Raw genomic sequence first — 138,591 nt, 5'->3', positions numbered from 1 at the left:
CCCTTCGCCCCCGCACGCGCCCCCTTCGCCCCCGCACGCGCCCCCCTTCGCCCCCGCACGCGCCCCCCTTCGCCCCCGCACGCGCCCCCCTTCGCCCCGCACGGCCCCCCCTTCGCCCCCGCACGCGCCCCCCCTTCGCCCCCGCACGCGCCCCCCTTCGCCCGCCACGCGCCCCCGCACATAAGAAATAGGAGCAGGAGTCGGCCATCTAGCCCTTCGAGCCGGCCCCGACATTCAATAAGATCATGGCTGATCTGCAGTGGCTCAGTTCCACTTTCCCACTTTCTCCCCAGAACCCTTAATCTCCTTGCCTACCAAAAACCTATCTACCCGTGACTTAAATATATTCAGCAAGGTAGCCTCCACCACTTCAACGGGCAGAGAATTCCAGAGATTCACCACCCTTTGAGTGAAGAAGTTCCTTCTCAACTCTGTTCTAAACTGCCCTTCCCCCCCCCCCCCCATCTTGAGGCTGTGCTCTCTAGTCCTGCTGTCCTTTCTAAGCGGGAAGAATCTCTCTACCTCTACCCTATCCATCCCCTTCATTATCTTATACGTCTCTATAAGATCCCCCTTCATTATCTTATACGTCTCTATAAGATCCCCCTCATCCTTCTGAACTCCGAGTACAGACCAGTCTATTTAGTCTCTCTTTATAGTCTAACCCCCTCATCTCCGGTATCAGCCTAGTGAACCTCCTCTGCACTCCCTCCAAGGCCAAAATACCCTTCCGCAAGTGTGGCGACCAAAACTGCACACAGTACTCCAACTGCGGCCTCACCAGTACCTGTACAGTTGCAGCAAGTGCTTTTATATTCTATCCCCCTCGCTATGAAGGCCAGCATCCATTCGCCTTCTGATCACCTGCTGCACTGCAGACTGGGTTTTTGCGACTCGTGCACAAGGACCCCCAGGTCCCTCTGCACCGTAGCATGCTGCAGCTTTTCGTCCTTTAAATAGTAATCCCTCCTACTATTATTCCTGCCAAAGTGGATAACCTCACACTTGCTCACATTGTACTCCATCTGCCAGGCCCTCGCCCACTTGCTCAGTCTATCCAGATCCCTCTGCAGACTTTCCACACCCTCCGCACAATTTGCTTTTCCACTCATCCTCGTGTCATCAGCAAATTTCGACATCCTCCACTCGGCCCCCTCTCCAGATCATCTATATAAATGGTAAATAGCTGAGGCCCCAGCACCGATCCCTGCGGCACTCCACTAGTTACCAACCGCCAATCAGAATAGCACCCCCCCTCACCCCCACACACCACCCCCCTCGCCCTGTGCCCCCCTTCTGCCTCCGTGCCTCCCCCTCCCACCTGCGGTCCCCTGAGGCCCCCGACACTCCGCTGCACATCCCCCACCTTCCGTCACACCCTCTTGAAATGCTGTCAAGTAATCTTTTACGTTCCTCGTGATAGTTGGAAGCCCCGTTCGCCTTAACATCCCATCTGAAAGACCACAACTGTTGGCAGTGCAGCACTCCCTCGGTACTGTATGCAGATTTTTTTTGTGCTTCAGCCTCTGTGTCCTGAATTAAAAACTTCCTGCTTCAGAGGTGAGGGTGCTCGCAGTGGAATGACAAATGGCTTGCAGCTGTAATCTTGATGTATGAAATTCAATATTATACAGAAGAATCTAAAATTCACCAAGTGCTTTTTGTGTAGATTGGACATTGGAAACATGAGTATATATTGAGAGAACAGCCTCTCTGGGCCCTGTTTGCAGAGCTGCAGTGTCTAGCCCAGTTCTGCAGTGATGGTCCTTCAATTCTTATCACAGGGTCATTGCACTGTCACTCTTCTGTGAGACTCCCTTTCCAGAAACTCTCAAACTAGCCATATTACCTCCACTGTGACCTATGCCAAAGACCAACAAGGCATTTCCAAATGTGGATCATTGCATCTCATTCCATGCAGTGAATTAGAATGCAGCAACTTGCATTTCTCTCTTCTCTTTTAATTCACAGGTTTTAAGTCGGTCCGCCTTGCTGTCCAACGAGGGGCGTACACGTGATGGGTCGTACAAGGGCTGCTCTTGGATGTTTGAGAGTAGCCTAGTACTTCATGTCGTTAGTGTACGCGTAAACTGGACCAGATGCTGGGCAACACGACAGCTCAGTGACTGTCACTGTTTGCTGTGCAGACACATGGATTTGGGTCGGTGTCTGTGGGAGTTTGCGCATTCTCCCCGTGTCTGCGTGGGTTTTCTCCGGGTGCTCTGGTTTCCTCCCACACCCCAAAGATATGCTATTAGGCTGATTGGAGGTAATAAATTGTCCCCAAATTAGTTTTCCCTCAATGTGGAATGACATAAGCATAGATAAGGGTCATGGGTGGGAGGGGGGACTGGTAATGTTAAAATGGCGGTGCGGGCTCGTTGGGCCGAAGGGCCTGTTTCCCGGGCTGTTTTTGTTCTTCTTTGTTCATGTGATGTTAGCTGCTGAGCACTGAAACAGCACCAGTCGACAGGTTATAGTGGGCACCTTATTGCCGCCAAATACAAGAAGGTGTTGTGTATACACCTGTACTTCTGTAAGAGGAAAGATGCAGCATCTTCTGACAATGCTGCCATCTATTCAGGCGAAACTGGGATTAATATTCCAAGAATGCATGTAGTGAATATAACAATGACCTCTCCATTCTTTTATCTTGCCACGTGAAGCTGACTTTCCAGAAATTTGGTACTCTCAGTGAAGGATATTGGTGCTGAAAATCTGTCCTGTTTCATGCACTTAGTGTTGACATCTATCACTTCAGGTTTGGGAAGATTAAGGATCTCTTAATTGGAACAGAGAGGATTATAAGGAGATCTGACAAATGCTCAAAAAATGATGAATTTTGGTAAAAGATATACTTAGACAAGTTATTTCTATTCATAGTTGTATCAGTAATCTGTTCTTGTTTACTTATTCTTCCTTTTGAGGCAGAGATCACCATGTTTATCATCAAGGGGTTTGGTGGGGTTCCGGAGAATACATGGGTGACAGCTAAGGCTGATCTGTTCCCAGACGGTTCGGCTCCGAATAAGTCAGGATACTGCAGATGCTTGAGTTTTGTAGCAGTTCCTGGATTAGGATTTCTGCTGCTTGCATGATCACTTCTGACATGTGTTTGCTTTTGAAGGAGGTTCTACTATTTTCTGTTTGACTGTGTCAGGGAGAGTGATCCTGGTAAGCTTTTCCCAGACCCAAAGAAAATGTCAAAATTTCAAAGTGAAAACTTCAGTGTCTTTCTGTAGCATTTGGTGAGGATGCATTGCTGCAGCTCGAGTGCACACCCTTGTTTCTGGTATTTTGTCCTGCTGTCTGATCCTCAGAAGCTTTTGAAGGCAGCTAAAGTGACAGTGGTTGAGTTTATTGGCATGTCATTGGTGCACAGTCCGTGTGTCTCGTGTGTAGAGCAGAGTGGTCAGGGCTATTGCTCGATGGACTTTCAGTTTGGGAGGCAGACTTATAGAACATAGAACATAGAACATAGAACATTACAGCGCAGAACAGGCCCTTCGGCCCACGATGTTGCGCCGACCAGTTACAAAAACAATGACCCACTAGCCTATACCAATCCCTTTTCGTCCATAAACCTATCCAGAGATCTCTTAAACGCCCCCAAACTAGACGCATCTACAACTGCAGCAGGCAGTACCCTCTTTGTCCCCAACCTCGTGTTCAAAGTCTGCTAAAGGCTACACTTGCTTTGGCAATTCTTGCGTGTTCCCAGTCAACAATATAGACAGCTCAAGAGAGCGTGCTGTCACTAAGTCTGCTTATCTGCTGTGATATGTCTGACCATGGACTGAAACCTTGGCTCGGGATAGAGTTTTCCTGGAGCAAGCAAGTGCCTTACTCCAGTTGAAGATAATCAACAAAAAGGTAAAGTTAGAATTTATTTTGCAGTGAGCTATTAGGGCATCTAATGCCTGACACTTGTGCAGTACAAATGTTATCGAGGGCCGAAGGGCCTGTACTGCGCTGTAATGTTACTTCTAATATGAGTTTGCTTTTGAAGAAGGCTGTACCATTTATGTGTTGCTTGCCTCTTCTCAGCTGAAACCTGTATGGTTGTCAAGTCTTACTGCATATTGACATAGACTGTTTCTGGATCTGAGGGGTTGTAAATGGCACTGAACATTGAACAATTATCTGCAAACATCCCCACTTCTGACCTTATGACGGAGTGAAGATCATTGATGAAACAGCTCAAGATTGTTGACAGTTTCCTGAGAAACTCCTGCGACCATGCACTGGGACTGAGATGATTGGCCTGCAACAATCGCATCCCTCTTTCCTGTGTGCTAAGCATGACTTCTATCAACCAGTGGAGAGGTTTCCCTCTGATTTATAGAAGATGGGAGCAGGAGGAGGCCATTTGGCCCTGTTGCCTTCAATTTTGCTCGGGCTCCCTTGATACCATACTGGCTCAAATCTTGCCTTGATGTCACTTAGCTCAGCTCTGGTTCAAACATGGTCGAAAGAGCTTAATTCCAGAGTGTTAATGAAGTCAGGAGCCGTGCGAGCCTTGTAGAGCCTAAACTGAATAGGTTATTGATATGTAAGTGCCACTTCTTAGCATTATCGGTGGCACCTTTCATCGTTTGTTGATGAGCGTGATAGACTGGAGTGATTGATAAATGTTTTAAAGTTTATTTATTAGTGTCACAAGTAGGCTTGCTTTAGCTGCAGTGAAGTTACTGTGAAAATCCCCTAGTTGCCACACTTTAGTGCCTGTCCCTGTACGCTGAGGGAGAATTTAGCATGGCCAGTGCACCTAACCAGCACGTCTTTCGGACTGTGGGAGGAAACTGGAGCACCCGGAGGAAACCCACACAGCCACGAGAGCATTCAGTCTCCGTACAGACAGTGACCCAAACTGGGTCCCTGGTGCTGTGAGGCAACAGTGCTAATCAGTACTACCATGCTGACCCAAAAGGTATTAATAATATGAAGACTTTGTCTCTGCAAGGACTGTGTGGGGACCATTCCTCCCAGTGCTATCATGGATAGATACAGCAGGTAGAGACAAGATCAAGTAGTTTGTTCTTCTTGTTGACAACTGCTAGGCCCACTGATTTCCTATCACCGTACTGCCACTTTGAGTGAGTCTATCTTGTCAGCGAGACTAAATATATCCAGGGATCGTGATGGAGAAATCTGGGACCCTGACTCCAGTGTGTGGCTGTGTCAGACTGTTTGCAGCTCTTGCAATTTTGGAATGGTTGCTAGTGAGGAGAACTTTGAAAGGTCAACTGGGCAGGATTGTTGCTGTGCTTTTTGGTGCCTAGGTTGATGCTGGCTGAGCTGTCCACTTTTATTTTTTTCTGATTTTTCTGTACTGTACTGATTTGACACAGCTTGCTTGCTAGACCATTTCAGCAGGCATTTAGTAGTCAATCAAATGTAGGTCAGATTGGATAAGTACTGTTGATTTCCTTCTCCTCGGGGCATAAGTGAACCAGTTGTGTTTTTATGTCAATTATTTCATGGTCACCATTACTGAGACTACCTTCTTCTGGATTTAATTTAAGTTCCACCAGCTGCCATGCTGGGATTTGAACTCGAGTCTCTGGGGTATTAGTCTAGGCCTCTGGATTACTAATGTTACTGCTATGATATTTCCTCTAATTGATTGAGGGTAATGGTGGTGTATGGGGAATGAACACTGCTGATCAGTCACATTATACCCTTAACCCTTAAATCTATAGAGCAGTTCCGGTAGCCACAGCCTTATGATGTGACCAGGAGTGCCACTAGGCCAAGGCTGATGCCTGATATTAAATTCCAACGGAGGGTTTCAGTTATCGAGCTTATCTTAGTCAATTCCAGCTGCTGGAATATGTTGTGTGATTTGAGTGAGTTGTGAAGTGCAATGTATTTAGTGATTGCTATTGTGTTTATATTGAGCATGAGTTGTGCCGATGTTCTTCTGACTGGCTTCAGTCTTCCACCAATCATAGATTTGAGCACGTTGTAACGTGACTTGAGCTAAGCCCTGTTCACCCACCGTTGCCTCTCAGTTTGGCAACATTTCAGTTTCAGAAACCTTATACTTGTTATTAAGGCCTTGTCCTTACCCATCACCTCAACTTCCATTAACCCCGTAACCCTCTGCAATCTCTCTGCTTCCCCAGTTTTAATCTGACCACCATTGGCAACTTATCCTTTAGCTGTCTTGATCTTAACTTCTGGAGTTCCTTCCCTAAACTTCCTTATACTGTAGCTATTTGAAGCTTTTGATTGGTAGTCCTAATAGTTCCTTATGTGGCTCAGTATCAAATTTTGTGAATTGGAGCATTTTACTGTGTTAAAGCTGCTATCCAAATCTAAGTTATTGGTGAGAAGATATTAAACCAACATCATTCTGTTTACCTTTTTCCTCCAAAGTTCTTCAGATTCCATGATGTGTCTTTTAACACAACTTGTGCCGTTGCAGAACTCTGTCAAGAAGGTGGTAACTCCTGCTTGTTTAGAAGTGCTGATAGCTGGGAAATGAGTTGTATCATATCTGCATCTGTTTCCAGGGCGACTGGTTGGTGGTAACTGAGTCAACAGTGATTCACCATTTTTGACTGTTTCGTCCTGGTGCCTTGGGGATTCCATCCAATTCTTGGTGTAAACTGAAAATTGGGTGAAGGCCCAGTGACAGTCAAGAAATTAATGCAAAGTACAGAGCTTTGGATGTGATTCAGTTGCTGGAAAATTGCCTGTAGTTACTTTGCTGTACTAAAATAATAACCTGCCCAAAATTGAATACTTAAACAATCAACCTTTAAGGCCAAATAGTGAAACATTTCCCATCCTTTCACATTGCCGACAGCACCTGACTCGAGAGAGGGACTTTACAACTTTGTTCTGAAGCAGACAAGCATTTAGAATCATAGAATCTCTACAGTGTAGAAGGCCATTCGGTCCATCGAGTCTGCACCGACCACAATCCCACCCAGGTCTTATTCTCGTAACCCCATATATTTACTCTAGCTAGTTCCCCTGACGCTAAGGGGCGATTTAGCATGGCCAATCAACCTAATCTGCACATCATTTTCTTTCATTATTGCAGTGGAGAGGGATAGGGTCACACGGCAGGGCAAGGTTTATAATTGGGGCAGGGCTAATTATGATGCAATTAGGCAAGAATTAGGGAGCATAAGATGGGAACAGAAACTGTCAGGTAAGGGCACAAATGAAAAGTGGAGCTTGTTCAAGGAACAAATATTGCATGTCCTTGATAGGTATGTCCCTGTCAGACAGGGACGAAATGGCCAATTGAGGGAACCATGGTTCACAAAGGAGGTTGAATGTCTTGTCAAGAGGAAAAAGGAAGCGTATGTAAGGATGAGAAAACAAGGTTCAGTTGGGTTGCTTGAGGTTACAAGTTAGCTAGGAATGAGTTTAAAAAAAGAGCTTAGGAGAGCTGGAGGGGCATGAGAAGTCCTTGGTGGATCAGATCAAGGAAAACCCCAAGGCTTTTTACTCTTGTGTGAGAAATAAAAGAATTGAGGTTAGGGCCAGTCAAGGATAGTAGTGGGAACTTGTGCATGGAGTCAGAAGAGATAGGTGAGGCATTGAATGAATACTTTTCTTCTGTGCTCACTAAGGAGAGGGACCATGTTTTTGAGGATGAGTGCGTGATACAGGGTGATAAGATGGAGGATGGAGAAACTGTATTAGCAATTTTGAAAAACCTGAAGGTTGATAAGTCCCCTGGGCCAGATAGGATACATCCTAGGATACTTTGGGAGGCAAGGGATGAGATTGCAGAGCCTTTAGCTTTGATCTTTGGGTCCTTGCTGTCCACGGGGATTGTGCCAGAGGTTTGGAGAGTGGCGAATGTTGTTCCTCTCTTCAAGAAAGGAAATAGGAATGACCCTGGTAATTATAGGCTGGTTAATCTTACTTCAGTGGTTGATAAGTTAGTGGAAAGGGTTCCTGAGAGATAAGATTTATGACCATTTTGAAAGATGCAGCTTAATCCGGGATAGTCAGCACGGTTTCGTGAGGGGTAAGTCCTGCCTCACAAATTTGATTGAATTCTTTGAGGAGGTAACTAAGACGAAGGTAGAGCAGTTGGTGTCATATACATGGATCATGGATTTTAGTAAGGCGTTTGATAAGGTTCCCCATGGTAGGCTCATGATGAAAGTAAGGAGGTGTTGGATAGAAGGAAATTTGGCCAATTGGATAAGTAACTGGCTGTCTCATAGAAGACAGAGGGTGGTGGTGGAGGGAAAATTTTCAGACTGGAGACCAGTCACCAGCGGTGTACCACAGGGATCAGTGTTGGGTCCTCTGCTATTTGTGATTTTTATCAATGACTGGGAAGAGGGGGCTGAATTGTGTGTTAGTAAATTTGCTGATGACACCAAGATTGGTGGAGTAGTGGATGAGGTGAAGGGCTCTTGTAGGTTGCAAAGAGACATTGATAGGATGCAGAGCTGGGCTGCAAAGTGGCAGATGGTGATGGTGACCCTGATAAGTGCGAGGTGATTCATTTTGATAGGACAAACTTGAGTGCGGATTGCAGGGTCAACAGCAGAGTTCTGAGGAATGTGGAGGAACATCTGTGGGGTTCATATCCACAGATCTCTGAAGGTTGCCACTCAAGTTGATAGAGCTGTGAAGAAGGTTTATAGTGTGTTAGCATTTATTAACAGGAGGTTTGAGTTTAAGAGCCATGTGATTATGTTGCAACTATACCGGACGTTGGTGAGACCACATTTGGAATATTGTGTTCAGTTCTGGTCACCTCAATATAAGAAGGATATGGACATTCAGAGGCTATTTCCTCAGGTGAATGTAGCTGTTACTAGGGGGCATAACTATACTGTTCATGGTGGGGGATATAGGAGGGATGTCCGAGGTAGATTCTTTACTCAGAGTGGTTGGGGTGTGGAATGCACTGCCTGCTGTGATAGTGGAGTTGGACACTTTAGGAACTTTCAAGCGGTTGTTGGATAGGCACATGGAACACACCAGAATGATAGGGAGTGGGATAGCTTGATCTTGGGTTTGGACATAGCTTGGCACAACATCGAGGGCTGAAGGGCCTGTACTGTGCTGTGCCGTTCTATGTTCTATCATTGGACTGTTGGAAGAAACTGGAAGACCCAGAAGAAACCTACACAGACACGAGGAGAACATGCAAATTCCACACAGACAGTGAGGCAGCTGTGTTGCCCAATTTTTTTTCAATGTAGTTTCTTGAAACTACATAAAATGAATGTTTTGATACATTAAAAAACCCTCAAAAATTTTTGTTAAAATGTAAGAGTTTCCTATCAGGGAAGGAGCAGTTCATATTATTGCTAGTGATAACTTCTTAACAGAAAATTAATCATGCATGTGTAAAGATGAATCAAATTGCTTTACACTGGGGAAATACATATTCAACAGTGATCATAAGGAGAAAACGGAGAGATTAGGGTAGTCAAAAAGAGTTTCTGAAAATTTAAGAAAGCGATGAAGCTGATGTACTGGGTAGAAAAGTACAGAGGGAATGGACACGGTTGTTGAACATAAAACCAATCGGATTGTGTGGATACATAGGGGAGGAGCGATCATCTCCAGATAAGGTGAGGCCATGGATCATTTGGAAGATAAAAATGCAAAGTCAACTCATTGGTCATGGATCAAAGTGCAGAATTTTGTCAGTCAGTACAGTTGCTGCAGTGTTTTGTGTGAGCCAGGTCCCCACATGGCCCTGATATTGGCCGGCATATTTGATGGTGGTAAAGGGATTTTCTCAGGTGTAAGAGATTGTGGAAGAACGGTAGTATTCAGATGTGGGGAGAAGCTGGGTCAAACACGTTGCCGAAGAAGCCTTATCGAGTTGATGTTGCATTGCATCTTAGTAGACCCTGCGGCCATAGTGGATAGCTGATATAGGCAGTAAATATTTAAGATTGCAGACTGAATCCTGGTCAAACAGGCTGCTTTTGTCATTCTCAGTGTTGAGTTGCAAGTGCGGAGCGTTCCATCACATTTCTGACCCTGTTTAAATCTAAAAAGCACTAACTTGCTCAGGATTTGTTGGCATGGATGACTAACTCCTTGGGGATGGGATTGAGTGGAGGATTGAACCACACATTGCAGCTGGTATTTTCCAAAGCCTCTGCAGTGTATCCCACAACAACTTAATTAACTGGAAATATTCTTCAGATGCCTCACGTGAAGCACCATAAAAGCTGCTCCTTCACCCAGATATGATATGGGAATGTGGGTGGGGAGAGGAGAAAAGAACAGTGTAAGCCAATCCACTCTATCCAGACCTCTCAGTATCCTGTAAGTTTCAATAAGATCCCCTCTCATCCTTCTAAACTCAAGTGAGTACAGACCCAGAGTCCTCAACCGTTCCTCATACGACAAGCTCTTCATTCCAGGGATCATTCTTGCGAACCTCCTCTGGACCCTTTCCAAGGCCAGCATACCTTTCCTTGGATACGGGGGGCCCAAAACTGCTCACAATACTTCAAATGGGGTCTGACCAGAGCCTTGTGCAGCCTCAGAAGTACATCCCTGCTCTTGTATTCTAGCCTTCTCAACGTGAATGCTAACATTGCATTTGTCTTCCTAACTGTCAACTGAACCTGCACGTTAACCTTAAGAGAATCTTGAACAATGACTCCCAAGTCCCTTTGTGTTTCTGATTTCTTAAACATTTTCCCATTTAGAAAATAGTCTATGCCTTCGTTCCTCCTTCAAAAGTGCATAACCTCACACTTTTTCACATTGTATTCCGTCTGCCGCTCCTTTACCCACTCTCCTATCCTGTCCAAGTCCCTCTGCAGCCCCCCTGCTTCCTCAGTACTACCTGTTCCTCCAAATATCTTTGTATCATTTGCAAACTTAGCAACAGCGCCTTCAGTTCCTTCCTCCAAATCGTTAATGTATATTGTGAAAAGCCTTGCTCCCAGCGCTGACCCCTGAGGCACACCCTAGCCACCAGCTGCCATCCTGAAAAAGACCCCTTTATCCCCGCTCTCTGCTTTCTGCCAGTCAGCCAATCCTGTATCCGTGCCAGGATCTTACCCTTAACACCATGGGCACTTAACTTATTTAACAGACTCCTATACAGCTCCTTGTCAAAGGCCGTCTGGAAATCTAAATAAATCATGTTCACTGGTTCTCCTTTATCGAATTTCCTTGTTACCTCCTCAAAGAACTCTAACTGTCAGACATGACCTCTCCTTGACAAACCCGTGTTGACTCAGTCCTACTTTATCATGCACTTCCAAGTATTCTGTGATCTCATCTTTAATAATGGACTCTAAAATCTTGCCAATGACTGAGGTCAGGCTAACCGGCCTATAATTTCCCGTCTGCTGCCTCCCTCCCTTAAACAGCAGTGTTTCATTATCTACTTTCCCGTCCTTTGGTATCCTCCCTGCTTCCAGTGATTCCTGAAAGATCACCACCAAAGCCTCCATAGTTTCTTCAGCTATCCCTTCCAGAATTCTCGGCTGTAGTCCATTTGGCCCAGGTGACTTATCCACATATAGACCTTTCAGTTTCCCCAGAACCTTCTCCTTAGTGATGGCCGCTACACTCACCTGTGCCCCCTGATTCTCCTGGAGCTCTGGCATCCCACTGGTGTCTTCCACCGTGAAGACTGATGCAAAGTAACTATTCAGTTCCTTTGCCATTGCTTTGTTTCCTATTATTACTTCTCCAGCCTCATTTTCCAGTGGTCCAATGGCTATTTTTGCCTCTCTCTTACCTTTTACACATTGAAAAAAATCTTCCTATCTTCTTTTATATTACTAGCTCACTTACACTCATATTTCATCTTCTCCCCCATTTTCTTTTAGTTATCCTCTGCTTGCTTTTAAAGGCTTCCCAATCCTTTGGTTTCCTTCTAACTCTCGCCACTTATGCTTTTTCTTTTGCTTTAATGCTGTCCTTGACTTCCTTCGTCAGCCATGGACACCTCGCCCTCCCCTTAAGTATGTTTCTTCCTTCTTGTGATGAATTTCTGTTGCGCCTCCTGAATAACTCTCAAAAACTCCTCCCCTTGCCGTTCCACTGTCTTCCCTGCTAGGCTCCCTTTCCAATCGACTCTGGCCAGTTCCTCCCTCATGTCTTTGTAGTTACCTTTATTTAATTGTAATACAATTACACCTAATTCCAGCTTCTCAAACTGGAAGGTAAATTCTATCATATTGTGGTCACTGCTCCCTAAGGGTTCCTCACCTTAAGTTCCCTAATCAACTCTGTCTCATTACACATCAAATCCAGACTCGCCTGTTCCCTAGCAGGCTCTGTCACAAGCTGCTCCAAAAAACCATCTTAGACATTGCACGAATTCTTTTTCTTGGGATCCACTCCCTACCTGATTTTCCCTGTCCAGCTGCATATTGAAGTCCCCCATGATTTGAGGTTGTTTTCATTAGAAAGAAGGCGGCTGCGAGGGGACCTTATTGAAACATATAAGATGATCAGAGGTTTGGATAGGGTGGACAGTGATAGCCTTTTTCCTTGGATGGAGAAAGCTAGCACGAGGGGGTACAGCTTTAAATTAAGGGGTGGTAGTTATAGGACGGATGTGAGGGGTAGGTTCTTTACCCAGAGGGTGGTGAGGGATTGGAATGCCCTGCCTGCTGCAGTTGTGGATGCGCCTAGTTTGGGGGCGTTTAAGAGATCCGTGGATGGGTTTATGGATGGAAAGGGTTTGGTTTAGGTTAGAGGGTCATTGTTTTTTAACTGATCGTCGCAACATTGTAATATTGCCTTTTTTATATGCCTTTTCTGGCGCCTGATTTATTTTTTGACCCACACCCTGACTACTGGTAGGGGGCCTGTACATAACTCCCATCAGGGTCTTTTTACCTTTACGATTCCTCAACTCTACCCACGGAGATTCTATGCCTTCTGATCCTACATCACCTCTTGCTATCGATTTAACTTCATTCCTTGCTAACAGTGCAACCCCGGCCCCTTTGTCCATCTGCCTGTCCTTCCGAGGAATTTTAATACATACATAAGGAGGACGTTGAAAGGATGTTTCCTCTTGTGAGGGAGTACAGAACGAGAACTAGAACTACAGAACTGTTTTTAAAATTAGAGATTGCTCTTATAGGACAGAGAGGAGGAGAATTTTTGTTGTGTGGGTTGTGAGACTTTTGAACTATTAGCCTTAGGCAGTGGTAGCAGGGCCGCTGAATACTTTTAAGGTGGAGGTAGGTAGATTCTTGTTGCGCAAACGAATTGAAGATTATTGGGTGTAGATGGAATGTAGAAATCAACACAGATCAGCCAGGATCTTATTGAATGGTGGACCAGGCTCGAGGGGCCGAATGGCCAACCTTTGCTCCTATTTTGTATGTTCATATGTAGGAAGATATAGAAGGATAGCAAGGCCAGGTAAGAGGAAGTTGGTGTGGAGTTTTAGCATAGGCAAAGACCAGCTGGACTTGTTCCATAAGCTACAGGAGCAGAATTGGGCCACTTGGCCCATCGAGCCTGTTCTGCCATTCATTCATGGCTGAATTTTTTTTTTCTCTCATCCCCATTCTCCTGCCTTTTTCCCCATAACCCACGATCCCCTTATCGATCAAGAACCTAGCTATCTATGTCTTAAAGGCACTCAATAACCTGGCCTCCAGGCAAAGAGTTCCACAGATTCACCACTCTCTGGCTGAAGAAATTCTCTCTCCCCCCACCCCCCAAAACTCCCAACAAGTACAGACCCGGATCCTCAACTGCTTCTCATAGACAGACTCCTTGCTACGAGAGGACACAGGTTTAAGGTGCTGGGGAGCAAGTACAGAGGAGATGTCGGGGGTAAGTTTTTCACTCAGAGGGTGGTGAGTGAGTGGAATCGGCTGCTGTCGGTGGTGGTAGAGGCGAACTCGCTGGGGTCTTTTAAAAGACTTCTGGATGAGTACGTGGGATTTAACGGGATTGGGAGTTGCAGATAGTTCTTTGGCCTAGTAGGTATGGATATGATCGGCACAACTTGTGGGCTGAAGGGTCTGTTTGTGCCGTAGTATTCTATGTTCTTCATTCCAGAGATCATTCTTGTGAATGTCCTCTGGACCCTTTCCAAGGCTAGCGCGTCCTTCCTTTGATGGGGGTCCAAAACTGCTTTCAATTCTGTAGATTCAATGTAATTCTTTGATAGAATTATGTTACAGTGCTATGGTTTGAATTAACATTGGTTTTATATGGTGAAAGATCAGTCACAGAATCATCATGCCACTCTTGGAATGGATTTTCTTAATGAAATGAACTTACTAATGTGTTTTGAAAGGGAATGTTGCAGTTATATACTTCAAGCTGTGTTTCCAGCTATATCTCCCCATTTAATCAAAAGTAAGTTGCTACTTCTGATAGGTTTGATTGGAGTATAAAAGCTTTAATAGGTTTGATTGGAGTATAAAATTCATTCCAGTAAACACTTGTAAAAACAAATATGTAAACCCCCATGTTTTATTGTTTCTGCCCCTACCTGTTTCTACTCGTGAAACCTATGGTTTATAATGGCGTGACTTCAATACCATCCTGATCATTGCTGAAGGTTACCTTGCAGAGTGTCTGTAATTGAGTTTGCAGACTGCTCAACTGTTTCCACCGTAGCATACTGAGCCCTCGTGTGTCACAAAATCTGAAAATGCTGCAAATGTAGACCAGTAAACTTCAGGAAATAATCAGCAGGCCAGTCAGTATCCTCGCAGGGTGAAAGAAACCTGAACCTTTTTTTTTCCTGATTAACCTGCTGTGCATTTTCTACTTTACCTTCCTCCTCTGCTGTCTGCAAGCTCCTGCTTTAGTGGCAGTGTGATTCTGCAGGTATCCAAAACCTGGTACCTTGCCCAAAGTTTCTCGATTCTCTTGGGACAGCACATGTGAGCTGCGGTGTATCTGTGGGAAAAAAAATCTCTGCTGAACCATCCTTCCCTGAGTAGCTGCAGGGGAAGGTACAGACCAGTAAGGAGAATTGCAGCACTTTTACTGCCTGAGCTGAAATCTCATTAGCTAATTGGAGCTTTAGGCCTATATTGCTGTTGCTATGCTGGTACTTGCAGTTGTCTACAAAGTGTCTGAGTACCTTGCTCCAATGTTTTAATTTGTTCAGTTTTTCCTGATAGATATAACTTCTCATTTCTGGCATAATTCTGGTAAATCTCCTCTGCACCTTAGTCAGTGCCTTTATGTCCTTTATAACTTGGTGACCAGAACGGCACAGTTTTCCAAAGATAAACTAACCAAGGCTCTGTAGAAATTTAGCATATTTTTCTGCTTTTCAATTCTCTACCTCTAGAAATGAACCTCAACGCTTTTAGCTTATTTTTGTGACCTTTTTAACCCGAGTCTCTACTTTGTGGTTTGTGTTTCCATTCTGGCGTATTGTTGCTAGCTGTGGTGTGTGCTGCTTAGGCTCCATTGAGCAGTCGCGTAGAAGTTAGCACAAAGTCTTTATTAACATTACTGTGCTGTGTGCATGTTTACAATAGAGGGTGCAGGTATGGAGAGGACTACATGGTATGACCATGCATATTGAAAATGCTGCAGTAAGCTCTAGGTCAGATGCATCCCTACATCATGAGTGGGTGGCGCTGTACTAAGTCGCAGGATAATGTTTAATGTAGCAGATTCTTCTACTGTATGTCCCCTCAGAACCTTCAGTTTCTCCACCACATTCAGACACTTCCCAAGACGATTGAGTCTTAACTTCCGAGCTCCCAAGTGTTGGATTGGGGCGGTATCCCAAAGTTGTGCCGAGAGCCTCCTTTGGAAGGTCCCAAGTAAGGGCTTGCAAGGCAATTGCCCAGAAGCGCAAACTTCCTTTGGGCAAGTGCCCTACACTGGGAACCACCGAAAAATGTGATTTTTAAATTGCAGACTTTAATTCTTTCAACCTTTCCCTGGGTCAGAACCAAAGTCTCCTCAAACTCTGGATAACTATTACCACCTCCCTAGCCTGCCAAGAACCTTTTAAATTTCAGTGAATCTTTAGACTTACCTGGTTTACAGTAGCTGGTTTTGTTCACTTTCCTGGACTTTGATCCTGGGCACTAGGGATGCACTGCATTGCCTGGAACTTAGCTGGCACCAATCGAGTGAGACATGGGCACGGGATGGCAAAGCAGTGCTGACTGCCACTCTAAAAAGGTTCAGACCCCATAGAACATAGAACATTACAGCGCAGAACATGTCTTTGTTCTTCCTGTTAAAGTACATTGTCACTCTAATCTGTATTGAAATTCACTTGCAAGTTACATGCCTGTTCTGTGGTTCTATTAATATCTCCTAAATTGTCACAGTCCTCTTCCGTATTAATTACATTAGGAGCATTGTTCTTCCTTCTTGAGTTCTTGAGTTCAATCATTTATGTGAATACTGGGCTGTGGTTCCACTTGCCCCTGTGGAATATCACTTCTCACCTTTCACCTCCTGGGTAACTACCTTTAGTCCCTGTTGTCAGTCTGCCATTATTCTTGTTCCTGCTACTTGTTCCTGACTCCGTGTGCTGACCTTGGGCACAGCTCTGCAATGTGGCGCATTTATCCTGCATTACCCTATCTGCCCTCTCTGTTAACACTTCAAAGAATTCAATAAGATTTATCAAGCAGGGCCTTCTGTTCTGGAATCTGAGCTGACTGCTGTCATGCTTTCAGTTCCTTGATGTTTTTCTATAACACATTTGAACGGTGATTCCATTTTCTTTTCCTAACACTGACAGTAAGCTATTTTAAATATGGAAATCACTTAGTTGTTTGTCCTCTGACACTGGTTCCATATTTATGTCTTCTTTCCCAAGCTTTTTGTGTAAATGTAATCCATCTAGATCTTTCAGTGTTTGATTTTGTTTCTGAACTCTGCCTTGAGCATCTTTTTTTAAAATCCAGTGGGCATCACAGACTGGGCCAGCGTTTATTGCCCATCCCTAATTGCCCTTGAACTGAGTGGTTGGCTAAGCTATTTCAGAGGGCACTTGAGAGTCAGCCTTGTTGTTGTGGCTCTGAAGTCAATGTAAGCCAGATCAGGGAAGGACGGCGGATTTTCTTCCCTAAAGAGCATTAGTGAACCAAATGGATTTTTCTGAAGATCAGTAATGGTTTTGTGTTCATCAGTAGATTCTTAATTCCAGCTATTATCTTGTTGAATTCAAATGCCACCATCTGCTGGGGTGGGATTCAAGTCTGGGTCTCCAGAACATTAGCAGAATTTTTGGATTATTGTCTAGCGATAATACCACTAGACCATCACCTCTCCGATAGGGAGGAAAGCATGCAGGTGCAGCAGGCAGTAAAGAAGGCAAATGGTGTGTTGGCCTTCATTGTGAGAATACAAGAGCCTGGGTGTCTTGCTGCAGTTGAGGGGAAGAAATTTCTTAGCAACTATGAGGCATGAACAAGTAGGGTAGTACAGTGCTTACCACTGATGCCTCATAGCACCAGGGACATAGGTTTGATTCTGGCCTTGGGTGATCGTGTTGAGTTTGCATGCTCCCCCCCATGTCTATGGGTTTCCTCTGGGTGCTCTGGTTTCCTCCCAAAGTCCAAAGACGTGTGGGTTGGATGGATTTGACACTAAGGTGCTAAATTGCACCTTAGTGTCCAAACATGTGTAGCTTAGGGGAATTAATGGGGTAAGTGCATGGGGATGAGGTGGCGGGAGGGCCTGGGTAAGATACTGTGTCAGTGCAGGCTCAGTGGGCCAAATGACCTCCTGCACTGTAGGAATTAGATCATAGAATCCTACAGTGCAGAAAGAGGCCCTTCGGCCCATCGAGTCTGCACTGACCACAATCCCACCCAGGCCCTACCCCCATATCCCCACACATTATACCCATGAATCCCTCTAACCTACGCATCCCTGGACACTAAGGGGCAATTTCTTAGCATGGCCAATCAACCTAACCCGCACATCTTTGGACTGTGGGAAGAAACCGGAGGAAACCCATGCAGACATGAGGAGAATGTGCAAACTCCACACAGACAGTGACCCGAGCCGGGAATCGAACCCAGGACCCTGGAGCTGTGAAGCAGCAATGCTAACCACTGTGCTACCGTGCTGCCCCGTAATTCTATGAAATACTGAGGCATTGTAACTTCAATTTTTCTGCCAGTTCATTGTCATTACGTAAGCTTATCCTCTCTCTGTCTTGATTTTATTTTAATTATTTGTGTTTGATTTTTTAAATAACAGGACAATGTTACCAGTCCTCCACTCCTCCGCCATTTCAGCTGTAAGAAGTCTCACAACACCAAGTTAAAGTCCAACAGGTTTATTTGGTAGCAAATGCCACGAGCTTTCAGAGCGCTGCTCCTTCATCAGGTGAGTGGGGACCTGATGAAGGAGCAGCACTCTGAAAGCTAGTGGCATTTACTACCAAATAAATCTGTTGGACTTTAATAAGTCTCGCAACAACAGGTTATTGTGTTTACCCAGTCCAATGCCGGCATCTCCACATCATCTCAGCTGTAGCCAGAGAGGATTTGAAAATTTCTACCAGTGAGCCTTATATCTCCTCCCTTGCTTCCCTCAAAAGCCTGGGATACATTTCCTCTTGGCCTGCGGATTTATCCACTTTTAAGGTTGCTAAACCAGTTAATGCCTCTGCACTCTGGCTCTCGGGCGCGTGCGCTCTGGCTCTCGGGCACGCTTGGGAGGCTAAATGGCCTACTCCTGTTTCTAATTTGTATATAAGTCACCTGTCAACTTCCACTGTTCCAAGGAAGACAACCCCAGCATATCCAGTCTTTCCTCACAACTAATAGTTTCCAATCCTGAAAGTGTACTTGTTAATCTCCTCTGGACTCTCCCCAGTGCAGTCACATCTTTCCTGTAATGTAGTGACCGGAACTGCATGCTGTACTCAAGTTGTGGCCTAATTAGCACTGTTTTCAGTTGTAAAGTCCAGCTCTTATACTCTACGTCTCAGCTATTAAAGAAATGTATACCTTGTACCTCCTTAACCACCTTATTGACTGTCCTGATATCTTTAAAGATCTTTGGACGTTAGCTGTAGGAGTTCTTTTGTAGGAGTTCCTTTTTCATTAACGACTTGCCTTCCATCATAATGTCAGAAGTGGGGATCTTTGCTGATGATTGCGTAATGTTCAATACCATTTGTAATTACTCAGGTATTGAAGCAGTTCCTGTCTAAATGCAGCAAGACCTGGATAATATCCAGGCTTGGGCTGACAAATGGCAAATAGCATTCGCACCACACAAGTGATAGGCAATGATCATCTCTAACGAGAGAGAATCTAACCATCATCCTGTGACATTCAATGGCATTATTGTCATTCGATATCAGTCAACAGCTTGGGAATTACCGTTGACTAGAAACTGAATTGGACTAGCCATGAGCAGGTCAGAGGGTAGGAATCCTGTGGTGAGTAAATTACCACCGAACTCCCCAAAGCCTGTCCACTATCTACAGTAAGAAGTCTGACAACACCAGGTTTTAAGTCCAACTGATTTATTTGATAGTAAAATCACAAGCTTACTATCAAATAAATCGGTTGGACTTAAACCTGGTGTTGTCAGAGTTCTTGCTGTGTTTACCTCAGTCCAACGCTGGCATCTCCACATCATCACTATCTACAAATCAGGAAAGTGATGAAGTACTCCCCACTTACTTGAATGAGTGCAGCTCCAACAGCGCTGAAGAAACTCGACACCATCCACGACAAGGCAGCCTACACCCCATCCACAAACACTCATTCCCTCCATCACCGACACACAGAGGTGTACCATCTCCACAATGCACTGCACGAACTCACCTTGGCTCCTTGGACAGCACTTGCCAAATCCATGACTATCTAGAAGGCCCAGAGCAGCAGATATCTTGGGAACACCATTACCTGGAAGCTCCCCTCCAAGTCATTCACAATCCAGACTTGGAGATATCACTGTTCCTTCATTGTCACTGAATCAAAAGCTTGCAACTGTCTCCTTAATAGCACTGTGGGTGCACCTACACCACATGGACTGTGGCAGTGGTTCAACAAAGCAGCTCATCACCACCACCTTGAGGGCTATTGGGGATGAACAGTCAGTGGGCCTAGCCCACATCCCATGAATGAATTAAAAAAAACTAGAACCTCACTAAAACAGCCTTCCAGTTGCAAAAACACCCATCTGCCATTGCATCCTGCCACAATCTTGGATCCAATTTGCCACTCTCCCTTGGACCCTGAGATCTTTAACTTCTCAGACCAGCCTATCATGTAGGAACCTGTCAAAGCCTTGCTAAAATTCACTTTGCTACCCTCATTAACCCCATGTCACCTTTTTAAAAAAGATCATTCAAGTTCCTCAAACAGAGTTCTCAAAACAAATCCATGCAGATTATTCTTGATTAATCTATGCCTTTCCAAATGAAAGTTAATATTATCCCCCAGAGTTGATTACAATAATTTGCTGGCAGCCAAAGTTGTGCTAAAATTAAAATACTTCAGATGCTGGAAATCTGGAATAAAAATAAAATGTGCTGGAAATGTGCAACAGGTTTGGCAGCATTTGTGAAGAGACAAGCGAAGTTAATGTTTTGAGTCAAATTTGACACCTCTTCAATATCAAAAGTCTAATTTGACTCAACGTTAGCACCAAAGTTAGGTAGCAGACGGATTATTACTCTGATTGTGTCTCCTCTTGTAAACGATGGTACAACTTTGGCTGTTCTCTGATTCTCTTACAGACTGGCTGGATTGAAATATGATAGTCAGAGCCTCTGTAATTTCCTCTCTTGCTTTTAATAACCTGGCATATATTTCATCAGGGCCTTTATGATCTGCTTTCAATACTTTTAATACTTCCTTTCTTACAATGTTTTGAGTGTCCAATGTTTCACACACTTGTTCTGAGCTGGTGTTATCATCAAGTTCCTTTCTTATGAACACAGTTAGAAGGTTAGGAACCTTATCCACACCTGCCACCTTTACAGAGCTATCTTTTTTGCTACTTAATAGGCCACGCTCTTTATAATCACTCTCCTGCTCTTTGTGTTAATGAAGCATGTTTTGGATTTTCTTTGATTTTAATTGTTAGTACTTTCCCCATGCTCTCTCGCTGCTTTCCCAATTTCTTTTATACTTTCATTCCAAGATGATGGTATTGCTGTGAGGCAGGGTACGGACATCGGTTCTTTAGAGTTTCTGAAGTTGAGGGTAGGATGTGGGAAGCTGGCGAGGAGCGCATTCAGATGAAGACATGGATGAAGATTTTGGCAGGAAAGAACAGATGTGGGCTGGAGTTGGGCAATTCTGCTAGGGTGAATATAGGTGGCATTTGTCATATTTAGTCGAAAGCTTATCTCAGAGTCAAACATGACACTAGCATTATGAGTAGTCTAGTTTAGCCAGGGAGAAGGGTAGAGTCATTGGTGATGGGACAATGTTTGTGCTAGAGATGATGAATTCGATATTAACAATCAAGGATTGGTAGGAGGTGAGGTCCTTAATACAATTACTGTTACTAAAGAGGTAGTGCTTGGTAGACTAATGGGACTGAAGGTAGACAAGTTTCCGGGCTTGGATGGAATGCATCCCAGGGTACTGAAGGAAATGGCAGAAGGAATAGCAGATGCATTAGTAGTTATTTATCAAAATTCGCTGGACTCTGGGGAAGTGCTGGCTTTTTGGAAAACAGCTACTGTTACGCCACTGTTTAAAAAAGGAAGTAAACAAAAGGCAGGTAACTGCAGGCCAGTTAGCTTAACGTCCGTAGTTAGGAAAATGTTGGAATCCATCATTAAAGAAGAAATAGCAGGACACCTGGAAGGGAATGGTTCAATCAAGCAGACGCAGCATGGATTCATGAAGGGGAAGCCGTGTTTGATGAATATACTGGATTTTTATGAAGATGTAAAGTGTGGTTCACAGAGGGGAACCGGTGGGCGTGGTGTTTTTAGATTTCCAGAAGGCGTTCGATAAGGCGCCTCACAAAAGCTGCTGCAGAAGATTAGAGTACAGAGTTGGGGGTGAAGTGTTAGCGTGGATTGAGGATTGGCTATCTGACAGGAAGCAGAGAGTTGGAATAAACGGATGCTTTTCTGGTGATTAGTGGCGTGCCGCAGGGATTGGTGCTGGGGCCTCAGACGATCTGGAGGAGGGGACCGAGTGAAGGGTAACAAAGTTTGCTGATGACACAAAGATGAGTGGGAAAGCGAATTGCGTGGAGGATGCGGAAAGTCTGCAGAGAGATTTGGATAGACTAAGTGAGTGGGCGAGGATCTGGCAGATGGAGGATAACGTTGGCACATGTGAGGTTATCCACTTCGGAAGGATTAATAGTAAAATGGACTATTATTTAAATGGTGAAAAATTACAACATGCTACTGTGCAGAGGGACCTGGGGGTCCTTGTGCACGAACCGCAAAAACCCAGTCTGCAGGTGCAGCAGGTGATCAAGAAGGCGAATGGAATGTTGGCCTTTATAGCGAGGGGGATAGAGTATAAAAGGAAGGAGGTCTTGCTGCAACTTAGAAGGCACTGGTGAGGTCACAACTAGAGTACTGTGTGCAGTTTTGGTCCCCTTATTTGCGAAAGGATATATTGGCCTTGGAGGGAGTACAGAGAAGGTTCACCAGGCTGATACCGGAGATGAGGGGGTTAGCTTATGAGGAGAGATTGAGTAGACTGGGCCTGTACTCATAGAACATAGAACATTACAGCGCAGAACAGGCCCTTCGGCCCACGATGTTGCGCCGACCAGTTAAAAAACAATGACCCTCTAACCTAAACCAATCCCTTTTCATCCATAAACCTATCCACGGATCTCTTAAACGCCCCCAAACTAGGCGCTTTTAAACTCCAACTGTACTCGTTGGAGTTTAAAAGGCTGAGGGGGGATCTTATAGAGACATATAAGGTAATGAAGGGGCTAGATAGGGTAGAGGTAGAGAGGTTCTTTCCACTTAGAAAGGAAACCAGAACTGGAGGGCTCAGTTTGGAACAGAGTTGAGGAGGAAGTCTTTCTCACAGAGGGTAGTAAATCTCTGAATTCTGTGCCCATTGAAGTGGTGGAGGCTCCCTTGTTGAATATATTTAAGTCACGGGTAGATAGGTTTTTGATAGACAAGGGAATTAAGGGTTATGGGGAGAAAGCGGGAAAGTGGAACTGATCCACTTCAGATCAGCTCGAAGGGCTAGATGGCCGACTCCTGCTCCTACTTCTTATGTTCTTATGAATTCAATCTTCCCAGTATTTAATTGGAGGAAATTTTTCCCAGCTAGTCCTGGATTTTGGAAAAGCAATGACAATTTTAAGAGGTTGTAAGGTTGAGACGGTTGGCGGTGAGGCAGACTGGATTTTGTCAGCATTCGTTTGAAATTGATGTTTTCGGATAATGTTGCCAAAGGGCAGCTTGAGATGGGGAGCATAAGTTAGATCCTGGGGGGAGGGAGAGAGAGGAGGAGGAGGAGGAGCAGGAGGATCTCTGACTCCAGCTCTGGGCTGGATATTCACAAAATCAGCTTGACACTGAGGGCCTTTAAAAAAATGCCTGGATGGGAAGCAGATTGGAATGTCCTGGCCTAAATCCTGGATGATCTCGTTTTTGCTGATGGAGAAATGAAAGTTGGTAATGAATTGCATAGACAGGAAACTGTGCCGTTTGAAATTGGTGCTGTGTACAAAGAGGAACCATTAAACTATTCCAAAGGCCTTAACCCACAGTGTAGGAGTTCCAATTTTATGGAGGAGATGCTCTTGAAAGGCAGATAAGGTCTGCTTAAATGTCATGATCTAAAGTTATTTGAACTCCCAGATACTTAAACGTGAAATAAAACAGTTAGCTAGAGTTAAAACAAAACCTGAGTGGGATGAGTCCACTGGCTTAGTTTAGGAAAAAAAATTACCATCTGCTCCTGTATTTTCAATGAAGTTCATTACTGACATTTCCCAAGTGTTTGTATTATAACTGATCCCATTATGAATGATTAGCTGAATCTCAAGCTCAAAAACCACATAGCTCAACAAGAAGGCTGACTTCTCATTCTGATTGACAGTTTTAAGAGGTATTAAAGGATTGGCTGTTTTTGATGTGTTTACCGAATGCAAGTTTATTTTTGCACATTAATCAATTGAGGGGATTTAAAATCGTTGAATGGGAATCATAAATGAGAGTTGTTTTGTTCACATCAAGTGCGTTTGAGTGCGCTTTGCTTTTTAGAAGGTCGTTTTCTCTTTGTCTCCCCGTGGCTCCTGAGGTCTATCTGTAGTTGATACTGGATGAGTAGCCATTGATCAGAGCCCCACCACTCAGACCAAAAATCATGGACATGGGTTGTTTCCATGAAAGTCATGATGTGGGTATGCCGGCGTTGGACTGGCGTAAACACAGTAAAAAGTCTGACAACACCAGGTTTGTGAGTCTATTATCAAATAAATCGGTTGGACTAAAACCTGGTGTTGTCAGACTTTTTACTTTGTTTCCGTGAAGACAGGCCTGTCGAGCTTCGTGCCTCTGTAGCGGGAATCTAGCCCAAAGTCGCTGCCTCTCAAGCCAGAAGAGAGCTTCTATTTATTGTGGATATGGCAACCCAGGATAGTCTTAGAGTCCACAAACTTGCACCACATTATTGTCTTAACATATAACCTACACTACCCATTATAGTTTTTATTTATTAATTCATTAGCTCCAGAATATAGCTATCAGATCTAATTGATGTTTAGACATTAGAATTGGATAGAGGAGAGCCGGTGGATGTGGTCTTTCTTGATTTTCAGAAGGCGTTTGACAAGGTACCTCACAAGAGGTTATTGCAGAAGGTCAGGGGGCATGGAGTTGGGGGTAGGGTGTTAGCGTGGATAGAGGATTGGTTGTCAAATAGGAGGCAGAGAGTGGGGGTTAATGGGTGCTATTTGGATTGGCGGTTGGTGACTAGTGGAGTGCCCCAGGGGTCGGTGCTGGGGCCTCAGCTATTTACCATTTATATAGATGATCTGGAGGAGGGAACCGAGTGTATGGTGTTGAAATTTGCTGATGACACCAAGATTGGTGGAACGGCAAATTGCGCGGAGGGTGTGGAGAGTCTGCAGAAGGATCTAGATAGGCTGGGCAAATGGGCCAGGAACTGACAAATGGAATTTAATGTTGGCAAGTGCGAGGTGGTCCACTTTGGTAGGAATAATGGTAGGAAGGACTATTACTTACGTGGCGAAAAACTGCAGCAGGCGACGGTGCAGAGGGACCTCGGGGTCCTTGTGCATGAGTCGCAAAAACCCAGCTTGCAGGTGCAGCAGGTGGTCAGGAAGGCAAATGGGATGCTGGCCTTCATAGCGAGGGGGATTGAATATAAAAGTAGGGAGGTCTTGCTGCAGCTGTATAGGGCATTGGTGAGGCCGCAGCTGGAGTACTGTGTGCAGTTTTGGTCGCCGCACTTACGCAAGGATATTTTGGCCTTGGAGGGAGTGCAGAGGAGGTTTACTAGGCTGATACCGGAGATGAGGGGGTTGAGCTATGAGGAGAGGCTGAATAAACTAGGCTTGCACTCGTTAGAGTTTAGAAGAATGAAGGGAGATCTCATTGAGACGTATAAGATGATGAATGGGATGGATAGGATAGAGGTGGAGAGACTCTTCCCGCTCAGAAAGGACAGTAGGACTAGGGGGCACGGCCTCAAGATAAAGGGGGGGTGGTTTAGAACAGAGTTGAGGAGGAACTTCTTCACTCAAAGGCTGGTGAATCTCTGGAATTCTCTGCCCGTTGAAGTGGTGGAGGCTGCCTCGCTAAATATTTTTAAGACGCGGGTTGACGGGTTTTTGATAAGCGAGGGGATTAAGGGTTATGGGGAGAGGGCGGGAATGTGGAACTGAGCCACGACAGATCAGCCATGATCTTATTGAATGGCGGGGCAGGCTCGAAGGGCTAGATGGCCGACTCCTGCTCCTATTTCTTATGTTCTTAATTTGCTTTTTACTAACTTTTATATTTTTATTCCTGTCACTCCCAATCCATCACGCAAACCAGCCTCCCATCCGTTGACTCTGTCTACACTTCCCGCTGCCTTGGCAAAGCAGCAACATAATTAAGGATCCCATACACCTCAGACGTTCTCTCTTCCATCACCTTCCGTCGGGAAAAAGATACAAAAGTCTGAGGTCACGTACCAACTGACTCAAGAACAGCTCCTTCCTGACTGCTGTCAGACTTCTGAATGGGCATTAAGTTGCTCTTTCTCTGCACACTAGCTGTGACTGCAAAACTACATTCTGCTCTCTCATTTCCTTCTCTCTGAATGGTATGCTTTGTATAGCGTGCAAGAAACAATACTTTTCACTATGTTAATACATGTGGTAGTAAATCAAATCAAAAACTCCTGTTTATATATTTCAATTGTGTAAAATTGGGAAACAAGTCATATTTGTATTCTTTCTTTGATTTTATTCCCTGAGCTTTGATTGAGCACTTAGTTAAGTTCTTTTTCCATACTACCTATGATACATCTGCTTGATATAGACACTTTGCTAACCCTTCTTCCATCCCTATCCTTTCAGATTGTTTTATCCTTTTTGTTGATAGATTTCACTTGCTGCCTGCCCTTGACATCAGTGCCCTCATTTTGTGCCACCTCTTTAGGTACAGCATGTGATGTGTGTAGAAGGTAAAGCATGCAAACAATTACTGGCACTGCACAGCTTACTGTGAGCACTCAGCAGAAAGAGCTGGAAATCTGGTAAACTTAAACATGTCTTAAAAATTGTTTTTATTTCATGTAGTTATAAAGTTTTGACTTTGTGTTAGCGCATTGGCCAGAGTTGGAGGCTATGGGCTCCAGTCCAATTCTAGGAATGTGTACACAGTCCAGACAGACATTTCAGTGTGATACTGAGGAGTGCTGCATTGCTGACAGCTTCTGTTATGTGAAACAGATTAAAAGTCCCATTGCAGTCTCAACAGCAGAGAGTTAGCTTGGTGCACTGGCCAACATTATCCCTGATGTGGATGTGCCGGCGTTGGACTGGGGTAAACACAATAAAAAGTCTGACAACACCAGGTTTAAGTCCAACCGATTTATTTGATAGTAAACTGGTTAGAGAGTTCTCCATTCACCTGACGAAGAGGGAGTCCCCTTGAAAGCTTGTGAGTTTACTATCAAATAAATCGGTTGGACTTAAACCTGGTGTTGTCAGACTTTTTACAACATTATCCCACCAATATCTATTGTAAAAGATTGTTTGGCTTTTTGTCTTGTTTGTGAGACCTTACAGTGTGCAAATTGGCATACGGAAGTCCTAGTTATCTGATTGGGGCCTTAAGACTTTTATTGCTTTGTATTGTTCTAGGTGATGCATTTGTCTACTTACACCAGGACAAGTGTTCCTAATCACAGAATCCACTCGGACCATCGAGACTGCACTGACACGCAGGTTCTATCCCAGTAACCTCACATATTTACCCTGCTAATCCCACTAATCCAAACATCTTTGGATACTAAGGAGCAATTTAGCATGGCCAATTAACCTGCACATCTTTGGAGTATGAGAGGAAACTGGAGCACCAGAAGGAAACTCATGCAGACATGGAGAGAGCATGCAAACTCCACATGTCACCCGAGGCCAGAATTGAATTTGGACCCCCGTGCTGGCACTGTAAGGCAGTAGAGCTAACCACTGTGCCACCAAGTATATCGTATGATTGCATTTCAAAAGTAATTCGTCGTCCTAGATTTTGTGGTCAGCTACAAAAGAACAGCACTTGCTGTTCATTACACTTCCAGCCGCCCACTTTTCAGGAGCTTTTGAGGGGCAACTTACAGCTACGAGAGATTTTTGGTGCAGTGTAGGGCATCTGGGTCACGAGTGAGTGGGGTAAGCAATAACCTATCTCCCCAACCAATTGACTTGAAGAATCCTCACTGACTCACACAATCTAAAGCAGGAATTGCAAATCAAAATGTTTAATTGTGTAAAATTATCCACAGAAGGCAAGCTAGAAAGGTGAGATTAAAGGATCAAAGAAAGTACATCATTTTTGTTAATTATTGTCGGACATTTAAAAAAAGACAGACAGCCTGAATGAATGAGACTCCACACTTGTAAAGATGTCATGTCTTTTGCTAACTAATATAAAATAAGGTTCACCATGGTAGGCTTCTGCAGAAAATGCAGATGTATGGGATTGTGGGTAATCTAGGAAGTTGGATCAGGAATTGGCTATCAGATAGGAGACAGAGGGTGGTGGTGGATGGTAAATATTCATCATGGAGTGCAGTTACGAGTGGTGTGCCTCAGGGATCTGTTTTGGGGCCACTGTTGTTTGTAATTTTTATTAATGATCTGGATGAGGGTATAGTTGGGTGGATTAGTAAATTTGCTGATGACACCAAAGTTGGAGGTGTGGTAGATTGTGAGGAAGGGTGTCATAGTCTGCAGGGAGACTTAGATAGGTTGCAGAGCTGGGCCGAGAGGTGGCGGATGGAATTTAATGCGGAGAAGTGTGAGGTAATTCACTTTGGTAGGAGCAACAGATGTGTCGAGTATAGGGCTAACGGGAGGACTTTGAATAGTGTGGATGAACAGAGGGATCTAGGTGTGTGTGTACATAGATCCCTGAAAGTTGGGAATCAAGTAGATAAGGTTGTCAAGAAGGCGTACGGTGTCTTGGCGTTTATTGGTAGGGGGATTGAATTTAGGAGTCGCAGTGTAATGTTGCAACTGTACACTACTCTAGTGCGGCCGCACTTGGAGTACTGTGTGCAGTTCTGGTCCCCGCATTACAAGAAGGATGTGGAGGCGTTGGAGAGGGTGCAGAGGAGGTTTACTAGGATGTTGCCTGGTATGGTGGGGAGGTCCTATGAGGAGAGACTGAGGGATCTAGGGTTGTTTTCGTTGGAAAGAAGGCGGCTAAGAGGGGATCTTATTGAAACATATAAGATGATTAGGGGTTTAGATAGGGTGGATAGTGATAGCCTTTTTCCTCGGATGGAGAAAGCTAGCACGAGGGGGCATGACTTTAAATTAAGGGGGGGTAGCTACAGGACGGATGTCAGGGGTAGGTTCTTTACCCAGCGGGTGGTGAGGGATTGGAATGCCCTGCCTGCTGCAGTTGTAAATGCGTCTAGTTTGGGGGCGTTTAAGAGATCTCTGGATAGGTTTATGGACGAAAAGGGATTGGTATAGGCTAGTGGGTCATTGTTTTTGTAACTGGTCGGCGCAACATCGTGGGCCGAAGGGCCTGTTCTGCGCTGTAATGTTCTATGTTCTATGTTCTATGTTCTAAAAATACTGTAACACAGGCAATTGGTCAGTATCTGTAAATAGAAAAAGCAGATTGTTGTGTGTTCGTGGAGGAGAGAATAAATTATATGGAATACTATTTTTTCATCAACTCCTTTTGGACATGTTCATATGGGACAAGTATAAGCGGATGACAGGTATTTAACAGTGTGCAGTTGTCAGTGAGAAGTGAAGCAGTGATCATGATGGTACACAGGAAGAAGGAGACAATCAGAAATGGCAGCCTAGAAGGGACGGACATCTTGTATTCCTTTCCTTGTTTTGCGCAGGATGTTTTCAATCAGATTAGTTGTTTCAATATCTGAGCTTCAATTTCTGCACAAAGATGGCCATTCTTTGCCTCTTGTTTATTAAGAGATTGCTGTATTGAGTTGGGCAGAAATTAGCACCACAAAGAGCTTTGACTGAGTTGGAAAAGGAGGAAGTGATTGACTAGTTGTGTGTGGGGGTGGGTGGTGAGTGCGACCTTTTGTTCACAAAATATTCTTCATGCTGACTAAAGAGGGCGGCTGAGATGCTGTTCCATGATTCTAGGGACATCAAAGCATTGAAATATTCATATGATGGACTGAGAAAAGGCAAAAGTAAATTCCTGGAAAAGCGAGGTCAGTGGATCAATGTGGTTTTCCACCACTTCAACTAATACATTCAGACTGCCTGCATCGGAGCAAGGTGACCTTCTGTAAGGATAGACTGTTATTCAAAGGGCCAGACACTAATTTGCAGCAGTTGCTTTTGTGCATTTTGGAAACATTCTCTGCTAAATTGGCAGAAAGTGGTTTTTGGGAAACTTGCTGATTATATGAAATCTCTGAAAGGGAGTATTTAGCTGTTTGAGGAGAGTGAATGTCCCTTTGCAGATATCTTTGTTTTTGGTTTGTGTAGATGAACAAGTAGTTAGCCTAGATGAGGAAGAAAGATGAATATAATGGGAGGAGGCTGGCTAATGCCTAGCCTTCCTGACTTATTCTCAGCCATCATTCTTGCACTTTTAAGGAGAGGTGCACTGGACACTGTATTTGTATGCATAATATCACCTGCTGAATGAAGACATGTTAGCACAACACTGTCAGAACTGTAAAGGGAAATTGCTGTAACCTGTTATGAAAGAAGTTATAGCATAGCTCTTTAAAAAAAGTCCCAGTGCAATGAGGTAATGGTCAGTGTGGTTTTGTGAAAGGGAATTAATTTATGGAAGTCCTCTTGAGAAAATAACAACCGAATGGCTAAAGGGGAACCTGTGCCTGTGCTGTACTTAACTTCTCCAGAGGCATTTGATGAGGTGCCAAATCAAAGATTACTGCATGAACTAAGAGCTCATGGTGCAGGGATGACGTTATTAACATGGATGGAGAGGTGGTTGGCTAACAGGAAACAGAGCGTAAACATTAAAGGGTCATTTTCAGGTTGGCAAGCAGTGATGGTGAATCATAGAACCCTACAGTGCAGGAGGAGGCCATTTGGCCCATCGAGTCTGCACTGATTACAATCCCACCCAGGCCCTATTCCCATAACCCCAAGGATTTACCCCAGCTAGTCCCCCTCACATTAAGGGGCAATTTAGCATGGCAAATCCACCTAACCTGCACATCTTTGAACTGTGGGACTCCAGAGCAGCTGGAGGAAACCCACGCAGACACAGGGAAACGTATAAACTCCACATTTCAGTGACCCAAGCCAGGAATTGAACTTGAGTCCCTGGTGCTACGAGGCAGTAGTGCTAACCACTGTGTCACCGTGCTACAGGAATCGATGCTGGAGCCTCAATTATTTACAATTTCTCATAATGATTTAGATGAAGGAAACAAATGTATGGTTTCTAAATTTACTGACGCTGCAAAGGTAGATAGAAAAATAAATTGGCAAGAGAGCATTAGGAGTCTACAAAGTGACATAGGTTATGTGAATGGGAAAAAATTTGCCAGATATAATATAAATATGAACGCATTCACATTGGGGGCAGGGAGAATAGAACAAGGAAAACTATAGCACAGGAATGGGGCCTTTGCCCTCCAAGCCTGCGCCGATCATGACGTCCTAATTAAAGTAAAAAAAAATTACTCAGTCTGTATCTCTCTGTTCCCTCTCTATTCACATACCCATCCAGATGTCCCTTAAATGTTGCTAATGTGCCTGCTTCCACCGTCTCTGGCAGTGCATTCCAGGCATCCACCACTCTGTGGAAAATCTTCCCCCACTCATCCTCCTTAAACTTTTCCCTCATAGATTAGAATCATAGAATCCCTACAGTGTAGAAGGACACCATTTGGCTGATCAAGTCTGCATTGACTGTCTGACAGGACATCTTACTCAGGCCAATTCCCCTCCCCCCCCCCCCCCCCCCCCAACCCTCTTCCGTAACCTCAAGGTTTCCCCCACTACTCCCCCTAAACTTCATATCTTTGAACACTATGGGGCAATTTGGCATGGCCAATCCACTGAACCTGTATACCTTCGAACTGTGGGAGGAAACAGGAGAAAACTCACGGAGACATGGAGAGAACATACAAACTCCACACAGACAGTCACCCTGGGGTGAACCCGGGTCCCCGATGGTGAGAGGCAGCAGTGCTAACCACTGTGCCGCAGAGAGAGAATGCAGAACTCTTGAGTTACAAAATGATCTGAGCGTCCTCATACATGAATCAGGAAGAATTAGTCACAGGTATAGCGTGTGCTGAGGAAGGTAAATAGAATGTTGTTTATTTCAAAGAGAATGGGATGTAAAAATAGGGATGTCTTGCTACAGTTGTACGGTTTGTGAGACCACGTTTGGAGTGCTGTGCACAATTTTCGTCTCTCTATTTAACCAAGGATATAAATATGTTAGAAATAGCCCAGAGAAGGTTCACCTGACTGATACACGGGATGGGGGGGCTGGGGTTGGTGGAGTTTGGGGATTATTTTGCGATGAAAGGATAGACAAGTTGGGCTTGAATCTATTGGAGTTTGGAAGATTGAGAGGTAATTTTATTAAAATATATAAGATACTAAGGGACGTTGGCAGGGTGTTTCCTCTTGTGAGAGAGACCAGAGCTGGGGAACAAACTTAAAAATAAAAAATCTCCCATTTATGATGGCAATAAGAAATTTTCTCTTATGAAGGTCGTAAATATTTAGAACCGTCTTCCCCTGAGAGAGGGTCAGTGAATATTTTTAAGGCAGTGATGGACAGATTCTTGACTTAAAAAAAATCAAAGTTTATCAGAATAAGGTTAAGGCAACAATCAGATCATCAGTGATTGATTAGTTGAATAGTGGAACAGCCTCAAGGGCCTACTATTAACTGATATGACCTGAAATATCTTTGCCGCAAGGAGTTTCCAGAAAGCTTCCTCTTAAATGCAGTGTTATATAGTCTGGGTTCACCTCATGGCAAGTGCATTGCTTGCCCAAGACAACCAATTTGTCTTATAATCCCCAGGGTTCAACAAGCCCAAGCCTTCTGCTTCTCTGATGTATTTGCTTTGCCACTGTGCAGGGTGCAATAGACAGGATCCTTGGCACCCTTTATGCTGCCTATGTAGGAACATGTCATAAATAGGACAGGATTCTATTCCATATCTATCCTGCTTGTATGCATCCGTTGCTGTTAAGTTTTACGCACTAGTACTTGATCCCTGCTGATTAGGACGATTTTGAGGATCTAGTGCTCCACTAGTGACATAGATAACCACCCTTCTGTGTCTACAAGCCTTTCAAGACCTTGCCTCCGCTGATGGCTGATGGTGAAGGCACTGTATCAGTGCTTAAAGGTTCAGGTTTCTACCCTTTTGATTGTGTACTGCCTTAAGTATCCAGGAACATTGTCATGTATTACACTCTCAACGGCTTGACGATTGGCCGAGGCGGACCTGGTGGAGCTATATTTTCAGCTTGTTGGGCCAAAGTAGGATCATAACAAAAACTTTGTGTGGTATCTGCTAAACTGGAACGCCATCTCAGAAGTTCATGTTGATCTCACTATTGCGCTGCATCCTAAAGATAGTCAGTCAGTTGCACTCCACTGATGGCCTTTCCAGCCCAGCACAGTTCCTAACAAATGAAGAGGGTGCCCAGAGGACATTGCAGCATTATTCTTCAACACAACTCTTCCTTGAGGCTGTTCTCTGTTACTGTAATGCTGTAAAAAAAATCTAATCTTTTCGTTAAGAGCTTCCATCTCACTAAGGAGGCTTCGTGTCAATCCACATCCAACAATCTGCTCTGAAAACTACACCAAACAACTCATGACATTCTCAAAGTCACTTCATCTGATCTTGGTGTTAACAAATCCTTTTTAAAAATTCCAGGACCCAGGTCCACATCTCTGCCAAATGTGAATCAGTTCTCCACTGGGCCATTTCCTAGCTGTGTACCAAGTTTTGTTGAAATGCAATCATTAGCTTTCAAGATGTAACAGGGTGAAAACATTACTTCTGCCCACGTTATAGTGACGGAGGCCCCATGAAGCTCGCGACTTGGGATGAACAGCAACAGGCATGAGTAATAACACAGTTTGGTATGAGTAACCTCATGCCTTGAACCTTAACCTGGACACCCAGAGGTCCACTCATCCAATGGACAGCCACTCAATCCCAGACGCTGCAGTAATCTTGATGCGTGCCCTCAAGGCCCAGATTACCTTTAGTTGAGTCGTTCTTCCCATAAAATCCACATTAGTTGTCCACAGCTGCAAACTGGACAGAAATATTACTGCGGAAATCTGGCCTTCATCTCACGCTTTCCCTCTTCCCTCCATCTCTCCCGCCTTTTTAGTCTTACACTCTTGCCTTCCCTCCTTTCACTCCTCCCCACCCTGCCCCATTTGATTCCTTCCCTTGCCACTTGTGTAGCAGTAGCTGCATCATTTGATATCCCTAAAAGAATATAAAACTGTGCCTAATCCTGTGGTGTCCAGACCATTTTGCGGAGGGCAATACTGTGATTGAATCAGGTATATGGCTCATTGTAAAGCTGCGTGTTTTAAATGTGGATTCAGATCAAATTCATTTGTGTTTCCCACTTTTCAAGTGGACCCGTTACATTAAAATGAGAATCGAGTACAAAGTGATATTGTATTATCAAATTAGTCTCCACAGTCCTCCGTCACATGCTTGATTTGATCTTCAGTTGCATTCTTGTTTAAAGCTGTTTCCATTTTTTTTCATTATATAAATCTTTCCTATAATTAAAATGGCCACATTCGTATTGCTGAGACAATGATCTTTTTGCACTCGGTACCAGGAGCAAGTAGACTGAGATTTTGAGATTCCCTTATTTTGGGGCTAAAAGCAGGAAATGCTGACGTTGTATGTAGTATCTGTAAGAAAAAAAGGGTAAGGTAATAATTGAGATGGAAACCCTTCACCAAAATTCAGTGTTGTTACTGCAGCACTAAACTGATAAAAGGATGTATTGAGAGACCTGTCCAGGTCCCCCCGCTCCAGCATTTCAGGTTTCTGTTGGTTAAGAGTGGTTCCCAGGTTATAGATAGAAATAGAATCATAGAAACCCTACAGTACAGAAAGAGGCCATTCGGCCCATCGAGTCTGCACCGACCACAATCCCACCCAGGGCCCTACCCCATATCTCTACGTATTTACCCACTAATCCCTCTAACCTACGCATCTCAGGACATTTAAAGGCAATTTTAGCATGGCCAATCAACCTAACCCGCACATCTTTGGACAGTGGGAAGAAAGCGGAGCACCCGGAGGAAACCCATGCAGACACGAGGAGAATGTGCAAAGTCCACATGGCTGGGAACACTGTACTGAAAAGCCAGCTTTGAAAATAATTGAAGATCTCTGGGATTGGGAACAGCAGGGATGACTGATTTAACCAGGGCCTCAGATGGCAACTTGTATCAATCCCAACTGCTGTTTCAGCTGAGGGCAGCGTGCATTGAGAATTAATCTGTAACCTCCCAAGCCTGATTAAATCAATCCCATGTGGGCCGTGTATTTATTCATGGGGTGACAGCAGGGACGGGAATCTCTGGATGGATAGTTGATTATGCTTTTTCCTCCAAAAATGAGAAAACTACTAGAATGTCCAGGATTGTTGGGGATAATACCATGAAGCTGGAACTTATTGTTTTCATTTCCCTCAATTTTCATCACCTCCAGAATAAACTAGCTGGAGGAGCAGTTTATTCGTTATTAATGCGGGAGGAATGTTGTGTATCCCATTGTTAGGATTGATGTGATGGGCTAGATGGCAGAGTGGGAAACACAAGGATGTTCTTGGAGTTTGACACTTTTGTTGACCTTTCTAGTTTTAATGGCCGGCCAGTGAATTGCATTGATAAAGGTTTATCTGTTAGTGTCACAAGTGAGCTTACATTACCACTGCAATGAAATCCCTTAGCCGCCACTCAGTCACCTGTTTGCGTCACTAATCATGGCCAGTGCACCTAACCAGCACGTCTTTCGTTCTGTGGGAGGAAACCTGCGCAGGCGTGAGAAGAATGTGCAGACTCGGCACAGACAGTGACCCAAGCGGGAAATGAATCCGCGTGCCTTGCTCTGTGAGACAGCAGTGCTGCCCCGTATCACCCCACTGTGCTACCGTAAAGAACCAAGTTTTCAGTTCATTGCAAAGCAGTTGCGCCACTTTGGAGTACACTTTCACCTATGTTATGTAGCAAAGGTGGTTTCTCTGTGTAATCAAGGTTAACTGTTAACTTGATATTTTGGCTTTGACTGAGCAAGCTCAAGGAGCAGTACACAAACAGCTCCTGCCAGAATCTGGTGATTTATCCTTTTCCAATCAGGAGCTGGAATGAAGCAGTAGCAGTCTCTCTGTCTGTTTGTGTAGTAGATATGCTTAAAACCAAATTTCAGATTCTGTGGTTTGGGAATTATGGAAATTACTGGTGTCAACACTTATGATACAAACTTGTGCTAATCTTTTATCTTAAGCACATGAGTTTTCCTAAAATCCCACTCTGGCTGAATTAGCAAGTCTGCTTGCCTTCTGGCAGTGGGCTTTTACCACCTTTGTGGTTGTGCCTCTACCTATACTTGAACAAGGATCCTTCCCACTAATAAAAGCATCTAATATTTACACTCATTGGTTTTGGTCGTTCATCTCTGAAATGTTGCATCAGCCTTGGGCCTTCTTGCTTGTGTGATGGACAAGATATTTTGTGGCTTTCTTCCTCTCTTTTTCCTCTCCTACTCTGCTCAAAGTGATCTCTTATTGCGCCCAAAGACTCTACTGAATGGAACATGAATTCCTTTGGGATTTAAGCAGATTGAACCTTCAATATGGAGTCCCCAGGTTTTGCAAGTGGTGCTGAACGTTGTGCAATCATTAACAAGTACTCCAGTTTCTGACCTTGTGTTGAAGGGAATGTCACTGAAACAAGTGAAAATAGTCAGGCCTAGGACATCATCCTGAGGATTTTCTGGAATGTTGCTCTGTTTGGCCTCATCAGTGTTGGGTACAACGCAAATCACTGGGGATTTTCATTGGCTCCAGTTTTGCTTGGGGACTTGATGCCACACTTGGTCATCTGTTGCCTGGATGTGAAGGGCAATTAATGAAAGGATCAGAATGATTAGAGGAAATGGAGGGATTGGGTTATGAAGAGTGAGTGTAAATTGTTGTCACTGGAATGTTGAAGGTTGGGAAGTGAAATGTTTTGTAGGATTCTGATTGGACCAAATAATATCAACCATCATGTTTCACCTTGTCCAGAGCAAAAGAACCAGAGGACACATCCTGTTCTCGAAGGAGTAAAAATTCAAAACCAGTCCTCAGAGACAATATTTGAGTGAATGAATGGACAATCTACGGAACAGACTGCTGAGGGAGATGATGGAAATAGAGATGATGATTCATTTAAATGCAAATTAGATTTATTTTGGTAACGATAATTTTAGGAAGCGGTGCGTGATGCATTTCATGAGTAATTTGAGACATGATGCTTCGGAGGAACTGGAGCTATGGTTGCTGAACTTTCCACCATTGGGATTTCCCACATCTCATAACCAAATACAGTTTGGTTAGAGGACAGAATGAAGCTTGTCGACCATCAGCTCTCTGAATGCACCTAGTGCCATTCTCCTCCAGCCCTGCACATTCTTCCTTTTCAGGTAGTAATCCAATTCCCCCTTGAATGCCTTGATTGAAGCTACCTCCAACACTCTCCCAGGCAGCACATTCCAGACCCTAACCACTCAATGTGTGAAAAGATTTCTCCTTGTGCTTGCATTAGCTTCTTTTGCCAGTTACTTTCAATCTGTACCATCCGGATCCTTCCGCCAATAGGAACAGTTTCTCCCTATCTACTCTGTCCAGACCCCTCATGATTTTGAATACCTCTATCAAATCTCCTCTCAACCATCTCTTCCCCAAGGAAAGCAAACCCAATTTATTTCCATAACTGAAGTCGCTGATGCCTAGAACCATTCTCGTAAATCTTTTCTGCACACTCTGAAAAGCCATCACATCTTTGCTAAAACCTGGTGCTCAGAGTACAAGATGGACAAGTGTCTGATACAAATTTAATATAATCCCTATTGTACTCTCTGCCCTATTAATAAAAGCTAGGCTATTGCATACTTTATTAACTCTGTCAACCTGTCCTTCAATGGCTTATACACATATGCACCCAGATCCCTTTGCTTCTGCACCCCATTTAACGCTGTACCCTTTAGTTTATATTAAATCTCCAAGTTCTTCCTACCAAAATAAATCATTTTTGAAATTCCATATTATCGTCTCCTCAATGCCTCCAGATTTTGAAATTGTACCCTGTACATCAAGGTCTAGGTGACTAATATGTATGAGGAAGAGGAGGGATCCCAACACCAACTCCAGGGAAAAGCCACTGCAAACTTTCCTCCAGCCAGAAAAAACATTGCCTTGTTTCCCGCCACTCAGCCAACTAGTATCCATGTTGCTACTGTCCCTTTTATTGTGGCGTAATTGATCAAGATTAATTGCTTTTAATAGTCAACAGCTCCATTAAGATGGTAGAAGAGAATCAGAGAGACCTTAATCTTTTTCACCTAGCCGTTCCTGTGTGTTCCCAGCTATGTAAGAAGTCTCACAACACCAGGTTAAAGTCCAACAGGTTTATTTGGTAGCAAAAGCCACTAGCTTTCAGAGTGCTGTCCCTTCGTCAGGTGAGTGGGAGTTGTATTCACAAACAGGGCATATAAAGACACAAGCTCAATTTACAAAATAATGATTGGAATGCGAGTCTTTACAGCTAATCAAGTCTTAAAGGTACAGACAGTGTGAGTGGAGAGAGTTATAAGCACAGGTTAAAGAGATGTGTATTGTCTCCAGCCAGGACAGTTAGTGAGATTTTGCAAGCCCCAGCAAGTCGCAGGGGTTACAGATAGTGTGACATGAACCCAAGATCCCGGTTGAGGCCGTCCTCGTGTGCAGAACTTGGCTATCAGTCTCTGCTCAGTGACCGTGCGCTGTCGTGTGTCGTGAAGGCCACCTTGGAGAACGCTTACCCAAAGATCAGAGACCGAATGCCTGTGAAGTGTTTGCCAACAGGAAGGGAATAGTCTTGCCTGGTGATTCGCGAGCGATGTTCATTCATCCGTTGTCGTAGCGTCTGCATGGTCTGCCTAACGTACCATGTTTCAGGACATCCTTTCCTGCAGCATATCAGGTAGACAACATTGGCCAAGTTACAAGACTATGTATCGTGTACTTGGTGGATGGTGTTCTCACGTGAGATGATGGCATCCGTGTTGATAATCCAGCATGTCTTGCAGAGATTGCTGTGGCAGGGTTGTGTGGTGTTGTTCTGAAGGCTGGGTAGTTTGCTGCGAAAAGTGGTCTGTTTGAGACTGTGCAGTTGTTTGAAGGCACAAGTGGGGGTGTGGGGATGGCCTTGGCGAAATGTTTGTCTTCATCAATGAAGGCTCCAGAGACAATGTTGTAGCTTCTCCGCTCCAGGGAAATACTGGATGACAAAGGATACTCTGTCCACCGTGTGCCGTGTTTGTCTTCTGAGGAGGTCAGTGCAGTTTTTCGCTATGGCGCGTCAGAACTGTCGATCGATGAGTCGAGCGCCTTGTCCTATTCTTATGAGGGCATCTTCCAGCGTCTGGAGGTGTCTGATCTCATTGAGACGTATAAGATGATGAATGGGATGGATAGGATAGAGGTGGAGAGACTCTTCCCGCTCAAAAAAGACAGTAGGACTAGGGGGCACAGCATCAAGATAAAGGGGAGGCGGTTTAGAACGGAGTTGAGGAGGAACTTCTTCACTCAAAGGGTGGTGAATCTCTGGAATTCTCTGCCCGTTGAAGTGGTGGAGGCTGCCTCGCTAAATATTTTTAAGAAGCGGGTTGATGGGTTCTTGATAAGAGAGGGGATTAAGGGTTATGGGGAGAGGGCGGGAAAGTGGAACTGAGCCACAACAGATCAGCCATGATCTTATTGAATGGCGGGGCAGGCTCGAAGGGCTAGATGGCCTACTCCTGCTCCTATTTCTTATGTTCTTATGTTCTGTTGCGATCCTCCTCATCTGAGCAGACCCTGTGTATACTGAGGACTTGTCTTTAGGGGATGGCTTCTTTAACGTGTTTAGGATGGAAGCTGGAGAAGTGGAGCATCATGAGGTTATCCGTGGGCTTGTGGTACAATGAGGTGCTGAAGTGATCGTCCTTGATGGAAATGCGTGTGTCCACAAACGCAACTGATTCTGTAGAGTAGTCCATGGTGAGTCTGATGGTGGGATGGAACTTGTTGATGTCATCGTATAGTTGTTTCAGTGATTGTTCACCATGAGTCCAAAGGAAGAAAATGTCATTGATGTGTCTAGTGTAATAACATCAGTTGGAGCTCCTGTGTGGTGAAGAGGTCTTGTTCAACTGTGTATGAAGATATTGGCATATTGAGGTGCGAATTTGGTCTCCATAAGAACATAAGAAATAAGAGCAGGAGTAGGCCATCCAGCCCTTCGAGCCTGCCCTGCCATTCAATAAGATCATGGCTGATCTGAAGTGGATCAGTTCCACTTTCCTGCTTTCTCCCCATAACCCTTAATTCCCTTGTCTATCATGGCTATTCCATATGTCTGGATGAAGAACTGGCTGTTGAAGGTTGAAGACATTGTGGTCCAGGATGAAGGGGATGAGTTGTAGAATTGCATCTGGAAACTGGCAGTTGTCTGCGTTGAGTACTGAGGCAGTTGCAGCAATGCCATCATCGTGGGGGATGTTGGTGTCGAGCGCTGAGACATCCATTGTGATGAGGAGTGTCCCTGGTTCAACTGCTCCATGTGTGCTGAGTTTCTGTAGGAAGTCTGTAGTGTCGCAACAAAAGCTGGGGGTTCTTTGTACAATGGGTTTCAGGATGCCCTTGACATAGCCGGAGAGGTTCTCACACATGGTCCCATTGCCCGATACAATGGGACGGCCAGGTGTGTTTGCCTTGTGTATTTTCGGGAGGCAGTAGAGATCTCCAACATGGGGAATACTTGGGATGAAAGCACAGAGGATGCTCTGAAGGTCCAGATCAAAGGTCTTGATCCAAGGCATGGTACATTGGGGAGACCATGCAGACGCTATAACAACGGATGAATGAACACCGCTCGACAATCACAAGGCAAGAGTGTTCTCTTTCTGCTCGGGAACACTTCATGGGCATTCAGTCTCTGATCTTCGGGTAAGCATTCTCCAAGGCGGCCTTCACGATACATGACAGCGCAGAATCGCTGAGCAGAGACTGATAGCCAAGTTCCGCACACGTGAGGACGGCCTCAACCGGGATCTTGGGTTCATGTCACTCTATCTGTAACCCCCATGACTTGCTGGGGCATGCAAAATCTCACTAACTTTCCTGTCTGAAGACAATACACATCTCTTTAACCTGTGCTTAACCTTCTCTCCACTCATATTGTCTGTACCTTTAAGATTTGATTAGCTGTAAAGACTCGCATTCCAATCATTATTTTGTAAATTGAGTTTGTGTCTTTATATACGCTGTTTGTGAACAGAACTTCCACTTACCTGACGAAGGGGCAGTGCTCTGAAAGCTCGTGGCTTTTGCTACCAAATAAACCTGTTGGACTTTAACCTGGTGTTGTGAGGCTTCTTTCTGTGTTTACCCCAGTCCAACGCCGGCATCTCCACATCATGATTCCCAACTATGGACAGAGTTTTATCTAAAATACTGGGAGCCTTAAATGTCCTCCTTCAAAATACAAGTATGAGACTTCAGTGGAGTTTTAAGTATGACAATAATATCAGTCCTTATCTGATTTCTTGAAAACAGGGAAAATATGATTGGATCCAGGATCTAGTGAGTCATCAATAAATGCTGCACTTATGTAATTAGAACCAGGGTTCCAGTGGTGTAAGAATGAATAAATACTTTGTGCTTATAAGGGCATAGCTTGCACCACTTTGTACATGTTAAGGCATTCTTCTAATGCCATACATTTTCCACTTAACGTACCAGTTCCCAGGAATTGAATGGACTGCTGGTGGTTGTTTGAGGCTCTGTTGATTGACTTCCCAGCCATATTTATAGGTTTTGCTTTTCGTTCTTTCCCACGAAAGGCCTGTATTTACCAGGTGTTCCACTGGACAGTGCCCGGTTGAGCTTATTTTTCCGTGTGTTTCACTCTGCACATGTGAAGTTGCTTTTGGGGACAGGACTGTCATATAGACAAAGTTGTACAGATACTTTTGCAACATCTGTAGAACTGCCACAGAGAGTAGTTTCATCTTGTGCCACATTTGGAAAACAGAAACACATTAACCTCATCAGTGGTCATCAGGTGAGAGGAACTGTAACAAAAAAAGAAGTTTTTGTTGTTATTGGCCTCTATGGAGCCTTTGTTGATATCATCAACAAACACTGATCTCGGGTGAATGTGAGTTACCTCCTTGTACATCCAATCCATGTCATGTAGGTACACCCACTGTTAAAGTTGGGCCTAAAGATGTATTGGTAACTGCAGCGACCTCCCATCCCCTTGGCCTCCTCTATTTGGGTTAATAACAAGCCTCCCTTTAAACTACTTACTCTCTGTGGGATTCTAATGAATAGTAAAATGATACAGCACAGGAGGAGATCACTCCCCATTTGTCACCTCTTGTTATCTCAATTAGTCCCACAACTAGGCGGCACAGTGGTTAGCACTGCTGCCTCACAGTGCCAGGGTCCTTGGGTTCGATTCCCGGCTCGGGTCACTATCTGTGTGGAGTTTGCACATTCTCGTGTCTGCGTGGCTTTCGTCCGGGCGCTCTGGTTTCCTCCCACAGTCCAAAGATGTGCAAGTTAGGTGGATAGGCCGTGCTAAATTGCCCCTTAGTGTCAGGGGTACTAGTAGGGTAAATACATGGGGTTATGGGGATAGGGCCTTGGTGGGATTGTGGTCAATGCAGGCTCGATGGGCCAAATGGCCGCCTCCTACACTGTAGGGATTCTATGAACTCTGCTTCTTCTCCAGAGCCCTGAAATTTCCTTTTTACCCCTGAAGTAGTTATCCTGTTCACTTTTGAAAGTTATAATTGGGTCAGCTTTCCTCCTCCTTTCAGACAACATATTCCAGATTGCATACGGACTTGGAAAAAGAAATTAGTGAGGCCAAAATCTGGTAGAATTTTGCGGCAGCACAAGATTTATGAGAATAAACTGGTTTTTATTAATTAATGTTATTGTGTTTATTTAAAAAAGACATAATTTGTGTAAAGTACAGATGTTATTTAAATGAGACTAATGTACAGCAGGGATGTGATTCGTGCTTGGAAGTTATTTTATTCATTCATTGGATACTTTCTTTGCTGGCTGGCCTTCGTTGTCCCTCCTAAATTGACCTCGAAGGTGGTGAATTTCTTGAGCCATTAGTTCATGTAGAACTGACGTAGGGAAGGAGTTCCAGGATTTTGACCCAGTGGTAGTAAAGAAACCATTATATAGAACGTAGAAAAACTACAGCACAATCAGGCCCTTCTGCCCACAAGTTGTGCCCATCATATCCCTACCTACTAGACTTACCCATAACCCTCAATCCTATTAAGTCCCATGTACTCATCTGGAAGTTTCTTAAAAGACCCTATCGAATTTGCCTCCACCACCACCGATTGCAGCCAATTCCATGCACCCACCACCCTCTGAGTGAAAAACTTACCCCTGACATCTCCTCTGTACCTACTCCCCAGCACCCTAAACCTGTGTCCTCTTGCGGCAGCCATTTCAGCCCTGGGGAAAAGCCTCTGAGAATCCACCTGATTGATATATAGTTCCAAGGCAAGATGATGTGTGGCTTGGAGGTGGTGGTGTTTCCCTTTGTCTGTTGCATTCCTCCAGGCAAGTAGAAAGTATTCCATCACGTTCTTGACTTGTGTCTTGGCAATTGTGGAAAGGCTTTAGGGAGTCAGGAGGTGGGTTACTCTCTGCAGAATTCCAAGCCCCTCCAATCCCTGGGTGTTGACACTGGCGGAACTTGGTGATCTGTAATACTGTTGAATGACGATGATTCTCTTTTGCTGAAGGTGGTCATTGCTTGGCACTTTTGTGGCATGAATGTTAAAGTTTTAAAGTTTATTTATTTGTTTCATAAGTTACATTAACACTGCAGTGAAGTTACTGTGTTATCTGAGAAGTTCTGAATAGTACCAAACACTCTGCATTCACCCACGATCACCCCCACTTCTAACCTTACTTAGAACAAGAGGTTGCTTCATGTGTGGTAATACAGACAGATGCTGAAAACTGGAAGGCAGGGTGTGCCCTAGCTCAAGAAAACTAGCTGAAATGTGTTCTGTTGAAATGAATTGTTATGTAACATTGGCAGGAGTGCAAGCATCTTCAAAGCATAATGTGATCCCATAAAATAAAATGCTTGTGTTGTTATTATTATGTGTGCTTTTATCTTAAGGGTCCCAAGGAGAATTGATGGTAGATAACAGGATAGTAATCAAACTGAAGGCAGCGAACAAGCGGCCGCACTTGGAGTACTGTGTGCAGTTCTGGTCCCCACATTACAGGAAGGACGTTGAGGCTTTGGAGAGGGTGCAGAGGAGGTTTACCAGGATGTTGCCTGGTATGGAGGGGAGGTCATATGAGGAGAGACTGAGGGATTTGGGGTTGTTTTCGCTGGAAAGAAGGAGGCTAAGAGGGGATCTTATTGAAACATATAAGATGATTAGAGGTTTAGATAGGGTGGATAGTGATAGCCTTTTTCCTCGGATGATCTAGGTTTATGGACGAAAAGGGATTGGTTTAGATTAATGGGTCAGTGTTTTTTTTAAAAAAACTGGTCGGCGCAACATCGTGGGCCGAAGGGCCTGTTCTGCGCTGTAATGTTTTATGTTCTATGATGGGTTGGTGTAATATTGACTGTCAGCTCCACCTGTGCAGACACTAAAAAACAGGGAGTGCACGAATCTCTCAGCTGGGCTAATGTGCAGAAGAATCATCAAAAGTAGTTAAATGCTGCTCTGTAAAATCAAACTTCAGTCGCGTTTCCGCTGTTTTTTGTTTCAGATTTCCAGCATCTGCTTTTCAGTTATTATTTCTCCAGTCTTGTGGGCGGGGGCGGGGTGGGTGGCGTTTGGGAAGTAACCAGAATTACTGGAATGTCCTGTTGAAATAGCGGCAAATACTGGATTACTAAAACGCTGGACGTGAGAGATTGCAAATTACCCACAAGACGTTGCCTAGGTAACAAATTAGATGCTCAGCCATAGGTAAAATGTATTTTTGTAATGTGTGCCTTCAGATTAGATTTTCTGCACCTGAGATCCTGGATTTTCATATCAATATCGAGTGGGAATAACCAATTTGAATGCATTAAGTTTATTTTATGAATTCTCAGGAGCAGGAGATGATTGGAGCTTTATTTTATGAGAATGCATTTCACAATCGTTAGGAAGCTGCTGTTTTGACTTTTCAGTGGATTTTATCGAGTGATGTAGATGCTGGTTCTCTGCCTTTGTAGTGACTCAGATTGGACTGTTAGCAAGCCTGCACTGTGGAGAAAGAAAAGTTATCTAGATTGACTGAACCACAGCTGTTGTGTGTTGTGTGTTTTTGTCCAGGACCAGTTTTAAAAATCATTCTCAGGATGTGGGTATCTGTGTCGAGGCCAGCATTCATTATCTGGTTCCAAGTTGCCCTGAGCAGTTGATGGTGGATTGCCTTGAACCACTGGTGGTTTGATTATTTCATTTTGGGAAGACTGAAGTGGTTGTCTTCCGTCCCTGCCACAAATTTTGCTCTCTATCCAGCAGTTCCATCGTTCTCCCTGGCAACTGTCTGACACCAAACCAGACTGTTTGCAAGATCAATGGCATGTTTTACCCAAAGATGAGCTTTTGCCCATCTGTACTGTCTATTTCTACCCCTGTAACGTTGCGTTACTCTGTCCCACCCCAACTCTTCTGCTGAAACCCTTGTTGTTACCTTGAGACATGACAATTCCACCACGGTCCTAACCATTCTTCATTTCTCTACGTCCTATAAACTTGAGGTCTAAAACAGTGCTGCCCAGCCTAATCATGCCCCAGATTCTGTTCACACATCACCCTCTGTGCCCACTAGGCTACATTGCCTCCTGGGTAGGCAACACCTTGATGTTAAAATTCTTGTTGTTCAAATCCGTTCCTATCTCTGTAACATCCTCTGATATCAGCACACGTATAAATAGGGCTATATTGGTGTGGGAGTGGCAATAGGGCTATATTGGTGTGGGAGGCCCAGGCGAAATTTCCTTCGAAAACCCATTTAGTTTTAATGTCTGTGGAACAGTTTCATTGCCACTTAATGATTATGGGCTTTTTATTTTCAGCTTTTAAAAACTGAATTTGAATTCTCAAACTGTTTTGGTGGGATTTGAACTTGTATTCTCTGGATTATTATAATCGGTGCACTCTGCCCATATAGGAAGGGGAAGAAGGAACACATATTGCTATTTCTTAGACTTAATCAATATGAGGCTAGTCACTAAAAGCATCTGTCACAGTAGCACAGGCAAATTCTTAACAAGTTCATTTTTCTGCCTGTTACAAATAGAGATTTTTGATTTAAAATTTGCTCAACTTGAACATAAGAACATAAGAAATAGGAGCAGGAGTAGGCCATCTAGCCCTTCGAGCCTGCCCCACCATTCAGTAAGATCATGGCTGATCTGAAGTGGATCAGTTCCACTTTCCCGCTTTCTCCCCATAACCCTTAATTCCCCTGTCTATCAGAAACCTATCTACCCGTGACTTAAATATATTCAGCGAGGTAGCCTCCACCACTTCAATGGGCAGAGAATTCCAGAGACTCACCACCCTTTGAGTGAAGAAGTTCCTCCTCAACTCTGATCTAAACTGCTCCCCCCGCCCCCCCCATTATTTTGAGGCTGTGCCCTCTAGTTCTCCTATCCTTTCTAAGCTGGAAGAATCTCTCTACCTCTACCCTATCCATCCCCTTCATTATCTTATACATCTCTATAAGATCCCCCCTCAGCCTTCTTAACTCCAACGAGTAACAGACCCAGTCTATTCAATCTCTCTTCATAGGCTAACCCCCTCGTCTCCAGTATCAGCCTGGTGAACTTTCTGAATTGCAGATATCATTATAGAGCCATTGCTTGATCAAACCCAGTAGTTTGTTCAACTTCTGGCCACGAGACAGCCATAACGATTGAACAGGGACTGCCGTATCAATCCTATCGTTCAAAACTGAACCACAGAACGCTGGGCCTCTCAAGCCAGCCTCTTCTCGCAAGCAATATTCCACTCACAGTTCTGAGAGGATTAGTGATCTTCGCTATGTTTACATGTTTCTCTCTCTCTCTCTCTCTCTCTTGCAGGGGTGGCGGATGGTGTTGGAGGATGGTGGGATTATGGCGTGGATCCATCCCAATTTTCCAGTACGCTGATGCAAACATGTGAGCGACTTGTCCAAGAAGGACTGTTTGTTCCTAGCAACCCTGTGGGTATCCTGACAGCTAGTTACAATGAAATGCTACAGAACAAGGCTCCATTACTGGGTTAGTGGAAGATTTGTTTCTTGGTGATGAGAAGGAAACCTAGCTGTCAGGCTAAAATACATCATACGAAATCTGTCTGCACAATGACTACGCATGTCCGTAAGGGTGAGCAGGGGTCCTAAATACTCAGTTATTAATTGCTGGAATTTTTTTTTCTAAATGTTCGGTTAATTTATATTAATGTTAAATTGCTGAATTTCTGCGCACCAACGTTTATAGTGACTATTTGGATTAGATTAAACCAGACTTTGAAAATGATTACCTGCGAGGACAAATTGGGTTGTTTTCACCTAGAGTGGTAGTTATTTGAATGCATTTTCTGAAACTAATTTACTCAGGCTGCCCTCTCATTACATCAGATTTTGTATGAAATGAGATGCGCGAGCTGTAATGATCATGGAATTTTAAATCTAAGCGGTTGTACCCATACCCACTTTACCTGAATGTTAGTAATCTTGGTGCTGATTCCTCACTTCAAGCAGCCTGGCATTCTCACAGTTACCAAGCCCCAAGGTATAAAAGGTCATGTTTCCAGGGATTGTCTCAGTTCGGGAAGGTTTTTTTTGTTTTATTTATTAGTATCACAAGTAGGTTTACATTAACACTGCAATGAAGTTACTGTGAAAATCCCCCAGCTGCTACACTCGGGCGCCTGTTCGGGTACACTGAGGGAGAACTTAGCATGGCCAATGCACCGTAATCAGCACATCTTTTGGACTGTGGGGGAAAACCGGAGCATCTGGGGAAAAGCCACGCGGTCACGAGGAAAGCATGCAAACCCCACACAGACAGTGACCCCAAGCCACAGACAGTGACCCGAGAATCAAACCCGGGTCCCTGGGGCTGTGAGGCTGACCACTGTGCCATTATGCCACCCAGCATTCGTCACATTGTCTCCACATGTTGTGCATCTAGCTTAATTGCCTGAACCACCGGGAGCCAACAATCAGTTCACGCACTGGCCTATTTCTTTAGCTACTTGAACAAATCCGTTCAAGTTTCAGTCACTGGATCTGCCCTTTGAACATGACACCTTAAGTGTAAACTAAATTATCACACTGCTCAGTGTATTCAGGGAGGCTGAAATTACTCCCTGCTCTTGTATCCACACTGTTTAGAGGGTGATTAAAATTTTAAAACTGCACAAAAGCTGTGAAGAGAGAAGTGCATTACCTTGTGAATGTCAGTATAACTCTAAGTGATTTTTTTATATTGCTTTTCATACGCCTCCACTTGGGTTCTTTGGCCCTATTCAGTAACTAATTGTTTTTGATTACATTGATCCATAGGCAGTGCCTTGGGAATGATAGTGTGTGGAAACGTGAGCGCAGAAGTTCAATGCAACAAAACCGGCCCAACATTGTCTGGGTTCATTTTTCAAATGATTCCCCTAGTAGAAACAGCAAGTTCTAACCCTAGGCAAAAGCAACCTGACACCTTAGCTGGATTAAATATTTACAGAACTTAAAGATTTAAGTTTACATTTTTATTCATAAGGGATGTTATTGCTAACAGAGCTATCATTTATTGTCAGCCTCTAACTGATGGTGAGCATCCCTCTAACAGTTGAGTGATTTGCTAGGTGACTTCAGAGAGCAGTAAAGAGTCACCCACATTGCTGTTTATCTGGAGTCACTTGTAGCCTGACTGGGTAAAGGTGGTAGATTTCCTTCCCTAAACAGCATTAATGAAGTCAGTGGGGTTTTTAAGACAATGGTGTGTCAGAGATGGGGGTGTGGTGAAAATGGCTTGTGTCAGAGGTGGGGTACAGTGTATGTCAGGGGGCCACGTGTTGAGTGGGAGTCAGGTGTCATGGCAGGAGTGGGTGGGCACGTGTCAGAGTTAAGTGTGTGTCGTAAGTGGTGGGGGGTTGGTGGCCGGCGGGTAGTTTGGGGTGGGGGGGGCAGCATGCGTCAGAGTGGGGGAGGGTCGGTGTGTGTCAGAGGTGGGGGGGCGGCATATGTCAGAGGTGTCGGGGTGTAGGGGAGGCCGACTTACATCGGGGGTGGAGAGTGCTTGGCATGTTTTGGAGGTTGGGGGGGCAGTCGGCATGTGTCAGAGGTCGGTGGGGGGAGAGTTGGCTTTTGTCTGAGGCAGGGGAACGCATTGTGTTGGGGGGCGGGGGGGGGGGCGGCATGTGTCGGGGGAGGGGAGGTGCAGACAGCCACCTGTCGAGCAAAAGGGCCGTGTTGAGTGGGAGGTGCAGGTGGGCGTGTGTCAGTGATGGGGGGGGCTTGTGTCAAGTGGCATGTTGGTGATGGGGTGGTGCGTGTCAGGGCATGTGTCGAGTGGGAGGTGTGGGTGGGCATGTGTCGGGGGAGGTGCATGTCAAGTGTGCGTGTGGATATGTGTGTGACATGGGCAGTGCAGCTGCTTGGTGGGTGGAGAGGGGGTGGAATTGTGTTATCTGCCTGTTACTGCAATACAATAAGAAGTCTCACAACACAGATTAAAGTCCAACAGGTTTATTTGGTAGTAAAAGCCACTAGCTTTCAGAGCGCTCGGTGCTCCTTTATCAGGTGAGTGTGATTTCAGTTCACAAACAGGGCATATAAAGACACAAACTCAATTTACAAAATAATGATTGGAATGCGAGTCTTTACAGGTAATCAAGTCTCAAAGGTACAGACAGTGTGAGTGGAGAGCGGGTTAAGCACAGGTTAAAGAGATGTGTATTGTTTCCAGACAGGGCAGTTAGTGAGATTTTGCAAATGCAGGCAAGTCATGGGGGTTATAGATAGTGTGACATGAACCCAAGATCCTGGTTGAGGCTGTCCTCGTGTGTGGAACTTAGCTATCAGTTTCTGCTCAGCAGCTCTGCAGTGTCGTGAAGGCCACCTTGGAGAACGCTACCCAAAGACCAGAGGCTGAATGCCGTGACCGCTGAAGTGTTCACCAACAGGGGGAGAACAGTTTTGCCTGGTGATTGTTGAGCGGTGTTTATTTATCTGTTGTGGTAGCTTCTGCATGGTCTCCCCAATGTACCATGCCTCAGGACATCCTTTCCTGCAGCGTATCAAGTAGACAACGTTGGCTGAGCTGCAAGACTATGTACCGTGTCCCTGGTGGATGGTGTTCTCACGTGAGATGATGGCATTCGTGTTGATGATCCAGCATGTCTTGCGGAGGTTGCTGTGGCAGGGTTGTGTGGTGTTGTGGTCACTGTTCTCCTGAAGACTGGGTAGTTTGCTGTGGACAGTGGTCTGTTTGAGGTTGTGCGGTTGCTTGAAGGCAAGAAGTGGGGGTGTGGGGATGGCCCTGGTGAGATGTTCACCTTCATCGATGATATGTTGAAGGTTCTGGAGAAGATGTCATTACTTCTACGTTCCAGGGAAGTACTGGACGACAAAGGGTACTCTGTCCACCATGTCCCGTGTTTGTCTTCTGAGGAGGTCGGTGTGGTTTTTCGCCGTGGCGCGTCGGAACTGTCGATCGATGAGTTGAGCGCTATATCCCGTTCTTATGAGGGCATCTTTCAGTGTCTGGAGGTGTCTGTCATGATCCTCCTCATCTGAGCAAATCCTGTGCACATGGAGGGCGTGTTGTAGGGGATGGTTTCTTTAACATGTTTATGGTGGAAGCTGGAGAAGTGGAGCATCGTAAGGTTATCAGTGGGCTTGCGGTACAGTGAAGTGCTGCGGTGACCGTTCTTAATGGAGGCATGTGTCCAAGAATGCAACTGATTCCAGAGAGTAGTCCATGGTGAGTCTGATGGTAGGATGGAACTCGTTGGTGTCATCATATAGTTGTTTCAGTGATTATTCACCATGAGGCCAAAGGACGAAAATGTCTTTGATGTATCTAATGTATAGCACTGGTTGAAGGTCCTGTGCAGTGAAGAGGTCTTGTTCTAACCTGTGCGTGAAGATGTTGGCACATTTGAGGTGCGAATTTGGTCCCCATGGCTGTTCTGTGTGTCTGGATGAAGAACTGGTTGTTGAAGGTGAAGACGCTGTGGTCCAAAATGAAGCGAATGAGCTGTAAAATTGTATTTGGAGACTGGCAGTTGTTGGCGTTGACTACTGAGGCAGCTGCAGCAATGTCGCCATCGTGGGGGATGTTGGCGTAGAGTACTGAGACGTTATGATGAGGAGTGCTCCTGGTTCAGCTGCTCCATGTGTGCTGAGTTTACTGGAATGTCAGCTGGAGAATCTTGATCCAGTGTGTGTTTGTCTGCCAAACCTCAGTATGTTCAGTGCCAAAGCAACTGCTGACCCGGGGGAGAAACCTGTCTTGTGACAGGGAGTGGAACTTCGAAGCACTTGTCATAAAAGGCCTCCAGGATTAAGGAATATACTTGTCGCAGTCAGTACTGAGATTGTGTGTGCAGTTGGATATTGCTGCTGTTGTTGGTTTTGTTGAAACTCTGATTTGATTTACATGATCAAATTAGCCTCTTCCCATTTACGATTTGAGTTTGAAAAACAAATACTGATCTATTTATGTGAAAAATACCCATATATGTTGTAATGACTCCATGGGATGGTCCTTACCTTGCTGCAGCTGGGAAGGGAAAGTTGATTGCGTTTTGGAATGTTTGCACGTGTTTCCTTTAGTGCGCTTGATTGAGCTCATTTTAACTTTGAACAGCCTGCAGCGGTTATGGCCATGAAACAAGGGAGCATGTGTGAAAGGGCTACTTCAGTAGAAATCACAAGCAAATCTTTGGCATATTCAGAGCATGAGCAATATACCAGATTTGAGCAATTCCTTTCAAGCTTTCAGCGGTAACATGCATTGCTTCTGAGTCAGAAGATTGTGGGTTCCAATCTCACTCCCCAGGTTGCGGTGTTGTGAAGAAAAACTTCGGTAGCATTCAACCTAATGTGTTTACTGATGGCACGATCTGAGGAAACAGTGCTTTCGTCTGTCAGAAATGGGGTGGGGAGGGATTGCGGAGGTGTGATCAAGTTGTCTCGAACTAGCGAACACAGTCTCAGATTAAAAGGTGGGCCGTTTATTTACTCGGAGGGTGTGAAGTTCTGTACCCCAGAGTGCTGTGTACATTCAAGAGAGAGAGCCAGATAGTGAAATAGGAAGGTGTGACTGTTGGAGAGCTGGGTAGTGGAGATTTAGAGTGAGGCCAGAGAGAGAGAGAGGCTACAGGAAGGACAGGCACAATGCAGACCGGGCAGCGTGGTTCTGGAGGCTCTCTGTGGGGCTGGAGGTAGGGACAGAAAGTAATAGTAATAGGAGTCTGTACGTAATTATGGAGATAGCTGGTGTCCTCTGTAGCTGAGAAAGAATCCTGAAGGATGTGTTGCCTACCCAGCACTAGGATAAGGAATATTTCACAGCAGCTGGAGAGGAATAAGGGGTTACATTCCCTGTAATAATAAACAACATGGGTAGGAACAGAGACGATATTCTGCTGAAAGAATCGAATCCTGATATTCTGTCGGAATTAAAGCAGGACCTAGAGGGTAATAATCTCCAGGATCATTGCCTGAGCCACGTGTAAATTGTCATAGAAGCAGTGAGATGAGAATTGACAGGTGGATAAAGGGCTTGTGTGCGAAAGATGAATGTATTTTCATGGGATATTAACACCGGTTCGGGGAAAGAAGGAGCGATATTCATGGGGCGGGCTCTACTGGACAGGGATGGGCACTGTGCTCTCGGGGAAAGGGTAAACTGGGCGCTGTGTCTATTCACTATTAGATCTAGTAAAGGAGAATGAACCAGATGGTTGAAAGAATTAACAATAGGGAATATGTAGGCAGAAGTGACTATAATATATAGCTATATGCTTTAATAAAGAGTGCAGAGGGCATTCCATGAGCAATACCAGACATACCTAAAAATGAGATGTCAACCTAATGAAGCTACAGCACAGGACTGCCTGTATGCCAAACAGCGTAAGCAACAAGTAATAGAGCTAAGCGATTCCACAACTGGCAGATCAGAGCTAAGCTCTGCAGTCCTGACTGCTATAGTCCAGCCATGAATGGTAGTGGATGATTAAATAACTCAGTGGAGAGAGGCATTACAAATATTCCCATCATCAGTGATGGAGGAGCCCAGCACATCAGTGCAAAAGATAAGGTTGAAGCATTTGCAACAATCTTCTGCCAGAAGTGCCTGAGTGGCTGATCCATCTCAGCCTCTTCTGGAGGCTCCTAGTATCTCAGATGTCAATCTTCAACTAATTTGATTCACTCTACATGATATCAAGAAACAGCTGAGGCACTGAATGCTGCAAAAACAATGGGCCCTGACAATATTCCAGCAATAGGACTGAAGACTTCTGCTCCAAAACTTGCCCTGCCCCTAGCCAAGCTCTTCCAGTGCAGTTACAACACTGGCATCTACATCACAATGTGGAAAATTGCTCTGTTATGTCCAAAAAGCAAGACAAATCCAACCCAGCCAATCACTGCCCATCAGTCTACTCTCAATCATCAGCTAGGTAACGGAAGCGATCATTAACAGTGCTACCAAGCAGTGCTTACTCAGCAATAACCTGCTCAGTGACAACCAGTTTGTGTTCCACCAGGGTCACTCAGCTCCTGACCTCATTACAGCCTTGGTTCAAACATGGACAAAAGAGCCAAGTGCCAGAGTTGCGCTTCCGTTACCTAGCTGATGATTGAGAGTAGACTGATGGGCAGTGATTGGCTGGGTTGGATTTGTCTTGCTTTTTGGACATAACAGAGCAATTTTCCACATTGTGATGTAGATGCCAGTGTTGTAATTGCACTGGAAGAGCTTGGCTAGGGGCAGGACAAGTTTTGGAGCAGAAGTCTTCAGTCCTATTGCTGGAATATTATCAGGGCCCATTGTTTTTGCAGCATTCAGTGCCTCAGCTGTTTCTTGATATCATGTAGAGTGAACCAAATTAGTTGAAGATTGACATCTGAGATACTAGGAGCCTCCAGAAGAGGCTGAGATGGATCAGCCACTCAGGCACTTCTGGCAGAAGATTGTTGCAAATGCTTCAACCTTATCTTTTGCACTGATGTGCTGGGCTCCTCCATCATTGATGATGGAAATATTTGTAATGCCTCTCTCTCCACTGAGTTATTTAATCATCCAGTACCATTCATGGCTGGACTGTAGCAGTCAGGACTGCAGAGCTTAGCTCTGATCTGCCAGTTGTGGAATCGCTTAGCTCTATTACTTGTTGCTTACGCTGTTTGGCATACAGGCAGTCCTGTGCTGTAGCTTCATTAGGTTGACATCTCATTTTTAGGTATGCCTGGTATTGCTCATGGAATGCCCTCTGCACTCTTCATTAAAGCATATAGCTATATATTATAGTCACTTCTGCCTACATATTCCCTATTGTTAACACTTGATATCGCGGCAACATTTGACCGAGTGTAGCATCATGGAGTGTAGCAAAAATGGAGTCAGTGGGCATTGGGGAAAACTCTGCACTGGTTAGAGTCGTACCAGACACACAGAAAAATGGCTGTGGAGGTCAATCATCTCAGTTTCAGGACATCAGAAGCAGGAGTTCCTCAGGGTAGTGTCCGAGGCCCATCTTCAGCTGTTTCACCAATGACCTTCCCTCTGTCATAAGGTCTGAAGTTGGGATGTTTGCTGATGACTGCACAATGTTCAGCACTATTCGTGACTCAGATACTGAAGCAGTCTTTGTCCAAATGCAGGAAGGCCTGGACAAAATCCAGCCTTGGGCTGACTAAAGTGGCAAGTAACATTTGTGCCACGCAAGTGCCAGGCAATGGCCATCTCCATGGAGAGAGAATCTAACCATCATTCAATGGCATTGCCATCACTGAATTCCTCACTATCGACATACTCAGGCTTACCGTTGACCAGAAGCTGAACTGGACTGGCCATAAAAATATTATAGCTACCAGACCAAGTCAAAAGCTAGAAACCCTGCAGCGAGTAACTCCTGATTCCCCAGATCCTGTCCACAGTCTACAAAGCACAAGTTAGGAGTGTGATGGAATACTCTATACTTGCCAGGATGAGGGCAGCTCCAACGACCTCCAAGAAGCTCAACACCACCCAGGACAAAGCAGGCCACTTGATTGCTACCCCTTCTTCAAACTTTCACCCTCCACCACTGATGGGCAGCGGTGGGACTTTGTACCATCTACAAGATGCGCTGTAGGTGCTCACCAAGCCTCCTTAGGCAGCACCTTCCAAACACATAACCACTACCATCTAGAAGAACAAGAGCAGCAGATACATGGGAACACCACCACTTGGTTCTCCTCCAAGTCGCTCACCATCCTGTCTTGGAAATATATTGCTGTTCTTTCACTGTCGCTAGGTCAAAATCCTGGAATTCTCTCCCTAACAGCACTGTATGTGTGTGTCTACACCTCAGCATTTGCAGCAGTTCAAGAAGGCAGCTCACCACCTCAAGGGCAATTAGGAATGGGCTTAGTCAGCAACACCCACTTCAATAAATGAATAAAAAGAAAAATGATCACACAGGGCATTAATATGATGGAAAGTTAATAAATTGGAGGAAAGACGATTTTTGAGGGCCAACAATAGAACTGAGAGAACAAAATAGTCAATTCCGTTGGCAAAGAACGAGTTGGAACAAAGTTTCCCAAACTTTTCATGCTATAGAAACTCTTGTGACCCCCACAAGAGTGTCCGGGAACCTCAATCATTTTCATGTCACCACCCTTCTTTTTAAACCACAAAATAGTTCTGAACACAGAAATGGAATATAAACAAGTCTATATCTGTACACGTATGAGGAATTGGGAAGAAGCACTCAGTCAGAAATACATTAATCTACACGGTCCATTGACATTAAGCCCCGGCCAAGCCACACTCCTGTAATTATTTAACAATAACACCTGGAAACTGTGTTCACTTTAGGAGTGGGAATCCGGTAATAATTAAAAATTTCTCTTATTAAAGCAACACATAATTCTTAGCAATTTTCATTTCTAATGGGAGGAATGATCCTGAGAAGCTGATGATGCTTATGGCACCTGTGTGTGCGTGCACAGTCTCTCACTCTTATTAACACACACACACACCATTCTCCCACACCTCGCCTCCACACCATTCTTTCTTGCAAGCCCCCCCCCCGCACACACTCGCCCTCCCTTTCTCTCGCACACACTCGCCCCTTTCCCTCGCACACACTCACCCCTCTCTCTCCCTCTCACAAACCCACCTACCTCTTTGTCCCTCTTTCTCACACACTCGCCCCTCTCTCTCTCTCTCGCACACACTCGTATCCCCCTCTTTCTCACACACTCGCCCCTCTCTCTCTCGCACACACTCGTATCCCCCTCTTTCTCACACACTCGCCCCTCTCTCTCTCTTCCTCACACACTCGCATCCCCCTCTTTCTCACACACTCACACTCCTCTCTCTCTCGCACACACTCGTATCCCCCTCTTTCTCACGTACACTCACGCCCCCTCCTCGCTTCCTCCTCCTCTGTTTTTCTCTGTCTCTCTCTCGCACACACTCACACCCTTCTCTCTCTCGCGCACACACTCACACCCCCCTTGCTCTCTCTCACACACTTGCATCCCTCTCTTTCTCACACACAGTCACACTCCTCTCTCTCACAGATGCTCGCACCCCTCCCTCTCTCTCTCGCACACACTCACACCCATCTCTGTCCCTCTTTCTCACCCACTCACTTCTTTCGCACATTCATCCTCTCTTTCTCTCTTGCACACACATTCCTTAGACCCTCTCTCGCACACACTCATCCCTCCCTCTGTCACACACACTCACTCCTCCATCTCTCTCTTGCACACACTCACCCCTCTCTCGCGCACACTCACACCCCTTTCTCTCTCTCTCTCACTCACACACACACACACACACAACCTCTCTCTTTCTCTCTCTCTCTCTCGCACACTCTTCTTTTTCCTTCTAACACACTCACCCCTCTATTGAGGGGCTATTGAATTATGAAGGAACATGAAGCAAAGTAGTAAAATATTTTACAGAAGTATCAACAGAAATAGTAAGGTTGTGATGGGGATAGGGCCATTAAGCGACAGGCAGGATAATACCACAGAGAGGTGGAAGACATATTGAATAATTATTTCACTTAATATTTGTTAGGGAGGGATAACAGATAGACAAGACACTGAATGATGAGATAAATTGATTTGTGATGTATTCAACAAATAAAAAAAATGAGAAGAAGGTAAGTTCCCTGGTCTGGATAGATTGAATTTTATTTTAAAATTACCTAACTGAGATCATGGAGACAATATTGCTCCTATTTAATAATTTGTTCAGGAAGACTGGTGGATGGATAATGTAATTCTTACTTATTTAACAAATGAGACTGGACATGTCTAGAGAATTGGAACATACAACGGAGCGGATTGCCAGCTTGCTTCAATAGAGAGTGGAAGTCAAACATTGTTACTCACAGGGGCATAGGCGGCATGTAACATTTCACAAGGACCAATGAGTGTTGATAATTTACATTCATCGTTTGGGCTTTGAAATCAAAAAACAATTTCTGACTTGTGGATCACACCAAATTGGGAGGATAGTTGATACTGAGGAGGGCTGCAACTAATTACATTAATAAACTTGCAGAATGGACAAGTAATTGGCAAATGAAGTCCAACGCACAATAGTACATTTTGTTCAGTAGAATAGGGAGGTCACTTCTTGAAGATGCAAGGTGACGTAGAGGAACAAAGTGATTGGAGTGAAACTTCATCAATCACAAAATTGCACAACAGACTTGTAATTAAAAGAGCAAACCAAGGACTAGACTTTAATCCTAGAGGAATAGAATTAAAAAATAGGGAAATTATGTTAACTTCCAATCCTGTTTGGACCACATTTGTACAGTTCTGGTGGCCATATTATATTGCGGATAGAGAGGCACTGGAGAGGGTACAGAGAAGATTTACAAGGATGTTACCAGAGTTGTGTGGTTCTCTCAATCAGGTAAGATCTCTCTATCCTTGAAATAAGGAGGGTGGGGGATGACCTAATTGAGGTCTTTAAAATTAAGAAAGGTTTTGAAAGTGTCCGCAGCAAGAACATTTCCCCTTATGCGTAACTAGTGTCCCTCAATATAAAATAGTCAGCAAGAAATCCCATAGGGCATTCAGAATAAACTTTTATCCAGAGAGTGGTGAAAACATGGAACTCATATATATTATAATAAGATATATTTAAGGGAAAACTAGACAAGCATATAAGGGAGAAGGGGGTAGAGGATACAATAGCACTAGACAATGATTAATACAATCATTGGTACAATGATTGGTACAGTGGTACAATGGTTAGTCTCACAGCTCCAGGGATTCAGGTTCGTTTCCAGCCTTGGGTGATTATCTGCGTGGAGTTTTCACATCCTCCCCGTGTCTATGTGGGTTTCCACTGGGTGCTCCGGTTTCCCCCCCACAGTCCAAAGATGTGCAGGTTAGATTTATTGGCCATGCTATGTTGTCCTTTAGTGTTCCAAGATGTATTGGTTAGCTGGATAAGCAAATGCATGGGGTTATAAGGATAGAGTGGAGGGTGAGAGTGTGGGTGGGATCCTCTTTTGGAGAGTCAGTGCAGACTTGATGGGCCGGATGGCCTCTTTCTGCACTATCGGGATTTGATGACTTTGAGGAAAGATGGGAGGTGCTTCAAGTTTAGCATAAATTCCAGCACGGATTGGTTAGGCTGAATAGCCTGTTTCTATTTTGTTTATCTTTGTAATCCTATGTAAAGATTGTGTGTGAAGGAATAAAGGTCAATAGTATGGAATTCATAAAGGAATATTGGGTTAAACGTTACTTTGGGTAAACTCGCAGCAAAACCTATTTTAACAAGAGCCAAAAGGAGCTTACAAACATAGTAAGCTTAACTTCCCTTCCAAGATTGTGAATTCATTGGTAGGAAATACATTTAAATAGAAAACAGTATCATATGGTTCTTGCTTTACATTACAGTGCTACTACTGATACTTAAGGCTGTAATCTGACAAAAGAATGTTCTGCCTCAAGTCTTATTATCTTGCTATACAGTGTCCTTTGACTAAGCAAATTGAGCAATGTGGCCATCGTCATAGTCCAGTTTTCAGGAATAAAGTTTAAAATAACATTTCCTAGCAATAGAAAGGACACCTTCATGCCATCCTAGGTTATTCTTTGGCCGGACATAGGATTTTAATTGGGGTGGTCTATTATTGATTAAATGAACATCTTCCACATAACCATTAACTCCAAAATTAATTATAAATTTCTCAACCCAAATGTGAACCTTCAGATTTTGGTAGGTTCTCGTAGGTTGACTTCAGAAATGTTCTGAACCTTGCAAATCAAATCTTACACACTTGGAGATTAGGGGAACATTAGTTTAATATTTGGTGGATATTCTTATTTTCTTTTGAAATGCTATGTCTGTAACAAGTCTGAACCTTAGATTCTCTTAGAATTACCTGCTTTCTTACTATAAATTTGTGTACGCTTAAAATTTTAATCAACTCATTCAGACCCACAAACTCTGCTGCCACTCCAGTTCTCTTGCGATGAGAGAACATTTATTGAGGACTTTCACCCAGACCCTTGTTAATATCTGGGAAATTAAAGTCTTTTTAAGAAGTAGTTGTAAAATGTCCATCAAGGAAAAGGTTGATTTTAATCCCTCAATTGAAGCTCGTGTAGGGATCAGCCCAGTTGCGTGCTCTTGGGTCGAGCTCCCTCTGACTGAAGTTCAGGGGAATTAGACAGAAGTATCTTGAATAAACTTAAAATATCAATAAAAATTGTAATATATCACAGTTGTGTGGCTTGGAGGAAAGCTTACCATGTGCCAGTGCCCTTGTTCTTCTATAGAAAATGCTGGAACATCTCAGTAGGCCTGACAGCATCTATGGAGAGAGAATAGAGCCAATGTTTCAAGTTTGGATGACCTTCAGCATTTTTTGTTTTTGCTTCAGATTCCAGCATCTGCATTAATTTGCTTTTACTCTTGACCTTCTAGATGGTAGAGGTGTGGCTTTCCTATTGCTCTATGCTTTGGGATTCCCTCCTAAACCTTTCCACCTTGCTTAACCTTCCTTCATCCCTTAAGATGCGCCTTCAAGCCTATCTCTTTGACCAAACTTTTGGCCATCTCTCCTAATGTTTCCTTGTGTTGCTTAGTGTCAAAATTTGCTTCATAATGTGTCTTGTGACGTTTTATTACATTTAAGGCATGATATAAATACAAGTTGTTGTTGTTTTGAAAAAGCCTTAGCAAATTGTTGCTTTGCATCTTTTAGATGGTACATACTGCAGCTATATGCTTACCAATAACCTGATTCCTAGTCTGGGTTGTGGTGGTGGTGGAAAGAATAATGTTTAAGATGGAGGTGGGGTGTCAATCATAAACATTTGACTTAGATTTTGTTGAGCTTCTTGAGTGTCATAAGAACTAGGAGCAGGAGTAGGCCATCTGGCCCCTTGAGCCTGCTCCACCATTCAATAAGATTATGGTTGATCTTTTTGTGGACTCAGCTCCACTTACCCGCCCGCTCACCATAACCCTTCATTCCTTTACTGTTCAAAAATTTATCTATCCTTGCCTTAAAAACATTCAATGAGGGAGCCTCAACTGGGCAGGGAATTCCACAGATTCACAACCCTTTGTGTGAAGACGTTCCTTCTTAACTCAGTCCTAAATCTGCTTCCCCTTATTTTGAGGCCATGCCATTTAATTCTAGTTTCACCCGCCACTGGAAACAACTTCCCTGCTTCTATCTTATCTATTCCCTTCCTAATCTTGCTTCTATAAGATCTCTCCTCATTTTTCTGAATTCCAATGAGTATAGCCCGTCTACTCAGTCTCTCCTCACAAGCCAACCCTCTCAACTCCGGAATCAACCTAGTGAATCTCCTCTGCACCCACTCCAGTGCCAGTATATCCTTTATCAAGTAAGGAGACCAAAACTGTACGCAGTACTCCAGGTGTGGTCTCACCAGCTCCTTATACAGCTGTAACATAACCTCGCTGTTTTGAAATTCCATCCCTCTAGCAAAAAAGGACAAAATTCCATTTGCCTTCTTAATTACCTGCTGCACCTGGAAACCAACTCCTTGAGATTCCTGCACAAGGACACCCAGGTCCCTCTGCACAGCAGTATGCTGCACTTTTTTACCTTTTAAAATAATAGCCCATTTTGCTGTTATTCCTACCAAAATGGATGACCTCACATTTACCAACATTGTACTCCATTTGCAAGATCCTTGCCCACTCACTTAGACTATCTATATTCCTTTGCAGTCTTTCAGCGTCCTCTGCAAACTTTGCTCTTGCACCCATCTTAGTGTCATCTGCAAATTTTGACGCACTACACTTGGTCCCCAACTCCAAATCATCAATGTAAATCGTAAACAATTGCATTCCCAACACTGATCCCTGAGGTACATCACTATCACTGATTCCCAACCAGAAAAACACCCATTTATCCCCACTCTTCGCTTTCTGTTAGTTAACCAATCCTCTATCCATGTTAATACATTACCCGTAACCCCGTGCACCCTTATCTTATGTAGCAGTCTTTGGTGCGGCACCTTGTCAAATGCCTTCTGGAAACCCAGATACACCACATGCACAGATTCCCCATTGTCCACTGTGTATGTAATGTTCTCAAAGAATTCCACCAAATTAGTTAAACATGACCTGCCCTTCATGAACCCATGCTGCATCTTACCAATGGGACAACTTATATCCAGATTTCTGACTACTACTTTCTTGATAGATTCAAGCATTTTCCCTACTACAGAAGTTAAGCTAACTGGCCTATAGTGACCTGCCTTTTGTCTACCTCCTTTTTTAAACAGTGGCGTCACATTTGCTCTTTTCCAGCCTGTGGCAACCACCCCAGTGAGGGGTACTACGATGTCGTTGGCACTGCACCATTGAGACCAGTGGAAAGGATGTCATTGCACTCCTGAAATGGTCTTGCCACACATTTAGCCGTAGGTGACCAACCACTTCCAGCTTGAACGCATTTAGGGTTGGGCAATAAATGCTGGCCTTGCCAGCAATGCTCACAGCTTAAGAATGAATGAAAAGACAGTACCTTATTATTGCTGATACCCAGGATGTTGCTGGTTGAGATTTGACAATGATAATATCATTGAATATCAAGGGAAGTTAGATAAAATCTCTTGTTAGAAGTGGTCAGTGTCTATACAATAGTCATTGTAGTACCTCTCACTTATCAGTTTTTTAAAAATTTATTTGGTCACAAGTTGAATGGATAAGCCAGCATTTGTTTCCCATCCGTAATTGCCATTGATAAGTTGGTGACGAGCTGTCTTCTTGAATTGCAGCAGTCCATGTTATGTTGGATCACTTACAGTAATGTTAGGAAGGGACTTCCAGAATTTTGAACCACCAACAATGAAGATTATGGTGATTTTTATGATGGAATGTGGCTTGGAGGAGAACTTCCAGGTGGTAATGCTGCCATACACCTGCTTCTATTGTCCTTCTGGATGATAGAGCCATGGGTCTGGAAGGTCATGTTAAAGGAACTTTGGTGAGTTGTTGCAGTACATCTTGTAGGTGGATAAGTCATGCTTTTTGTGTATAGGACGTGGAGATCCCAGCGTTGGACTGGGGAAAGCACAGTAAGAAGTCTCACAACATCAGGTTAAAATCCAACAGGTTTATTTGGCAGCACTAGCTTTCAGAGTCTCAGGCCCCTTCATCAGGTCAATTCACAAGCAGGGCATACGTGGACACAAACTCAATTTACAAGATAATGGTTGGAATGCGAGTCTTTATAGGTAATCAACTCTTAAAGGCACAGACAATGTGAATGGAGAGGGGGCCAAGCGTAGATTAAAGAGGCATATATAGTCTCCAGCCAGGACAGTTAGTGAGATTTTGCAAGCCCAGTTAAGTCGTGGGGATTACAGATAGTGTGACATGAACCCAAGACCAAGGCTGAGGCTGTCTTCATGTGTGCGGAACTTGGCTATCAGTTTCTGCTCAGCAATTCTGCATTGTCGTGTGTCATAAAGTAACGCTTACCTGAAGATCAGAGACTGAATGCTCGTGACGAAATGTTCACCGACAGGAAAAGAACATTGCTGCCTGATGATTGTCAAGCAGTGTTCACCTACCTGCCGTCGCAATGCCTGCACGGTCCCGCCAATGCACCACGCCTCAGAACATTCCCCCCCCGCAGTGCACCAGGCAGACACCCTGGCCAAGTCGCAAGAACATGCACTGTGCTCCCATGTGAGATGACAGCATCCGTGTTGATGATCTGGCATGTCCCGCAGAGGTTGCTGTGGTAGGGCTACATAGCGCCATGGCTGCTGTCCTCCCGAAGGCCGGGCAGTCCGCTGTGGACAGTGGTCTTTCCGAGGCCGTGTGGCTGCCTGAAGGCAAGAAGTGGGGGTGTGGGGACGGCCCCAGCGAGATGCTCGTCTTCATCGATGACACACCGAAGGCTCCGGAGAAGATGTTGCAGCCTCTCCGATCTGGGGAAGCACCGGGCGACGAATGATACTCTGTCCGCCGTGTCCTGTGTTTGTCTTCTAAGGAGGTCAGTGTGGTTTTTCGCTGCGGCACGTCGGAACTGTCTATCGATGAGTTGAGCGCCATATTCCTGTTCTTATGATGGCATCTTTCAGTGTCTGTAGGTGTCTGAACAGATCCTGTGTACGTGGAGGGCTTGCCCATAGGGGATGGCTTCTTTAACATGTTTAGGGTGGAAGCTGGAGAAGTGGAGCATTAAGAGGTTACCTGTGGGCTTGCGGTACAGTGACGTGCTGAGGTGGCTGTCCTTGATGGAAATGCGTGTGTCCAAGGATGCAACCGATTCCGGAGAGTAGACCATGATGAGTTTGATAGTGGGATGGAACTTGTTGATATCATCATGTAGTTGTTTCAGTGATTGTTCACCATGAGTCCAAAGGAAGAAAATGTCATTGATGTATCTAGTGTATAGCATCAGTTGAAGTGATGAAGAGGTCTTGTTCAAACCTCTGCATTAAGATGTTGGCATATTGAGGTGCGAATTTGGTCCCCATGGCTGTTCTGTGTGTCTGGATGAAAAACTGGTTGTCGAAGGTGAAGACGTTGTGGTCCAGGATGAAGCGGATGAGTTGTAGAATTGCATCTGGAGATTGACGGTTGTTGGGCGTTGAGTACTGAGGTAGTTGCAGTAATGCCATCATCGTGGGGGATGCTGGTGTAGTGTGCCGAGACATCCATTGTGATGAATGTCCCTGGTTCAACTGCTCTGCGTATTTGAGTTCCTGTAGGAAGTCCATAGTATCACGACAGAAGCTGGGGGTTCCTTGTACAATGGGTTTCAGGATGCCTTTGAAGTAACCAGAGAGGTTCTCACACAGGGTTCCATTGCCTGATACGATGGGATGGCCGGGGGGTGCTGGCCTTGTGTATCTTTGGGAGGCAGTAGAGATCTCCAACATGGGGAGTACGTGGGATGAGAGCACGGAGGGTGCTCTGAAGGTCCGGATCAAAGGTCTTGATCAGAGTGTTGAGTTGATGGGCGTGATCTTTGTTTGGATCTGCGGATAACTGTCTGTAGTGTTCCTCAATGTTCAGTTGTCGGTACACTTCTTTGCAGTAATCCGTCCTGTTCGGTATGACGATGGGCCGTCCTTTGTCTGCTGGTTTGATGACAATGTTGCGGTTGGTCTTGAGAGCGCGGATGGTATAGCATTGTGCTTGGGTGAGTTCGAGGCTGTCTTGTGAGTGAATCTGGCACTGACGCACCTCCTGACGGCTTGGACGTACACATGTCAAATTGAAGGCAGCAATCTTCTGGAGGAGTCCAATTCGGTTGCTGCACCACGGATCCCTTTGTCAGCTGTTCTGGTTCATTGGCTGTCTCATTGTGTTCACTTGGGGTTTGTGGAAGAGCTCCCACAGCCTCATTCACCTGATGAATTGCTCTGTGTATGAATTCCACTGTGCAATTTCCTGAGGTTCTTTCTCCCTTCCATTTTCTGCTTTATAGCTACTTTTGGGATGTTCCTTGTGTCCTCTACTGTGAATACTGATGCAAAATATCTATTCAATTCCTCTTTCTGTGTACAGGCCACACCTGGGTGATTTTTCACATTGCCAGGTAAATGCCAATGTTATGGTCACACTGGAATAGTTTGGCTGGGGTGTAGCAAGCTCTGGAGCACATGCCTTCAGTGTTATTGCCAGAAAATTATCAGGACCTTTTGCAATATCCAGTGCCTTCAGCTGTTTCTTGATAACATGAAGTGAATTGAATTAGCTGGCATCTGTGATTGTCAGGATCAAGTCTCGCAACACCAGGTTAAAGTCTTGGACTCTAACCTGGTGTTGTGAGACTTCTTACCGTGTTTACCCCAGTCCAACGCCGGCATCTCCACATCATTGTCAGGATCTCCAGAGGATGCCGAGATGGATCATACAAACAAACGTGCAAGCAAGCAAACGAAGAGCAGAAATGGGCCACTCAGCCCCTTGAACCTGCTCCTCCATTTAATAAGATCAAGGCTGATCTGATCACCTCAACTCTGCATCCTACCCATCCCCATTATTCTATCACCCCTTACTTACCAAGAACCTATCCACTTCTGACTTAAAAGTATTTGAAGAGTCTGCTTCTGCTACCTTTTCAGTTCCAAAAACAGTGAGTGAAAACATTTGCTTCATTTCATTTTAAATGAGCAACCCCTTATTTTTAAACAGTGACCCCAAGTTCCAAATTTTTGCAAAAGATGAAATATGCTCTCAAATTCCACCCTGTCAGGACCCCTCAGGAGCCTTTCTGTTTCAATCAAGTCACATCTTCTAAACTCCAGCAAATTAAAGCCTAGTCTATCCAACCTTTCCTCTTAAGACAACCCACCCAATACAGGTATTGGGTAAACATTCTCTAAACTGCTTCCACTCCATTTACATCCTTCCTTAAATAAGTTGACGGATATTGTGTGCGGTATTCCCAAGTGGTCACTCCTGCATAACTGAAGAATAACCTCCATACTTGCATATTCAATTCCCCTCACAATAAGTGATAACATTCTATTATCTTTCCCAGTTAATTTGCTGTACCTGCACACTAATCTTCTGTGATTCATGCACTAGGGCACCTGGCCCCCTCTGCACCTCAGGGTTCTGCAATCTCTCACCATTTAGGGAATTGCTTTTTTTATTCTTCATGCCAAAATGGGCAATTTTTCCAAATTATACTTTTTTTTGCCAGATTTTTGCTCACTCAACCCTATCTGTATCCTTTTGTTCTTACGTATCTCTACCATTGAGATTTTATTTCCCTTCCCAACAGCCTTTGGTATGGCACCTTGTCAAGTGCCTTCTGGAAATCTAAGTACAGTACATTTTTCAATTCCCGTTTATCCACAGCACATTTTATTCCAATACATTGATCAAACAGAATTTTCTGCTCAGAAAACCATGATTTTCCCTGATTTTTTTGTTCCACTTATTTGCCCATTTACTTTACCTATCCATATCCTTATAGCCTCATTACGTCCTCTTCACAATTAACTTTCCTAACCATCTTAGTGCCATCAGCAGATTTGGTAATCATCCCCTCAATCCCTCCTTGCAAGTCATTGTTATAAATTGTAAACAGTTAATGTCCCATCACTGTTCCCTGTGGCATATTGAAGAAAGACCCATTTATGCCTACCACCCTGTTTCCTGTTAGGCAGCCAATGTGTTGCCCCTATAACATGAGCTTTTTTCTGCAATAATCTATGATATGGCACTTTATAAAATGCCTTCTGGAAATCTAAGTACAGTACATCTACAGGTTCCCCTGTTATTTCCACAAAAAATTCTCAGTTGGTTAAATGCAATTTTCCTTTCACAGTACCATGTTTAATCTGCCTTATTTCACTTGGCTTATTGACATGCCCTGCTATAACTGCTGTAATAAAGGTTTCTAACATTTTCCTCACGATAAGCTACCTGGCATGTAGATTCCTGCTTTTCCTTTCCCTCTGTTTTTTTGAATAATAGAGTTATATTTGCTATCTTCCAAACTAATGGGAGCTTCCCTGGATCAGATAATTAAAAACAATGTGTTTATGATCTCACTAGCCACCGAAGATGAAATCGATCAGGATGTGGGGATTTGTCAGTCCACGGCTCCAACAATTCACTCAATACCACTTACTTTTCTGGTGATGCAATTTCCTAAGTTTCTTCCTCTCTTCTGTTTTCTGCTTTGTAGCTACTTTTGGGATGTTCCTTGTGTCCTGTATTGTGAAAACTGACGCAAAATAACTATTCATCCGCCATCTCCTTGTTTTCTGGTATCAATTCTCTGGACTCACTTCCTATAGGACTCACTTAGTAAATATATTTTTTTAATTTCTGGCTAGTTTTCTCTCGTACTGTAATTTTTCTATCATTAACCTTTTAGCTATCCTTTGCTGTTCCTCATATCAGTCCAAAATTCTCACCTGCCGCTTGTCTTTGTGAAATCAAAAGCAATTCTGTGCATTTTGAAATATCGCCTTAAATGTTTGCCAGTGCATCCCAATGACTTATCACTTAACTTACTTTACCAGTTCATTTTAGCCAGCTCTGCTTTCATGTCCTCATAATTACCCATATTTAAGTTTAAAAACATAGCCTGTGACCCACTCCACTCTCCCTCAAACTGAGTGTAATATTCAGTCCCATTATAGATGCTGCTATCTAGTAGGGGTGTCCTCATTATGAGATCGTTAATTGCCCCCATCTCGTTGTGCAATAACAGGCCTAGTATAGCCTGTTCTATTTGGTTTTAGAACATGCTCTTCTTGGGAACTATCCCAAAAACATTCCAGGAACTTCTCATCTCGGCTGCCTTTGACCATGTAACTTTTCCAGTCTGTATGAAGGTTAAAATCTCCCATGATTATTGCTGTCCCTTTCTGACAAGGTCCAATTATTTCTTTCTTTAAAGCTCCACGCTACCATGCAGCTACTGTTTGGGTTCCTGTGCACGATGCCCACAAATGACTTCTTGCCTTTACTATTTCTCATCTCTACCCACACTACTTCCACACCCACAGATTACAAAGCTTACAACCTTCTATTATTTTTATAATCTCTTGTCTCATCTGTTGGTCTGCTGTTAGATTTGTACTCCCTATCCTCTCTCATGGTCTGTTCTTCATTTCCCATAATAATACTTTTCTCTTTACCCTCGCCTCTGCTTTGTGGTTTACCACATCTTCCCAGATTTGATCCCTTGCCACCAATATTTAATTTAAAAGCTTCTCTAATTCCCGAGGTATGCAGCTTGCAAGAACACAGCTCCCAGCATGGTTATGGTGTAGACTGTCCCAAAGTTACAGATCCAATTTTCTCCAGCGTTGGTACCAATGGCCCATAAATCTTTCCACATGAATTTTTCCAATCTTCTTCATACCAGACTTTCAGCCACACATTCATCTTACTCATCTCATTTGTCCTGTGCCAATTTGCACATGACTCAGAGATTATGATCTTTGAAGCTCTACTTAATTTGATGTCAAGGTCCTCATACTGATTATGCAGAACCTCCTTCTTTGTCCTGCTGATGTCATTGGTACCTTCATGGACGACGATTACTGGGTCCTCCCACTCCCATCTCTCCAATATCTCCTGTTTTTCTTTCAGATTCCAGCAAGTGCAGTAATTTGCTTTTAATAAAAATGATTGCTCTTGATTTTATCACCAGTCTAATAGTCGCAGTTGCATCTGTCCGTGACTGTATTGGTATGCGTAACCATGACACAACCCTTGTGAAGACAGCATCCCACCTTTGCATTGAGATTACCCCCTATCGTGTTCTATGGCACTATGACTGTGATAAATGGAATCGATTTCAAACAGTTAGTCACCCAAAACTGGGCAGCCACAAGAATTATATTCAATCACAATCACAAACCTGCAGCCCAGCATATCCCCCAACTCTGCCATTGCCACCAAGCCAGACGATCAAGTGTGGGTCAATGACGAGTACAGGAGGGAATGCTAGGAGCAGCACCACACGTACCTAAAAATCAGATGTCAAATCTGGTAAAGCTGCTATATATTGCATGCCAAACGGCATGGAATAGACAGTGCTAAGCAATCCCACAGCCAACAAATCAGATCTAAGCTCTGCAGTCCTGCCACATCCAGTCATAAATGGTGATGGACAATTAAACAACTCTCAGGAGGAGGAGGCGCCACAAATATCCCCATCCTTGATGATGGGTGAGCCCAACACATCAGTGCAAAAGATAAGGCTGAAGCATTTGGAACGATCTTGAGTAGATGTTCTGAGTGGATGATCCATGTTGGTCTCCTCCTGAGGTCACCGTCCTCACGGCTGTTCCATTGCAGGAGAAATCCAACCCGGAAAATTACTGCCCCATCAGTCTGCACTTCAGTGATACTTACTCAGCAATAACTTGCTCACTGATACTTGGGTTGGGTTCAGCCAGGGCCACTCAGTTCCTGGTCTCCATAGAATCCCAACAGTACAGAAGGAGGCCATTGAGCCCATCGAGTCTGCACCAACTCTCTGAAAGAGCATCTTACCCAGGTCACCACCGCACTCTATCCCCGTAACCCCGAGCATTTACAATTGCTAATCCACCTAACCTACACATCTTTTGTCACTAAGGGATAGCATGGCCAATCTAACCAACCTGTACATCTTTTGACTCATTTATAACCTTGGTGCAAACATGGACAACTCATCTGAACTCAAGAATTAAGGTGAGTCATTGCCTTTGACATCAAGGCAGCATTTGACCAAGTGTAACCATCTACGAGGCACATGTCAGGAGTGTGATGAAAACTCTTGACGTGCTTGGATGAGTGGAGTTGAAGCCACGATCAGATCAGCCATATCTTATGGCTGCCCTGATATCTCTCGCAAGTTATTTTAAGCATAGAAGTGTAGAAGATTTAGAATAAGGGGAGCCTATTCAGCACACCATGTGTGTCTGTTGGTAGAAAAAGATCTATCTAGCCTTATTCCACTTCCTAGCTCTTGACCTACAATCCTGTAGATTATAGAGGACATACTTGAGTACTTTTCAAAACAACGTGGGTTTCTGTCTCTACCAGCCCTGTAGGTGATGAGCTCAGACCCCACCACCACCTCCTGGACATCGAACATTTCTCCTCTAATCCTTCTGACAATTACTTTAAAATGATGTCATTAATCTCTCTGGTAAGAGAAAGGGATCCTTCCGACTCTATCTGCATAATCAGATACAAAGCCTCTCATTTTCCTGTATTCCAAAGAAAACAATGTTAGGCAATGTAGTCTATGTCTTAGATAAAATTCTTCATCTCTGGCCACTCCCTTGTTAATCTCCTGTCTCCTGTCTAGTATAATCACGTCCTTCCTGTCCTGTAACCAGATCTTTTGCAGTATTTTTCCCCATTTGCGGCTTCAGCCACTTCCTTTGATTGTCTTTGTCGTTGTTCTTTATATTGCTTTCCACTTGTGGAATATCTACTGTTGGATTTTAGTAAGCATTTGGTTTTATACTATGCTTCACTTCCTGTGTTAATGTCGGAGAGTCTCGGGAGGTTGCCCTCAATCACTTTCATAAACCCATTTGCTGTGTTTCTTTTATCTGAGTCATGACACACACACTGGACTCCCCAGTTTCGGAATCGGTGAATTTGACAAACTTGTACACTTGGTTTCCTAATCAAGATGTGTGTGTGAACTGTAGGATTTCTAGGCAGCGTGCAAAAGATTGCTGCACAGACTCATTGAAAATTTATTGAAAAATAGAAATGAAGATTGAGCAGGACTAGAGGACACAGTGTCAATATAAGGGTAGGGGGGCAGTTTAGATCAGTTGAGGAACTTCTTCACTCAAAGGGTGGTGAGTCTCTGGAATTCTCTGCCCATTGAAGTGGTGGAGGCTACCTCGCTGAATATATTTAAGTCACGGGTAGATAGGTTTCTGATAGACAGGGGAATTAAGGGTTATGGGGAGAAGGCGGGAAAGTGGAACTGATCCACTTCAGATCAGCCATGATCTTATTGAATGGCGGGGCAGGCTCGAAGGGCTAGATGGCCTACTCCTGCTCTTATTTCTTATGTTCTTATGTAAGATTACTTTGAGAGCACCTGTCAACCTGGGGGAAGCTAGAGTACAGTGATCAATGCTGTAGGTCCTACTGTTCATACATACATCATGATTAGGAATCCAAGTTGTACAACTTTGTCAGATTCACTGATTCTGAAACTGGGGAAACAAGGCAGTTCAGCTTCTACCAAAGCACCTTTTGGGTCCATTGTCATGGATCAGATAAAAGACCACAGTAAATGGGTTTATGAAAGACACAGTGATTGAGGGAAATGAATGACAGAAAATTAAATGAAATCCGATAAAAGTGTGAAAAATATATATGTGCACGTTGGCACTTACAGTCCTTAATGATTCACACTGAGCCAGCTTTGAAATTCAGCAATGTTGTCAGATAAAGAGTCAGCCTTCTGTACCAGCCATGTGTCTTAGATAGTGGTGTGATGCCACTGTGCCTTTAAGAAATGTATTTTAATCACGTTCCCTGCAGTTTGTAAGCAAGCCTGTGATTTTTTTTTGTTTTTTGTATTGACACCCTGAGGTCTGTAGTGGTAACTTTTATTGCTATTTAAATGGGGTTTTGTTTAGTTTTAATCTGGGCCTAATGTACACGCTGGGGGTTTATGACCTTGTTCGAATTGTGGGAAGATTAATTGATAGCTCAAATGGGACAGTTTCTTTTCTCTCTCCCAGGAGTTTTTTTTACTTTCAGTCTTGGCTGCTGGCTAGTGCGAAGGTGTTTGCACTCCAGGCTGGATGCAGTGTATTTATCTCTCTCCTTGGTATTAGGAATTTTGCTGGCTAGTTGGAAGCAGGTTTTCTTGCCTTCCTGGAGTGAAATTTTTGCTGTTGGTGGTTTGCTAGCTAGAGGCCAGCTGTGACATTATCTCTACCTTGAGGTATGCTAAGATTTCCAGAACGGAGAAGCTAGAATTTCAATTCTCCAGCCAAAGGACTAATTCACAGCAGGGGTTGCAAAGCTGCAAAAATCATGTGAGCATACATATGGAGATTTGTTTGGTTGGAACAGTGCATTTAGCTGTTAAGGTTTACACAATAGCATGGGGTTTTTTTTCCTTGTTTGTAATTGGTAAAATTTATTATTAATTTTCTTTCCATATGTTAACTGTATTCTTAAATAAACTTTGTTTGATAAAAGCTTCCTGGTGAGTCATTTGAATCAAACCCCAGAGTGAAACACCATATGCTTACCCTAGCCAAATTCAAATTGCAAACTTATGGTCTAGGCTGACTTCATAAAGTATCTTGAAGTTTCTGACCTGGATTGTAACAATGGGATGAATAGTCTTTTTTGACAATTTGTGTCCACTTCCTTGACCAGATTCTTCTCCTCCAGCTTGTTTTTACATTTATCTTTATCCAGCATTACCCATTCTTTAGGAATCTTCTTTATTCTCTGCTTTGCTTTTGGTGTTGCTCACTGGTTGTAACTAGTGCCAGTAATTTAATATAGGGTCTTTAGTGTAATGAAACATTCTACAGCGTTTCATACGAACATCTTGAAACAAAGTCTGACACCAAACCACGTGAGATACTGTATGTCAGATTGACCAAAAGCTTGGTCAGAGGTTTTAAGGGGTGCCATCAAGAATGAAAGCGAAGCAGAGAGGTGTAACGAGGGTATTCCAGAGCTACTGGCCTTGGCAACTAAAGGCATGACTGTCAGTGTGAGCGGTTATAACTGTGTATGCACAGGAAGCCAGAATTAGAACAGTGCTGCTATCTTGATGGGTTGTGGGGCTGGAGAACATGAGAGAAATACCATGTCTTCAGAAAATGTGACCTCCAGCTCCCTGTCCATCGGGCTGTAGGTGGCTCACTAGCTTCTATTAATTGGGGATTAGGAGGCGTAATTAAGAAAATGTTGATTGACCTGCCTTGACATGGTTAATGACTACAGTGAGGCTATAAACAAATCTCAGTTTCTATACACTAACATGCTTAAAGTCTTGAAATTTCACTTCTGTTGTTTTTGTCAACAAGGGATGAGATGGACTAAATAGCATTCAACTATATAGAAATTCAGTTCAAGCTTTGAAAGCTGTTTATTGATTTGTGTCTGTAGTTTATGGTCTGGTTTATGGAATGATTTATGGTCTGAATCTGTCTTAATGCATATTGATACTTTTCTAATTATATTTGATTTGCAGCATATTGTTTTTGATTGAGTACAGTTCTTTTATCCTTCAATAGTTAGATTAAATACAAAATACCATGTTGATGAAGTTGCATTGTGCTATCTTTGTCCAACTCATGGTGTCCCTTTAAATTTGTTCACAGGTAGCAGTACTGCTTGTCTTGTAATTCTGGATAGACAGAAGCGCTGTTTATACACAGCTAACTTGGGAGACTCTGGCTTTCTCATAGTGCGTGATGGGAGGATCATACACAGGTCAGATGAGCAACAGCATTACTTCAACACTCCCTTTCAGCTGGCAATCGCACCTCCTGAGGCCCAAGATTCAATCCTCAATGATAGGTAAGCAGAGTTCTGTGCATGGTATTCTTATGAAAGGTGAAGAATGAGTGACTGAGGAAATGTGAGTGTGACAAACGTCATGCCTGTGACTGTGTGATCAAGTCTGGGATGAGCGCGCGCACACAAAATTAATTGCAGGAGTAGGCCACTTAAGCCATCATTCAATAATATCATGGCTGATCTCTGTACCCATGACTCCAACAAAGCCCCACACAAGAGATTAGCAAGTAAAATTAAAATGCGAGGAATTGGAGGGTAGCATATTGAGGTGTATAGAAAATTGGTTGGCAGACAGGAAATAAAGAGTCAGAATAAATGGGTCTTTTTCTGAATGGCAGGCAGTGATTAGTGGGGTCGGTGCTGGGACCCCAGCTACTCAATGTTTATTAATGATTTTGGTGAGAGAACTAAATTTGATATTTGTGAAGATGATACAAAGCTGAGTGGGAGGGTGAGCTATGAGGAGGACGCTGAGATGTTAGTGTGATTTGGACAAGCTGAGTGAGTGCGATACATGGCAGATGCGGTATAATGCGGATAAATGTGAAGTTATCCACTTTGGTAGCAAAAACAAGAAGACAGATTATTATCTGAATGGCTGTAAATTAATATTGAGAATGTGCAACAAGACCTGGCTATCATTGTACACCAGTCTGTGAAAGTGCAGCAGGCAACAAAGAAGGCAAATGGTATGTTAGCAAGAGGATTTGAATGCTGGAGCAGGGCTATCTTGCTACAATTGTACAGGGCCTTGATGAGACCACACCTGGAATATTTTAGCAGTTTTGGCCTCCTTATCTGGGGAAGGATGCTCCCAATGGTGGGGGGAGCATCCAGAGCCCAGGGGTCTTGGTCTAAGGATATGGGGTAAATGAGCTGAGGAGAAATTTCTTCAGAGAGTGATAAGGCTGTGGAATTCTCTGTCACAGAAAGCAGTTGAAACCAAAATATTGTATGTTTTCAAGGAGTTAGCTATAGCTCCAGGAGCAAAGTGTACCAGAGGGTATGGGGGAAGGCAGGATCAGGCTATTGAGTTGAATGATCAGCCATGATCATAATGAATGGCGGAGCAGGCTTAAAGGATCGAATGGCTTCCCCCGTTCCTACTTTCTGTGTTTCTGTTTCCATGTTCCTGCCCACCTTCGGTAACTTTTCACCCCCTTGCTATCTTGCTCTGCTTAAAAATTATCTAGTTAATTAGACAATGGGCTTAATTATGTTTCCAGAGGCTGGATTCAGTTGAGTATACGATGAGGTATTCTTAAAATGCAGCTTTGTCTGCACAGGAATGCTGATTTGACTGTAGTAGAGCGTGAGAGTTGGAGTTTGGTGACTGAGGGAGTTTGGGAAAGAGGGAGCCAGCGATCCTTTCCTTGTGTACATTTTCCCAGGAAGAGAAACAGCAACCTTAGTAAGCAGGACCTGGTGACCTGTCCTTAACATACTCTAAGTAAGAGAAAGTAAAGGTAAAGGAAGTAATTTAGGGGTACATCATGGCAGGGCAGCTGAACCATTTGAAATACTCCTCTTGTGTGAAGTGGGAAGTCTGGGACACTTCCAGGGTGACCATGTGTGCAGGAGGTGTCTCCAGCTGCAGCTACTGGAATTCACGTTTTGGAGCTGTGATTGAAGTCACTGTGGAGCATCCAGAAGAATGAGATTTTCATGGAGAGCATGTACAGTTAGGTAGTCACCCCACAGGTAGAGAGGAAATGGGTGACTGCCAGGTTGAGCAAAAGCATTAGGCACGTAGTGCAGGAGTCTCCTGGGCCCTTCACCCTTGCTAGAGGTTTCCGTTTTGGATATTGTTGGTGGTGGGGGAGGGACGGGATCCTATCGTAATTGGGGATCCTATTGTGAGGAGAGCACCTGGATGTTTCTGTGGCTGCAGATGTGACTCCAGGAGGTCATGTTGCCTCCCTGGTGCCAGGGTCAAGGACGTCACTAAGTTGCTGCAAGACATTTGAAGGGAGGTGGGTGAACAGCCAGAGATTGAGATTCATATCGGTATCATGTAGGTAGGTGTGTAGGTAAGCAGAGGGATGAGGTCTTGCATGCAGAACATAGGGAGCTAGGCAATAATTTGAAAAGTAAGACCTGATAGCTAATAATCTCAGGATTACTCCAGTGCCTTGTGCTAGCAAGATCAGGAAGAGATTTAGATTCCTGAGGCATTGGGCAATTCTGGGGAAGATGGGACCTATACGAGCTGGACAGATTGCACCCCAGCATGACTGGGACCACTATCCTCGCGGGGGTATTCATACGTACTGTGGGGAGTCTTTAAATCAATGGCAGGGGGAACCTGAGTTGGAAGACATGGGAGGGAAACAAAGATAGAAATGAGAGACAAAAGTAGAAAGCAGAATTGGAAGGTAGAGGAAGTGAGGGTTAGCAGCAAGTAGAAAAATGGGGGGGAAAATGTGTAAAAATGTTAATAAGATAGGTTTAAAGGCATTGTATCTGAATGCACAGAAGATTCACATTAAGGTAGGTGAATTGATGGCGCAAATTGGTATACAAGGATCAATCTGATTGCAATTATAAAGACATGGCAGCAGGGTGACCAAGGCTAATAACTGAATATCCAAAGGCATTCGATATTTAGGAAGGATAGACAAAAGAGGATAGGAGGTGAGGTGGTGTTGTAAGTTAAGGATTAAATCAGTGCAATATTGAGAAAGGATATTGGCTTAGAAAATCTAGATGTAGCATTAGTATGGGTGGAGCTAAGATGCATCAAGGGTGCTTCAGTAATCCTGGGAGTCTTCAATTTACATGTAGGTTGGACAAACCAAATTAGTGACGATACTGTGGCAGATCGATTCCTGGAGTGTGTACAGATAGATCTTAAGACCAGTTGTATGTTGAGGAACCTACTAGCAACATGCTATCCTAGACTTGGTATTATGTAATAGAATCATAGACTCGTACAGTGCAGAAGAGGCCCTTCAGCCCATTGAGTCTGCACCAACACGTGATGAGCACCTGACCTCCTACCTAATCCCATTTACCTGCACTTGTCCCATAGCCTTAAATGTTAAAATGTTCTGAGTGCTCATTCAAGTACTTTTTAAAGGATGTGACACAACCCACCTCTACCACCCTCCCAGGTAGCATGCTTCAGACCGTTACCACCCTCTGGGTTAAAAAGGTTTTCCCTCACATCCCCCTGCCCCCAAACCTCCTGCCCCTCACCTTGAACTTATGCCCCCTCGTGGCTGACCCTTCAACTGAGGGGGAACAGCTGCTCCTTATCTACTCTGTCATGCCCCTCACAATCTCGTACACCTTGTTTTCATGGGAGCTCCTCAGTCTTCTCTGCTCCCACGAAAACAACCTAAGCCTAACCAATCGCTCTTCAAAAATTAATTGTTCCATCCCAGGCAGCATCCTGGTGAATCTCCTCTCTATTCCCTCCCTATTCATGTACCCATCTAGAGGCCTCTTAAATGTTGTTAATGTGCCTACTTCTACCACCTCGTCTGGCAGCGCATTCCAGGCAATCACATCCTTCCTATAATGTGACGACCAGAATTTCACGCAGTACTCTAGCTGTGGTCTCACCAAAAGTTCTGTACAATTCCAACATGACTTCCCTGCTTTTGTAATCTATGCCTCAATTGATAAAGGCAAGTGTCCCATAAGATGAGGAGGAGTTAATTAATAATCTTGTGGGGTCTTCATTAGCATGGAAGGGGAAGCACTCCGATCTGGAACTTGGGTTCAAAATCTGAAGCAAGAAAACTAGGAAGGTATTAGACTCAAGTTTGCTAAGATAGATTGAGAGAGTTCATTCAAAGGCAGGGTAGGCAATGGCTTAATATTTAAGAAACAAATGTACGCTTTGCAACAATTATACATTCCTTTCTGGTGCAAAAACGTGACAAGTAGCCTAACTATGGCTTACAGAATAAGTTAAGGGTAGTTTTAGGTCTAAAGAGGTCATATAAAGTTGCTAGGAAATGTAGCAAGTCTGAAGATTGGGAGTGGTTCAATATTTAGCAAAGAAGGACAAAGAGATTGATTAGGGGAGAGAATAGAGTATGAGAGTAAACTTGCAAGTAACTCAAAGGCAGATTGTAAAAGTTTCTATAAATATGTATGTAAAACAATTAGTACAAAACAAACAAAGAACAACCCAGCACGGGAAACAGGCCCTTCGGCCCAACAAGCCCGCGCCGCCGCATCACCCTACACCTATTCTACCCTGCGTATCTACAAATAGAACCCCTGACTTAGCCAGATTCAGGGGAGAATAGTGTCAATTTGGTAAAACCAATCAGCCTTAGAGCACATCTTTGGGGTGTGGGAGGAAACCGGAGCGCCCGGAGGAAACCCACGCAACCACAGGGAGAATGCACAAACTCCCACAGACACAGGCCCAAATCCATGTATCTGCACAGCTAGCAGTGCTAGTCACCGAGCTGTTGCGGCGCCCGTCTACCGGTCCAGGATCAAGCACGCACACCGACACGAAGTACTAGGCCACTCCCGGAACCTCCAGGAGCAGCCCTCGCACGACCCACCGTGTGCATGCCCCTCGTTTGACAACGAGGTGGACCTCCACCTGCGGAGTGAAAAGACAAAAACGTTAATCACAAGCCTGCCTTTCCGGTGTCTCCCGAGGTTCTAACCCTTATTCAATAACCCCTACCATAAACCCTCCATCCTCGTTTCACTCATGTGCCTATCTAACTGAACCTTAAACGAGTCCAACGTTCCCGCCTCCACCACCCCACTCGGTAGCGCGTTCCATACCCCCACTACTCTCTGCGTAAAGAACCTTCCTCTCATATCCAAATTATACCTCTCCCCCCTCACCCTTAAATGATGTCCTCTTGTATTCGTAACCAATCTAGGGAGCAGTCTCTCACTATTGACCCTGTCTATTCCCTTCAGTATCTTATATACCTCTATCATGTCACCCCTCAATCTCCGTCTTTCCAAAGAGAACAGTCCCAGTTTCTCCAACCTTTCCTCGTAACCCAACCCCTCCATGCCAGGCAACATCCTGGTAAACCTCCTCTGCACCCTTTCCAGAGCCTCCACGTCCTTCCGGTAGTAAGGTGACCAGAACTGGACGCAGTACTCCAAATGCGGCCTAACCAACGTTCTATACAACTGAAGCATTAGACGGCAGCTTTTAAACTCTATACCTCTTCCTATAAAGGCTAGCATTCCATAAGCCTTCCTGACAACATTCTCCACTTGTGTCACAACCTTCATGGATTTGTGAACCTGCACTCCCAGGTCCCTCTGTGTTTCTATACTCCTAATTTGTCTACCTTTAATCACATAGCTCCTCTCTACATTATTCCTTCCAAAATGCATCACCTCGCATTTGTCAGGATTAAATTCCATCTGCCACCTATCTGCTCTGCCACCTATCTGCCCAATGCACCAACCTATCTATATCCTGTTGTATCACCTGACAATCCACTTCAGTACCCGCCAACCCTGCCATCTTGGTGTCATCAGCAAACTTGCTGATCACACCACCTACGCTCTCTTCCAAGTCATTTATGTAGACTACAAAGAGGAGAGGTCCCAGTACTGAGCCCTGCGGCACACCACTGGTCACTGGCCTCCAGCTGGACAAAGTCCCCTCCACAACTACCCTCTGTCTCCTATTGCCCAGCCAGTTCTCAATCCACCTAGCTACCTGACCCCGTATCCCATGCGCCTTAACCTTTTCTACCAGCCTACCATGAGGGACTTTGTCAAACGCCTTACTGAAATCCATATTTCAGACAAATGTAGGTCCCTCACAGTTGGAAACATAAGAACTTATAATGGAGGACATGACAATGTAATTAAACAACTTTAGATCTAGCTTCACGGGGGAAGGCACAAATAATTTCCTAGAAATGCCAAGGAATAAAGGGAGGAAGAGAAATGAAGGAAATTAGCATTACTGGAAAGATAGCATTAGGACTGAAAAGCAAATATAATCCCAGGGCCTGATAATCTACATCCTAGGGTTCGAAAGGAGGTGGCCATGGATATAGTGGATGTGTCTGTCATCATCTTCTAAAATTCTGTAGATTCTGAATAGTCCCGGCAAACGTAACCTCGTTATTTAAAAAAGGAGGGAGAAAGAAATCAGGATATTACAGCTGATTAACCTAACGTCAGTAGTAGGGAAAATGATCAAGTATGTAATAACAAGACATTTAAGAACAAAGGAAAGTACAGCACACGAACAGACTCTTTGGACATCCAAGCCTGTGCTGATCATGATGCCCTAACTAAAGCTTAACAAAATAACCTTCTGCCTCAACTCGGTTCACATCGCTCTATTCTCTTTGTATTCATGTACCCATCCAGATACTCTTAAATGTTGTTAATGTGCCTGCTTCTACCCACTCCTCTGGCAGCACGTTCCAGGCACCCACCACTCTCTGCATGGAAAACTTCCCCTGCACGTCTCCCTTAAACTTTCCCCCTCTCACCTTGAACCTGTGCCCCTTTTTAAAAAAAAGCCTCAGACTCTCCACCCTGTCTGTGCCCCTCATAATCTTGAGGACCTTTATCAGGTCTCTCCCCAGCCTCCTCCTTTCCACTGAAAACAATCCTAGTTTATTCAACCTCTCCTCATAGCCAATATTCTTGAGGCCAGGCAACATCCTGGTGAATCTTTCTTTGCACTCTCTCCAAAGCTTCCACGGCCTTCTGGTAGTGTGGTGACCAGAACTGCAAGTTTTTATATAGCTGTAACATGAGCTCCCAACTCTTGTACTCAATGTCCTGGCTGATGAAGGCAAGCATGCCATATGCCTTCTTAATTACCTTGGCCACCTATGTTGTTACTTGTAGGGAACTGTGGACCTGCATGCCCAAATCCCTCTATGTTAATGTTCCTAAGGATTCTGCCATTTACCAAAAAGTTAACATCTAAATGTAATCCTCCAAAATGCATTACCTCTCATTTGTCCGGATTAAACTCTGTCTGCCGTTTCTGTGCCCAAGTCTCCAATCTATCTATATTCTCTGTCAGTCCAGGATTATCAGCAGCTCTACCAATTTTTGTGTCGTCCGCAAACTTATTAATCAGTTTAGAAAAAAAAAACAAAAAAAATTACAGCACAGGAACAGGCCCATCGGCCATGCTGCCCGACTTAACTAAAACTCCCTACGCTTCCGGAGACCATATCCCTTGATTCCCATCTCTTTCGTGTACTTGTCAAGACACCCCTTAAAAGTCACTACCGTATCTGCTTTCACTACCTCCCCCGGAAACGAGTTCCAGGCACCCACCACTCTGTGTGTAAAAAAAATCTGCCTCGTACATCTCTTTTAAAACTCGCCCTTCACACCTTAAACCTGTGCCCCCTAGTAATTGACTCTTGCACTCTGGGGAAAAAGCTTCTGATTATCCACTCTGTCCATGCCTCTCATAATCTTGTAGACTTCTATCAGGCCTCCCCTCAACCTCTGTCGCTCCTGTGAGAACAAACCAAGTTTCTCCAACCTCTCCTCATAACTATTGCCCTCCGTACCAGGCAGCATTCTGGTAAATCTTTTCTGTGCCCTCTCCAAAGCCGCCTCATCCTTCTGGTAGTGTGGCAACCAGAATTGAACACTATATTCCAAGTGCGGCCTCATTAAGGCTCTATAAAGTGTCATCATGACTTGCCAATTTTTAAACTCAGTGCCCCGGCCGATGAAGGCAAGCATGCCGTATGCTTTCTTGACTACCTTCCCCACCTGCATTGCCACTTTCAATGACCTGTGTACCTGTACACCCAGATCCCTTTGCCTATCAATACTCCTAAGGGTTCTGCCATTTACTGTATATTTCCTATCTGTATTAGACCTTCCAAAATGCATTACCTCACATTTGTCCGGATTAAACTCCATCTGCCATCTCTCTGCCCAAGTCTCCAACTGATCTATATCCTGCTGTATCCTCTGACGGTCCTCATCACTATCCGCAAATCTACCAACCTTTGTGTCGTCCGCAAACTTACTAATCAATCCAGTTACATTTTCCTCCAAATCATTTATATATATTACAAACAGCAAAAGCCCTGGCACTGATCCCTGAGGAACACCACTCGTCACAGCCCTCCATCCGGAAACGCACCCTTCCACTGCTACCCTCTGTCTTCTTTGACTGAGTAAGAAGTCTGACAACACCAGGTTAAAGCTCAACCAATTTATTTGATAGTAAACTCACAAGCTTTTGGGGTTGCCCCGAAAGCTTGCGAGTTTACTATCAAATAAACCTGTTGGACTTTAACCTGGTGTTGTCAGACTTCTTACTGTGTTTACCCCAGTCCAACGCCGGCATCTCCACATCATGACTTTTTTGACTGAGCCAATTTTGTATCCACCTTTCCAGCTCACCTCTGATCCCATACGACTTCACCTTCTGCACCAGTCTGCCATGAGGGACCTTGTCAAAGGCCTTACTGAAGTCCATGTAGACAACATCCACTGCCCTACCCTCATCAATCATCTTCATCACTTCCTCGAAAAACTCGATCAAGTTTGTGAGAGACAACCTCCCCTTAACAAAACCATGTTGCTTCTCACTAATACGTCCACTTATTTCCAAGTGGGAATAAATTCTGTCTCAAAGAATCCTCTCCAATAATTTCCCTACCACTGATGTAAGGCTCAGTGGCCTATAATTACCTGGATTATTCTTGTTACCCTTCTTAAGCAAATGAACAACATTGCCTATTTTCCAATCCTCGGGGACCTCCCCTGTAGCCAGTAAGGATACAAAGATTTCTCTCAAGGCCTCAGCAATTTCCTGTCTTGCCTCTCTCAATATTCTGGGGTATATCCCAAAAGGCCCTGGAGACTTGTCTACCTTGATGTTTCTTAAGAACCCCAATACCACTACCTTTTTGATCTCAACATGACTCAAACTATCTATACATCCTTTCCCAGACTCCTTATCCACCAAGTCCCTCTCATCGGTGAATACTGATGCAAAGTACTCATTTAATACCTCGCCCATTTCCTCTGGCTCCACACACAGATTGTCTCCCTTGTCCTTGAGTGGGCCAACCCTCTCCCTGGCTACCCTCTTGCTCTTTATATATTTGTAAAAAGCCTTGGGATTTTCCTTAATTCTGCTGGCCAATGCTTTTCATGACCCCTTTTAGCTCTTCTTACTCCTTGCTTAAGTTTCTTTCTACTTCGTGTGTTCCCAGCCTCATAGCTTTGACAAATGCTTCCTTTTTCTGTTTGACTAGGCTCATAATATTTCTCGTTATCCAAGGTTCCCAAAACTTGCCATACTTATCCTTCATCCTTACAGGAATGTGCCGGTCCTTATCAACTTACACTTGGAAGCCTCCCATGTGCCAGATGTTGATTTGCCCTCAAACGTCTGCCCCCAATCTATATACTTCAGGTCCTGCCTAATATTATTGTAATTAGCCTTCCCCAAATTTAGCACCTTAACTTGAAGACTATACTTACCTTTATCTACCAGTACTTTAAAGCTTACTAAATTGTGGTCACTGTTTCCGAACTGCTCCACTACTGAAACATCGACCATCTGGCCAGGCTCATTCTCCAATACCAGGTCCAGTATGGCCCCTTCCCTAGTTGGACTATCTACAGACTGTTTCAGGAAGCCCTCCTGGATGCTCTTACAAACTCTGCCCCATCCATTACCCTAACGCTAAGTGACCCCCAGTCAATATAGGAGAAATTAAAATCTCCCACCGCAACAACCTGTTACTTTTACACCTTGCCAAAATCTGCCTACATATCTGTTCCTCAATCTTCCGCTGGCAGTTGTGTGGCCTATAGTAAACTCCCAACATTGTGAATATGCTTTTCCTATTCCTGAGCTCTACCCATGTTGCCTCGCTGTCTGAGCCCTCCTGACTAACAGGATTAGACAGTCAGTATAGATTTATGAAAGGGAAATCATGTTTGACAAACCTAATGGAATTTTTTGAGGATATAAAAAGTAGAATAGCTAAGGGTGAACCAATGTAAGCGGTATATTTAAATTTTCAAAAAGTTTTTGATTAAGTCCTGCATAAAGGTTAGTGTGCAAAATTAAAATACATTGGCATGGATTGAGAGTTGGTTAAACAGACAGAAAACAGAATGGAAACTGATTAGAGGAGTCCTGTAGGAATCACTGCTTGGGTCCCAGCTATTTGTAACACAATAGGAACCAAAAGTAATATTTCCAGGTTGACTGATGACACAAAACATGGTGGAAAGGTGAGTGGTGCGGCGGATGTTAAGAGGCTTCAAGGTGATTTAGACAAGTTGGTGGGCGAGCCATGCCAGATGCATATAATGTGGATAAATGTGAAATTATCCTCTTCAGATGGAAGAGCAGATTGGCCAGGTATTATTCAAATGGTACAATAGGTACCTGGATGTCCTTGTACGCCGGCCTCTAAAGGCAGCATGCGAGTACAGCAAGCAGTTAGGCTAACGATGTGTTAGCCTTCTGTGCAAGACGACTTGAATATAGAAGCAAGGATGTCTTACTGAAGCTGTACAGGGCCTTGGTGAGACCACACCTGGAGTATTGTGTGCAATTTTACTTTCCTAAGAAAGGATATACTTGCCACAGAGAGAGGGAGAGATAGAGTGCAATGAAGGTTCACCAGATAGATTGCTGGGATGGCCAGGTTGTTGTATGAGGAGAGATTGGATCTACTGAGAGGGGATCTAATTGAAACATAGGACTGGAGGACTGGCTACGGTGATGATGTTTCTCCTAGCCTGGCGGGGAGGGAGGGTGCTTGGTGTTGGTGGGTCACAATTTCAGGATCCGGGCTGGCCGTTTAGGACTGAGATGAGGAGAAATTTCTTCAGTCAAGAGGTGGTGAACCTGTGGCATTCTCTACCACAGGAGGCTGTGGAGGCCAAGCCACTGGACTTAGAAACGTAGAAACATTGAAAAAACTACAGCACAAGCAGGTCCTTCGGCTCATAAGTTGTGCTGAACATGTCCCTACCTATTTGGCATACCTATAACCCTCTATCTTACTAAGTTAAGGACTTATTTAAGAAAGAAATAAATATCTAGCTTCTAAAGAAGTCAAGGGGTATGGGGAGAATGTGATTTGATTTTGATTTGATTTATTATTGTCACATGTATTAACATACAGTGAAAAATATTGTTTCTTGCGTGGTAAACAGATAAGAACATAAGAAATAGGAGCAGGAGTAGGCCAACTAGCCCTTCGAGCCTGCCCCGCCATTCAATAAGATCATGGCTGATCTGTCGTGGCTCAGTTCCACATTCCCGCCCTCTCCCCATAACCCTTAATCCCCTCTCTTATCAAAAACCCATCAACCCGCGTCTTAAAAATATTTAGCGAGGCAGCCTCCACCACTTCAACGGGCAGAGAATTCCAGAGATTCACCACCCTTTGAGTGAAGAAGTTCCTCCTCAACTCTGCTCTAAACCGCCCCCCCTTTATCTTGAGGCTGTGCCCCCTAGTCCTACTATCCTTTCTGAGCGGGAAGAGTCTCTCCACCTCTATCCTATCCGTCCCATTCATCATCTTATACGTCTCAATGAGATCTCCCCTCATTCTTCTAAACTCTAACGAGTACAAGCCTAATCTATTCAGCCTCTCCTCATAGCTCAACCCCCTCAACTCCGGCATCAGCCTAGTAAACCTCCTCTGCACTCCCTCCAAGGCCAAAATACCCTTGCGTAAGTACGGCGCCCAAAACTGCACACAGTACTCCAGCTGCGGCCTCACCAATGCCCTATACAGCTGCAGCAAAACCTCCCCACTTTTATATTCAATCCCCCTCGCTATGAAGGCCAGCATCCCATTCGCCTTCCTGACCACCTGCTGCACCTGCAAGCTGGGTTTTTGCGACTCATGCACAAGGACCCCCAGGTCCCTCTGCACCGTCGCCTGCTGCAGTTTTTCGCCACATAAGTAATAATAAAGTAATAAAATAATAAAGTAAGTAATAATAATAAAGTAAAGATAAAACATACCGTTCTTAGAGAAGGAAACGAGAAAGTGCAGAATGTAGTGTTACAGTCGCAGCTAGGGTGTAAAGAAAGATCAACTTAATGCAAGGTAAGTCCATTGAAAAGTCTGACAGCAGCAGGGAAGAAGCTGTTCTTGAGTTGATTGGTACATGACCTCAGACTTTTGTATCTTTTTCCTGAAGGAAGAAGGTGAAAGAAAAAATGTCCGGGGTGTGTGGGGTCTTCAATTATGCAGGCTGCTTTGCAGATGCAGCGAGTCAGTGGATGAGAGCCTGGTTTGCGTGATGGATTGGGCTACGTTCACGACCTTTTGTAGTTCCTTGCGGTCTTGGGCAGAGCAGGACCAATATCAAGCTGCGATATAACCAGAAAGAAAGCTTCTTATGGTGCATCTGTAAAAGTTGCTGAGAGTCGTAGCTGACATGCCAAATTTCCTTAGTGTTCTGAGAAAGAGGCGTTTGGTGGACTTTCTTAACTGTAGTGTCGGCATGGGGGAACCAGGACAGGTACTTGATGATCTGGGCGCCTAAAAACTTGAAGCTCTTGACCCTTTCTATTTGTCCCCATTGATGTAGACAGGGGCATGTTCTCCTTTACACTTCCTGAAGTCGATGACAATCTCCTTCATTTTGTTGACGTTAAGGGAGAGATTATTGTTGCCGCACCAGGCCACCCAATTTCAATCCCATTCCTGTACTCTGTCTCGTCATTTTTTGAGATCTGATCCACCAAGGTGGTATCGTCAGCAAACTTCAAAATTGAATTGGAGGGGAATTTGGCCACACAATCATAGGAAGGATGTGGAGGCTTTGGAGAGGGTGCAGAGGAGGTTTACCAGGATGTTGCCTGGTATGGAGGGGAGGTCCTATGAGGAGAGACTCAGGGATTTGGGATTGTTTTCGCTGGAAAGAAGGCGGCTAAGAGGGGATCTTATTGAAACATATAAAATGATTAGAGGTTTAGATAGGGTGGACAGTGATAACCTTTTTCCTCGGATGGAGAAAGCTAGCACGAGGGGGCATGGCTTTAAATTAAGGGGGGGTAGTTATAGGACGGATGTCAGGGGTAGGTTCTTTACCCAGAGGGTGGTGAGGGATTGGAATGCCCTGCCTGCTGAGGTTGTAAATGCGCCTAGTTTGGGGGCGTTTAAGAGATCTGTGGATAGGTTTATGGACGAAAAGGGATTGGTTTAGGTTAGTGGGTCATTGTTTTTTAACTGGTCGGCGCAACATCGTGGGCCGAAGGGCCTGTCCTGCGCTGTAATGTTCTATGTTCTATATGTTCTATGTATAAGGAGTATAGTAGGGGGCTGAGAACACAGCCTTGTGGGGCACCGGTTTTGAGGATGATTGTGGAGAAGGTGTTGTCACCTATCCTTACTGATTGTGGTCTGTGAGTTAGGAAGTTCAGTATCCAGTCGCAGAGGGAGGTGCTGAGGCCTAGGCCTCAGAGTTTGGAGATGAGTTTCATGGGAATAATAGTGTTGAAGACTAAGCTGTAGTCAGTAAATAGGAGTCTGACATAGGTGTCCTTGTTATCTAGGTGTTCCAGGGTTGAGTGCAGGGCCAGGGAGATGACATCTGCTGTGGACCTGTTGCGGCAGTAGGCAAACTGTATTGGATCCAGGTAGTCCAGGAGGCTGGAATTGATTCGTGCCATGACTAACCTTTTGAAGCACACTTGACAGTGATGGGTATCAGTGCTGTTGGCCAGTAGTCATTAAGGCACGCTGCTTGGTTTTTCTTAGGTACCAGGATGATGGTTATTTTCTTGAAGCAGATAGGGACTTTGGATTGTTGTAAAGAGAATATTTACGATATGGTGTGATCCTGTTGAATGGCCAGACAGATTCGATGGATTGAATGGCCCACTGCTGCTCCTATTTGCTGTGTTTCTATGGAGGAAACCTACGCAGACATGGGGAGAATGTGCAGAGTCTGCACAAACTGTGACCCAAGCCGGGAATTGAACCTAGGTCTCTGGCACTGAGGCAGCAGTGCTGGGCACCGTGCCACCCCAATTTCCCTTGGATCACAATGATATCCAGATGCACTGCAGCCTTGACATGAAATCTGTCTTGCTCTCCTAATGTGTTTTAATTAACCACTTCATTATTTCATTAATTATTTTCCTTTTTTGAAGTTTTTTTTTGCTTCTTTTTAACCTTGTATGCTAATTTTAAACCTTAGGAAAGAATAGACCATAAGCAATTATTAAATACTTTCCGGATACTTAACAATCAGCTAGCTGATTCCTCTGCAGCAGAATAAAAACAGTTTCTTTCAGGGTGGATAAGGTTAGAAAAAGCAAAGGAGCATCTCCTTGTCCTCTTCCCCTAATTCCTTCACTCACCCAAACCTCAGCACTCCTGTTCAAAGTCACACTCCAGTGATATGTTGCACTGAGAGCCCTGTGTTTATTTGCTCTGAACCTAGCTCTTCTCCTGGTATAGAAAAAAACATTGCTGGTAGTTTCCTTAATTAACTCCAACTGCTCGTCAGTGGAGGATTTGTACATCCCTGCTTAAATCTGGATTAAATTTAGAAAACAGTAAATTTCAGTTAGATATTAGATATTCAATTAGATATGGGAAACCGATTCTAGAGAGATGTAGTAATAACAGAGTTGTCGTGATGGGAGACTTTAATTTCCCAAACATCGACTGGAATATCCCTAGGGTAAGGGGTTTGGATGGGGAGGAGTTTGTTAGGTGTGTTCAGGAGGGTTTCCTGACACAGCATGTGGATAAGCCTACGAGAGGAGAGGCTGTACTTGACCTGGTGCTGGCGAATGAACCAGGACAGGTGTCGGATCTCTCGGTGGGAGAGCATCTCGGGGTTGGAGATCATAATTCTATCTCCTTCACGATAGCATTGGAAAGAGATAGGATCAGGCAGGCTAGGAAGGTGTTTGTCTGGAGTAAGGGGAAATATGATGACATCAGGCAGACAATTGGACGAATAAACTGGAAGGAGGTGTTCTTGGGGAAAAGTACTGAAGGAAGGTGGTGGATTTTCAAGGAATGTTTGACTGCAGCTCTGTACGACAACGTTCCGATGAGACAGGGAGGTTTTGGTAGGTCGCGGGAGCCGTGGTTCATGAAGGTTGTGGTGAACCTGGTCAGGAAGAAAAGAAAGGTGTACAAAAGGTTCAGAGAGCAAAGAGTTGTTAAGGATCTAGAGGAGTATAAGGCTTGTAGAAAGGAGTTTAAAAAGGAAATTAGGAGAGCCAGAAGGGGACATGAGAAGGCCGTGGCAGGTAAAATTAAGGAGAATCCCAAGGCGTTCTACAAATATGTGAAGAGTAAAAGGATGAGAAGAGAAGGGATAGGACCTATAAAAGGTGAAGGGGGAAATGTCTGTGTGGAACCGGAAGACATGGCAGAGGTGCTTAATGAGTACTTTGTCTTGGTATTCACGGTGGAAAGTGATCTGGGAGGTTGTACTACAGGGTTGCGGCAGACTGAAAAGATGGAGTATGTGGATGTTAAGAAAGAGGATGTGTTGAATCTTTTAAATTCTATCAAGATAGATAAGTCGCCGGGACCGGATGGGATGTACCCCAGGTTATTGTGGGAGGTGAGGGAAGTGATTGCAGAGCCCCTGGCGATGATCTTTGCATCGTCAGTGGAGACGGGAGAGGTTCCGGAGGATTGGAGGATTGCGGATATGGTTCCTATTTTCAAGAAAGGGAACAAGGATAGCCCGGTAAATTACTGAGCGGTGAGTCTGACCTCAGTGGTTGGTAAGTTGATGGAGAGGCTTCTGAGGGACAAGATTTATGAACATTTGGAGAAGTTTAGAATGATCAGAAATAGTCAGCACGGCTTTGTCAAGGGCAGATCTTGCCTTACGAGCCTAGTTCAGTTCTTTGAAAATGTGACTGAACACATTGACGAAGGAAGAGCGGTGGATGTGGTTTACATGGAGTTCAGCAAGGCGTTTGATAAGGTCCCCCATGCAAGACTTCTTGAGAAGGTGAGAGGGCATGGGATCCAGGGGGCTTTGGCCTTGTGGATCCAGAACTGGCTTGCCTGCAGAAGGCAGAGAGTGGTTGTGGGTGGGTCTTTTTCTGCATGGAGGTTGGTCACCAGTGGAGTGCCCCAGGGATCTGTTCTCGGACCCTTGCTGTTTGTCATTTTCATAAATGACCTGGATGAGGAAGTGGAGGGATGGGTTAGTAAGTTCGCCGACGATACGAAGGTTGGTGGTGTTGTGGATGGTCTGGAGGGATGTCAGAAGTTGCAGCGGGACATAGATAGGATGCAAGACTGGGCAGAGAAGTGGCAGATGGACTTCAACGCAGATAAATGTGTAGTGGTCCATTTTGGCAGGACCAATGGGATGCAGGAGTACAATATCAAGGGTAGGAGTCTTAGCTGGGTTGAAGAGCAGAAGGATCTTGGGGTCCGGGTCCATAGGACTCTTAAATCGGCCTCGCGGTTGGAGGATGTGGTCAAGAAGGCATATGGTGTACTGGCCTTCATTAATCGAGGGATTGAGTTTAGGAGTCAGGAGGTAATGCTGCAACTTTATAGGACCCTTGTCAGACCCCACTTGGAGTACTGTGCGCAGTTCTGGTCACCTCACTACAGGAAGGATGTGGAAGCTATTGAGAGGGTGCAGAGGAGATTTACAAGAATGTTGCCTGGATTGGGAGGCATGCCTTATGAAGATAGGTTGAGGGAGCTTGGTCTCTTCTCCCTGGAGAGACGAAGGTTGAGAGGCGACCTGATAGAGGCTTATAAAATGTTGAGAGGAATAGATAGCCTCCGAGAATCCACCCTATTTCCCAGGGCTGAAACGGTCGCTACGAGAGGACACAGGTTTAAGGTGCTGGGAAGCAAGTACAGAGGAGATGTTAGGGGTAAGTTTTTCACTCAGAGGGTGGTGAGTGAGTGGAATCGGCTGCCGTTGGTGGTGGTGGAGGCGAACTCGCTGGGGTCTTTTAAAAGACTTCTGGATGAGTACATGGGATTTAATGGGATTGGGAGTTACAGATAGTTCTATGGCTTGGTAGGTATAGATATGATCGGCGCAACTTGTGGGCCGAAGGGCCTGTTTGTGCTGTAGTGTTCTATGTTCTATTAAATATAAACAGATCAGATTTTTAGAAAGAGAAGCTTACCTCACTTACCAGTCCTCAGCAGTGTTGTTCAAAGTTGCATCCACATTTTGAGTCAATGTAATGATTGAACCTTTCACTGAACTGAATCCCATTGCCAGAGTTGCAAAGTATGAACCATCCCTTTGTGAAACTATTCCCTGATAGCACCATACCCTAATGAACAGTGCCTGTGAACATTCATCTCTACATCAAGATTCATGTAGCCAGTTCCGCTACTTATAAACAGCTTTTGAACAGCTTAGTTGTTCGCTATTCTCAAATCTGTTCTGACTTCTGGGACATGCTATGCCTTTGGATTCCATTTTTTGATTCTGCAGCAGAAATTTTCTTTTGGCTCAATAGCAGTTATGGCAAATGTGCCGTTAGTCTCTTGTTGAAAACACCGCGTTCTGTTCTGTTAGCTGAGACGAGCTCCCACTTTCAAATCTTGTTAAGCATAAAGGTTCTCCTTCTGTGAAGAAGAGGGGAGTAGTTACTGTTCAGTATTCATCTCAGTATTAGTGTAAATATTCTGAGTAAATAAGGAGAAACTGTTTCTACTTGTAAGAGGGTTGGTAACCATTGAACACAGACGTAAGGAACCGGGGGAAGACGTGAAGTGTTTTCGCAATCAGAAAGGGTGGAGAAAATGGTTACAATTATAACTTTCCAAAGGAATCGAATAAACAGTTGAAAATAAAAACTGTGCTGGGGATGTTTGCTGTGCAGACACATGGATTTGGGCCGGTGTCTGCGAGAGTTTGCACTTTCTCCCTGTGCTTGCGTGGGTTTTCTCCGGGTGCTCCGGTTTCCTCCCACACCCCAAAGATGTGCTCTTAGGCTGATTGGTGTAACAAATTGTCCCCAAATTAGTCTTCCCTCAATGTGGAATGCCATAAGCATAGACAAGGGTCATGGGTGGAGAGGGGACTCGTAATGTTAAAATGGCGGCGTGGGCTCGAAGGGCCTGTTTCCCAGGCTGTTTTGTTCTTTGTTCTTATTTCTTTGATGGGGAAAGAGCAGAGGAATGGACTAATTGTCCAACTGTGTCGAAGGAGTGGCATGGGCGCAATGGCCTTCTGTATAATACAAATATATCACTGTCACTGGGGTCAGAATCCTGGAACTTCCTCTCCAATAGCACTGTGGGTGTACCTACATCTCAGGGGCTCAAGAAGCTGGCTCTTCTCATGGCCGATTAGGGATGGCCTAGCCAGTGAAACCCACATCCCTTGAATGCTTAAAAAAAAACTGCAATGATTTGAACGTCCAATTTTGTGGTGTTCCAGCTGTGATGAGGTGCTGATTTGTGAAATGAGTAGTTGCCAAAATTCAATTATAATTGGCCAAAGTGGAAAAGGGCTTATTCTCTCACTTACCCGGCTGGGATCGTGTGAAACAAGCAGGCCTACAGAAAAGAGAGAATAAAAAGTGAAATCGATATCTCCTGAACTTTCCCCTTACTGCTTTCAAGGCAGAAGTGGAAAGGAATCTTAAAATGGGATTATTCCATATGTGAACTTAAGTGAGGGAAGAGGAGGGACTCTGGAAAACCCAGGTAAGTTGTGTTCCAGGACTGCCGCTGTGATGTGTTTCTGTCTGAAGCAAGAATGAATCTGCATATCTGACATAAGTAACTCAGTGACTTTCACAGTATTGCCATTTGCCACCTTCCTGACTTCATACTGTACATAATCCCACAGAGAATACAGTTTGGAGACAAGTTTTAACTGATTGCTCAGTATCACTGAAAATTGGGTGACCATTTCGGGCAGAGGGACAATGGTCAGTGGAAAGAAGGCCCAATGCATCTCAAGCACATGGTCCAATACATCAACAGAAGGCAAGAATAGAATCCCTACATTACAGGAATCCATTTGGTCCATCGAGTTGCACCGACTCTCTAATAGAGCATCTTACCCAGGCCCAACTCCCTGTCCTATCCTTGTAACCCTGTGTACTTATCCCCCCTAATTCCCTCTAAACAACATATCTTGTGACACTGAGAGATAATTTAGCATGGCCAATGGAAAGGGAATATTTAATCTAGGTGAGAGAGTGTTTAGAATGTATGAGTGAAATCCATATCTCTGTTGTTGATTCTTGCTCAAATTGTAGTTTTAATCACTGTTCCTTTTGTACGATTAGGAAATTTCTTTGACAAATAAAGGGTTCGTTATTTTCCAGGATTACTGAGCTGAAATCAAAATGGGTAAAAAAATCAATTTCACAGATGTTCTAGGGTTACAAAGCGAGGAAAATCGGAAAGTCAGTGAGCTTCTGTAAAGGTTTTAACATGAACAATGACTAATAAAAGGATTAGGGCTAAGCGAAGTTAGCTTCTGTCATGTAACCAGTTACTTAGTGTTGCAGACTTTAGCTGACACAAAACCTACTTTTAGGTTTTGAAACATATTTTTGAGCAACCAGAGCTGTTCAAGAAAGTGGAAGAGTCATGGCTGAGCAGAAACTTCTGGAAAACTTGAGGAAGTTCAAATGAAATGGAGGCTTTTTTTGGGTAGCGATGTTTCTGCTCCATGTATTGTGAAACAATGTTTATCACAGTTGACTGAAGAAGATTAAAAGTGATTGGACACAGGAAAAGGACTAGATTTGTTGTCTGGTACTTCAAGAGAACAGGATCTAGATTCTGACCCAGGCATCTTGAATCATAAATGTCTAATTCCTCATGGTTTGTATTAGAAAGGTGGCACAGGAGAGTCTTAGAGGTTTACATTATCTCATCAACTCTGACAAAGGGTCATCCAGACTTGAGACGTTGGCTCTATTCTCTCATCACAGATGCCGTCAGGCTGAGATTTTCCGTTTTCGTAACTGTCTAATGCTTGGCTAAGTTCAGATGAACTTTGGAACTAATAAAGTTATACTAAACTCGAGTTTCTTGAATCAGTTGACATGTTAACTAATTCACTCGCACCTTGCCAAGAAAGGGATTAAAATTGGAATTTTTTCAAGTATTTTTCTTTCGAACGCAAGAGTAGAAATGGTCATGAGAAGGTTTTGTCTGGCATCTTTTGTTTTATATATATTCTCACAACTGAACCAGCCTTTGTGTTGAACTCCGCTTTAGATGTGATAATCCGTCAATTTGGGAAAGGCTCTTCAGAATGCACCGGCTTCAATACAGAGCCAGCTGTTTTGTTCTGTCAGGGCTCAGCCTTGGCTGCTGCAGTGTAACGTAATTACCATTCTGGAGAGATGCCCACAGCTTGTGTCTTGTTTTAATTAGAAATCTGTGATTGACAGAGCTCTGACATGGTCACTATCTAACCTTCCCCCTACCTGGCTCGCTGCCAGTGCTTCCTCCTTTAACATTAGAGTAGCTAACTCCTTCCTGAGTATCTTGCCGATTTAAGCTGTATATATGTGTTTTATCCTTCCAGTCAGCAGTTCTATTTTTGCACTGTAAACACGATGGGGACCCTAACAGACATTGAATGGACTTCAATCTGTATTGCATTAATCATTAATTAAATGGATGGCCTGGAATGCAGTGCTGTCCCCTGCCAAACACACATCATTCCATTGCTAAATGTTTTCTGACTTCAGCTTTGTACTCCAGCTGCTAACATTTAAAAAAAGAATCTTGGAATATTGGTGCCACCTGTCTTAGAGTCAACAAGGTTTACAACATGGGAACAGGCCCTTCAGCCCAACTTGTCCGTGTGGTTCAGTTTTGACCATTTACGCTAGTCCCAATTGCCTGTGTTTGGCCCATATCCCTCTATACCAATCATACCCACAGTAAGAAGTCTCATAACGCCAGGTTAAAGTCCAACAGGTTTATTTGAAATCACGAGCTTTCGAAGTGCTGCTCCATCAGATGAGTGGAGAGATAGGTTCACAAACGTGGCATATATGGCAAAGACATAATTGCAGATTGGAATGTGAAGAATGGTTGGAATGTGAGTCTTTACGGTACAGATAATGCGAGTGGAGAGAGGGACAATCACAGGTTGAAGAGGTGTGAATTGTCTCAAGCCAGGGCAGTTAGTAGAATTTTGCCAGGCCAGGCCAAATGGTGGGGGTTACATGTAGTGTGACATGAACCCAAGATCCCAGGTCTTACTAATGTAACTCATGCAAATATAACTTCAAGAAAAATATCATGAAATGATATTGACTGTCTAGCTGATTTGTGTCCCTCATCATTTTATAGACATCTGTAAGAGATGTGTGTGTGTGTGTATATAGACCTCAGCCTCCTACGCTTCAGGGGAAAAAGTCCCAGTCTGTCCATCCTCCCCTTATAACTCAAGATATCAAGTCCCAGTAGCATCCTAGTAAATTTTTTCTACACTCTTTCTAGTTTAATATCCTTTCTATAATAGTGGCCAGAATTGCACACAACATTCCAAGTGTGGCCTTACCAATGTCTTGTACAACTTCAACAAGACGTTCCAACTCATGTGTTCAGTGTTCTGACCGATGAAACCAAGCATGCCAAATGCCTCCTTCACCACTCTATCCACTTGTGCTTCCACTTTCAAAGAGCTATGAACCTGTACTCCAGATCTCTTTGTTCTGTAACTCTCCCCAGTGCCCTACCAAACTGCATCTGCTATTCGTCAGCCCACTAATCCAATTCATCAAGATCCCGTTGCAGCGCTAGATAACCTTCTTCACTGTTTGCTGTGCCATCAATCTTGGTATCATCTGCAAACTTACTAACCGTGCTTCCTAAAGTCCCATCCAAATCATTAATATAAATGACAAGTAACAGTGGACCCAGCACCAATCCCTGAGGCACGCTGCTGGTCACAGGTCTCCAATTTGAAAACCAACCCTTTACACTCACCCTCTGTCTTCTGCCATCAAGCCAATTTTGTATCCAGTTGGCTACCTCACCCTGAATCCCATGAGATTTAACCTTATGCAACAACCCACCATGAGCTACTTATCAAAGGTCTTGCTGAAGTCCATGTAGACAACGTTGACTGCACTGCCTTCATCTGTCTTCTTGGTTATCCCTTCAAAACTCAGTCACATTCATGAGACATGATCTTACACTCACAAAGCCATGCTGATTGTCCCTAATCAGTGTATGCCTGTAGCTCCTGTCTCTCAGACTATCTTCTAATAACTGACCCACCACAGATGTGAGGCTCACTGGTCTGTAGATCCCAGGCTTTTCCATGCAGCAAACAAAGGCAGAACATTTGCCACCCTCCAATCATTAGGAACCTCACTTCCGGCTGTCCTCTGGTTGATAGAGGATCTGCAATTTCATCCCTAGCCTCCCACAATGTCCTAGGATACACTTTGTCAGGTCCCACGGATTTATCTACTTTGTTGCACTTTAAGACTTTCAGCTCCTCCTTCCCAATAATATGTACACTCCTCAAGATATCATGATTTCCACAGATTTCCAACCTCCATGCCATTCTCAACAGTGAATACTGATGAGAAATATTAATTTAGGATCCCCCTATCTCTTGTGGACCCATGCATAGATGAACTTGTCCATCCTTGAGGTCCTAGTCACTCCCTAGTTACCCTTTTACCCTTTATATATTTGTAGAAGCTGTTTGGATTCTCCTTTGCCTTATCTGCAATCTTGTGCAATCTTGTTTCTTCTTTGCCCTCCTGATTTCTCTCTTAACTCTACTCCGACACCCACTATACTCTTCAAGGGATCCCCTGGATCTCAGCTGCGATTGTCTGTCATATGTCTCCTCTTTGTGACCAAGCTCTCAAAATTCTGAGTCATCCAGAGTTTCCTCTTCCTACCAGCCTTGCCCTTCACTCTAAAAGGAATGTGCTCACTCTGAACCCTGGTTAACACACTTTTTTGAAAGCCTCCCACTTACCAGACATCTCTTTGCCTGCCAACAGTCTCCCCCAATTAACTTTTGAAAGTTCCTATCTGATACTGTCAAAATTGACCTTGCCCCAATTTAGAATTTTAACTTTTGGGCTAGACCTATCATTCTCCATAGCTATCTTAAAACTAATAGAATTATGGTCAATGGTCCCAAAGTGATCCCTCACTAACACTTCTATTAACTGCCCTTCCTTATTTCCCAAGAGGAGGTCAAGTTTTGCCCCTCTCTATTCGGGCCATCCACATACTGAATGAGAAATTCCTCCTGAATACACTCAACAAGTTTCTCTCCATCCAAGCTCCTAATGCTATGGCTGTTCCAGTTAGTGTTGGGAAAGCTACTACCATCCTATTTTTCTTGAAGTTATCTGTAATCTCCTTAAATATTTGCTCCTCCATTTCCCTTTGGAATTTTCCTGTCAAAATCATGTTGTGATCCTATTGCTATAAATCAGTGTATTACACACTGTAATCCGACCACGCAAAGTTTGCGTCAGTTCAGCGTTGAACTCTGCAGTTGGGTCGATTTAGCCTATTCCTTCATATCTGATTTATACCGTAACCCCACTTTACCTGCCTCAGCTCCACATCCATTGGTACCCTTACCTCATTAAAAATATGATTCAGTCTGGAAAATGTTAATTGACCCAGCATCCACAACCTTTAGAGGGAGAGAGTTCTAGGTTTCCACTGTTACATTGTGTGAGAAATTCCTCCCTGGTTTTCCTCCTAAATGGTCTGGTTCTAATTTTAAGGTTATGCTTTGGATTTCCCTGAAGAGAGAGAATAATTTCTCTGTATACCTCAACGCCATTGAATTCTTCAAATTTCAAGTACTTTTATTTTCATCACTTCTTGGTTTCTGAGCTCAAGTATGAAAGCTGGTGATGTAACCCTTGATATGATTCTGTTGAATCTGTACTGTGCCCCTTCCAAAGCTGAAATAACACTTTCCTAATGTTCAGTGTTCCAAACTAATGGGATCTGACCAAGACTCTGTACAATTAAAGTGTTATTTCTTCAAATTCCCTTGCTGAAAAAAAACTCAAAGTCTCTCAGCATTAGGAAATAACAATCTGATTTGACTTTTTTTTAAAAAAAACAATAAAGATTGGGAGCACTCAGCAGGGCAGCATTTGTGGAGAGGGAGAGAGGAAGAGTTAACATTTCAGGTAGTTGACCTTTCATCAGAGCTGATTTGTCTTCCTTGGATCCAAAATACCAGGTCTCATTCTGCCCAACATTGAACTCCCATCTGCCACAGGTTGGCTATTCTTACAACTTTTCATCAAATTTTATAAATCAGGCTTCCTTCCCCTTTTCTGTCTTGTTTTGTGTTTCTCCACTTGATTTAGTTGCTTCGCTCGGTTAATAACAGAGCCCCACACACACGGGGAAAGGACTACGTTTAGTCTCCAAGCAATGGGAATTTAGTTGATCGCAGGCAACCTACAGAAGGTAGGATTCACCAGACTACCTGCTCCTAATTTACAAGGCTATATGAAAATGTTAATGGCTCGCAGCTTTATTTTATTTAATGGTAAGTTCTGTTTGTAAAAGTTCCTTTAGGAACAGGAACTTCCAGCTTTTTACATGTTTGACCATGAGCCTTTAATATTTACATAGCATTTTACACGTCCTCAGCATGTTCCAAGGGGGCTGTACAATCAGTAAAGCATTTTTGAGGTCATTCTTGTCGGCAAATACGCCCGTCAACAAGTACATGGCAACATGTTCAGAGCGGTGAGATAACAGATGAGATATTTAGTGATGGTTGAGGTCTACATTTTGGTCCAGGACACTGGAAAATTCTCCCATTCCTTTACAAAGAGTATCATGGGATCCTTGATACCCAGCTCAGCAGGCAAATGGGGCTTTGTTTTAAAGTCTTACCCAAAAGAAAGCATCTCGATCAGTGGAGCACAGAAATGTCAGCCTAGGTTGTGTTCAGATCAGAATAGTGTTTGAACCTACAGCCTCCTGCTCTGTGACATCTTTAAATTGTTTTAAATCACTGATACCTGTTAGCCTGCCCCATCACCTCCAGAGAGACAGTGTTGACAGTTTGCGTGTACCGGCTCGACCTTTGTTTGGATTTATTTACAAGTGGAAATAGCACAGTGAGGCAAAAGTGCTGAACACTCTGTAAGAGTGGTGGGGGAGATGGGGTGGATTTTGTGCCTTTTACTTGTCTATTTAGTAACTTAAGCTACACAAGATGAGAGAACATCAAGTTGGGAAGTAATGTGGATACAACATTGTGTCTTGGTAATCTAGCAGCCTTTGAGGTCAGTGTTCTGTGATCAAGCAGGAATGCTGAGTGTAGGTGATGAGCAGTTAATCATGTTATCTGGATTCAGAGCACCTACTGTTGCTCTGACTGCCAACCCAATTTGCCACTAAAGCAAAATCTCTAGTTGTCAGATCTACCAGCATTACCTGGCTCTTAGATTGTCTCTTATCCTTTATTTTGAATCAGACTACTTAGTGCCCCCACATTTGCCACATTAAAATTAATATTTCTGAAATAAAAGCATTTCATTACAGTCTGTAGCGATGTACCACAGCCAACAAATGGGCAACTTCAAGAGGAGAAAGTTGAGAACAAAAAAGAAACTTGTCAACGGGGTGGGGGAATTGAAGGAGAGGCCAATGAGTAAAGATTGTGTGTAGAGCTCTGCTTTCCATGGGAGCGTTAACCAATATGAATGGGATAGCGATCACTGGCAATGCTGCAGTGTAAATGAGGCTTCCCTACAACTGTCAGAGAAGGTGCACATCATCAAAGTAGCTGCTTTCTATTAGTAAAACTAGAAGAACGCAGCTCCTACTTATCTGATCACATCACAGTTCCATCTTTTCTCTACATCGTTTCTTGAAAGTGGTGTTACATTTGCTAACTTAGAATCTGCAGGGACCCTTCCAGAATCTAGGATTTTAAAAATGACAGAATGGTATCTCAGAGAATCATGGAGTAAAGGGTGTGGTTAGAAAAGTGGAGTTAAAACCAAAGGTCAGCCATGATCATGTAGAACGATGGAGCAGATTGCACAGGGATATGGACAGGATAAGCAGTGAGGAACAAAGCAGCAGGTCAAAAATTTTTTTTTTCAAGAGCTTGAGATTTTCTTGAAGGCTATTTTTTTCTTTTCATACACTCCCTAACTCTCTACTCTCCTGAATTAATTGATCAGCTACCTAATTGCATTTCCTTCATTTACGCCTATACTTTCAAGGTATTTAATTGACTGCAAAACACTTAAGGTTATAAAAGCACTGTAAAAATGTGAGTCTTTCATTACTATTTGGGCTCTTCATCTGAACATAGTGGCCACATGTTTATCTGTAACACAGTCATTGCTTCTCAGGTAATTCACAGCATGTGAAACACTCTTGAGATGTGTGGATCTCCCATTGTGGCAAACGCAACTACTCATGCCAACATACCAAACTGGCACCAGTATGAAAAACAAATGACTGCATATTTCCAGTGGGATATAAAAATAACTATATATTGATAGTATGCTATCTGCCATAGCCAGATGGCAGTCTGTCCTCAGTACTATCCAGGACATGGCATGGAGTCTCTGGAACACACGCTGGAGGTATGAGAAACATAGTCCTCTGCCTATTAGCCCTGCAGTTATTACTACGTTTAGATAATGAATAGTCACCTGGGGTTTAGGACCTTTGCGCACTGCTGTCTAAGCAGCAATAGAAAAATACCCCCAAAACAAGCTTTCAGTGAAGTTAATGGCTTTTAGTATTTCATTTCTGAAATATTAACTGCTGAATGCTTGATATGAATGTTAAAGGAGTGCCATATTGTTAAAGCAGATATCCTGAGATGGTATGTCTCATAGGAAAGTGTATCTCTAGGGAATTAGGCTTACAGTTGGTAAAGGATGGATGAGTGGTGCACTCTGACATGAATTTTCACATTCCAGCACTTAATGCCGTTACTAGGCCTTCTGGCTAATATAAAGCACACTTTGTTCTTTGGTTTGATGTCCAGCTCAGCTGTTTTTTGTCATTCTTTAGCATGTATTTGACTCTTGGAATAAGCACAAAGCAAAGAAAGTTTGTGAAAACTTTGTACAAAAAGTTAATCTGGGAGCAGCGCTATTGTATATTTTCACTAAGCCTTGCTCCATGTAGACAATGTCCTAGCCTCAAAACATTGTACATGGGGGTCAAGGCCCAAGTGCAGTTTGAAGCTGAAGCAAGGGTAGAGGACAGAGGACCAAAATGGACAGACTTCATTCAGTCCCCATTAAAATTATACACACTATCATCATTCTCATGTAATACTTTGACCTGATATTATTTGAAGTTAATCGCAGTTTATGGTAATGTGAGAATCAGGAAATTGAGCTGATCAGAGCAGTTGTCCGATAGTACATCCCAGGACATTGTGGGAGGCTAGGGAGGAAATTGCGGGTCCCCTAGATGAGATATTTGAATTATCGATAGTCACGGGTGAGGTGCCTGAAGATTGGAGAGTGGCAAATATCGTGCCTTAGTTTAAAAAGGGCTGCAGGGAAAAGCCTGGGAACTACAGGCCAGTGAGACTCACATCTGTGGTGGGTAAATTGTTGGAAGGTATTTTGAGAGACAGGATCTACAGGCAGTTAGAGATGCAAACACTGATTAGGGACAGTCAGCATGGCTTTGTGAATGGAAAATCATGTCTCACAAATTTGATTGAGTTTTTTGAAGGGGTAACCAAGAAGGTAGATGAGGGCAGTGCAGTTGATGTTTTCTATGTGGACTTTAGCAAGGCCTTTGACAAGATACCGCATGGTAGACTGTTGCATAAGATTAAATCTTAAAGGATCCAGGGTGAGGTATCTAAATGGATACAAAATTGGCTTCTTGACAGAAGCCAGAAGGTGGTGAGGTCAGTGCAACATCGAGGGCCGAAGGGCCTGTACCGCACTGTTACGTTCTATGTTATTTGTCATTTATATTAATGATTTGGATGAGAATACAGGAGGCATGGTTAGTAAGTTTGCAGATGACACCAAGATTGGTGGCATAGTGGACAGTGAAGAAAGTTATCTCCGATTGTAATGGGATCTTGATCAATTGGACCAGTGGACTGACGGATGGCAGACGGAGTTTAATATAGACAAATGTGAGGTGATGCATTTTGGTAGATTGAACCAGGACAGGACTTACTCAGTTAATGGTTCGGGGTTTGGGAAGAGCTACAGAACAAAGAGATCTCGGGGTACAGGTTCATAGCTCCTTGAAAGTGGAGTCACAGGTGGACAGAATGGTGAAGAAGGCATTCGGCATGCTTGGTTTCATCGATCAGAATATTGAACCCTGGATAATGGATGCAGGGATTCCTCAGGTAGTGAGGAATTATCCATCTCTGATATTCCATGGCCTTATTATCGCTAAATCTACCACCATTAACATCTTGGGAATTACCACTGTCCGGAAAATTAACTACACCACTCATAAATTCTTTGCACACAAGAACAGTTCAGAGGCTGGGAATTCTGAAAACATAAATCCTGACTCCCCAAAGCCTGTCCACCATCTACAAGGACTTGTTGTAAATGTGATGGAATACTCTCATCTGCATGGATTAGTGCAGCTTCGAAAGCACTCGAGAAACGCGACAATCATCTAGGACAAAGGAGCCTGCTTGATTGACTCCCTATCCACGACCTATTCACAGTGACAGCAGAGTGTACTACCTACAAAATGCACTGCAGCGCCTCGTCAACACTTCTTCGATGGCCCGTTCCAAACTCAAAGTGTATCACCTAGAAGAGTGAGGGCAACAGACACATGGGAGCATCACCATCAGCTAGTTCCACTCCTATCCTTACTTGTAGCTATATCCCCATTCCTTTGCTGCCAAAGGTTTGGAACTCCTTTCCTAAGTACAGGATTGTGGGTATACAAACACCCCACAGACCGCAACAGTTCAAAAAAGTGGCTCACCACCGCCTCGAGAAATGGGAAATAAATGATGGCCCAGCCAGCAACACATTCAACCCATGGACAAATAACAAAAGTCAGATGTTACTTGGTTCTATTAGTTATCCTGTATGGACCTAATGAAAGTTGCTTTTGTAATTGACAAACTTTAATTGCAGTCTTCCAAGTGTCACAGACTGTCACATCTCATTAGACCAGCAACCAAACAGTGCCATTTTTTCTCCAGTCTTGGTGCCTGTCACTGGACTAACTGCCTAGTAAAAGTGCAGTTTTGAAGGTTGGATCCTGCCTGCACTCTGTGCAGTGACATAACAGGTGCAATGCCAAAACTGAATTGCTTTTCACATGTGCACACCAGTGACACTTACATCTCGAGAACAAATATAACAAAAAATCCATTTGCTTCCATAATTTTTTAATACTCTTGCCTAACAAGTTAACTTCTGGTTTCATGGATTTGTTTTGGAGGTGATGAGGAGACATTTCCAAGTTTCCACTGCCCTTTGTCTGAAAACACTCAAATTTTATTGCACTGCTCCCTTGTTCTGGACTCTCATCAGAGGAGAGAGTTTCTCCCTATCAAATCTTTTAATAATCTTAAACCTCAATTATCTTACCCCTTAATCATCTAAACTCAAAGAATAAAATTCAGTCCTCTTCATTTAACTCTCTTTTTTTTAGCCTCATCATTCTGGCAATTCTGTGATATGCTTCATTGATTGTGTCCTCTTAAAGGTGCATGTCAGAACTTAATATGGTGTGGACTCTGAATTTATATAACTTTCGCATTGCTTACACCCCTTTGTATTCTGTTCTTTTTGAAATCATGGCTAGCTTGCCATATCATTTTTGTACCTATCCAACTAGCTTTTAGTGATTTATGTACTTGAACCTCTAAATCTCTTTGCTCATCTACAGTTTCTTTTTATATTCTACAGCCCTGAAGCAGCAGAAGGTTCCACATTCGATGTAGAAGTGGGTGATATCATTCTTACGGCAACAGATGGGCTCTTTGATAACATGCCAGACTACATGATCTTGCAGCAATTGGGACAACTGAAGGTATGGAGTTTGTAGCCAAGTTGAGTCACCGGCTCTCCATTTAGTTTATGCTAACTTGTCCATTCTGCCTTTGTGGGTGCCCTGAACCTCCCATTGTACCTCAAACTAATAGTTGTATTAAGACTGGAGTTCTCTTAAATTTTGCGCTGATTTGGTTGGTGGGTTTGGAGTGATTGGAGGTAGATGAGTGGGATTATGGTTTTTGTAGCCTGTGCAGCAACATTCTTACCATTAAACCCCGAGTTTGAAAGCTCGCACCTTGTTCATAGAATCATAGAATCCTACAGTGCAGAAAGAGGCCCTTCGGTCCATCGAATCTGCACCGAACACAATCCCACCCAGGGCCTACCCCCATATCCCTACATATTATACCCACTAATCCCTCTAACCTCCGCTACCCTGGACACTAAGGGGCAATTTCTTAGCACGGCCAATCAACCTAACCCGCACATCTTTGGACTGTGGGAGGAAACTGGAGCACCCGGAGGGAACCCATGCAGACACGAGGAGAATGTGCAAACTCCACACAGACAGTGACCCGAGCCAGGAATTGAACCCAGATCCCTGGAGCTGTGAAGCAGCAGTGCTAACCCACTGTGCTACCGTGCCGCCCACAATTGTTAGAGAACTGTAAAGGAGTGGGAGGTGCAAAGTAGCCTGGGTGCCTTTCTTGACACAAAAACAGAAAAATGCCTTAAAATCTCAGCAGGTCTGACAGCATCTGTGGAGAGAGAGAGCAGAGCCAACGTTTCGAGTCTAGATGACCCTTCGTCAGAGCTGAGAGGGCCTTCCTTGAGCCTGGTATATTTTTCTACAAGTTGTGCGAGGAAACATTTCCATCTATTCTCTGAAGTGGAATTGTTTGTGATTTTCTCATGGCTGTCGTTTTCTCCCAGTTGAATGAAACTGCCCTTTCTAGAAATCAAATCAGTTTTATTTATCCAAGAACAAACTTAATGACTGCAATGAAGTGAACACGTTGTTGAACTTTAAACTTGTTGTTGACTTTTCATTAAACCCTGGGGTTTTTTTTTCAAATATTTTCATGACTGGAACTTTCTACTTGAGTATTGTGTGAGCAATAAGTAATCGAAAATGCTTAAGCTTCCTGCTCACCCGTCTCAAAAATCCCTGATGTTTGGTGTCAGTACAAAATGATTGTCTTGGATTCACACGCTTGAGATAGGTTTGTAAAATTAGAGACTGATTTTATTCCACAATCATGATGTCTGTGCCATTTTGACTGTTTTTTGAAAGTGATTACAGGACCCTTTTGCAGGGAATTTCTGAATGTGGTTCATATCTCGAGTTAACATAAAACCCCGAACCTGATTCCTGTGCAGACTTTAATCTGAAAGGAGAATATTTGGCTTCTACATGATGTTCATGATGTGGTACACCACAAATGTTGGTGGCGTGTCATGGTTTGACAGTGTCTTCTGACTTGATTTACTTACAAAACGTACTCAAACAATGTTGTGTTTATGTGTGTACTTGACTGCGTTTTATTCTGTTGTGTCTTAATGCTTGTACAGCAAAGATTAAAGAATGAAAAGGTTGCCGCTAGTGGAGCTTCATTAGATAGGTGTTGCTTACTAACAGTCCCGGATAGAAGAGAAGGAAAATCTCTCATCTCCCTCTGATGATGACACCATGTAATCATGTGACACTCTAGAGGTTTACAATACATAGCAATTATCCTTTCAGATTGTGAGATACTCAGAAACTGTCTACGGGGAGGAAACTCATTCCAGGAGGAGATCGCAGCCTGATCTTGGCCTTTTGAGTTGCAGCGTGAGCTTATTTCCTGCAGTTTTATTCTGCCATTTTTTCAGTGAAGAGGAAAAGCTAGCTGATTGTCTCCCTTGGTTTTTATGATATTAACACAGCTGCATCTGAAGTAGGCAGGTTTGTCAAGAGATTCTCCATCGTGGTGGATTGCTGATTGAGGCAAGCACTCATTCCATATTACATACAACACGTTGGAAAGGATGGACTACAAGTCGCTTGTTAAGAGTCACTTTCTCCTGCAAAGGGAACTGCATTAATAAGAGTCTCGTGTAATGTAGCTGTTATTGCCAAACAGCTGCCAGTGTACCCCACCTCTGACTGTAACATATTTTGCACTCTATCCTTTCCTTCTCTATGAACAGTATGCCTTGTCTGTATAGGGCACAAGAAACAATACTTTTCACTATATACTAAAACATGTGACAAATCAAATCAAAACTTTCTGAAAAACCCTCCTGCCCCTGGAATGAGGGAACATCCCTCCTGCACCCAGGCTTCCAGAGTAACATCTGTGAACCTTGCTGCCTGTGCTGTTCTGGTTTCTATTTCATTACTCTCTTGAATTCCCCAAAATAACCTTTTCCTCATCTTATTGCTCAATGTTTACTATGTCAAATATATTATAGTGAAGATTTAAAACACGTTCAATGCAGAGGAATATAACTATTTCACTACATTACATTCATTGGAAAATGTAAAGTGTTGATAGGATCAATACATTGACTTTGGATTCAGTGTTATGCACGCTGTGGCATATTTTAATCCATTTTGCAGATAATTGTGACATTGGGTGAAGATCGGGGAGCAGGACCATTTCATTTCTGTCGCAACAAATTCCAGCCAGTCGATATTGATATACGTTGTCATGCTTACCCCAGTCCAACGCCGGCATCTCCACACCAAGCAAATGGCACCCAGCCAAGTAAATTGGTGTGATGTTATATAATGACCCAGAAAGGCCTGACATTCACACTGATGAGTGAAATATGAGTGAGTTTGTATACTGCTGATGACAGATGCATTCGTTTTATAAAAGTTCACGGTTATGTAACATTGCTCCCAGCGCTCAGAACATGTTGGCCTTCTGCTGAAGTACAGCATGAATTGACCAGAATGATATCACACCTTAAATTGAGGACTGATTTCATAAACTAAGCTTGTAGGCAGACCTCTGCAAACAGCAATGATCTGCTGGGAGACCAGTGCACTTGGATCGGTGTGTAGGAAGGATCCTCTGGGGTTTGCGCCCTGTTGCAACACCAGCGAGTTGACACGGGAGAGACCCCATTCACCCGCTCCAGGTGTGGGTAAGGATCGACTGGTTCTATCCACTCTCTCCCATGGTTCAGAGGCCCTAGACAGGGAACATAGATGTTTTTAAAGTTTGAGATTGTGGAGTAATCAAACCAGGATATATAAAATGACCGAACAGTTCAATAGGGTGCAATAGAAAGGGATAATGCGGAATAAACTCAGCAGGTTTGGCAGCATCTGTGGAGAGAGAAACCAAAGTTAACATTCTGAGTCCGTGTATTATATTAGTTCAATCTGGTGGATGAAAAGAACCCAGATCAAGAGAGACAGTTTTAAAAATAGAGATAGGTCTCAAAAACATAACATCAGAAATAACCTGTTTTGTAAAAGCTGTTTTGCCATTTGCTTGGGTCATGGCTGATTTTCTGTCTTGACTCTTGATGTGGAGATGCCGGCGTTGGACTGGGGTAAACACAGTAAGAAGTCTCTCAACACCAGGTTAAAGTCCAACAGGTTTATTTGATAGTAAACGCCACAAGCTTTCAGAGTGCTGTTCCTTCGTCAGGTGAGTGGAGGGAACAGAACTCGCCACTCACCTGACGAAGGAACAGCGTTCCAAAAGCTTGTGGCGTTTACTATCAAATAAACCTGTTGGACTTTAACCTGGCGTTGTGAGACTTCTTACTGTGTTGACTCTTGATGCCAGGAAGTATTAACTCTCATCAGATACACAGGAAATCTGGAATTCTGATCTCCAATGGCTGCGTGTGGATGCTGAGAGTTTGTTAACATTTTCAAGACTAAGATGATTTGATTTTTATTGTGAAAGGGTATCAAGGGACACAGAACAAGGGTCGATAAGTGGAGTTTGGATACAAATCAGCCAGGATCTAATAGAATAGCAGATTGGGGTTAAGAGCCTGAATGCTTTCTATTCCTTTCAAATGGGAACCAAAGCATCTGGCATCTATTTGCTGCTGCTTGTCACCACCAGGAGATCTGCTGTCATGACGTGTCATGCTCATCTGTCTTGCATCATCGTCTCTCATCCACTGTAGTTCCTTTCTAACCTGTCTGTCATCCAACCACTTCTAGGTTGGTCCCTCTTTCCCTTTGCCCTCTAGCAGAAATTTCTGGACTTTTTCCCCTCTGATCCAATGGCCGAAATACTGACATTGACTTTTCTGTCTGTCACTTTTTTGCTGATGCAAGTTCAAGCACCTGTCCTTTTGTTTTATGGACCTTGTGTGGAATTCTAGTTTAAATAGTTTAAATTTAGTTAATATGATTCATGTGGTGGGCCATAAATGACCTGAGAACCTAAGCTATTTATCATTTTTCAGCCCTCGGCATCCAGAAAGGGTAAGTTGGTTTTGAAACAGTTTCTGGAATATGGCTGTAAGCAGGTTTTTATTCCCAGTCAGTAGAAAGGAGAGAGAAATGTTTGCTTGTGATCTTGACATATCACACATTCCATGACTGAAGTTACCTGCTCCCATTTACTTGGACTATTTAGTAATTTTCTTTGCTCCATCATTGTATTAGTCTCCAATTTCTATAAACAACTGGTGTCTGACGTGATGTAAATTGGGAAGACTAATGTGCACACTCAGTCTTTGCCCATTCCATTGTACAATTATTGCTTCATCCAAGTGAAGAGTAAAATACCAGGAAATAATCGATATTTTTTCATTCATTCAGAGGATGTGGGTGTCGCTGACTAGGTTTATGGCCCATCCCTAACTGCCCTTGATAAGGTGATGGTTAGCTGTCGTCTTGAACTGTTGCAATCCGAGGTGTAGGTACACCCTCAGTGCTGTTAGGGAGGGGGTTCCAGGATTTTGACTCATCAGACGTTCCTTCGCTGTCGCTATATATTTCAAAGTCAAGATGGTGAGTGACCTGGAGGGAAGCCTCCAGTCGGTGGTGCTCCCCAGGTATCTGCTGCCTTTTCCTTATAGGCAGTAGAGGTTGTGGGTTTGGAAGATGCTATCAGAAGAGCCTTGGTGAGTTGCTGCAGTGCATCTTGTAGATGGACACACTATGCATTGGTGATGGAAGGATTTCAATGTTTGTGGAAGGGGTTCGCCATCAAGAGGGGCTGCCTTGTCCTGGATGGTGTTGAGCTTGTTGTGTTGTTGGAGCTACACACATCTAGGCAAGTGGAGAACATTCCATCACACCCCTGACTTGTGTCTTGTTGATGTTGAATATCCGATATTCATAGAAAAGGGCCAAAGTACAATAGTTTTGACCCTTCATAACTATGACTTCTATATCAATCAGCCTTTTCCCTCAGAATTAGAAAGGTAGATGAATGAGTTGTCGACCTTGTATAACTGTATTCTTGAGGGAGCAGATGTGTATGTGCCTAAGGAATTCCTGAAATTTTCATTTGAGAGCTTCTATGTCAGATGTCCCATGGCTGATTTCTCTTATTCTGGCTTCCTGTTTCCTGAGTCTGCTCCTGTGTCCTATCTATCTGATCGTGTCTCATAATGTGGAAACATTTTCATTACTAAAAGCACAATTGATAGAGCTTCCTTGTTGCTTCATGATCCAGCTCACTATATTTGAAAATTAAATAGAACTGAGATTAAGAAGTACCCCTCTGAAGTTCGGAATGTATAGAACATAGAATATTACTGCGCAGTACAGGCCCTTCAGCCCACGATGGTGTGCCAACCTGTGAAACCAATCAAAGCCCATCTAACCTACACTATTCCAATATCATCCATAAGTTTATCCAGTGAACCATTTAAATGCCCTTAATATTGGCAAGTCCACTACTGTTACAGGCAGGGCATTCCACGCCTTTACTACTGAGTAAAGAACCTACTTTTGACACCTGTCCTATATCTATCACCCCTCAATTTAAAGCTATGTCCCCTCGTGTTAGCCATCACCATCCAAGGAAAAAAGGCTCTCACTGTCCACCCTATCTAATCCTCTGATTATCTTGTATGCCTCAATTAAATCACCCCTTAACCTTCCTCTCTCTAATAAAAACAGCCTCAAGTCCCTCATAAGACCTTCCCACCATACCAGGCAACATCCTGGTAAATCTCCTCTGCACCCTTTCCATTGCTTCCACATCCTTCCTATAATGTGGCGACCAGAACTGTACGCAATACTCCCAAGTACAGCCACACCAGAGTTTTGTACAGCTGCAACATGACCTCGTGGCTCCGAAACTCAATCCCTCCTCCAATAAAAGCTAACACACCATACACCTTCTTAACAACCCTGTCAACCTGGGTGCCAACTTTCAGGGATCTATGTACTTGGATACCGAGATCTCTCTGCTCATCTACACTACCAAGTATTTTACCATTATCCCTGTATTCCTGTTACTCCTTCCAAAGTGAATCACCTCACACTTTTCCACATTAAACTCCATTTGCCACCTCTCAGCCCAGCTCTGCAGCTTATCTATGTCCCTCTGTAACCTGCAATATCCTTCCGCACTATCTACAACTCCACCGACTTTAGTGTCATCTGCACATTTACTAACCCATCCTTCTACACCCTCATCCAGGTCATTTATAAAAATGACAAACAGAAGTGGCCCCAAAACAGATCGTTGCGGTACACCACTAGTAACTGAACTCCACGATGAACATTTCCCATCAACCACCACCCTCTGTCTTCCTACAGCTATCCAATTTCTGATCCAAACTGCTATATAACCCTCAATCCCATGCCTCCTTATTTTCTGCAATAGCCTACTGTGGGGAACCTTATCAAACGCTTTATAGAAATCCATATACACCACATAGAACATGTTCTTATGTTCTTACATCAACTGCTTTACCCTCATCCACCTCTTTGGTCACCTTCTCAAAGAACTCAATAAGGTTTGTGAGACATGACCTAAGAACATAAGAAATAGGAGCAGGAGTAGGCCATCTAGCCCTTCGAGCCTGCCCCGCCATTCAATAAGATCATGGCTGATCTGTCGTGGCTCAGTTCCACATTCCCGCCCTCTCCCCATAACCCTTAATCCCCTCTCTTATCAAAAACCCATCAACCTACCCTTCACAAAACTGTGTTGACTACCCCTAATCAAATTATTCCTTTCTGGATGATTATAAGTCCTATCTCTTATAATCCTTTCCAAGACTTTGCCCACAACAGAAGTAAGGCTCACTGGTCTATAATTACCAGGGCTGTCTCTACTGCCCTTCTTGAACAAGGGGACAACATTTGCTATCCTCCAGTCTTCTGGCACTATTCCTGTAGACAATGACGACATAAAGATCAAAGCCAAAGGCTCTGCAATCTCCTCCCTAGTTTCCCAGAGAATCCTAGGATAAATCCCATCTGGCTCAGGGGACTTATCTAATTTCACACTTTCCAGAATTGCTAACACCACCTCCTTATGAATCTCAATCCTGTCCAGTCTAATAGCCTGTATCTCAGTATCCTCCTCGACAGCATTGTCTTTCTCCCGTGTGAATATTGACGAAAATATTCATTTAGTGCTTCTCCTATCTCTTCAGACTCCATGCACAACTTCCCCACTACTGTCCTTGACTGGCCCCAATCTTACCCTAGTCATCCTTTTACTCCTGACATACCTATAGAAAGCTTTAGGGTTTTCCTTATCCTACTTGCCAAAAACTTCTCATGTCCCCTCCTGGCTCTCCTTAGCTCTCTCTTTAGATCCTTTCTGGCTAACTTGTAACTCTCAAGTGCTGTAACTGAGCCTTCACATCTCATCTTGACATAAATCTCCTTTTTCCTCTTCACAAGCCATTCAACTTCTTCAGTAAACCATGGTTCCCTCACTCGACCACTTCCTCCCTGCCTGACAGGTACATACTTATCAAGGACACGCAGTAACTGATGCTTGAATAAACTCCACATTTCAATTGTGCCCATCCCCTGCAGTTTCCTTCCACATCCTATGCAACCTAAATCTTGCCTTTTTAACAATAAGATGCCCAGCTCATGGAGGCAAGCAACATTGCCTCACCCCAAACCCAGCTCACAAACAAGAACAGTGTTGGAATACCACAGCATCATAATTTATTTTCCCCCAGCTATATGTCTTGCCCTGCAGTATAAACCTGTCCCTTTCCATTGCTAAAGTAAACATGACCAAATTGTGGTCACTATCACCAAAGTGTTCACCTACCTCCAAATCTAACACGTGGCCTGGTTCATTACCCAGTACCAAATCCAATGTGGCCTTGCCTCTTGTTGGCCAATCTACATACTGTGTCAGGAAACCCTCCTGCACACATTGGACAAAAACTGACCCATCTAAAGTACTCAAACTAAAGCATTTCCAATATTTGTAAAGTTAATGTCCCTCATAACAACTACCCTGTTACTTTCCCTCCCATCCAGAATCATTTTTGCAATCCTTTCCTCTACGTCTCTGGAACTTTTCAGAGACCTATAGAAAACTCCCAGCAGTGTGACCTCCTTTCCTGTTTCTAACCTCGGCCTATGCTACCTCAGTAGACAAGTTCTCATCAAACGTCCTTTCTGCCACCATAATACTGTCCCTGACTAACAATGCCACACCTCCCCCTCTTTTACCACCTTCCCTGATCTTACTGAAACATCTAAACCCTGGAATCTGCCACAACCATTCCTGTTCCTGCTCTATCCATGTCTCTGAAATGGCCACAACATCGAAGTCCCAGGTACCAATCCCACGCTGCAAGTTCACCCACCTTATTCCGGATGGCCCTGGAATACCGCACCTGGTGTTCTCGGGCTGCAATCCAACATGTGGTATTCCGACACTGTTCCTGCTTGTGAGCTGGGTTTGGGGTCAGATGAGGCCTCCATGAACTGGGCATCTAATTGTTAAAAAATCTTATAACTCTAGGTAAAGGAGGCATGTTATTCCATTCAACCATCAGTTTCCTGATGTGGCAGAGAGATGGCCAGGCTGCCGGTTATTCCCAGAAAATACACCATTTTTGAATAAAAATCTAGAGTTTAGTACTTACAATAGGGAGGGGAAGTTAACAAGAAATGTATGCATAGTTTTATTAATGCTGGAACTGAACATTACACTAACTTTTTTTTTACAGGACTCAAGTTATCAGAGTATGAAGGCGACAGTGAAAAGTATAGCTGAACAGGCCCAACAGTTAGCGTATGATCCAAACTACATGTCTCCCTTCGCACAGCATGCCTGTGAAAACGGACTCAATGTCCAAGGTAAGCTATTGCTTTCTCCCTTGCTCATTTTCCAGTACACAATGAATTGCCCAGGGTTTCCCGTCCTGAAGCGATGAAAGGTTACAAGTGAAGAATTATCTGCTTCACAGCTGTGTCCTTCAGCTGCTCTCCTGCTACATAAACCAGAGTCCCAAACCAAGCTATAGAGTTGGAACTGCTAATATTTTCGTATAATTCTGTTGACTCCCGTGCTCAGTGCGGACAGCTGGGATTTCATGGTTCATTTCTGTTCCTCAGTAGAGGTTTTAGTCTCATCTCTGCAAGCAGGGGAGGACAGCAACATTGAGGGGAACTGGGAACAGATTGTGTACCTGATTACTTATCCAGAGATTGATCTGCAATCCAGTACTATACCAAGAATATTCAGGCCTGACCTCCCATAGAATCCCTGCATTGCAAAAGGAGGCCATACGGCTCATCAAGTCTGAACTGACTCTCCAAAAGAGCATCTTACCCAAACCCACCCAGCTGCCCTCTGCCCATAACCCCATGCATTCACCATGATCAATCCACCCAACCTGCACATCTTTGGACTATGGGAGGAAACCGGAACACTCGGAGGAAATCCACGTAGACGTGGGGAGAACGTGCAAACTCCACACAGTCAGTCACCCAAGGCTGGAATTGAACCCGGGTACCTGGCGCCAAGAGACAGCAGTGCTAACCGCTGTTCCACCATGCCAACCACAAGGAGAGCCTGCTCTTCTTCCCCTTTTGAAGTTTCTCTCTTTGTGTCTATTGAGATGTTTCCCCAAGGAAAGAAAGCACTTAGTAATGGGAAAGAGCTGGAAAAGGGGGAAATCAGCCTCTGGGGATCTTTTATGCATCATAGAGTGAACTGGCTGTGTGTTGTGCTGTAATTTCTGAAATGCACACACATGTTCAAATTTGCAAATTATAGCTCAGTTCTATTTTTCATACAAGCAAGACCCCAGCTTGTGCTGGTTGAGATGCGTGTTTTCTGTTTAAACTGTTTACTCAGCACGGTGTTCTTTAGGCATAATTTTAATTTTAAACTGAGGATTTTTTTCCATGTTTGCTCATTTTAAATGTTAGTGTATGAAAACTCACTCCTCAATGTTCTGTGTACATGTGGCAGGAGGTTCAAGTGTTGAGACAGGTGTTCTTGTGGCTGTGGACTATTGCACTTTGTGTCCACGGCTTGCTAGTTTGCCATTGTTCCATTAAGGCCTAATCAACTTGAGTTAACTCCACTGTAACATCTGATAATCTTCAGGCGAACCACTTAACACCATCGATAATTCAGCATTTAAAATAAAATTTATTTTGTAGGTGGCAAGCCAGATGACATCACAGTGCTATTATCAGTAGTGACTGAGAGCAAAGAATGAAGAAGAAATCTTATCTCACTGACCACAAGCACTAAGCTGACACACCTCGAAGAGTGGCATCCGTGAATCTCTGTTTTATGAATCCCACAAATCTCTGCTGGTGTGTCCTGTCAGAGGTGACTTTTGATCTATGCAGATAAAAACATTCATGGAGTACAAGTAGTTGAAATATTGGGTGAATGATTCTCCTATTCAATCCCATAGTTTGGAAAACTTATGCTTTGCCCTTGATTTCTTTTTACGTCCTGTTGAGGCTCTATAGAATAAACTGACCTCAAAAACTCTATCCCTATCTCAGCGCCCTTACAAACATCTCCACCTTTTTCTGTTCGGTCATTAAAGACTGACAACCATTCGGTCTCCTTGAACAATTTTGCTCGGAGCGATTCATGGAAATCCTGCAAGTCAAAAGGTGGGTGTTTTTTTTTAAAAGTTGTGAAACAAGTTATTTGAATAGTTGCCCTGCCCCACTTTGCTAAAAGCCTTGCTACAAATTACAAATATCTATCTTATTTTTATCAAACCGTAGATTTGACTGAAACACGGGAGTCACGGATGAATGATTTGGGATGCTCACGCTATATTGCCAATGTCTTTTGCCCCAGATGCCACTGGAATGTGTCAGTTTCTAGACCAGACTCTGGGAAAGGGAATGTAAATTGACTAGGAGAGAGTCTTGTTTTTTTTTAAAGAATCGAAAATGGTTGAATTTTTGAACAATGCAGAGTCCAATTTTGACAAAAGCTGGTTTTCTGCACTAGGTGCCTGCTGGAGCATATAACTTGTTTCCAGAACAGAACTCTTTCAAATCTCAATGGCAGCCATTACAGTGCCTAATAACCCACTGTATTGAGAAACAGACTAGTTGCAGAATCCTCATCGTTTATCAGCATGGCTGTCACTGTATTCACACTGCTTTAAATAAGAATGTATAGTGGCTACCTTAACCTCTGTACAGTGGACTCTTCTGATCCAAAGCTGTTTTCTAGAACTGATTTGTGGGCAATCCATTTGGATTTCATTGAGTTGAATCACTGTTAATGTGTGTCAATAATGAGTTTAAGTGTCACTACAGAAACTTCATGCTGTGAAAAGTCTGCAGACCAGTGGGTAGAAGAGAGCAGCGAACTCTCAATTGTCTTGTGGGCTACGTCTGAAATCAACAAAATGGACAGTGTGATCTGTCATCTGAAATATTCCTGACGTGTGACAATTCCTGCACCAAGCCAGAAGCTCCTTGTTGCCAATTCTCCGCAGAATAAAATATACTATCCCAAGATCAACGAATAAATCTTAGGAGTGTGAAGACTACCCTGCTGAAATTGTAGAACTGAACTGGACCAGAATTTAACAGTAATGGTTGTCAGAATTTTAGTGGTACTGGTGGGTTGTTCCATACCCTGAATCACATTATTTAAAAATTTCATCTGATTTTATTTGATGCATTTTATTTGGAAAGTTTTCTAAACTTGGTAGCGTGGATGCATAGTACTTTAAATCTTTTCCACAGCCATACAGCTATATTTTTTTAAGAATCTAAAATGAATAGAAACTACTTGAAGATCTTTGTGCCCTATACTTAAATTCTCGAAGGTATAATTATGGTTTCAGCTGGCTGTGAGTTCTTCCAACCCTATCTTGAAACTATTTAAATGCTTTCCTACGTCAGAGATATCGGGTAACAGTGTGTAATATGAGAGTTATGCCAGTGTTAAACGTTCTCCCATGGGTATGGTATAATCGGCTGTTAACCTTTTGTAACACCTGGAGATCAGCAGCAGAATGTAACCTGTTGGCTGCTCACTACATAGACCATCTGCCTCTCTGTGCCCCCTTATGAACTGGCACCTTGTGATCAGGTTTTTGTTATCAGTAGTCAGCAATGTTAGCTTTGTATTGGTTTGTGTTGGTTGGTTTGTCAGGTAAATACAACTGCACTGAATTTGGGCAAATGGGTAACTAGTTTTGAGGATAGATGTGAGTTTTACTGGGCAGGTTGTCTGGAAGAACAAGCTGGTGGATGATGATGATTGAACAGAAAATGCGTCCTGCAGTTGGTGTCAAAGAATAAGTCATTGCTGGAAGAAACGAATGTCCTGTAACGACTGCAGTGATTGAAATATATCTGTGGTCAGAAAACTTTGCACTAAAGACCTGATTCATGTGCCTGTCATATTTCTGGGTTTTCTAAATGTAAATCTGTGATTAGCCTGCTCAATGTTGACACTGCTGTCTGTGTAGGTTGTGACTTCATTAACCCGAACTGGTAGAGCTGAAGTTCTGTAACCCAGATGGAGAGCAGTAGTGAGCAGATTGACTGACTGCTTGTTTCAGCTGCTGCAGCAGAGTGTTTTTAACAAGTGTCTGACAGCAGTTTGGGAGGGGAGGACTTGTTCCAGATCATATTGGTCTATCAGCAAAGGCCAGGTCTAAGCAATCTGTCCCTTGACTGCAGAGTGTGCTCAGTGTAAAAAAGAACAAGAAATGGAGAAAGGAACCAAATTCAAAGGGGAAAGGAACATTTGAAATAATTGGACTTGATGTCCTTAGAACATTTAGAATCGTGTTTCTTTCCCCCAGAGCAGTAAATTCCAAAGCTCAAAAGAGAAGCTGACAGGCCCTTATCTCCCTCACTACTGCTGTTTGACATAGTTCAATACCCTCCATTTGAACAAAGCACAAGTTATAACTGGTTCAGATTGTTTTTTGGGAAAGAAGATAGTTGCTGCTGTTTGAATTTGGAGCCATAGGTATTGCTGCAGTGATATGTCTGTGATCCTCTGTAAATAATGTCTGTATATAGTCAGTCCATGTGCTGTGTACATGGGTTTTTACAAGTGTTTTTAAGTTTTGGTTCTGTTGTAGTCTTTAAATTTAGAAATACAAAGTTAAGCTTTATTCAGCTTTGTTTTTAGTCTGTTACCTGCGATTGTACAGAATAAGGAATTGAGTATCAGCACACTGTTGTGGGAATATTGCACTGAAATCTTTCAAGGATACTATGATCTTCCTATAGAAATCAGATTTTGTAAATGCAGTATGTGGCCCAGTTTTTCTTAAACAGCTATGTACAACATAGTTATACATGACAATAGATATATTAGGTTTATCCACATTCTTAAAAAATAGGCTGTCAAATGAGGGGCTTATGGCCATCACCTCTTCCTGCCATATTACAACATCTCCAAACCAAGAAAAGAAATCAGTGCATTGATTCATGTACAAGGAGCATCTGTAGCAATCATCACACTTTACTTTTGTACCTGGTGGGCTTTGATCCATCAACTGGGATGAAATTCAAACTGGGAAGAGGGGGGCAAGAGAAGTGAAGAGCACTTTATTCTCTTTGAAGTCTCCATGCACATTGTGCTCGTAAAAGCAAAGAATTTTGCAACACCAGAATGCCATTCTGTTTTTATTTCATGCCTGCAGCATCTTCTGTCATGGTTAGGATCCAGGATGTACTGCCTGAGAGTGATCTGAGCAGGTTCCATCGAAATATTCAAAAAGGAATTGGTTATAATCTGAACAGGAAGAATGTACAGGGCAAAAGCAAGGAGAGACACTTGGTAAGTTTCTCCTGTGGGTAGTGACACAATGGACAGAATGGCCTTTACTGTGCTGTAAAATTCTGTGATTCTGATTCCAAGCTCCTAGGCCTGCAATGAAAGAGAGATCTTGCGCATTTGCAAAGCTTGGAAGCTATCTTTGAATCTTTTGAGGCAAAAGGAGAAATGGCTGGAGGGTAAGAGAGACTTTGCATATATCATTCTACAATTGGATACTCTTTAAAATGAATCTCCTTACAAGGGTATGCCTTTTTGTCAAAGCTAAATGCTTGAGAATCCAGCATGAGCCTAATAGATGGCAATAAATCAGGTGTACAACATCAGCAGAACTGGCATGAAGCAAATGTCCTGTATAAATTCTTGAATAAATGCCCATAAGTACAGCGTATGTGGAAACCTAACTGTTCCTTATTGAAAACATTAAACAAGTTTGTTTTGATTCTCGTTTCTTCATTTCCCATTATTTTGCCTCCATGTTGCAAAATAATCTATATAAAATCTGTTCAGAACTGGCAAATCTTGTCTTCTACAGACAAGGCTCTAAGAGACCACATTTGCCACACATGCGCTGCAGAAATGGCCAGTTCCTTTTCTCACTTGTCATTGATCAGAAATTGCACCCATTCCTTCACCAGTAGGATTGCACAAGTGACACAAAGGCAAACCTAATTAGTAATCTTTACAACTTCCTGAAATAAACCAGGCATTAAAGTGCTCTGTGTGGCCTGAGCCCAGGTTTTGTGTGTGCAATTAGCACTGTGGTCAGAAACCAATCATCCGTGCTTTTGGATTACAGTTAGCGCTCATCTTGTTATCCAATAGTAATATAAATTCAACAAGTTTAAGTTGGTTGACATTTAAACATTTCTCTGTATCTTGTTTAAAAGCAATGCAATCTGAAGAGGTTGCCTAGATTTGTTTATATAGGCTTGTATATCTCGTGTTAATCCCAAGGTCTAAATAGCAATTTCAGCTGCCCCTGGCACTCAATAATCTGGCAGGCAGCTGACCCCACATGCCCGCAAACATAAGTTTACTGAGTTCATCCTGCCCTACAGCTCGATGTATTGCATAGGGCTTAACCCATAAGTGGAATGGAGGTTCTCTTGAAGAAAAACTTTGACCTTGTCCTGTTAACCAGAGAGTCTGAGAATCTTCATGATGTTGGAGACTCGAGATTGAAGAGTTGGACTAAAACCAGTTTTTTGATTGGAGTTGAGGAGAGTTGCCTGTGTTTACTGAATACGGTTAAAATTGCATTATCCAGTAATGTGAATAACTAATGTAAACAAAATGGCAGAGGGCATTTTGAACTAGAGAGAAATTCAAATTAACATGTCAATTTAAAGTGCCTGAACTATTTTATGGACAGGAGGGGTGTTAATTTAAACCACTAATTTTTCATCTCGCCGCCTGTCTATAAACAAAAGTGTTTTGATTTGTCTCCCTCTTTATAAGAGGTTGTGTATTTCCAACCCTTCAGTTTTGGTGTAATCCTTTTTATTATTAATAACCCCATAGCAAGCTTGAGATAGGTTGAACTCGGGGTTTATTTATATGAACACAGTCTAAACATGAGAGGGTTTGCACTGTCCCCTTCATATTCACATAGTGAAAAAAGGGATGGAGATCAGAAAGACTTGTTGTGTAGAGACCACAGAGAAAATAAATATTGTTTCACATGAGTAGCAGAATCAAGAACCAAAGTCCAATGAGATATTCCTTCACATGGGTCAGTGAGAGGCCAGACGAATAGACGCCTTTTAGCCAGTCTTGGTTATGAAATGCAGTTGGCCTTTGTATAGCTGTCTTTGAATTTGCCCTGTGCAGCCATCAGTAGTGGCCCCCCCAGCAATAGCAATGTACACATTTCCCTGATATGCTACCAGGTGACCTATCTTCTTCAGAGATCACAGACTGACGTCGATTCAGCCGTCTTAAAGTTCTTTGCCACTTCTAAAACTTTAAAGATAACTCACTGTCCATTTTTATATAAAATATATACAGGATAAGGCTTTAGTCCCTCAGTCTTCGTGTGCTCTGAAGAAAAATATGAATTCTATTTCATTTTTTTATGTGTGGTCTTATGAAGGAAGTATAGAGTATCATTCATTCTCTCATTCACACTGGCACGTCAGACTTATAGCTAATAGGGGCAATGGCAGTTCCCTTGAGCTTAATGTGTCAGTAAAATCACTGGCCTTTCCTGAGATATTGGAGGGTTAACTTGGGAAGGTTCAAAACCTGTCTTTTGGGTTCATCTATTCAGGGTTAGAATTGAGTTTTCCTCTGATGAGGGAAAGCCTTTTTTCTTAAGAACTCTGCCTGTCCAATTCCTGATTGGGTATCCTCCAAAGGATCTGGGTCGGGGTGTGATAGTTAGCACAGAGGGTCCAGCTGTTTGGAGTTATCTGCAGGGGAATGCTAGATGCCTTACTCTGTGGGTGCCAGGTCTTTTGAACTCCTCTAATCCAGCGTAGCTCCTCCCTGTCCTCCTTGGTAACCTGTGTGTTGAGCTGTTTAAGCCCAGGGACGGTGGTTAGGCAGATTGTCAGGAGATTGGGGCGTTCTAATGGGACTTCCTCCTCTACTGGGGAGAGCAGAGTGAATCCCATTCTTAACGGTACTTAGCACATTTTAAAATGCCCTCGGTGCAATCCAGATTGTTCAAAAAGTGACTCAAGTTATAAAATACATAAGAGCCAATTAAGTAGGAACCAGAGTAGGCTAATCAACTCCTTCAGCCTGCTCGACCATTTGGTAAGACCATGACTGATCTGACTGTGGCCTTCCATGACCACCCCCACCTCCACGCCCCCACCAATAACTTTAACTCCCTCGTAGACCAAAAGAAATCTATCAAACCCAGCCTTGAATGTATTCAATGACCTGCTCACTGGGGGAAAGAATTCCAAAGATTAACAGCCCTCAGAGAAGAAGTTCTTCCACGTCTGTGATTTAGTTGCGAGTCCCCTTATTTTTAAATACTGTCCCCAGATCTAAATCCCCCCCCCCCCCCGAGAGAGAACATACTCTGTGTCTAACCCTGTCAATCCACCTCAGAATCTTGTGTCAGTAGGAACACCTTGCATTCCTTTCAGTTCCATCGAGTATGTGCCCAATCTGCTCAATCTTTCCTCGTAAAACAAATCTTTTCGTCCTAGGAATTATCTGATTGAACCTGTACAGTGGTAACTCTGATCCATTAGCTGTGTTTTCACCAGTGCATAGCCTTCCTGTGCCACCACTTATTCCGTGAATGTACATAGATTAATCTTGCCAGGTTTCAACGGCAAGTCTTTAATTTTTCTCGACACACTGAGTTGGGGATCAGTGACGTTGCTGCCCCCAAATCCCACCTCCATCTTAATTGTCTTCCACTCTTTTATCTTGGGAACGACCCAGAACCGATCGGCTTCTCCCCAGACCGATGGGATGTTTAACTGAAATTCAGCTGATTTTGACTGATTCTGCTTTCTCTCCAGATTCGGCTGTCTCCTTCCTGGAGTGGTGACATGTACCTCATACCTTGTCCTCTGGTTTGTCCCTTTCCAATGCCCCTTCTCTTCTTTGGGTTGCACCCGGCAATTTCAGACGATGTGACTCACCCGCTTATATCTGCGGCATTGGGCTTCTTGAGTCCAATAAGTTGTGGCCAGACTTGCTGCATTGGCAATATTCTGCAGTTGGCATTGCACTCTGCTGAGCTTCTGCTACTTTCTGCACTTGGACACTGACTCCTAACTGCGTAGCTTTGTTGTAGCTATTTCAAATGCTGTTTTGAAGTCCAGGACTTTCTTGGTTCGTAGTTTCCATTGTATGGTTTCATGACGGAGGCCACAAACGAAACTGACCTGCAAAACATCCTGGAGAAACCCTCCGAAATTTCAATATTCCACCAATTTTTTTAAAACAGCCACACCTTGAGTGAAGGACCCTGCTGTACCTGTTTATAAAAACAAAAGTGTTCTGCACTCTTGAGTAGTTTGGGTTCGTAATGATTTCTGAGCATCTCCCCCAGGGTTTGTTCCACAGGTTTTCCTGGTAGCCCCAGACTCCTTTTGAGTTGTGAAAGCTTGGATTCCACCAGCTCTTCATCCACCTTATTTGTTTTCAGATAGGACTGAAGATATACAAAGTCCAGTTTCCTCATTAACGATCCCATCGCTCTGAATTAGCCCGCCAATTTTATTTTCCCGGCTGCTGAGAGTTTGTCCCGCCAGTCTCATTTCAGTCACAGTTTGCAGCCAGATTTCGTGTTCTTCGCATCAGCCATTCCCTCACCGATCCTCTCACTACTTTTACTGTTGACTACAGGTCCCCTCGCGACCACTTCCCTTGACAATTTCAGGTCAGTTAGTATTCCCTCTTTACTCTTAGCCATCAGCCGCAGCCTGAGTCCCTTCACCACTGCTTCCGTTGACGCTTAGGCCTGTTCCCTACAAGCCTACTACCTGGCTGCTCCCCCACTTCTTCTGGAAAGTGGTGGTAACACGCAGTCTGTAGGCTGTGAATTAGCCTTGTCACCATTTACGTTCGGTCTAACTAAATACCAGTAAAAGGCCACGAGGTGCGTTGGTGTAATTCAAGCAAGGAGACCTGACCCCCACTCTTAAAGGTACATAACACCCCAGCTGCATACATAACAGCATCCTTATCCAACTCGGTGGGTTCTTTTTCCCACACTTTACCCTGTATTTCCTTCCTGTAACCTATTGTTGCTCCATTCTCTCCTGATACCTTTAAGACTCTCTTACTTCCTCCTGATTAAGTCTGAAGCAACATTGGACAGTGGTTTGGATTAATAAGTTTGAGTCCGACTGTCTCCTGTTTGGTAGGGTCACTATTTTGAACTGGGTGCAGCTTTGCTTTGCCTGTGCAAGTTTTTGTTTCTGGCCTTGAGTAACGTGTAGGACTCTTCAGAAGAGTAAATGTCACTTCCCCGGATGTGTTTGTGGAGTGTCTTTGCAGAAGTTGCCGTGATGAGTGATACGTTCTCTGATGGTGTTCAGTGCAGTTTGGTGAGAGGGGCACTGAGCAGGTGTCGGAATCCTGCCAGAAGGTTACAACAGCACACGGGGCGAGGAGGGCACTAGTAGATGAAACAAAAACCTTGGGAAATGTGAAATGGAATGGTAAGGTTAGGCAGCGTCTGTAGAGAGAAAACACAGTTTCAGAGAGAGACTTTTCCTCAAACACAGTGAAAAGGATATGTAGGGTTTTTTTAGGCTATGGATGAGGGAAGATTTGATGCAAATACATAATGATGAAAAGGGATATACTAAGAATATAGACGAACCAAAGAGCAGGTGCAGCAATTTCCTGAGTCTAGGCTTAGCAACACAATAGCGTAAGTCTAACCTCCTCCCTCTTGTTCATCCCTATTAATGCAATAACTACTTTGGACCAATAAAGATTCACTAATGGAGCACCCAGTTAATCTGTTTTGGGCAGTGGTTGGAAGTGGCTACTAGCCAGGAACTGGGAGAACCCCAATCTTAAATTGTGCCATGGGGATGTTTTGCATTCATGCAGTACAGGTTGGTTTTGCATTGCATTTGAAAGGAGGTATTCGTCTGAACTGTGTGTCCACTTGTAGGTTGTCCTTCTATCTCTAAGACTAATTGATTCGCGCTGGTCTCTTTCTCCTTTTGTATCTCTCCTTGTTTAATTCTGACGTGTTACTTTGTCTTATTACAGTTGTTGACAAAATAGTTTTTATTCTAAAAGGCAGTTTATTGGATCTTGTCTTGTATATATTGGATGTGTTACAGTACAACATGTAACTGTTTCGTGGACAAATGACATAGTTGAGCACTCTGTCCAAAAGTTAAACTCTTGATTCTAAGCCATGAGTTAAAGCTTAATTAAATTTTCATTAACACAACTGTCAAAGAAGCACAAGGCTTGCATTTAGAGATGAATACATTATTTAAGGTACATAACATGTTATGTGTATTTTAGTTTCCAGACACCATCCATTAGCACCTTGGTTTTGGGACCAGTCATCTGTTCCTCACATTTGCTTTTAGTTCTCACTTTCCTATTTAAGTCTGCAGACCACAATAAAAATAACTTCAGCGGGGGAATCAATAAATTTTTCCTGTTATTTGGGGGCACTGCTGCCTCACAGTGTCAGGGTCCCAGGTTTGATTCCTGGCTCGGGTCACTGTCTGTGTGGAGTTTGCACATTCTCCCCATGTCGGTGTGAGTTTCCTCCCACAGTCCAAAGATGCGCGAGTTAGGTTGATTGGCCGTGCTAAAATTGACCCTAGTTTTGGAAGGTTAGCAGGGTAAACCGCGGGGTTACGGGGATGGGGTGGGATTGTTGTTGGTGCAGCCTGGATGGGCCAAATGGCCTCCTTCTGTACTGTAGGGATTCTATGATGCTTTGTTTCCTTAGGTAAAAGGAGGGATTCCAATGGCAAGGGTTTCAAGGGTGTAGATACTGTGTAATCGGTAAGACTGGTTTGGATTGGTTCCAAAACCAGTTCCAGCTCTTCTGAGTTGTTTGTGTAAATGATTTTGTGATTGGAATTTGATACCTAGATGCTGTTTTTAAACAGCTCTTGCATAAACATCGAGCTTGTGCCCTTGGTGAGTCTTATCTGAGCTAATATGGAGGAGTCCATATTCTCGTGACAGATCAAGGAACAAATATTTCTCACCAATCGAAAGCCAAGCCAGATGGGTAATCTTCACAAAGGCTGATATTTCAAATGGTGCATTTGGAAAGTGGTAACAGTATATTTTACAGAAAACAAACCATGACAAAGCTTCAAACTGACAGCGTGCAACCGTTGCAGCATTTCATGTTTCACTTTGAACTTTGTTAACTTTTCTTCCAAGTTCAAGGTGTTAACCCCACTTCAAGATCTTTAGGTTACTGTTTTCACAACTGCAACCAAACCAAACTCTGAACAACTCAGGGGAGGTAAACATGACCCATCTACCGAAGTGCAGTTATATTTGGGGTGTGTAATGACTAATGGAAACAGTTTGTTGAATTTGAATGTATTTTGTGTCTCTCTCTGTCTGTGATATATGGAAATCAAACATTAGCTTTTCTTTGTATTAAATTGTTTTTAAAATTTAGGTTTGAAATTGTTGCAGTTTGACAATTCTTAAGTTATGAATGTAAAATCTGTGAAAAAAATATAATCTTTATTTATTTTAACTCAGTCTGTTGTGCTTATTTGCAAATTAGTCACAACTGGTTTGATTGCAAATCTCAAATTTAGTTGATGAAATGTCACTCTGAGTTTGTATTTATTTAGTGCCTTTAAAGAAAGGTGACTCATGCATCTTACTTTGGTTCTGAAGTGTCTCTGAGAGGTTCTACATACATAAGGGCAGCACGGTGGCACAGTGGGTTAGCACTGCTGCTTCACAGCTCCAGGGTCCTGGGTTCGATTCCCGGCTCGGGACACTGTCTGTGTGGAGTTTGCACATTCTCCTCATGTCTGTGTGGGTTTCCTCTGGGTGCTCCGGTTTCCTCCCACAGTCCAAAGATGTGCGGGTTAGGTTGATTGGCCGTGCTAAGAAATTAGTGTCCATGGATATGTAGATTAGAGGGATTAGTGGGTGGGATATGGGGGTAGGGCCTGGGTGGGATTGTGTTTGGTACAGACTCGATGGGCCAAAGGGCTTCTTTCTGCACTGTAGGGTTCTATGATCCTGATTCTAACCCTTGGTGTATTTTTCATCAAGCAGTTCTGGTCTTTGTTTTTGATAGGCAAGGGGATTAAGGGTTATGGGGAGAAAGCGGGAAAGTGGAACTGATCCACGACAGATCAGCCATGATCTTATTGAATGGCGGGGCAGGCTCGAAGGGCTAGGTGGCCTACTCCTGCTCCTATTTCTTATGTTCTTATGTGTTGCCTGAGCTAGAATGCTGGTTAAGTGGCATCACAACGCAATGATGTTCTCACACTGTGCGTCACTAACCAAGTAAAGAGTAGATTAATAGGAACTGTCAATTTTATAGTTCACTTTTGAAAGAGCCAGCTCCAATAATATGCCAACTGGGAAAAGATTGTGAGCAATTGTTGATATGAGATTGAACTTCAGCCAGATGCTTTTCAGTTATGTTCTCTTGCAATTAATCTGAGCGTGCCTCTAGTTTCGAAACGAAAGACTTCAAGCAAAAATCCACAGTAATATCCTCCCCAGGGCGCGCCTTAGTTTGACTGAAACAGCAATAGCATCAAGTGAATCTATTTCCTGCGTGCTAGGTTCGTGGATTATAGTCACAGAAACAGAAAATGCTGGAAAATCTCAGCAGATCTGACGGCATCAGTGGAGAGAGAATAGAGCCAACACTTGGAGTCTGGATGACCTTTCATCACAGCTGAATCATAGTACAAAGAACAAAAACAGCCCAGGAAACAGGGCCTTCGACCCAACAAGCCCGCGCTGCCATTTTAACATTACCAGGCCCCCCCCTCCACCCATGACCCTTATCTATGCTTATGGCATTCCACATTGAGGGAAAGTTAATTTAGGGACAATTTATTACCTCCAATCAGCCTAAGAGCACATCTTTGGGGTGTGGGAGGAAACCGGAGCACCCGGAGAAAACCCACGCAAGCACGGGGAGAATGCGCAAACTCCCACAGACACCGGCCCAAATCCATGTGTCTGCACAGCAATCAGTGATAGTCACTGAGCTGTCGTGTTCCCAGCATCTGGTCCAGCTTAAGTGCAGTGATATCTGAAATGGATAGAGCTTGGTTTTAATTGGCAAGATTCAGTAAGATCTCAATGCATTGCATGAGCAGATTGAAGTGTGTTTTGATCAATGCATCAAGAAAATGAAACCTTTCAAAGCCAACCACTCAATGACATTTATTGGGTCCATTCATTTATTGAAGAGGCAAGAGAACAGCAACGATACGAGTTTTAAAATGGTTTTCTTTTATTGAAAAGAACTTTAACATGGCAGAAGCAAAACACTGGCATCTACCCGCCAATGTGGAAAATTGTCCAGGTACATCCTGCTCGCAAAAAGGACAAATCCAACTTGGCCAATTACTGCCCAATCAGTCTACTCTCAATCATCAGTAAAATGATGGAAGGTATCATCAACAATGGATCAAGGAGCACCTACTCAACATTAACCTGCTTGGTGACGCCCAGTTTGAGTTCCCACTAAGGGCCCCTGACCTCATTACAGCCTTGGTTCAAACGTGGACAAAAGAGCTCAACTCCAGACATGAGGTGTTAGCGATGGAAAGATGGTAGGACTGGAGGGTCTCAAAGACATTACTGTTACTAGAGAGGCGGTGCTCGACAGACTGGAGGGGCTGATTGTGGACAAGTCCCCAGGACCAGATGGAATGCATCCGAGGGTTCTGAAAGAAATGACGGAGGTGATAGTGGATGCCTTGGTGGTTATTTTCCAGACGTCGCTGGATTCCGGGGAAGTGCCGGATGATTGGAAAACAGCTAATGTTACGCTGTTGTTTAAGAAGGGTGCCAGGCAAAAGGTGGGGAATTATAGGCTGGTTAGTTTAACGTCTGTGGTAGGTAAAATGTTAGAATCCGTCATCAAGGAGGAAATAGCGAGGCATCTTGAAGGGAATTGCTTGATAGAGCAGACGCAGCACGGTTTCGTTAAGGGGAAGTCGTGTCTGACAAATTTACTGGAGTTCTATGAGGATGTGTCTAGGGTGGTGGATAGAGGAGAGCCGGTGGATGTGGTCTTTCTTGATTTTCAGAAGGCGTTTGACAAGGTACCTCACAAGAGGTTATTGCAGAAGGTCAGGGGGCATGGAGTTGGGGGTAGGGTGTTAGTGTGGATAGAGGACTGGTTGTCAAATAGGAGGCAGAGAGTGGGGGTCAATGGGTGCTACTCGGATTGGCGGTTGGTGACTAGTGGAGTGCCTCGGGGTCGGTGCTGGGGCCTCAGCTATTTACCATTTATGTAGATGATCTGGAGGAGGGAACCGAGTGTATGGTGTCGAAATTTGCTGATGACACCAAGATTGGTGGAACGGCAAATTGTGCGGAGGGTGTGGAGAGTCTGCAGAAGGATCTAGATAGGCTGGGCGAATGGGCCAGGAAATGGCAAATGGAATTTATTGTTGGCAAGTGCGAGGTGGTCCACTTTGGTAGGAATAATGGTAGGAAGGATTATTACTTACGTGGAGAAAAACTGCAGCAGGCGACGGTGCAGAGGGACCTCGGGGTCCTTGTGCATGAGTCGCAAAAACCCAGCCTGCAGGTGCAGCAGGTGGTCAGGAAGGCGAATGGGATGCTGGCCTTCATAGCGAGGGGGATTGAATATAAAAGTAGGGAGGTCTTGCTGCAGCTGTACAGGGCACTGGTGAGGCCGCAGCTGGAGTACTGTGTGCAGTTTTAGTCGCCGCACTTAGGCAAGGATATTTTGGCCTTGGAGGGAGTGCAGAGGAGGTTTACTAGGCTGATGCCGGAGTTGAGGGGGTTGAACTATGAGGAGAGGCTGAATAAACTAGGCTTGTACTCGTTAGAGTTTAGAAGAATGAGGGGAGATCTCATTGAGACATATAGGATGATGAATGGGATGGATAGGATAGAGGTGGAGAGACTCTTCCTGCTCAGAAAGGACAGTAGGACTAGGGGGCACAGCCTCAAGATAAAGGGGGCGCGGTTTAGAACAGAGTTGAGGAAGAACTTCTTCACTCAAAGGGTGGTGAATCTCTGGAATTCTCTGCCCGTTGAGGTGGTGGAGGCTGCCTCGCTAAATATTTTTAAGACGCGGGTTGATGGGTTTTTGATAAGCGAGGGGATTAAGGGTTATGGGGAGAGGGCGGGAAAGTGGAACTGATCCACTTCAGATCAGCCATGATCTTATTGAATGGCGGGGCAGGCTCGAGGGGCTGGATGGCCTACTCCTGCTCCTATTTCTTATGTTCTTATTCCCAGCAATGTGATTGCCCCCTCTTGTTTTTAAGTTCTACCATGTAGCCTGAATTGAGGAGCCTGCTAAAATATCTTTCCTCCTCACTGCAGCGATCTTTGATCAATATTGCGACACTACCTTGTCTTTTTAATCTATGTCGTTGATACTGATGTGAACCACTGGTCACCCTCCCCTCTCAGAATGCCCTGCAGCCACTCAGTGACATCCCTGACCCTGGCACCAGGGAGGCAAGGCACCATCCTGGAGTCATGTCCTTGTCTGCAGAAACACCTGTTTGCACCTCTCACTATTCAATACCGATCACTATTGTTCTTCCACTCTTGCTGCTCTCCTGCCAAGCCGTGAACCTGGTCTAGCTGCATCCCCCGTCGCTCTCTCCCTTTCCAATACCATTTCTCGAGAGAGATGCACTCACAGAACCTCCAGATTACCTGCCTGTCCCCTTCTTCTTGGTGGTCACCCATTCTCTCCTTGACTGCACATCCTTAAACTGCAGGGCGACCAGAGTCCAAAGGTGTGCAGCTTATTATGATTGGCCAGGGCAAATTGCCCCTTTGTATCGGGGCATTGGTAGGGTAAATATGTGGGGTTATGGGGATCGGGTGGGATTTTTGTTAAAGACTCAATGGGCCGAATGGTACCTTCTGCACTGTAGGGATTCTATGAACAGTGTGTATAGGAACTCCCACGTACAGCAGGCGATGCAATAGTGTGTATAGGAACTCCCACGTACAGCAGGCGATGCAACAGTGTGTATAAGAACTCCCACGTACAGCAGGCGATGCAACACACAGCACTAAACTTCTCAATCAGACGTAGAACTTAAAAAACTCTTAGGTTAAATTTATGCCAATGATTCAAACCCAGATTCATAAGAATATAAGAAATAGGAGCAGGAGTAGGCCATCTAGCCCTTTGAGCCCGCCCCACCATTCAATAAGATCATGGCTGATCTGAAGTGGATCAGTTCCACTTTCCCGCTTTCTCCCCATAACCCTTAATCCCCGTGCCTACCAAAAACCTATCTACCTGTGTCTTAAATATATTTAGCGAGGCAGCCTCCACCACTTCAACGGGCAGAGAATTCCAGAGATTCACCACCCTTTGAGTGAAGAAGTTCCTTCTCAACTCCGATCTAAACTGCCCCCCCTTATCTTGAGGCTGTGCCCTCTAGTCCTGCTGTCCTTTCTGAGCGGGAAGAATCTCTCTACCTCTACCCTATCCATCCCCTTCATCGTCTTATACGTCTCTATAAGATTCCCCCTCATCCTTCTAAACTCCAATGAGTACAGACCCAGTCTATTCAATCTCTCTTCATAGATTCCCCAGCACATTTCCCTGGATGTCTGAATTGGTAGTTTGGTGACAATATCACTGCCATGCGTCCCTCTGAAAGATGTTTCACTGAGCGGAGATGAGGGGGTGCCAAAATTAGATTTTTTGAAAAACCCTTTTGTCTAAGCAACTGTGGATTGCTGTGTGACAAGATTGATTGTAAAATGATACTTTATAAAGCTACACGCACACAGTGCCTCCCCACTGAGAGCAGCAGTACCCAGACAAGTAGGAAGAAAATAATCAAGGTCAAACTCATAACATTTAACATTTCCCTTCTCCGTGCCTGCGTTGTCAGAATGATCTTTGAACAGCTGGGATCACTTTCAATGGAATTTAGCTGAATTTACTGACCTCTAGTGGACATGACCCTCTGCGCACACCATTGATATCATGAGATTATATCACATCAGCAACCTCAAGTAGTGAGAATACATCAGTAAGTTTGACGTCAGTAGTAGGTAAATTATTGGGAGGAGTTCTAAGAGATAGGATCTACAAATACTTGGATGGACAGGGACTCATTAGGGAGAGTCAGCATGTCTTTATGCATGGTAGGTTATGTTTGACCAATCTATTAGACGTTTGAGGAGGTTACCAGGAAAGTGGATGAAGGGAAGGCAGTGGATGTTGTCTACATGGATTTCTGTAACGCCTTTGACAAGGTCCCTTAGACTTAAACTCGTTAGAGTTTATAGAGACGTATAAGATTACGAAGGGGATGGATAGGATAGAGGTGGAGAGATTCTTCCTGCTTAGAAAGGACAACAGGACTAGAGGGCACAGCCTCAAGATAAGGGGGGGGGGGCAGTTTAGATCGGAGTCAAGGAGGAACTTCTTCACTCATAGGGTGGTGAATCTCTGGAATTCTCTGCCCGTTGAAGTGATGGAGGCTACCTCGCTGAATATATTTAAGTCACGGGTAGATAGGTTTCTGATAGACAAGGGAATTAAGGGTTATGGGGAGAAAGCGGGAAAGTGGAACTGATCCACTTCAGATCAGCCATGATCTTATTGAATGGCGGGGCAGGCTCGAAGGGTTAGATGGCCGACTCCTGCTCCTATTTCTTATGTTCTTATGTCCCACATGGAAGGTTAGTTAGGAAGGTTCAGTCGCTAGGTATACATGGAGAGGTGGTAAATTGGATTAGACATTGGCTCAATGGAAGAAGCCAGAGAGTGGTAGTGGAGGATTGCTTCTCTAAGTGGAGGCCTGTGACGAGCGGTGTGCCGCAGGGATCGGTGTTGGGTCCAATGTTGTTTGTCATCTATATCAATGATAATAATATGGTAAATTGGATCAGCAAATTTGCTGATGTAACAAAGATTGGAGGTGTGGACAGTGAGGAAGGTTTTCAAAACTTGCAGAGGGATTTGGACCAGCTAGAAAAATGGGCTCAAAAATGGCAGATGGAGTTTAATTCAGACAAGTGTGAGGTACTGCACTTTGGAAGGACAGACTAAGGTAGAACATACAAGGTAAATGGTTGGACACTAAAGAGTGCAGTAGAACAGAGGGATCTGGGAATACAGATACATAATTCCCTAAAAGTGGCGTCACAGGTGGATAGGGTCGTAAAGAGTGCTTTTGGAACATTGGCCTTTATAAATCAAAATATTGAGTATAAGAGTTGGAGTGTTATGGTGAGGTTGTATAAGACATTGGTGAGGCTGAATTTAGAGTACAGTTTTGGTCACCTAATTACAGGAAGGATGTAAATAAGGTTGAAAGAGCGCAGAGAAGGTTCACAAGGATGTTGCCGGGACTTGAGAAGCTGAGTTACAGAGAGAGATTGAATAGGTTAGGACTTTATTCCCTGGAGAATGAGGGGAGATTTGATAGAGGTGAATAAGGTGAGATGGGTATAGATAGAGTGAATGCAAGCAGGGCTTTTTCCACTGAGGCTAGGGGAGAAAAAACCCAGAGGGTATGGGTTAAGGGGAAAAGTTTAAAGGGAATATTAGGGGGGGGCTTCTTCACACAGAGAGTGGGGGGAGTATGGAATGAGCTGCCGGATAAATGCGGGGTCACTTTTAAGAAAAACTCGGACAGGTTCATGGATGAGAGGGGTGTGGAGGGATATGGTCCAAGTGCAGGTCAGTGGGACTAGGCAAAAAATGGTTCAGCAACAGACAAGGGGGGCCAAAAGGCCTGTTTCTGAGCTGTAATGTTCTATGGTTCTATCAACCTTAATGATAACACAGCCTGAATCAAAGCCTTTCACATATAATTTTTTTAAATTCATTCATGAGTTGTGGGTATCCCTGGCTGGACAGATAATTGCCCTTGAACTGAGTGGCTTACAGAGCTATTTCAGAGGGCAGTTGAGAGTCAAACCACATTGCTGCAGATTTGATACACGTAGGCCAGACCAGCTAAGGATGGCAGATTTCCTTCCCTCAAGAACATTTCTGAACCAGATGGATTTTTCCAATTGTAATGGTTCCATGATAATTCCAGCTTGTTTTTTTTTTAATTCAAATTCCACCAAGGCAGGATTCGAACCCAGGTCCCCAGAATGTCTGCTGTTTCTGGATTAATAATCTAGCAATAATACCACTAGGCCATCACCTCCCCTTCAATTAATCACACAAAATGCAGTGGGACATGGGCTTGTAATTTAAGTTACACAATGGTTGACATAGCTGTAGGGGAAGTGGTATAGTGATTAACATTGAATTTATAGAAACACATTATTCTACCCAGCCCATCACCATGAGTCATTATTACCCAATTACTAATATGAAGGATGTCATAGAACCCTACAGTGTAGAAAGAGGCCCTTCAGCCCATCGAGTCTGCACCGAACACAATCCCACCCAGGCCCTACCCCCATATCCCTACATATTATACCCACTAATCCCTCCAACCTACACATCCCTGGACACTAAGGGGCGATTTCTTAGCACGGCCAATCAACCTAACCCGCACATCTTTGGACTGTGGGAGGAAACCCACGCAGACATGAGGAGAATGTGCAAACTCCACACAGACAGTGACCCGAGCATTGAACCCAGGCCCAACCCTTACATATTGAGTGGCAAATTCCACTGTCGTAGTTTGAGAACATGAACTCTATTTAAAAATCTGGAGAAACATTGTTAGATTATTGTGAAATCACAATAGTTGCCCAATGTCCTTGTGGGATGGAACTTATCCAGGCTGCTCTAAGTCTCACACCTTAACTCGTAACCTTCCTCGGAAGTAGATCAGCGTAGAATTCCTACAGAGCGAGTCTGCACCAATTCTGTAACAGAGCATCTTATCTAGGCCCTATCTCTGTGATCTCATGTATTTAGCCCACTATTCCCCATAACCTATACATCTTGGGACACTAAAGGGTAATCTTAGCATGACCAATCAACTTAATTGGCACATCTGGAGTTGAAACAAGTGTTCCAACATTCTATCAAACCCCTCAAGTGTAAGTAATGAGTGCCACTCACATTCCAGGAATGAAACAAACAAATATGACCGTTTAAAGCTCTCAATAGTTATCATTCAGATTGCGTGACTGTTGAATATGGAACAATAGTTGCTCTTGTACTTGTGATTGGGCTGATAGAGGTCTGCTCCCCTCCCCTACCCCTGGGTAACATGTTCCCTTCCTCCCCACATGGTGTTGTTGGAGTAAAAGTGAGACGCTGCCGGAGGGAATCCCAAAATTAAAAGATGCAAGATGGTTACCTGGCACGAAATGGGGGTAGGGCCTGGGTGGGATTGTGTTCGGTGCAGACTCGATGGGCCGAAGGGCCTCTTTCTGTGCTGTAGGGTTCCATGATTCTATGAAAATGGACTCTGTGGAAAGACATTAAAAATGTGCTGACTTAGGCATAGACATCACACAACAAACTAAATCCTGTTATTGTCTAATTTCTACAGAACAGACAAAAAAAAAGACTTTGAGGGCCAGATGATCAACTTAGTTTAAGATAAAGCAGGACCAAAACAATAAGTTTTGTTTATGAGGTCAGTCATTGCTAAGGGGGCATAATTGGCTAATGATGTGATAACTGCTAATGTTTGTACTTGTTGACTCTTTCAAATGTATAAAAGAAGCTTAGTTGCCATTTTTTAAATTGAGAAGGTGACTGCGAGCACTGCGGAGTGCCAAGCACTTCTCCCAAAGCTTTGTCCAATAACCTGCATGTTGAATCTTTGAACCTGACTCAGAGTGGTGATTTCCCACAACAAATTGGCATAGTTGGCAGGATCTCATTGCCAGCGAGTTGATCATTTGGCCTCGATCGGCAAACTGGAGTAGAGATTATCGAATTATTATTTACTGTGCGCAGTTCTGGTCGCCTCACTACAGGAAGGATGTGGAAGCTATTGAAAGGGTACAGAGGAGATTTACAAGGATGTTGCCTGGATTGGGAGGTATGCCTTATGAGGATAGGTTGAGGGAGCTCGGTCTCTTCTCCCTGGAGAGTCGAAGGTTGAGAGGCGACCTGATAGAGGTTTATAAGATGTTGAGAGGAATAGATAGGGTGGATTCTCGGAGGCTATTTCCCAGGGCTGAAATGGTCGCTACGAGAGGACACAGGTTTAAGGTGCTGGGGGGCAGGTACAGAGGAGATGTCAGGGGTAAGTTTTTCACTCAGAGGGTGGTGAGTGAGTGGAATCGGCTGCTGTCAGTGGTGGTGGAGGCGAACTCGTCGGGGTCTTTTAAGAGACTTCTGGATGAGTACATGGGATTTAATGGGATTGGGGGTTATAGATAGGCCTGGTAGGTAGGGATATGATCGGCGCAACTTGTGGGCCAAAGGGCCTGTTTGTGCTGTAGTGTTCTATGAACCGTGAGAGTCAGACTGAGCCAACAATGCAGCTAAAGAATTTATGGGACTATCGGATAGAAACAGGAACTGATTGCTGTGCTGATCAACTAAGGACAAGGGAGTGCCTGTCTCAAACACAGAGACCGGTTGTTAAGAGGGGAAATCCCCCACGTGAAGGTAAGGACCCTGAAGTTTGCGTAGAGGCACAAGGGCATTTAGGATTGTGAAGCACAAGTGATAAAGATCATTTCGCATCAAACCCTGTAGTGGCGAACAAACGCAGTTTGCCATCTGTTTGCGTGAAAATTTGTGTCTCTGTCTCTCATCTTGCAAAGCAGTGCAGTAAGGGACTGATCACCCCGACCGAGAGCCGGACTCCAGTGGAGGAAACACGTTACTGAGAGCGGCCGTGAGTACAAACAGAAACCCCAGCGAGGGGGTGGAGAAGTCTGCAAGCTGGCAGGTAAGGAAACTAAGTGGGGACCTGCGGGGTTCCCTTATTGATAAATAAATTACAGACAGGCACTCGTTGATTGAGATGCGAAAGGATGGCGGGGATATTTCTCAAACCTTAGAACAACAGAGAAAGTGGGTAGATGGGGAAAAGAAAGACAAAAAAGGCAGGGGGTATCATTAGTACATCAATTAGCTGGTTCCGCTAAAAAGTGGAATGAAAATAAGAACATAAGAACATAAGAAATAGGAGCAGGAGTAGGCCATCTGGCCCTTCGAGCCTGCCCCGCCATTCAATAAGATCATGGCTGATCTGTCGTGGCTCAGTTCCACATTCCGGCCCTCTCCCCGTAACCCTTAATCCCCTCTCTTATCAAAAACCCATCAACCCGCTTCTTAAAAATATTTAGCGAGGCAGCCTCCACCACTTCAACGGGCAGAGAATTCCAGAGATTCACCACCCTTTGAGTGAAGAAGTTCCTCCTCAACTCCGTTCTGAACTGCCCCCCCTTTATCTTGAGGCTGTGCCCCCTAGTCCTACTGTCTTTTTTGAGCGGGAAGAGTCTTTCCACCTCTATCCTATCCATCCCATTCATCATCTTATACGTCTCAATGAGATCTCCCCTCATTCTTCTAAACTCTAACGAGTACAAGACTAGTTTATTCAGCCTCTCCTCATAGCTCAATCCCCTCAACTCCGGCATCAGCCTAGTAAACCTCCTCTGCACTCCCTCCAAGGCCAAAATATCCTTGCGCAGGTGCGGCGCCCAAAATAAGGATAGGATTAAGAAACTTGAATCTAGGATAAGGGAATTCGATAAAAGGAATCACTCATTAGGAGAGAACCAATGGGGCCTTTTGCCTCCTTATGAGACAACGCAACAGGAAACGACAGCCCTCCCCCCCAAGAATAAGGAATAATACGAGGGCATAACCTGGCACAGTAACCTGGGGGGGACGGGCGCGCAGCCAACAGCACGTTACAAACCATTCACCCCGGGCGAGAGACAACAGATAATGGCCTCCCTGGGTAAACTACAACCCAGAAGCGCAAATGTGAAATTCTGGGCAGAACTAGACACAGTCTGGGTCGGGCACCGACTGCACCGAAGGGATATACACCCCAGCTAGTCAGGGCCGTGTGCCCAGCGGACAAATGGAGGTGGGTAGCTGGAGGGCTCGCCGCCCAACCCAGAGAAGATTATAGTGGGGGTGTTCGAGTGAGATTGTTTCCAAATGGGAGTTAAAGCGATCACTTAAAAAATAAAATCAAAATTGCAGAGAAAAGTGGAAATCCTGCAGATTGGAATAGCCGTAAGAATAAAAGCAGAGTTTGTTCTTAAAAAGCATAAATAAAAGTACTTTGCTATCAAAACAAAGGTTTTCATAGATATTTATAAATTTATATTTATAGATATTAATAAATAAAAACCCATTACGCGCAAGAAATAAGGAAATGGAATACTTATTAAATAAGTACTTTGTACTTGGCAGTTGAGGAAGAGGGTCGAAAGTGCAATAAATCCTAATTTTTTTTTTCTAATACAATTTTATTAAAACGGAAATATATTTGCATTAAGATGGTTTCTAGTAAAGAATTAACAAAGGCTCCAAAGCATTAGATTTAAGAGTTCTGTTCAAGTGTTGGGAAATTTACTCCATTGAGTACAAAAGCCATGTAACAAGGCCTATCCATTTAAACATCAGTTGGATAGTTATAACTACATAAGAAATAGGAGCAGGAGTAGGCCATCTAGCCCCTTGAGCCTGCCCCGCCATTCAATAAGATCATGGCTGATCTGAAGTGGATCAGTTCCACTTTCCCGCTTTCTCCCCTTAATTCCCCTGTCTATCAGAAACCTATCTACCCGTGACTTAAATATATTCAGCGAGGCAGCCTCCACCACTTCAACGGGCAGAGAATTCCAGAGATTCACCACCCTTTGAGTGAAGCAGTTCCCTCCTCAACTCTGATCTAAACTGCCCCCCCCCTTATCTTGAGGCTGTGCCCTCTAGTCCTACTGTCCTTTCTGAGCAGGAAGAATCTCTCTACCTCTACCCTATCCATCCCCTTCATTATCTTATACGTCTCTATAAGATCCTCCCTCATCCTTCTAAACTCCAATGAGTACAGACCCAGTCTATTTAGTCTCTCTTCATAGTCCAACCCCCTCATCTCCGGTATCAGCCTAGTGAACCTCCTCCGCACTCCCTCCAAGGCCAAAATATCCTTGCGTAAGTGCGGCGACCAAAACTGCACACAGTACTCCAGCTGCGGCCTCACCAGTGCCCTGTACAGTTGCAGCAAGACCTCCCTGCTTTTATATTCAATCCCCCTCGCTATGAAGGCCAGCATCCCATTCGCCTTCTTGATCACCTGCTGCACCTGCAGACTGGGTTTTTGCGACTCGTGCACAAGGACCCCCAGGTCCCTCTGCACCGTAGCATGCTGCAGCTTTTCGCCCTTTAAATAGTAATCCCTCCTACTATTATTCCTGCCAAAGTGGATAACCTCACACTTGCTCACATTGTACTCCATCTGCCAGGTCCTCGCCCACTCGCTCAGCCTATCCAGATCCCTCTGCAGACTTTCCACACCCTCCGCACAATTTGCTTTCCCACTCATCCTCGTGTCATCAGCAAATTTCGACATCCTACACTCAGCCCCCTCCTCCAGATCATCTATATAAATGGTAAATAGCTGAGGCCCCAGCACCGACCCCTGGGGCACTCCACTAACAAGCCATCCAAACCTTTAAATCTGACCTAAGGAAGCAGCCAGGAGGGACCACGGAGACTGGAATCTCCCCATTCCTTCCTTCCATGTGCAACAACGGGAATCCTGTCCGCAGAGTCGTTCACGCACCGCCATCTCAGAACAGGGCTGAGCCTCGTGTTTCCAGGCTTGCCGGGGGAGGATAGAGGCAGACGGGAGACAAACTGTGATCCATGTCCGTCCACACGGACAATTCCAGCTCACGAAGCCACGAGCGTGAGGAACTTTGGAAGGGAGTTGAATTGAGTTCCTGGAGTTTTTGTATCCAGACTGGAGACTTACCAAGTAGGAGGAAGAATCGACCATTGGAGAGAGCAGGAGTTGCCCCAGCGACCAGTATTCCCATCGGGAGATATATTGCGATTGGGGAATGTTGTCGAGTATCCAGAAATATCTGGTTTGGGACATCAGCTCCGAGCTGGCGAAGATGGGATCTTCATTAGTATCTGTAGCCAGCACGGGGATCGAACTCACGCTGCTGGTACTGCCCTGCATCACTAACCAGCCATTCAGGCAACTGAGCTAAACCAATAAGGGAATACAGAGAACTGAAGGGAGAGAGCCTGTTGGAGAATTCCAGCTGGTGTTAAACCCACGCTTTAGGAACTGCTTAATGTTATAGATACCAGGGTAAAT

At 44.0% G+C, this 138,591-nt stretch overlaps 1 protein-coding gene across 1 annotated transcript; it reads left to right on the top strand.

Moving 5' to 3' along the window:
* The first annotated feature begins 42,097 nt into the window (after positions 1-42,097).
* On the top strand, positions 42,098-124,886 carry LOC145357615 (protein phosphatase PTC7 homolog). Its single transcript, XM_080211101.1, has 7 exons — positions 42,098-42,105; positions 44,756-44,823; positions 46,961-47,140; positions 73,417-73,615; positions 103,416-103,539; positions 112,638-112,767; positions 114,082-124,886. The coding sequence occupies exons 1-7, from the start codon at positions 42,098-42,100 to the stop codon at positions 114,138-114,140; spliced, it is 768 nt and encodes a 255-aa protein (XP_080067227.1). The 3' UTR covers positions 114,141-124,886.
* The last annotated feature ends 13,705 nt before the right edge of the window (positions 124,887-138,591 follow it).

The sequence above is a fragment of the Carcharhinus amblyrhynchos genome, chromosome 23, assembly GCF_965287045.1.
Source record: "Carcharhinus amblyrhynchos chromosome 23, sCarAmb.v2.hapA, whole genome shotgun sequence".
In the NCBI taxonomy this organism is placed as follows: domain Eukaryota; kingdom Metazoa; phylum Chordata; class Chondrichthyes; order Carcharhiniformes; family Carcharhinidae; genus Carcharhinus; species Carcharhinus amblyrhynchos.
Note: the sequence above shows the minus strand (reverse complement) of the source record. Positions and strands in the feature narration are given on the sequence as shown.

What these genes read in the sequence shown, in the direction of transcription:
- LOC145357615 (XM_080211101.1), top strand. An exon ending in ACCCACAAGACGTTGCCTAG is followed by an intron (nt 44,824 to 46,960) that starts GTAACAAATTAG and finishes TCTCTCTTGCAG; the next exon opens with GGGTGGCGGATGGTGTTGGA. An exon ending in AGCAATTGGGACAACTGAAG is followed by an intron (nt 103,540 to 112,637) that starts GTATGGAGTTTG and finishes TTTTTTTTACAG; the next exon opens with GACTCAAGTTATCAGAGTAT.